Source organism: Equus asinus, chromosome 4 (genome assembly GCF_041296235.1).
Source record: "Equus asinus isolate D_3611 breed Donkey chromosome 4, EquAss-T2T_v2, whole genome shotgun sequence".
Taxonomy (NCBI): Eukaryota; Metazoa; Chordata; class Mammalia; order Perissodactyla; family Equidae; genus Equus; species Equus asinus.
Window position 1 is genome coordinate 64,078,265 of NC_091793.1, and position 144,179 is coordinate 64,222,443.

Below are 144,179 nucleotides of genomic sequence, written 5' to 3' on the forward strand. Positions count from 1 at the left end.
ACTTCATAACCAATCTACAGATTCAATTCAACCCCTATCAAAGTTCCAACAACATTTCTCACATAAATGAGATAAAGTATCTTAAAGTTGATATGCAACAACAAAAGACCCCGAATAGCCAAAGGATGCTTGAGAAAAAAGAACAAAACTGGAGGTATCACAATCCCTGATTTCCAAATATACTACAAAGCCATAGCAACCAAAACAGCTTGGTGCTGGCACAAAAACAGACACACAGATCAATGGAACAGAATCGAGAGCCCAGAAGTAAACCCACACATTTATGGACAGCTAAGATTCTACAAGGTAGCCAAGAGCATACAATGAAGAAAGGAGAGTCTCTTCAATAAACGGTGTTGGGAAAACTGGACAGCCACATGCAGAAGAATGAAAGTACACCATTCCCTTACACCATGCACAAAAATCAACTCAAAATGGATTAAAGACTTGAATGTAAGATCCGAAACCATGAAACATCTAGAAGAAAACTTAGGCAGTATGCTCTTTGACATTGGTCTTAGCAGCATATTTTCAAGTCCCATGTCTGTCAAAGCAAGGAAAACAAAAGAAAAAATGAACAAATGAGACTTCATTAAAATAAATATCTTCTGCACAGCAAAGGAAAACATCAACAAAACGAATAGACAATCTAATAATTGGGAGAGGATATTTGCAAACCATATATCAGATAAGAGATTAATATCCAAATATACAAAGAACTCATACAGCTCAACATCAAAAAAACCAACAACCCAATTAAGTAATGGGCAAAAGATCTGAACTGAGATTTCTCCAAAGAAGATATATGGATGGCCAACAGGCATATGAAAAGATACTCAACATCATTAGCTATCAGAGAAATGCAAATCAAAACTACAGTGAGGTATCACCTCACTCCAGTCAGAATGGCTATAATTAACAAGATGGGAAATAAGTGTTGTGGAGGATGTGGAGAGAAGGGAACCCTTGTACACTGGTGGTGGGAGTGCAAAACTGGTGAAGCCACTATAGAAAGCACTATGGAGTATCCTCAGAAAGTAAGAATAGGTCTACCATATGATCCAGCTATCCCACTGTTGGATATTTATCCAAAGAACTTGAAAACACAAAGGCATAAAGATACATGAACCCTATGTTCATTGCAACATTATTCACAATAGCCAAGACTTGGAAGCAACCTAGGTGCCCATCAAGGGATGAATGGATAAAGAAGATGTGGTATTTATACACAATGGAATACTACTCAGACATAAGAAATGATGAAATCTGGCAATTTGTGACAACATGGATGGACCTTGAGGTTATTATGCGAAGTGAAATAAGTCAGAGGGAGAAAGTCAAATACCATATGATCTCACTCATAAGTAGAAGATAAAATCAACAACAAGCAAACGCATAGCAACAGAGATCGGATTGGTGGTTACCATAAGGGAAGGGGGGATGTGGGAGTGCAAAAGGGGCGAATAGGCTCACATGTGAGGTGAAGGACTATAGTTTTTGGGTGGTGAACATGATGTAATGTACACAGAATTTGAAATATATTGCGATGTACATCTGAAAGCTATATAATGTTATAATCAAATGTTAATGAAATAAAATAAAAGTTAAAAAAAGAAAAAAATAAAAAGTCAATAAACAAAAAACAAAAACAAACAAACAAACAAAACTGTTGGAACTAGTAAACACCTTCAGTAACATTTGGGATACAAAATCAATATATAAAAAACAGCTGCCTTTTATACATAAACAACAAACTATATGAAAAAGATATTAGGAAAACAATCTCATTTACCATATCGCCAAAAATAATTAAACATTAAAATAAACTTAACTAAGGAGGTGAAAGACTTATATGCTGAAAACTACAAGTTACAGATGAAAGAAATTAAAGAAGATGCAAACAAGTGGAAAGACATACTGTGTTCATGGATTTCAAGACTTAATACGGGTGAAATATCCATATTACCCAAAGGGATCTACAGATTCAATACAATCCCTATCAAAATCCCAATGGTATATTTTACAACAATGGAAAACCCAGTTATACAATTCATATGGAACCAGGAAAGACCGCATACAGTCAAATCAATTTTGAGAAAGAAGAAGAAAGCTGGAAGCATCATAATTTCTGATTTCAAAGTATATTACAAAGCTCCAACATCCAAAACAGAATACTACTGGCATAAAGACAGACGTATAGACCAGTGGAACATAACAGAGAATCCAAAACTGAACCCACACTTTTACACTCAACTGACCTTCAACAAGGGTGCAAAGAATACACAATGGGGAAACAATAGTATCTTCAATAAATTGTGGTGCTAAGTCTAGATATCCACATGTGAAAGAATGAAATTGGACTCAGGCACCACACACAAATTTAACAGAAAATAGATTAAAGACTTAAATGTAAGATCTGAAACTGTTAAACTCCCAGAAGAAAACACAGGATAAAGATTCAAAACATTAGTTTTGGCAATGATTTTATGAATATGACACCAAAAGCACAAGCAAAAACAAAAAAAAATAAGTGGGATGACATCAAACTGAATGCCTTTGCACAGCAAAGGAAACAGTCAACAGAAAGAAAAGGAAATCTACAGAAGGGGAAAAATATTTGTAAACCATATATCTGAAATGCAGTTAATCTCCAAAATATATAAGAAACTCCCACAACTCAATAGCAAAAAAAAAGTTAATAGTGCAATTAAAAAATGTTCTAAGGTCTCACACAGATGTTTCTCCCAAGAAGACATTCAAACGGCCAACAGGTACTTGTAATGCTCAATGCCACTAGTCATCAGGGAAACATGAATAAAAGCTACAAGGAGATGTCACCTCACACTTATCAAGATAGCAATCATCAAAACAAGAAAAACTGCAACAAAAGATAAGTCGTGGATAAGATATGGGGAAATTGGAACCCTTGCACACTGCTATTGGGAATGAAAAATGGTGAAGCTACTATGGAAAACGGTATGGAGGTTCCTCAAAAAACTAAAAGTTGAACTACCATATGATCTAGCGATCCCACCTCTGGGTAATTATCTAAAAGAATTGAAATCAGGGGCCAGCCCAGATGGCCTCATGGTTAAAGTTTGGTGTGCTTCACTTCAGCAGCCGGAATTCAATTCCTGGGTGCAGAACCACACCACTTGTCTGTCAGTGGCTGTGCTTTGACAGTGGCTCACATAAAAAAAGAATAAGATTAGCAACAGATGTTAGCTAAGGGCAATCTTCCTCAGCAAAAGCAAAGAACAACAAGAAAAAAACCAAAAAGAATTGAATGCAGGATCTTGAAGAAATATTAGCACTCCTTTGTTCATTGCAGCACTGTTCACAATAGTCACAATGTGCAAACAACTTTAATGTCCATTGGCAGATGAACGGATAAAGAAAATGTGGTATATACATATAATGGAATATTATTTAGTTTTTAAAAAGAAGGTAATTCTGCAATATATGACAGCATGGATGAATCTTGAGAAAATTATGCTAACTGAAGTAAGCTAGTCACCGAAGGACAAATATTGTATGATTCCACTTATATAAATTTTCTAAAGTAGTCAAATTCATAGAATCAAAGAGTGGAATGGTGGTTGCCAGGGTCTGAGGGGAGGTGGAAATGGGGAGTTATTAATTAACCAGAATAAAGTTTCAGCTAAGCAAGGTGATTAAGTTTTAGAGATCCGCTGTATAACATTGTACCTCTAGTCTTACCACAATAAAACAAAATTCAAATAAAAATTCCAACATGGTACTTTGGAGCCATTGATTATCTTATCCTAAAATTTATATGCATAATATAGGCTCTATAATAACTAAACAATATTGAAAAGGAAAAATAAAATGGGAAGAATCACTTTACATGAAATTAAGGCTTATTATATTACTGCAGTGGTCAATGTGGTGTGATACTGGCAGAAGTGAGGACATGTAGATCAATAGAAAAGAATAGAACACCTAGAAATAGGGGCCAGCCTGGTGGTACACTGGTTAAGTTTCCACGTTGTGCTTTAGTGGCCCATGGTTCTCGGGTTTGGATCCCTGGTGCGGACCTAGCACTGCTAATGAAGCCATGCTGTGGCAGGCATCCCACATATAAAGTAGAGGAAGATGGGCAGGAATGTTAGCTCAGGGCCAGGCTTCCTCAGCAAAAAGAGAAGGATTGGCAATGGATGTTAGCTCAGGGCTAAGCTTTCTCAAAAGAAAAAAAGAAATACGATCTTTTCATAAAAGCTTCGTTGAATTATAATTCATATGCCATAAAATTCACACTTTAAGGTCTATAATTTGCTAATTTTCAGTATTTTCACAGCGTTTGCAATCTTCACCTCTGATTTTAGAACAAGTGATTTTTGAGAAAGATGCGAAAGCAATTCAGTGGAGGAAGTATAGACTTTTCAACAAATCAACCTTGACATAAACATCTCTCCTTGTACCAAGATTAACCTAAATTGGATCAGGTTTTAAATACAAAGTGAGAAACTACAAAACTTTTAGAAAAAGTAAAAACTGGGAGAAAATCTTCAGAATATGGGACTAGGAAAGTATTTCTTAGATTTGACAGCAAACACGTGAGTCTTTAAATTGGGCTTCTTCAAAATTAAAAACTTTTGCAATGTGAAAGATATTGTTAAGAAGATGAAAAGACAGGCCACAGTTGGGGAGATAATATTTGCAAGCTACATATATGGCAAAGGACTAATATCTAGAGTACTTAAAAAAAATCAAAACTCAACATTAAGATTTCATTAAAAAATGGCTACACAATATGAACAGACATTTCAGTGAAGAGATTATACCAATGGGAAATAAGCACTTGAAAAGATGCTAAATATTACTAATCATTAGGGAAATGCAATTTACAGTAACCATGAGATATCACTACACATGTATCACTTTGGCTAAAATAAAAAATACTGACAACACCAAATGCTGACAATTATATGTATAAACTGGATCATTCACACATTGTTGGTGGGAATGAAAAATGGTACAGCGTCTCAGGAAAAGAGTGTGGCAATTTCTTATAAAACTGATATATAATTAACATATGAAATAGCAATTACACTCGAGCATTTATCCCAGAGAAATAAACAATTAAGTTTTGTGTTCATATAAAAACCTGTACATAAATGTTCATAACAGCATTATTCAGAATGGCAATAACTTGAAACAGCCCAGATATTCTTCAATGGGTAAAGTGTTAAACAAACTGCGGGAAATCCATACCATGGAATAATGCTCAGAAATAAAAAAGAAATAGCTATCGATAACCTCAACAACTTGGATAAATCTCCAAAGAATTAAGCTGAATGAGAAAAGCCAGTCCAAAAAGTACATCCTGTATGATTTCATTTATGTAACATTCTTGAAATTATAAAATAGCAAAAATGTGTAACAAATCAGTGGTTGTCAGGAGTAAGGAGAGAGTGGTCAGGGGAGAAAAGTGGATGTGGCTGTCCCAGGGCCACAGGAAGGATCCTCTCTGTTGTAGATAAGCTGCATATTGTGACTGTGTCAACTTCAATATACTAATTTTCATATTATATTATTGTTTTACAAGATATTACCACTGGACAAAACTCTTAAAACGGGCATGTGATCTTTTCGTATTATTTCTGACAATTGCATGGGAATCTACAATTATCTCAAAATAAAAACTTAATAATAATAATAATGATATTACTGCTACCACTAATAAAAACACAGGATGCAGGGGGGTGTGCTGGCCCTGATTTTTTGTTCTTTGAGTGTGCAGTGAATGTTGAATAAAAATAAACGTAAGGTGAGATGTTTCTAGAGTAACACAGACAATTCCGTAAATTTATCAAGGTTCTTCAGCACCATGGACAGCGCACAGAAGCCCGGGTACATGATTCAGCCTTCACAGACTGCCACCTGGTTGAGTGCTCTAACCTCTTTGGAATTTAGTTTCTCTTTTGTGAAAGAATTATACACCTGCTCTTCACTTATCTGGGTAACACAAACCAAGGTATGTCTGCGTTCTAAACACCTGAGATTTCCTTGGCAATTAGATCTTTCCCATCTTCTTATCTTTTTAATGATTAAAAATATGTGTCTATTCATAATGGAGCAATAATATCTCAGGGAAGCTTGAGATATAATCTGAGACCCATGCTCCAAATTAGTTGAATATTTAGACGTTTCATATCTACATTAAACCAAGTGTTTAGGTAAAAAGTTGAAAAAAGTGTCTTCTCATAAATTCATTAATATCCATTTAATTTTAGGATTTTGGAGCTTAAAGAGATTTCAAAAATCATTTATCTTAAACTCTTCATTTTAAATGTGTGGGGACTGAAGTCAAAAGAGAATGATGACTGACCCGATACCACATGTATTTGATGGTCAGGTAAGATAGAGCAAGGCATGCTCTTGCATCAGGCAGGAAGCTCCACCATCTTGTATGTGCAACATCTGGAAAACATACCTATCTATATCACATGATAAGAGAGAGCACGGAGAACTGTACAACAATTCTTAAATGCTTTCCCTCAGAGCAGGCACAATTTGCTCCTTTTTCATTAGATAAAACACATCACAATGTCATTTTCTCTAATCCAAAGTGATAAATAACTTCAATCCCTATGTATCCTACTCTCAATGGATAGTGCAATCTCACTGGAAATGTGGATGATGCAAAAGACTGATTCTCACTATGAGTGACAAAACGTTATAAAGACAGAGTGAATCAATTCAAATTTATCTTACATTTAATTTATCTTTATATTTGGTCTGAAATAAACAATTGCATAATAGTGATTTGCTAAATTATACCAAGATTATTTCAAGAATGATTGTCTTTTATTGTCAAGCAAAATTCATCACTTCTTGACAAGTAAAGTTTTTAGTTTCTCATTGCATATAAAAGCCCCATTTCCCCATCCCAATATTCATACTCCACCAACATTTTCTGACTTCGGCTTCACATCTGCTATGCTAGTGACTCATCTGCCTGTAGCACAGTTTCTCAACTGCAGCACTGTTAACAATTTTGGCCTTGATAATTCGTTGTTTTGGGGGGCTGCTTCCTGCATTGTACGATATTTACCAGCATTCCTGGACTTGACCCAGAAGGTGCCAGTTAGCACTGCCCACCAGTTGTGGCAGCCAAAAATATCTCCAACATTGCAAAAAGTCTCTGGAGGGCAAAATGTCTCCCCAAAAACTCACACACACTGAGAACCTCTGGTCTACAGGTTATAAAGCCACCAGCTCCTTTCCTTTCTGTCTTTTGCTGTTTGAAAGCTCTTCTTTACTCAAAGTCTATCTGAAATTCCACCTTCTCTCAGTGGATATTAAGATCTCTCCTATTTCCTTACTTTTCTTATGAGAAAATTTCAGTTTACAATATTTTTTTGTTGACAAGGTGCTTTAACTTGTTCTACTTATTATAATACAATATTTCTATGAAACTTGAAAGAGAGGAATATAAACCTCCTTTTACTAATAAAAAAAATAATTCCCAGAGAAGTTAAGGTAGTACAACAGCATTGTGAACTGTAAGTGACAAACCATGTTTTCTAGCCTGGCACCGAGATACCATCCACAATATTAAGATGCCTTGCTAAGTCCATGGAATTTCTTCTGGTCTATTCCTTACCTTAGTCTTGTTTTCATTTATTTTTTATGGATCTTTATCTTGCTTCCATTAGAGAAGTACCTGAATTCCCTTAGTATCTTTTGATTTTTATACCAACATTTTCATGTAATATTCAAAAGTTTATGTTTATTGACTATCTATTTGAGGCCAGGAAGACGTGTAGGAGGCAATTTAGTTTTCACAGCAAAACCGTTTGACTAAACAACTTGTATTGGCCTTATTTTAGAGATGAGGAAACTGAGTCTCAGAAGTTAAGTGAATTACTTAAAGATGTGTGGCAGATATTTGAGAGGGTTTGAACTGTAGCCAGGCTGACTGAATCCACAGAATCTGTTCTGAACCACATCCACTAAACAACAAACATGAATTGTATATTGCATTAATTTAATTTCTATTGCATTAATTCAGGCATAATTGCATCAGGCCAAAGTACACCCAGTGGCCCACACAGAAATCAGTGCAGCCCTTCAGGGTGTGACCGACTCACCTTCTCATGTCTAACAGTCACGTCCCAATGGGAGCCTCTGGGACCCCAAGGTCATCAATCTGTGACTCTTTTATAATAAAGCACTTTTTAGGGGCCTTTACTCCAGTGATGTAATGCTACCCAATCTCTAGAAAAATGAGACAAGCAAAAGCAAACAAAAAGTGTATTCTCAGGAACATATATTTGGATATGATTCGAATCCTTTTTAATTGACTGGGTATATGTCACTGCATTTCCAGTTCTTGTCATGAGCCATCCTGCCAGTGGTGAGCTGGTTGTGATTCAAAACTCTTTCCTGGGTTCCTTGAAACCCTACCAGTGTGAGACCCCTTGTTCTGCCCTTGGGTTGGGATGCTTATTCCCCACCTAAATCCTTGGGTTCTGTGTACATAAAGATTCTCTATTCTATCTAAAAAATAGACTTACTAATTTAACAAAATCAATATCTTCCTCTGACCTCAAGATGAAAACATATTGTCTGACGGGGATCATGATAAGACAGAATATTTGAAATTAGAACTTTCCTGAAAGAGTAATTTCAACAGTCGCTATAATTATAGATGTTTGTTTTACAAGGTTGAATTAAGCCAATATATTCTAAACAGTCATAAATCCACTTTAGAAAATAAACTTTCTTAAAGGACTTTCACTTCATGTTGTAGTTATCAGGCCCAAACTATTTAATATTTCTGTATTAATTATCCTCTCTGTGACTTAATTTCCTTTTCTGTTAAACAGGAATTCTTGCCCATTCTGCATATGCCACAGGAATATATTTAGTATCCATGAGGCGGAGAAGAGCCTCCACTTCCATTTCTAAAAATACCCTTTCTGTTTGATGGAACTAACAGAATTATCTCAAAGTCTCTTCACAGTGTGAATTAATTCAATACCCAGAGCCTCTTTTTTCTTTAGGGGAGCTCTGGGGTGACCTGTGATCTTTCTCCTTCCCTTACTCTCTATCAAAGCTTTTCTGAATTTGTTCACACAGGAGAGTTCTGCAGGGCGGAGAATAATGAGCCTTGTTCTCTAATGCTCTTTAACCCAGTCACTGCCTCTCCCATATTCCTTGAGTGCTGCACAGACCTTGTGTCTTGGGGCCTCAGATCATCTTACTCTTTCCAATGCAGTGTGTGGGCTGCTGCCAGCACCCAGGTGGCAGTAGAGGCCTCAGCTGAAGCCAGCTGCCTTTGCTGATCCATTTTGACAAGCCTGAGGATGCAGCTGTCAGAGCCCCAGGATGGGCACTGAAGTTGGGGTGCATCTGAGAGCCCTGCTGACTAAGACAGGCTGCATGCTTGGGCCATCCTGGCCTGGGGTAGTTTCAAAGCCAACAAATTGCCTGGGCAATGTGGTCAGAGCAACACTATAGGTTGATCCAGTTCTGCTGCTATTTCTTCAGCAAGCATTTGCTTTCTTCCTATATATTACTATTTGCTTCAATTTCTATATAAATAATTTATAACTCTCCTACATTTACTAATCTCTATAAGGAATATCACAGTCTTTTTAGGGAAACTGCCTGATTAAGAAGAAAGAAAGGAAGAAGGAAAGGAAGGTGGAAGGAAGAGAGGGAAGTAGCTAGAGAGGAAGGGAGGAAGGGACTAGACACTCTTTCATGTCTTTATTCAAACCATTTATTAAGTAAATAAAATAGCTTAACAGAAGAATTTGTTTAAATATTAATTTGATAATAAAGTTCAATAAATTCTTTTGGTCATCTATTGTCTACAAAACAGAAGTCAAATGTCTGGTCAAAAACAGGATGCACATCAAATTCAGGACAGTGTATAGCTCTGGCTCCAGCCTTTCCCACAAACACTCCACCATCCAGCCTGCAAGTCTAAACATCTCTCCGTGTGCCCCATCCCAGAGCTCTGCTTTGTGCCTGTGAACAGTAACCTCTGTTCTTATAATGTGCTCCTCTGCCTATAGTGCCTGGCAAATAGCTCACCCTAAAAACTCAGTTCTAAAGTCATCTCTTCTGTGAAATAATGTCTCTTTCTAGAAACAGTTATTTTGTTTTTCACTCTTCCTTATACCCCTTCTCATACAGTTATTCATACAGCCATGGTAGATTGAATTCCATGTCTGATTCATTACTCTAGTGTAATAATAGTGTACGTTCACAGCCTTGCCACAGAGGATGTTATTCCTCAGCCCCACTACTTTGTGAGGCCATGAGACTTGCTTTGTCCAACAGGATGTTAAACATCATGTCAAAGGTACTTGTGTGGTTGAGTTTGCCCTTTCATGCTCTGTCTTCACCATGAGGAGACATACCCTAGATCATTTGCTACTGGCTGGCCCTTTAGCCCATGTCTCATACAGATGCAGAGCAGACCAAAACCTGACCTGCAGTCTGGAGCCAATCTCTGCTAAACCCAGCCTGGATCAGCTAAGCCCCAACTAACCCTCACATTGAGAAGTGAGAAAAATAAATAGATGCCGTGAAAATGCTTCAATATTTTGAGTATGTTAACGCAGCATTATTGTGGCAACACCTAAGTGATAAAATGTCTTTTATCAATTGAGAACTCAAGGTTGATACCTTATTTACCTATATCTTCATAAATTCCTGTTGATTGAATTAAAAAAGTAATTATGCTCATCTTCTGATGGATACAAAGGTGACAGCACATGTGCTATGCCGTCAAAAATCTGAATAGTCAGGTAGGACAGGTAAGATAAATGTATACCTGGCTAAAATATGCAGAAGAGTGTGACATGTCCTGAGACTGCTCCCAGTAAAATTTTATGGTTGACTAAGGAAGTTTTCATGACTATATGAAAAGCTTCTGAGCAGAGCTTTGTAGGAAGACAGAACTTCAGGAATCAGAAATAAAGTGGATACATTAAAGAAATGCAAATAGATGTTCTGGAAAAATGGAAGAGTTTCTATAGACAGATACCTGAAAAGATGCAAGGGTAGGCTCTCAATGAGATTTCTTCTTGTGCTAGTGGGTAGAACAAATAAAAGGTAGTATCATGAAATAAAGATTGAAATACCGATTGACAATCCCAGAATAACTAATTTCAAACCAAGAAATTTTGTTTTCCTTTATTAGACGATGGAGAGCAGTTTCAGGTTTCTGAGAAGGAGAGTGAACTCGTTTGTTATGTATTAAGATAAAAGATTTTTACACAGGCCGCATTACATTAGGCTAAAATTATGTGTGGAAAGTGGAACGGACATACAATTTCAAAGATAAAGATATTTAAAATTTCTAACTGATAAGGAAGAAGAGCATATTCACATTTATTTTAAATGGATGGTTATGGATAGCAAATCATTATGATATTTTGAATATACTGAACATATTTTTTTAAATAAGAACATTTTTTAATGTCATTTTTTACAGTGTGGATGTTACATCTATGCAACTTATTAAACTGTAGTTGAAACATTTTCGGTTTAAACCTTATTTGTGTAAGAGAAGACAGTACTAATCAAAAAATTAGGGGGTGGTAAAGCATAAAGTTTGAAAACCACCACTTGTCCTTTTTGCAAAGAGATCAAACGACATGAAATGATTTTCCTTGTCTTATCAATTCTGGAATTGCTATGTGAACAATGTAACCCCTTTTGCAATCTGCATTACCATGTTTAAGGTTATAGAAATTACTATATTCATTTGTTCACAGAACTTCTTCCTAGTTCTTTCTTTCAAACAATGCTTATGAATATCCAGGACAGGTAGTTTTCTGTGGTATGTAATCCAAGGAAAGATTTTAGAAGTGTATGAGTTCAACAGTTACTTAATCTAGCTATTTTTCTACAGGTGAAAATTACTTCAGGATTTTGGGGAGAAGAGAAATCTCTCTAACTCTTACCATGCTTAAAAGTTCATTGCAGTCCTAGAAATGTTGGTTGTTAATATTCTGCAATTTTGAATTTCTAGTTAAGGATGGGCTTTATAAAGTACAAGCAGAAAAGGCACATTTCAGAACCCAACATTAAGATTAATTTGATTAGTAAAGGGAATGAAGAGGAGAAATGACTGAGTGAGTGAGATAAGAGGAAGTTCCTGCAATAAACACGTTGAGAAATAGTGATTTGGGATAAAAATGGTTTAGGGAGTAGCAAAGAAAAAAATTAGGAATGCTATTTGATTCAATAACATTTTTAAAGGCATTATTATTTTTTTCCAACTGGTGTGTAGCATTCTTAAGAACTAAGATAATTCCATTTCCCCATAGATCAAGTCTTCAGTTATTGGGTAACTAAAATATGCTCTAGTTAATATCTCTGAAATGTAATTTCAGAGTAATTTTTCTAATGAAGAAGATATAAACCATATGTATGTGATTAAATACTATGTTCCAAACTATTTAAAAATATATTTATTTTTGAAATAGGACTATAGAAACATGTAGATAAGGAAAATCATCAGTAAAGCGACACAACAGATAAACACATCAAGAAAAAAGAAAGAAAATCCAGGGAACATAAGAACATTTAAAAATATCTAATTAGTATCTTCAGAATGATTCAAGATGATACTATGAATAGTAAAATAAAATTTAAAAAAAGGACAAAATGATCTGCTATGAAAAATCAACTGTCAGAATGAGAAAGTCTTGGTAATTAAAATCATGATTACTTGTATTAAAAAATTGCTAAGATTCATTCATCAAAAAAATCTCAAATTCTTTGAGACTTTGTTCTACTGATCACCAGACCCCTCTCCATCCCTCACTCCTACCCTCTTCAACCTCCACACTCCCACCTTCACTTTTGTCTCTAAGATGCTATTCACTCCTCTTGATTTTTTTACACTCCTACCTTTTGTAAAGTAGTATTCTCTTAGATTTCCTTCTATTTCTCCAATTTCACATTCTCTTTCCTGTTTGTAGTTAAACCTTATTTATCCTACTCACTATAAATGTTAACATTTTCCAACTTTATGTTCCAATTTTCTCTCTTTTAGTTATATCTTTTGTCTTTGTGTATCTTCAACATCAGGGTATATTAACTCACCAGGCCTATGTAGTAATTCAGTTTATGGGCATCTTGATTCCCTTTCTGGCCCACAAGACATCATGCTGACCCATCACATTGATGAAATTATCTGATTGAACTTGGCAAGCAGAAAGTAGCAACTCTTCCAGTCATATTGGTGAGATGTTTGCTTGTCAGAGAGTGGGAAATAAATTCCACAACAATTTAGGGGCCATCCACCTCAGTGAAATTTCTGGGGATCCAGAGGTGTAGGGCGTGTAAACATATCCCCTCTAAGGTGAAGGATAAATTGTTGCATCCGGCCCCTCCTAAAAGACAAAAAGAGGCACAACATCTAGTAGACCTCTTTGAATTTTGGAGACAATGTGTTTCTCATTTGGGTCTGCTGCTCTGACTCATTTACCAAGTAACTCAAACTTGATATATAATAGAGATGACTTCCATTTGGGCCATATGATCCACCAAGTTCAATGGTGCTTGAAGTGTCCGTGCAGATAGGGATGTTGTTTGGAGCTTTTCACAAGTCCCTGTAGGTGAATCACAGGAAAATCCCTTAGTATTTTGGAGCAAAGCCCTGAAAATCCTCTGTGGATAACTACTCTCTTTTGAGAAACCGCTTACGGACTGCTACTGGGCCTTAGTAGAGAGTGAACACTTAACCACTGGCCACCAAGTTACCATGAAATCTGAGCTCCCACTATGAATAGGGTGTTGTCTGATCCATAAAACCATAAATTTGTGTATGTACATCAGCACTCCATCAGCACTTGACCAGGCCTTGCACCAGTTAAATTATTTGAGGAAGTGGCACAAAGTCCCATGGCCCCAACTTATGATACATTGCCTTCTCTCTCTCAGCCAGCCCCTGTGGCCTCATGAGGAATTTTCCACAATCATTTAACAGAGGAAGAGAAAACTTGGGCTTGCTTTACAGATGGTTCTGCACAATATGCAGGCATCACCTGCAAGTGGTGCCCCTCTCTGGGACATCCCTGAAGGACAGTAGTGAAGGGAAATCCTCTCAGTACATAGAATTTTAAGTAGTGCACTTATTTTTTGTTTTTTTTTGGTTTTGCCTCAAGGGAGGGATGGGCAGAGATATGAGTTTGGTAGTGGCGGAAGAAGGTGAAAAAGGCCAAGCAGCTTCAGGAGGCCAAGGTCAGTTCATCAAGGAAGAGTCACTGACACTGGTTATTGGAAGCAGAAGTATACAGGCACTCAGGAAGAGTACACAGAAATCCCTTTATCAAAGGGAATTTGGACAGAGTAACGACAGTGTCTACACCAAGTACAAATCTTATTTTATTGTTTTTTCTGATAGTAACACAATCTATAAGATTTACTCTATTAAAAAATAAAAACACACTGATTTAATACAATATCTCTATCATATACCAAGCTGCCATATGTGTGGATTGATTTTACCTACTCGTTTTCTCTGTATCAAATGCCATACTGTTTTAATTACTGTAGGTTTAAAATGTCTGATAGCATCTATCATCAGGATATAGCCCTCACCTTGAAAATCATCTCATCAATTCTTGAGCCTCTAATTTTTCATATGAATGCAAAGATCAATTTCTCATTTTCAATAGACAAATGCTATTAGGATTTTAATAGGAATGACATTGGATTTGTAGATTAATTGACATCTTTATAGTACTGAGCCTTTCTTTTCATACACATTGCATACCGTTTCACTTATTCAGGTCTTCTTTTATTTTCTTCAACAGATTGCATCATCTTCTCTAAGAAATTCTTGTTTATAGCTTATGAGATTCGTTTTAAGTGCTTTACAATTTGGTTGCTATTTGAATTGTGCATTTTTTATAATTAGATTTTTATTTCCTTTGTGATTTTGTATAGAGATGTTATCAATTTTTATATGTTGATTTTTTGTAGCAATCCTGATGAACTTCTTGATTACTTCTAATAAATTATAAATTCTCATTTTTAATGTAAATAATTATATTATCTGTACATAAAGTAACGTAGCTTCTTCCTTCCCATTTTTATATCTATTTTTTTCACTACTATTTTCTTGACTGACATTCCAAAGTTTGAAATTAAATAGGTTTAGATTATTCCCTTCAATTTCCCCTTTGCTAAGGATAATTTTTACTGTGAATGGGTGTTGACTTTTGTCAAATTATTTTTATATACCTATTGAGATATTTGTGTAACTATTCTCCCTAAGGATGTTAACATGATTTTACATCAGGATGTTTTCAAATTTTAAACCACGATTTCCTGTTTCTTCAATGAATCTTACTTGGTTCTTTTTAAATTAATTAATTTGACATGATGATTGATTTACTAATTTGCTATTATGGTTTAAATTAGAAAACAAGCATTTGCTCTTGTTTTAAGTGAACTGATTTTGAAGGATAACAAACCTACAAAAAATTATACAAATTATTAGTAAACACATCTCACTGAATTTTCATCAAGAGAACACACCCATGCACTCATCACCCGGTTTCAAGAAACAGAACATTACCAGAAGCCCACGAGCTCCTTTTGATCTGCACTCCATTAACAGACCCTTCAAGCAGATCGCTATGCTTATTTTTAACATCATGTGTTAGTTTTACCTTCTTCTTTAACTTAGTAGAATCATAGTGCATGTTTTATTTCATTCCTGGTTTCTGATATTCACTCTTTCATTTCTAAGATTCATCCATTCCTGTACTTTGGAGACATAATTTGTTCACTCTCATTTTTGTCTGAATATACATTGAATGTGTATGTTTCAATTTAGTTATTTATTTTATTATGATGACCATTTGAATGGTACCTAGTTTTTGATCATTACTAATAATATAAACATTGCTGCTATATTCCTGTCTATTTTTCAATTAAATGTAAAATTTATATAGTTAAATGCACAGAACTTAAGCATTTTGTTCAGAGTTTTGACAAATATGTGTCCTATATAGCCAACATGCCAATTATGATATAGAACATTTTTGTTATTTCTGAAATTGTCTTGTGACTCTTTCAATCAATTCCCCCTCCCTATAGGTAGCCACTCTTCTGTTATGTACAAATATAGATAATTTTTGTCTTTATTTGAATCTCATATAAATGAAATCAGATTAGGTACTCTTGTGCCTGACTTTGTTCATTCTTCGTGTTTTGGAAATTCATCCATGTTATTACTTATGCAGTTGCTCATTTTTTTCCCATTGTTGAGTAGCATTCCATTGTGTTAATATGCCTCAGTTTAGTTACCCATTTTGTGCTTGAATGACATTTGGGTTGTTTCATTTTTTACTGTTATAAATAAGCCACTATCAAAATTATGGTTGTGTGATTTTGTGGGAATATACTTTCATTACCCTTGAGTACATTTAGGAAAGGGGGATATCTGGGTTGATATTGACTGAATGTTCTGTTTAATTTTGTAAAGTAGTTGTGCCTAATTTCTTCCTACCAGTAATGTCTGTGATTTCAAAATTCTCCATTTCTGTACCAATATTTGCTAATGTCAATGTTCTGAATTTTAATCTTTCTAACAGGTGTGAAAGGGTAAAGGACTGTGATTTTTAATTTAAATTTTCCTGAACACTAATGACGTTGAAGATATTTTTGTGTTTTTGTGATGCTTATGTCTTACATTGTGAAATGCCTGTTCCAGTATTTTGAACGTTTTTAACTGAGATTTTGTTTTTATATTGCTGATTTGTAAGAGTTCTCTCTCTCTCTCTCTTTCTTTCTCTCGCTTTCTCTCTCTCTCTATATATGCTATTTTTGGTGAGGAAGATCAGTCCTGAGCTGACAACTGTACCAATCTTCCTCTGTTTTGTTTGTGGGATGACACTACAGCATGGCTTTATTAAAGGTATGTAGGTCCATGCCTGAGATCCGAACCAGTGAACCTCGGGCAGCAGAAATGGAGCACGTGAACTTAACCACTAAGCCACTGTGCTGGCCCCTCTTTATGCATTTTTAATATAAGTCCTGTGTCAGAAATATATATGGCAATTATTTTACAGTGTCTTAATGAACAGACATTTTTATTCTGATAAAGTTTAATACATTATATCTTTGCTTTTATCATTAGGATCTTTTGTATTGATTCTAATAAATATTTTCCTACCTCAAGGTCACAAAGATATTCTATTATATTTTATACTAGAAAGTTTATAATCCTAGCTTTTACATTTAAGTTTGTAATCCATCACAAATTAATCTTTGTGAATGGTGTAAAGTAGAGGTTAAGCTTCATTATTTTTCCTACATTTATTTAGTTGTTCAATATCATATACTGAACATATTTCCCTCATTGATTTATCTTGGCACTTTTGTTGAAAATAAATTGATCTTACATGTGGGTCTGTTTGGGGACTCTCCGTTATGCTTCATTGATCTTAATTTCTATTTTTATATCACACCACAAAGTAGTCATTTGTAGTAAGTCATGTAATCAGATAGTCCACGTCCCCTTAAATTTCTTATTCTTTTTCTTCAATGTTTTGGCTCTCTTATATCTGCTGTATTTTCCTATGAATTTTTAGAATTATGTAGTTAATTGCTATCAAAAGCAAAGAAAAAAATCAAACAAACAACCATGCTGAATGTTGATAATTTTGCATTGAATCTAGGAAAAATTGCATCTTAATAAGTATATCTCTCCATTTATTTAGATCTTCGTAGTTACTTAAAATATTTTATTGTTTTCCAGGCAGAAATCTTACAAAACTTTTGCTAAATATATTTTAATACCCTTTTTCGGATATTATTATAAAGTGTGATTTTATTTTATTTTTCAATATTTTGCTAATAGTATAAAGACATAAAATTGGTTATTTTTAAACTTTCAGAGTTTATGCAGGAAGTCCCATTGAGTTTTTAAAAAATTGTAACAGCTTAATTGGGGAATGATGGGCATAAAATAAATTGCATATATATATATTTTTTTATTCTTCTCCCTAAAGCCCCCCAGTACATGGTTGTATATTCTAGTTGTAGGTCCTTTTGGTGCTGCTATGTGGGTTGCTGCCTCAGCATGGCTTGATGAGCAGTGCCATGTCAGCTCCCAGAATCTGAACCAGCGAAACCCTGGGCCACCCAAACAGAGAGCTAACTTCACTACTCTGCCATGGGGCTGGCCCCTGCACATAATTAACATGTACAATTTGTTAAGTTTTGATAGATGTATGCACTTATAAAACAATCACCAAATTACCCTTCCCCTAAGAGTTTCCTCACTCAAATTTCCATTCCCCGCTCCTTTCCCTCCCTGCCCCACTACTCCTTATCTACGGGTAACCACAGATCTACTTTTTGTCACTAGACATTAGTTTGTACTTCCTAAAATTTTTATGTGAATGGAATCAAACAATGTGCATTCTTTTTTAATTGTGCATCTTTCACTCACCGAATTATTTTGAGATTCATCTATATTATTGCATGTATCAGTAATCTTTCCTTTAGATTGCTAAGTAGTTTTTTGTTGTAAATATATATCACAATTTGTTTAGCCATTTAGCTATTGATGAACATTTGGTATGTTTCCAGTTTTTATCTAGAGCACATACAGCTGCTATGATTATTCATACAGAAGTCTTTGCATGAACATAAACTCAATTTCTCTTTGGTAAATAGTTAGGAGTGGAATAGCTGGATCCAACTGAACATATATATTTAACGTTTTAGGAGACAGCTAAGTTGTTTTTGACAGTGCTTGTAACATTTCTAACAGCAGTTCATAAGAGTTCCCGTTCTTCCACATCCTCATCAACATGAAGTTTAGCCATTCTAATAGGTCTGTAATGGTATCTCATTTGTTGTTTTAATTCACATCTTCTTAATACTAATGATGTTGAGCACTTTTCTTGTGTTAATTTGCCATCTATACCTCATTTTATTGTGCTTCCCTTTTTGCACTTTACAGATACTACATTTTCTACAAATTGAAAGCTGTGGAAACCCTACATCCAGCAAGTCTATTGGCGCAATTTTTCCAACAGCATTTGCTCACTTGGTGTCTCTGTGTCACATTTTGGTAATTCCCACAGTATTTCAAACTTTTTCATTCTTATTATACTTGTTATGGTGATCTGTGATTGGTGATCTTTGATGTTACTATTGTAACTGTTTTGCGGTGCCACAAACCACTCCCAAATAAGACGATGAACTTAATTGATAAATGTTGTTTGTTTTCTGACTGCTCCACCAACCGACAGGTCCCCTGTCTCTCTCCCTCTCTTTGGGTCTCCCTATTCCCTGAGACACAACAATATTGAAAATAGGCCAATTAATAACCCGCTACAATGGCCTCTAAGTGTTCAAGTGAAAGGAAGAATCACACATCTCTCACTTCAAATCAAAAGCTAGAAATGATTAAGCTTAGTAAGAAAGGCATGTGGGAAACTGAGATAGGCCAATGGTAAGGTCTTGTGCCAAAAAATTAGCAAAGTTGTGAATGCAAAGGAAAAGTTTCTGAATGACATTAAAAGTGCTACTCCAGTGAACACACAAATAAAAAAGCAAAACAGCTTTATTGCAGATATGGATAAAATTTTAGTGGTCTTGCTAGAAGACCAAAAGATCCACAACGTTCCCTTAAGACAAAACCTACTCCAGAGGGAGGCCCTAGCTCCCTTCAATTCTATGAAGGCTGAGAGAGTTTAGGAAGCTGCAGAACAAAAGTTTGAAGTTAGCAGTGGTTGGCTGATGAAGTTTAAGGAAAGAAGGCATCTCCTTCACACAAAAGTACAAGGTAAAGCAGCAAGTGCTGATATGGAAGCTGCAGCAGGTTACCCAGAAAATTTAGCTAAGGATAATTAAGTTGGCTCCATTAATCAACCAATTTTCAATGCAGACAGAACAGTTTTTATATTGGAAGAAGATGTCATAAAGGACTTTCATAGCTAGAGAGGAGAAGTCAATGCCTGGATTCAAAGCTTTCAAGAAAATGCTGACTCTCTTGTTGGGGGCTAATACAGCTGGTGACTAAAGCTGAAGCCAATGCTCATTTCTCATTCTGAAAATCCGGAGTCACTTAAGAATTATGCGAAATTTACTTTGCCTGTGCTCTATAAATGGAACAACAAAGGCTGGATGACAGCACATCTGTTTACAACATGGGGTACTGAATAGTTTAAGCTCAATGTTGAGACTTACTGCATAGGAAAAAAAAGATTCTTTTAAAATTATTAATGCTCATTGACAATGTGCTTGTTACCCAAGAACTCTGATGAAGATGTATAATGAGATTAATGTTGTTTTAATGCCTGCTAAAACAATATTCATTCTGCAGCCCGTGGATCAAGGAGTAATTTCAACTTTCAAGTATTATTATTTAAGAAATACATTTTGCAAGACTATAGCTGCCATAGACAGTGATTCCTCTGATGGGTCTTGGCAAAGTTAATTGAAAACCTTCTGGAAAGGATTCACCATTCTAGACGCTGTTAAGAATCTGATTCATAGGAAGAGGTCAAAATATCAACATTAGCAAGTGTTTGGAAGAAGTTGATTCCAACCCTCCTGGATGACTTTGAGGGATTCAAAACTTCAGTGGAGAAAGTAACCTCAGATGTGGTAGAAATGTAGCAAGAGAACTAGAATCAGAAGTGGAGCCTGAAGATGTGACCAAATTGCTGCAATCTCATAAAATTTCAATGGATGAGTTGCTTCTTATGGATGAGCAAGGAAAGTGGTTTCTTGAGATGAAACCTACTCCTGGTGAAGATGCTGTGAAGACTGTTGAAAGGACAACAAAGGATTTAAAATATGACATAAACTTAGTTGATAAAGCAGCAGCAGGATTTGAGAGGATTGACTCTAGTTTTGAGAAAAGTTCTATTGTGGGTAAAATGCTGTCAAATGGCATTGCGTGCTTCAGACAAATTGTTCATGAAAGGAGGAGCCAATTGATGCAGCCAACTTCATTCTTGCCTTATTTTAAGAAATTGACACAGCCACCCCAACCTTCAGCAACCACCATCCTAATCAGTCAGCAGCCATCAACATAGAAGCAAGACCCTCCACCAGCAAAAAGGTTACAATTCATTGAAGGCCCAGATGATGGTTTGCACTTTTTAGCAATAAAATATTTTGTAATTAAGGTTTGTACATTATTCTTTTAGACATAATGCTATCCTATACTGAATAGTCTATGGTTTAGTTTAAACATAACTTTTATATGTACTGGGAAAGCAAAAAAATTGTATGACTCCTTTTATTGCAATATGTGTTTTATTGTGGTGGTCTGGAACCAAACCTGCAATATCTCCAAGGTATACCTGTATATCTTCTTTGGTGAGATGTCTATTCAAACATTTTAGCTGTTTTTTTTTTCTTCTATTAATTGGATTCTTTGTTCCTTTTATTGTAGAACTGTTTTTAGAAGACCAAATCTAAGTATTTGGTGTATCCACTGCTATTGATCTGTTGCTTATGAGGCATCTCAGTGGACGGTTAGGGGATATAGGTATGTCTACCTACACATTTATGCGTTGTGAACACATTTACATCTTATAATATCTATCTGTCTATGTTGAAAACCAAGAATTCATAATGGTATCTATAATTCCAATTCAACTGCACTGGATTCATTCTAAGTTTGTTATTTTTTCCTCTTTTTTATTTTCTATGTCTTTAACTTTATAATCAATATTGAGAAGCTTGGATTCCATTATCCTTAATATATTAACTTATTTTCAATCTCCTTATATGTAGACAATCTCCTCATCACAGCCACTGCTCCTGTCCTCCATGTGAATGCTCTTTTCATTCCACATTTGCTCTGACCCATACAGGGATTCCATCCCCCTAATAATCTCCTTAACCCAGTCAGAATTAAACACACACACCACGGGGGCACTGATTATCTAGATCAGGCTGTACAACCTCACCTCTATGCTCGCTCCTTACTGTGTCAGGCTCTGATACCCAGCTATGGGCCATCATACTCTACTCCCAACCTCTTTCTGCAAGTGAGGATATATACCTTCATTGGCCCTATCTGAAGGCATTCAGAAAAAAAAATCAGGATTCAAAAGAAAATAAAATAAATGGAAGGGATTGCAAGAGGAAGTGGAAGTAGAAAAGGAAGAAATTTACCTCATTTCTTAAAATAGAAAGTTATATCATGGTATTTGAAAGCTATAAATTGTCTTGAGCTCTGTTATTTCTTCTGTCTACAAATTTTGTTATGCTGTAGTTTTATTATCATTCAGTTCAAAATATATTCTAGTTTCCCTTGTCGTTTCTTCTTTGAAAATTCAAATGTTTGTAAAGGTTTAATTTATAAATACATTTGTAATCAATTCCTGACTATTTCAAATATTTCTGGATATATTATTATTCATTACCAATTTTATTCCACTAGGGTCAAGAACACTCTCTGTATTATTTCTCAAGTGTGAACTTTACTAAAACTTATGACATAGCCCAGAACATGGACTATATTAGTGAGAGTTCCATGTATTCTTGAAAACAATGTTATTCAGCACTTGCTGGGTGTAATGTTCTGTAAATGTCAAGTAGGTAAATTTGGAGGATAGTGTTGTTTATATCTTTTCTCTTTACTTATTCATTTTAGTGCTCTGCATCTCAAGTGCTGGGAGAGGTGGAGAGCTAAAGTTTCCACTTACATTGTAGATATGTTTAATTATTCCATTGTTATATTAATTGTTTGTTTCTCTTATTTTTTTAAATGTTTTAATTTGTTTTGATTTTTTGCTTCATGTATTTAGAAGCTCTGTTGTTAGGTTCAGACATATTTAAGATTATGTTTTATTTTTGAATTGACTGTTTTCAATAAAACAGTGTCCCTATTTATCTTTGGCAATACCCCTTGTCTTGTAATATATTCTGTCTGAATTAACTGCTTTAAGCTTGATGTTTGCACTTTACATCATTTTCCACCATGTCGTTTGCAAGCTATTTAAAGACGGAGATATATCTGTGTCTTTGTTGTAATCTTACAACACTTATCTTTTAATCAGAGTGCTTATTTTTAAGATTTAATGCAGTCACTAAAATGCTTTGTTTAAATCTACCATCATTCTATTTGTTTTATTGTTTTTCCATCTGTTTTGCTGTTGTTCTTTTGGCTGTTATTTATGTGTTTCTTTATTCCTTCAATCATTTGCATACTTGACACTTTTTAGTATTTAATTTTATTTTCTATACCTCTTTGCATTACTCTTATTTTTGAGTGTTCATTCTATGAATTACAAGAAACATTCTTAATTATAATCAGCATCCTTAATTAATTATAGTCTACACAAAATTAACACTGTATACCTGTCTTAGTTATTTAGTTTGGCATAAAAAGTTGCTCCAAATCTGAGCATTTTAATACATCTGAGGCCAGCCTGGTGGCATGGACCTACACACCTCTCATCAAGCCATGCTGTGGTGGCATCCCACATAGAAGAACTAGAAGGACTTACAACTAGGACATACAACTGTGTGCTGGGGCTTTGGGGAGAAAAACAAGAGGAAGATTGGCAACATATGTTAGCTCAGGGCCAATCTTGCACATCAAAAAGCATACCCTTAAGAAAATAAAAATAAAATAACACATCTTTATTATCTCAAAATTTGTGTAGATTTAGCAGCTAGGCATAACTTGCCTAGTTCCTTTGCTTCACAGTCTCTTGGGGAGCTCAAGGATGTCATCCTGGGATGTAGTAATCTCAAGGCCAGGTGGGGGAAGGATCTGCTTCCAAGCTCAGTCACATGGTTGTAGGCTGGATTCAGTTCTTTGCAGGTTGTTGGACTCAGAGCATTCTTCCTCACTTCTTGCCCAAATATTTCATTCAAATTCCCTCAACTCTTGGCATGTTTATCCCTCAAACATGACAGTTTGTTACATGAAAGGGGACAAGCCAAGAAGACACAGTAAAAAAAAAATGAGTAAAGGAGAGAGAGAGAGGTGGAAGTCACCATCATTTGTAACCTAATCTTGGAAGTGACATTCAGCATTTACCATATCATACTCATTACAAACAAGTCACTAGGTCCAGTGCACACTTAAGAGGTGGAGATTACACAAGTGCATGAGCACCATGAGATGGGACCATGGGGAGCCATTTTACAACACTACCTACAATTGCCTCTGTCTTTAATGTAAGATATCATAACAGCATGATTTCCTTTATTATTTCTTCAAAATTTATGCTATTGTAGTCACATTTTAATTATAGGTAAATTATAAATTTCTCAATGGATACAAAAGTATTTTGCACATCCACACATATTAGCATTTCTGGTGCACTTTGTTCATTCCTGCGGATTCACATGTTTTTCTAGTAATATCTCACTTCAACTAGAACTTTTATAGACGTTTCTTGTTTAGATCTGCTGTTACCAAATTTCCCCAGCTTTTGCTTCTCTCAATATAATTTTATTTTGAAGAATATTTTCACTGGATGTGGAATTCTGCATTAAAGTTTTTTTTCTTTTAGCAGTTTAAGATGCTGTTCTATTATTTGTGTTTTTTTCAGATGAGAAATGTGCCATTACTATACTTTTTTTTCTGCTGTCTATTTCTGTTTTTCTATTTTTATTTTTCTTTTTGACTTTATAGTTTTTTTGATTATGATGTGCTTAATTTTGATTTTCTCTGTATTTCTCTTTCTTGAGGCTTCTTTTATATATGGATTCATACATTTTATCAAATTTGAACCAGTTAATCATTCTTATTTTACATCATATTCCCAATTCATCTTTTTTCCTATTTCCAAATGCACGTATGTTAGGCCACTTGATATTGTCTTAAAGATCACTGTGTTTGTTTTTTCTGTTCACTTTTATTTGTTTTTATTTTCTAATTGGGTGATTTCCATTGACCTGCCTTCAAATTCACTAACCTTTTCTCCTTCAGTCTCTAGTATGCTATTACCCATCCACTGAATTACTTGTTTAAGATATTGTACTTTGAAGTGATGTAATCTCTGTTGTATCTTTCTCATAGTTTCCATTTCTTGTATGATATTCCTTATGTGCTCAATTTTTAAGTCTCTTTGTCACTATAAATCATTAACAATATTTATATTAGCTTTTTAAAAGTCCTTCTTTGTTAAATCCAGCATCTATATTACTTCAGGATCTTTTCATAATGATTTTTTTCTTGGTTATGTGTCATATATACTTACTTCTTTTGATGCCTTGCAATTTATAATTTATGTTGGACCTTATGGATGATAGGGAATCTGGACTTTGTTGTTTTGATTTATAGAGCATTGTATTTCATTCAAATGGGGAATAAATAATTGGCAGATTTTCTTGATCCTGTAGACTTTGTTATAGTCTTTGTTAGGGTTGGCCAATTTCTGTTTTTCCCATATTCCTAGAACATAGTACTTCCTCTAGGCTGTACTTCTTTAAGATTTGACCTTTTTAGATGTTCAAGTGATGCTGGAAATGCATTGTAATGTGTTTCCTCCTTGGTTTGGCTTAGTTTCCAACATTTCTGGGCAATGCAGATCTTTGGAATTTTCATTTATTTCTCAACCACACTGAAGTTAAGCTTTGCCTGGTTTAATGGAATCTTGTTTAGTACATTTTCAGCTGAGCCTTTCAGCAAGGAACTGTGAGGAAACCACAAACAAACTTTGGGAGCTCTTCACATGTGCATCTCCCACCTATTCAGTACTCTGCCCCTCAAATTTCATCTTCTTCAATAGCTCCAAAGTCTGATCTCTGTCCACTATGCTCAATGAGACTTCCATGCTCTTCTTAGTCTCAATTTCTTTTAACCATTGTCCAGAAATTGCCCCCAGGTAGACAGTTTGAGTTAATATGGTGCCAACTTGTATATTTCCTTCTCTCAAGGATTAGTCACGCTCTGTTTGTTATTTGATGCTTGAAAATGAGTGTCTCAATTCTTTTTATTTTTAATTATCTTTGGCAGTAGAGTAAATCTGGTAGTATTTATTTCATCATGGCCAGAAGCTCAAGTGAATTTTGTCTAGTTTTGATTTAAAGGTTATGCTAATTTCATATAAAAATTAGATAGCTTTCTCTCATCTTATTTTATGCATGCTCTTTTTAATATAAGAATTATAAATTCTATTAATTTTTCTAAAATGAATCTATAGCTATTTTAATCTGATAATTTTTACTGCAAAATTTTTTATTGTAGAAGTTTGTCTAATGGTCATTATTCTCTTCAGATTTTAAACATATTATAAAGCCATTTATGCTAATAGTAAGTTACATTTTTATAAAAATCTTATTTTGTCTAAGTTTTGAAAATTATAAGCACAACGTTGTTTAAAGGATTTTATTCTATGGGGTTTGGATTTAAAAAGAAAATAATTAGTTAAGCAATGGATGAAGCATGTTAGCAAGTTTAATTTTTGTTAAGAACAAATCCATGTAAAAACATTTAGGTTTGGCATTCCTTATTCTTATAGATAGTTCTTTTCCAAACATGACCACAGGCAATGGAAGTCCTCTTTGCAATGTCACCTTTAGAATCTACTGTTCCCACGTATTATCCTATTACGTTGTATTAAGGCTACATCTCCTCACTACACAAACATCATAAATTCTCTTTCAGTTCTTCACAATCACCCCTTCTCAGTTTGAATGCTGGTTTTAGTAAAAGCATGTAATATCACACAGACATTTAAAATTTTTTAGACATAGGTTAAAAGTATAATGTGAGTGGGTCAATGGATTTTTAAAATGTGTAATTATTATCGTCTTCTCCGCGGTCAATCACTCTCAAAGTAATTGGTTTAGCTTCACTTGATACCTCATTGATCCACTCTGTATGGCAAACTGATAGTGAGCAATGTAAGATTCAATTTTTTTCCTAATGAAAGTTTGCCTTAGTTTTGTACTTTGAATGTCTCTGTTGTTCTCTGATTTTTAGTTCTTATTTCAAGCATTCCTCAAAATATTACTTATTTTCCAGTGCAAATGAACTGCAGGCACTCAAGTTCATGAGTTCTACCAATTCGATTTTTGATGAACTAACAGATCTATTTTACCCTGTTTTAGAAATTTATATCCAGCAATAATAATGTCTAGTCACTTTGGGAAAAAATCCATTCCCCCATGCTCAGCCAGAACACTACCTTGTTTTTCCAACTTTGGGCCAACTGCCATAGCCTCCACTCACTTTTACGCAATCTGCTATCAACTCTAAATCCAAGATATTGTTTTAGCATCATCTAAATCAGGCATGGAAGAGACTCCAGGTACAATTCATTGTGCGGCAAAATTCCTCTTCATCTGTGAAGCTGTAAAACTAGACAGTAAGTTATCCTCTTTCAAAACACAACTCTGGGAAAGGCATTGGATAAACATTCCTATTCTAAAAGGGAGAAATTGGAGGAAAGGGGTCATGGGTCCCAAGCAAGTTTGAAACCTAACAGGGCAAATTTCATTGTATTTTTAGGCTTGCGAATAATCCTCTTTGGCTCAAGATCTGTCCTCAAAGCCCACTAACAAATCTATTGGAGCTAAAGAAATAATTCAGCAAAGTTGCACAATACAATATCAACACAGAAAATCAGTAGTATTTCTATATATGAATAATGACAATCTCAAAATGTAATTAAGAAAACAATTTTATTTATTGTAACATCAAATGTAATAAAATACTTAGAAGGGCCAGCCTGATGGCGTAGTGGTTAAATTTACACTCTATGCTTTGGTGGCCAGGGGTGTGAAGGTTCGGATCCCAGGAGGGGATATAGCACTGCTCGTCAGGCCAAACTGTAGTGCCATCAGGCATAAAATAGAGGAAGATTGGCACAGATGTTAGCTGAGCAACAATCTTCCTCAAGCAAAAAGAGGAAGATTTGCAACAGATGTTAGCTCAAAGCCAATCTTCCTCACACACATACATACACTCAAAATACTTAGAAATTAAACTGAGGAGGCATAAGATTTGCACACTAAAAATTACACAAAACTCTGCTAAAGAAATTAAAGAAAACCAAAATAAATGAAAGTATGTTGCATGATCATGGATTGGAAGACTTAATCTTGTTGAATGACAATACTCGCCAAAGTGATCTCCAGATTCCACATATCTGTTAAAAATCCCAAGGTCTTTTTTCTTTAGCTGAAATAAAAAAGCTACTCTTAAAATTCATATGTATTTAAAAGGACCAGAATAGCCTAAATAATCATGAAAAAGATTTACAACGTTTGAAAACTCACTCTGTCTGATTTCCAAACTTACTACAAAGCTACAATAATCAAGACAGTGTTATCGCTGTCATGAGGTTAGAATTATAGATCACTGGAAGAGAACTGAGTGCCTAGAAATGAACCTACTTATCTATGGCCAGTTGATTTTTGAATTGCATGCAAAGACCATTAAATGGGGAGAGAATAGTCACTTCAACAATTGGTGCTAAGAAACCTAATTTTTACAAGTAAAGTAATGACTGGACCATTGCATTACACCATAAACAAAAACTAACTCAAAATATATCAACAGTCTAAATATAAGACACAAAATATAGAAAATCCTTAAGAAGAAAACATGAAAGTAAATCTTCATAACTTTCAATTTAGCAATGGGTTATTACATATGACACCAAGAGAATGAGCAATGAAAGAAAAAATACATAAATTGGACTTCATCAAAATTAAAAAACTTTTGACCATCAAAGGACATTATCAAGAGAATAAAATGATATTCTACAGAATGGTAGGAAATACTTGCAATCATAAGCATCTGGTATCCAGAATATATGAGTACTTCTCACAAGTCAACAACAAAAAGCCAAAACATTCAATTCAAAAATGGACAAAAGGACTTGAAAATACCTTTCTTCAAAAAAGTTATACAAATGCCAGCCAACAATCACATGAATAGAATCACACGAATATCAGTGTCATTAGTCATTAGAGAAATACAAATAAAAACCACAATGATGTACCATTTCAGACACACCAGGATGCCCACATTAAATTAAAAAAATAAAAATATCACATGCTAGTAAGGGTGTGGAGAAATTTGAACTCTTGTGCATTGCTAACGGGATTATAAAATGTTGTAGTCCTGTGGAAACAGTTTGTCAGTTCCTCCATAAGTTTAACATAGAATTATTAAATGATCCATGAAATTCACTGAAAATAATTGAAAACAGATACTCAAACAAAAACTTGTACATGAATTTTCATAAAACACACTCACAATAGCCAGAATTCATAAAAGCCAAAAAAAACCCCACAAATATCCAACTGATAAATTTATTTAAAATACGTGGTATATTGCTACCATCTGATAATATTGAGCCATGTAAATCAATGAAGTAGTGATATATGCTAAAGCATGGATTATCTTTAAAAACATTATGCCAAGTAAAACATGCAAGACACAAAAGCCCCAAAATTGTGGACTTATATAAATGGATACCATTTATATAAAACATACAGAATGGGAAAACTTATCGAGATAGGAAGATTAGCGTTTTCCACTGACTGGGGATGTTGGGGATATGGAACGACTGCTTAATAGGTACTGCATTTCCTTTTGGCATGAGGAAAAAGTTCTGGAACTTTGTAGTGGTAATAGTTGCACAATATTTTGAAAAAACTTAATACCATTGAGATATACTTCATTAAATTATTAAAATGGTAAATTTTATGTTATGTGTATTTTACCACAGTAAAAAATATATGTAAAGAAATTAGAAAATCCTCAACATAGTTGAAATTATCAGCATAAAACTAAATGATCAAAGAAGAAGAAATAAGAAGCAAAGTTAGAAAATATTGTCAACTGAATAATAATCAAATTACAACTTAAGATTTTTAAGATGGGTTTAAAGCAATATTTAAAGGAAAATGTGTATCTCTGAATATATATTATAAAAATGAGAAAAGTTAAAAAGCAACAACATAAATTTCTATATCAAAATACAAAAAAAGAACAACAAATTAAAACCAAAGAAATGATCAGAAAGAAAATAATAAAAGTGAGACAAGAAATCAAGAAAATATATAATACACAAAAATAGAGAAAATGAAGAAAGCCAAAATTGGTTCTTTGAAAAAAATTATTAAAACTGATAAATCCTTAGCAATCCTCATCCAGGGAAAAAATAGAGAAACTTTGTATTATCTACAGTAGAATGAAAGAAAGGACATTACTACAGATCTTCCAAAATTACACCATTATGTTTGATGATTTTTCTGAAATGGAAAAATTCCCTGATGATACATTGAAAGAAAACACAAGCAAAAATAAATAAAAAATCTGTATAATTCTAAATTTTAGAAGAAATCAATTCCATAATTAAAATTTATCTATTCAGAAAGAGATGTTTTCATTGGTAAATTCTTCCAAAATTTGAGAAAATAATCTCATTCTATCAAAAACTCTTCTAGAGAATAGAAATACACAATTTTCAATTTATTTTACGAGACCAGCGTAAACTTGATACCAAAAACTTATGGAGATATTACAAAGAAGAAAAAGTATAAACCCATATCTCCCACGAAAATAAATGAAAAAAAAATTGTATCAAATATGAGCAATACTGATGCAATGATATATTAAAAGAAAGATCATATATTACTAACTAGTGGAAATCTTTTCAAGAGTACTGATGGTTTAGCATTTGAATATTAATCAATTAAATGCAAAAACATAGAGAAGAAAAGAGACAAATCCTATGAACATTTCAATAGATGCATAAAACATTTTGATAAAATCCATAACCACTTGTTTATCATAAAAATGTTTTGTATACCTATCGATAGGTGAAGAGTCCTGTAATTGGATAAAATATCTAGAAATAATATAAAGCAAAAATTACAGGTATAGTGAAATATTGAATATTGTTTCCATAGAGGCAAAACAAGGATATTCATATGAAAACTTGCATTCAATGTTTTATGAGCCACCATGGCCAGTACAATATGAAGATAAAAAGCAAAAGAAAAATTATAAAGTATTAAGTGATAAAATAAGAAATTGTCATTACTGGAAGATGCTATAATTATGTAGAAATAGTTGCACCCTGAAAAACTCACAAATAAATTGTTAGATATAATAAATGAATTTAGCAATTAGTTAATATACAAATGTGTTCAATATACAAAAGTCAATTTCATCTGTATATATCAGAAATTCAATTAAAAATGAAATTAAAATATATCTCATATATTTGCTAGCAAGAAATATAAATTGTTTAACAAAAGTGGTGCAAGAAATCTACATAGAACACATTGCTAATATCATTTTCAAGTATCTTAATAGATAGAAAATAATGCGTGTTTCTAGATTGGGAATTTAACAATTGCTAAGATTTCAATTTTCAAAACACAATCCTTATAGAAATGCCAGATTTTTTTTTTGCAAAAATCGACAAATGATTCTACAATTCATATGGAAATGTAAATACTGAAGATTAGCTAATGCAGGTCTTTTTGTTTTTGTTTTTGTTTTTGTTTTGAGGAAGATTAGCCCTGAGCTAACTACTGTCAATCCTCCTCTTTTTGCTGAGGAAGAGTGGCCCTGAGCTAACATCCATGCCCATCTTCCTCTACTTTATATGTGGGATGCCTACCACAGCATGGCTTTTGCCAGGCGGTGCCATGTCCGCATCCATGATACAAACTGGTGAACCCAGGGCCACCAAGAATCGGAACATGTGAACTTAAGTGCTGTGCCACTGGGATGGCCCCACTAATGCAATTTTGAAGAAGGATAAAACTAGAAGTCTTAGTCTATCAGATATCAAGACATTACAAATTTACATTAATAAAACCATATATTGATAAAAATGAAAAGAACAAATAATAAAAATGGGAATTAGCAATCAAGAATTTGATTCCAAGTGTTGGCTATTGTTTATAATGATGCAACCTAGGTGCCCATCAAGGGACAAATGGATAAAGAAGATGCGTATTTATACACAATGGAATACTACTCAGTCATAAGAAGTGATGAAATGCAGCCATTTGTGACAACATGGATGGTCCTTGAGGGTGTTATGCTGAGTGAAATTAGTCAGAGGGAGAAAGTCAAATATGGTATGATCTCACTCATAAGTAGAAGATAAAAACAACAACAACAAACACATAGCATTGGCTATTGGATTGGTGGTTACCACAGGGGAAGAGGTGGCTGAGGGCAAAAGAGGTGATTAGGCTCACATGTGAGTGGATGGACTATAATTAGTTTTTGTGTGGTGAACATGATGTAATCCACACAGAATTTGAAATATATTATGATGTACATCTGAAAGCTATATAATGTTATAATCCAATGTTACTGCAATTAAAAAAATTTTTAAAAAAAGAAATTGATCCCATATATGCTCAGTCATTTGCCGTACCATTTCAATGTCAAGAGAAGTCTTTGTAAAAAATTGTGGCAAGTCAATTGGATATCTGTATGAAAAAAAACGTATCTTAATTCCAGTCTCATACTCTGCACAAAATCATTCCCAGATTGACTGTACACATAAACATGAAAGATTAAAATATAAAACTTATAGAAATTTAAAAAACACACAGGAAAGCATCTATATGACCATGAGGTTGGTCCAATAATTTCTTAAACTGAACTTAAATAACACTAACCATAAAATAATAGATTTATAAGTGGTGCTATATTAAAATTAAAACTTCTGTTCATCCAAAGATACCATGAAGGGACTGAAAAGGCAAGCCATAAACTATATGGATATTTGTAATATATATATCTAAAAGGAGAATGTTTTTATATTTTATGAAAAAATTATATCAAATCTATAAGAAAAATACAAACTGCCCATATTTTTAAGACTTCAACAAGCAATTCACAGAGATAAATATTCAAATAAATAGTAACCTGACAAAAACATTTTGCTACTATTCAAATTGCTAAACCTAAAATATAGACAAACAAATAACAAATAAATAAATTGTGACTACACAATTTAAAAAAGAAAATGGACAATATCCCAGTTTGGTAAGAATGTGAAGCAACTGGAAACCTCATATAACATAGTTATGCCTCTGTAGAATATATTTGTATAGAATAAATTTCAGAAATATATTATAAAATTAGTATTACCTCATGACCCAGAAATTCCTCTCCTAGGAACATACCAAAACAAATAAGCACATGGATCCACCAAATAAGCTGAACAAGAATGTTTATAGCCCCTTAACTTACAATACCAACAAACTATAAACAACATCAAAGTCTGTCAGCAGTTCCAGTACATAAATTGTGGTGTATGTTTAAGATAAATTACTATACGGATTTGAAAAATAAGAACTAATCCATACGCAATGATATAGACAATCTCACGGACATAAAGCTAAATGTAATAATCTAGAAACAAAAGAGTACTTACATGATTTCTCCATGCGATGTTCAAAACAAGAAAACATTCTCAATTGTGATACAAAGAATGGCAGTCACCTTTGTGTGATGAGTAGAGGGAATTATGGACTTTGAGAGGGCCTCTTAGAGCTGGAAATAGTCTAGATCTTAATCTGGTTTGACTTTACATAATTTTGCTAATACGTAAAATTTATTGAGCTGCACATTTAAGATGTGTACTTTACTGCATGCGTTTTACATCAATAAGCACACGAAAATGTTCATATAAAAATTATACATTTCTGTAAGAAAACATATTCAATGGACACTCATTAAGCATATTAGAATTGTTGCCTATATGGTGAGTGAAGTGGAATGAAATAGGAGTGGAGTATGTGGATACAAAAGAACAAATAAGAAAGAGGAAACATATAAAGCAATGAACTAAACATTGGTTTATAAAGGTTGCAGAATTGCATAATTTCTTTTCTAGTAAAAAAATATTATCATCACGTTGCATATTGTTTAGCATTTTTCTACAGCAATATTTTATATGACTGTAAACTATTTTATTTCATGATTGCCTGAATGATTTCATTAACCACTATTGGCTAATCCCAGATGTGAGGAACATTTGATATATTTTCTTAGATATTTTTTAATAAGGAGGGGCTCTCAGAGTTTCAGAAGAGTTTCTAAAGACAGCTTGGTGTAATTATGCATTGTTGTTGCCGTTGTTTGTTTTTTATAAAGTATAAAAGGCACTACTGATATGTATCAGCTCGTAGCTATGGTGTTCTCTACTTAATATAAATTATTCACAGACCACATGCATCAGTCTAGGTTGGTAGTTCTCAACCAGGGGCTACTTGGTCCTTAGGGGACATTTGGCCATGTCTGGAGACATTTTTGACTGTCATGACTGGCAGCAGACTGGCCTCTAATAGGTTCAACCCAGGGATGCTACTAAACATCTCTAATGCACAGGACTACCCCACGACAGATAATTAACTGGCCCAAAATGTCAATAATGCCAAGTTTAGAAGCCCTGGATTACATGAATCTGTGACCTTAATGGAGCAAGACAAAAGAGACCACATTGTAATGTGTCTGAGCACAGATAGAAACAAAAACTCAGCGTGAGAGCACGCACGCACACACACACACACACACATACAAACTTTCCACTCTCCCAGTAACATGAACGACTGCTACATTAACAATTACAGATCTAGTTCCACCCCATTCCTCTTGTCCACTGGTTAACAATTACTGATGCACCCAATCATGGACTTGCCCCTCCCCTACCTGACAGCACTCAGTCTAGAGAAAATCTCTGCTTTTGTGAACTCTCTCACAAATCACGTCATGTAAGCTCAAATCCTAAAACATTCCCCTCCTATTTCTTTCACTGAAATTCACCATGATTCCCTACAGCGTGTGCTGTTTTTTGTGGCCACGAGCAATAAATCCAACTGTGTGTTCCTCCTGGTGGTCTTCATCTGGTGGGCATCTTCAGTTTGTGTGATTTTCCTTGTTGACTTTTAGAAAGTTATATTTGTAAGCAGAATATGCTGACAAACAATATGTTTGGCATAAGGATTGTTTTGAGCTGATTATTATGAGAAACAACAGACACAGGAGAAGCTCTGAAAAGAGAGTAGAAGTTGCCCTTTTGTAAGAAAGGTTTCCAATTATAAAGGAATCTCTACTTGTAAGGGTATCTCCCATTCTCTACCAGGAACAGAAAGATGGCTAAATCATAAGAAACTCTTATCAATGGAGGAGGTAAAGGCTTAAATCTGCATAGTAACCCTTACTCTTGTTTACCATGCCTTTCCTAGTATCCTCCCCACAACTGGTCTCCCACATTTTTCTTTCTATTTTCTGTAACTGAAGATGGTATCTAAGCTAGAATTATAAGCCACCTCTGAGAGTTACCCATTCTTCCCTGGGTATATCCCATGTACACAAGAATTATAAATGTTAACACACTTTTGTTTATTTTTCTCTTATTAATCTGTCTATTAGAGAAGTCTCAGCCAAGAACTCTGAAGGGTAGAGGGAAAATTATGTTTTCCCTTCCCACAACCTCAAAGATGTCACTGAAAATGAGTTATATAAATAACTGTTTGCCTAGAAAGAAAAAGTATTTAATTACTGATCAAACCATCTGGATTGAAGCTAGATGAATCAGTGTTAATCAAGGTAAAGGTATTAACACTCTCCTTCCTGTTAGATTTGACCCTTTAAGGTTTACACTTCTATAGAGCACTTTTTGAGTAATACTTTGGCTGTATCTTGTTTGTCTCTCAGACTGAAATGTTAGAATTTTAAGGGCAATGACTATGCCACATTTAATTTTTTTCTTTTTTATGCCTAGCCAAGCGCTTAATACAATTTAGGAAATCAATAATGTCTACTGTTATATTTTAGTTATAATTCTGGTTAAATATGCATTGGCTAACTCTAACTGTATTGATAATTCTGTTTAAATATGCATTGGCTAACTCTAACTGTATTGCAAGAGATTTACAGGTTAGAAAAACATGTTAGTTTTTGAGCTCCAAACACAGGGGGTTTTTCTTTTAGGAGACCAATAAATTGTCCTAATTGATTTATATTTCTATACAATTGCATGGTGTAATTTACTATCATGGCTAATGAAACTGATGTGATGACATTTGATTGCAGCTACAGGGAATTGGAAACTTAAAAGTCCTCATTCTTAATTCATGATTTCCTTAAGAAAATTGTTGTTGAGCATCTGTATGTACCACACACTCCATTAAGATTTATGTTAGGAAAGTAACCATAAATACTATTATCTCTATCTTCAAAGAGCCGTGTATCATTTTATTTGGCAGTGAGGGATAAAAAAGTAAGCAAAATAATCACAAAACAATAATATATGGTAAAATAGAGGTAGGGATAAATTTCTATGGGTGAACAAGTATGGATCATTTAACCCAGGAAGGTGGGTGGGTATCAACCAAGACATGCCTTCTAGAGATGTTGACATGTCAGCTGAATTGTGGAGCATTGTTCAGAGATAGTGAATTAAAAAGGATTTTGAGCATTCCAAACAGTGGAAAGTTACCTTCAAATTTAGAAGTTGGGTGAGAAAGAATGCATGGTACTTTTAGCAAAATGTTAGCAAAATGTTAGTAATATAGTTAAGTTTGATATATAAGGCGAAAGAGGGAGATGGGCTGGAGCGTTAGACAGAAATGAGATCATGATGGGCTATATGTCATCTAAAAAGTCGAATTATATCCTGAAGAAGAATTTTTACCTGTTTAATTGTATAATTTTACTAAGTCTCATGAGATCCATCCTTCAAGTTCCATAGACCAGACCCCCAATCCTTGCCAGTCTTTCCTAGAAGTTTTATTTAGCTTCTGAGTTTTTCCCAGTTCTTTGCAGATTGCCAGAGGGAATGAGACAGTGTGGTTCTTTCACGATAAAATGCCAGGCATGCAGTTAAAGTTCAGAGTAAATGTTCCATTTGGAGTTTTAGCAGAGATAAAGCATAACTATAGGAGACTTTGCCTAAGAAGATGCTAATCTGATACACTTAAATAGCAGGAGGAGAGAAAAGGAGAGCCTCATTTCAGATTCAGCAGTGAATGACTCTGCGAGAACAGTATTGGTAGACCTTCCTGAACCCCCAGCAAAGCCAGTAAGCTCACAATATTCAAGTCCTTTAGCTGTAAACCCAAATGCTCTAAGTCTCAACTTAAGCAATATCACCCATCTGCTTCTGGTTTGTATGCTGGCTTTATTACAGTTTCTACGGGAGTGGTAAATTGTTGGGAGTTTCCTTCATGCCTGACTTCCAACATTAACCTTTAGGCTATCATATTGCCTAAATTAAGTACCATAAAATACCTTTATGTTATGAGATTTCCTAAATTATATACCATAAAATATAAATAAACAATCAGACTTTAAAGATGATTGCACCGTTTATGAAGCATGCAGAGAGAACTCTCTGCTAACAAGCTTTATATTGTGAAGTTGCTGAAACATATCTCATATGATTTCTCACTTGGACTTGATTTTAAGCAAAAGGAGAGCTAAAGGCTCCTTTCCTGTTATTGCTGTCTCCGACCCCAGAATGAGGATGAAAAATGCTTTCTGTTATCAATATTTAAGATGGGCTGGCTCATGACTATAGCAGCAGCCTGAACTGCACTGATTTGTCCTTTTATTGTGAAAGACTCTCTTATAAACTAAACTGGATCCCTCTAAAGTTCGTATGTTGAAGCTCTTACCCTCAATGTGATTGTATTTGCAGATAGGGCCTTTAGGGTGGTAATTAAGGTTAAATAAAGTCACAAGGGTGGGATCCTAATACTATAGTATTAGTGTCACTATAAAAAGGGGAAGAGACACAAGATCTCTCTCTCTTTCCACACCAACATGGAGGAAAAGGCCATGAGAGGAAACAGGGAGAATACAACTGTCTACAAGCCAAAAAGAGGAGACTCACCAAAAACCAACCCTGTTGTCACCTTAATTTTGAACTTAAAACTTCAAGTATTGTGAGAAAATTCATGTCTATTGTTTAAGCTACCCAGGGTATGGCATTTTTCTATGGCAGCCCTAGCAGACTATTAATATAGATCTTTTTGATGGAGGCTGAGTCAATTTAGGGAAAATGTATTGGGTTACCTCTACAAAGACACAGAAGCTACCATGAATGACATAATTAAACATGTTTCTTTACTCACTGCTTTAGGCAACCTCGAAAAGGTCCCCCTACAATCCCCACATCCCAGTGTAAGCACTCCTGTATAGTTCCCAACCCGTTAAGTGTGAGTTGGACCTGCTAATTTGCTTCTAATGGATAGAATATGGCAATGGTGATAAGACGTCACTAGCTTAGGTTTGCCAGATTTAGCAAGCAAAAATTCAGGATGCCCAGTTAAATTCAAATTTCAGATAAACAACATTTTTTTTTAGCATAAGCATGACCCACATAATATTTAGAATATATTTATACTAAGAAAATATTGTTTACCTGAAATTCAAATTTAAGTGTGTATCCTGTATTTTATCTGACAACCCTAATCTAGCTCAACTAGAATGTGAGAGAAATGATGGAATGTCACTCCATTATGTTACAAAAAGATTGTGGCTTCTATCTTAGTTGCCCTCTCTCAATCACTTGCTCTGAGGGAAGCCAGTTGCCCTGTTGTGAGCTCCCCGATAAAGAGTCTCTTTTGGCAAGTAACTGACTAATGTCCTTGGTCAACAGACACCAAGAAATTGAGGCCTGGCAATAGCTATGCAAGTGAGCTTGGAAGGTGATACTTCCCCATGCAAACCTTAAGATGACTGCACACCTGGCCTACATCCTTCATGACAGCCTCCTGAGTTAGAGAAGCCACGAAGCAGTCCCCTTATTCCTGACCCACAGAAACAATGAGATAAATGCGTGCTGTTTTAGGCAGCTAAATTTTGAGTGATTTGCTATGCAGTAACAGATAATTACTATAATAATTGAGCCCTTCCAAACTCAATTATCTGCTTTCTTCTTTCCTGAAAAGCAATGGAAAGGCTCTGCAGAAGTACCACGACACCTTGAACATGTTACACCTCTGCCTGAGATACCCTGTTTCCCTCCAATCCTTAGTCCTCTTCACTTGGTTCTACGACTGGTTATCCTTTAGTATACAGCTTAGTTACCACCCCTTCTAGGAAGGTCCGCCTGCTTTGGAGTCCCCACTTTATACACACCATAACACACTTTAGTCTTATTGCATTTACTGCTACCCTGTATGGCAATTTTACATTATTTTCCCTTTTGCTCTCTCGTTGGTAGTAAGTTTTTGGCCTAACACTGTTTCTGGCATATAGTAGGTACCAAAAAAGATAAATGAGAAGGATCAGAGCAACATTTAAAATAAAAAAATCAGGTTTTGGCCTGATGCTCCAGGGCTTTTGGAGGGCATATGAATCCTAATTGTGTTCCATCTGATTAAAAGATGGGAACTATTCATGAAAGAGCAGTCTGGGTGTGGGGGATCCAAACTCCTTCCCAGTAAAGGGGCATTGGATGGATAAAAGGATCAGGAGAGAGAACAATTCATCTGTTTTCCGGAAGGCTGAACTCAGAGCATCAGGAAATGGTATATTTGGCTAAGAATGTGGGCCAGATGGCCCAGTGTTGAAATCTGAGTCCTTCCTTGTATGACAATGTGGTCTTGAGAAAATAAAGTGTCTGTATCTTGGTTTTCTCATCCACAAAATAGAGGTATAGTGAAAAAAGCTAATGTATGTATGTTAGAACTGTACGTAGAGCAGAATAACGTCCCTATTATAAAGAATATTCCTATGATAATGTATATTTATATTATAAGAAATGGTATAATGATGAACTGTTAGAAGTAAATCAGTGGAGTGGACTCTGTCATAATACCGATACTAATGGTTGCTGAGTACTCGCTCTACATGGGGCGTGTGCTAAGAACCTCACATATACTAACTCAATCCTCATACACACCTCACTAGGGAGGTATACTTTCCTTCTCGGTATTGCAGATGATCTGGCAAAGCAGAGTACAATTAAGTAATTTGTCCAAAGACACAGAACTAGGAAATGTCAGAGCTAGGACTTGACCCCAAATTATCAAGATTCAGAGCCTGGGCTATTAGCCACTTCACTCCCCTGTCTCTCCTGCAGGGTCAGTTTCCATTCCCCAATGCTATTCTAACATCTGCTGCCTGAGACTTTGCTTGGATGGACAGTTGGGATAGGTGTTTTTTTGGATGGCCACCATGGATTTTTAGGTTTCTATGATTGTTGAAGTCCTTTTACCCTACTCAATAGTTCTCTATTTTATTCATATAATTATTTTTAGAAAATGTGTACTGGAATATTCTGTAGGTGATAAAGCTAACTTTTTATTCAGTTTGAATTTGTTTCCTTTATGCTCTAGCAGAGAAAGGTGATAAATTTTGTGGATATGATCCATCTTTTTGGTTGAGAGCTGAAAACAAAGTATAGGCCCATCTTAGTTATCAAGCTTTATTGCCCAAGCAAGAGTTTAGGGGTGGTATGGATATGACATGTAGTTGTTCCCTGTTCTGAAAAGAAAGACAGGGGTACCCAGAGAAGAATGAGTCAGAAGAAGTTTAGGTGACTGAATCTACAGAGTCAGTAGGTCTTGGATCATATTTAAGCCTGGGATGCTAGAACTAATGCCCTGGAACTCCTAAACTCTTTAGGGCTCCCCAAATATCTATTGAGGATTTAGTATGGGCATCCTGGACCCTTTCTCTGTGAGTGAAGGTTTTAAAGTGTCTATATTCTCAAGACAGATCAGAACATATTGGTGTACTTGAGCTGTGAACAAAGGAATTGAATACCCTTGTTATATACATATTGAACATCTATTATCTGTGAGGCAGAGTGCTATATAGTAAAGATACAGAAATAAACATACTTCAGACACCTGATGAGTTAGAAATGGAAGCATGTCATTATCCCATTATAAGTGTGATAGTAGAGATATATGCAAGTTTCCAGGGAGCAGACATGATGTAGTGTCCTGTGACATATTATAAGGTGGATGATTTTTTATTAATACAGTTTTGAGGAGAGAGCACAGTTTTATGAGATTGGGGAGGACATTCCATGCAGCGGGCACAGTTTTGTGAAGATATCAGCATATGAAAGAAAATGACACATTTGGGAAGCTGAAAGTGCTTCTATATGGCTGGGGTGGGAAATAAAAGGGAGTCATTCTGTGGGAAGAGAATGAACAAGTAGATAAGTGTTGGTTCAAGAAGGGCATTCTGTCTTGTGCTCAGGAATCTAGATGTTATACTACAGATAATTAGAAGTCAACCAAAAGTTCTTCACAGGCACAGATGTGGGAAAATGCATTTTAGAAATTTCAATTGGAAAGTAATATTTAGAATCAATATGAGTGTTAGGAAGGGAAGTTTTTGATGCAGTCAAGTGGGAGATCATGAAAACTCCAGTTAAGGTAGCAGTATAAGAATGGATCATGGACAATTTAGGCAATGGAGAAAGGAGAGTAACATGGTAATCAGTTAGGTGACATGGATGAGGAATAGGAAAGAAACAATTTTGATTCTAGATTTCTGGCAGGGGTGGCATAATCAACGACAGTGAAAAATCTTTAGTGTGTTTAAAAGTCTACTGTAAGAAATCACATTCGTCTTCTATGAACAAGGACCTGAGGGCACAGGCAAATAAGGATTGTTTTCTCCTCACAAAAAAGATTTAAAAACTTTGAGAGTCCATGGCTAGTATGATAGATCCAAGAACCCATCAGAGATCTATGCCTTTTCTCTTTCCACTAGCCATCCTGTATGTTGTTCCCAGTTATAAAGTTGCCTTATAGTTCAAAGTTGCTGCAGGAATTCAAATATTCATATATATGTTCTAGAGTATACACCACTCTACCCTTTTTTAAAGAGGTTTTCTGAAAATTTCATACAACTCTTCTGGTTATATATCTCATTCATCAGATCCTAGTCATAGGGCCTCACTCGGGTATACTACCTGCTCAGACTCTTTAGCTTGATTAACAATGTGCACAGGTATGATTTAGGGTCCTATTTCTAAGGCGGAAGAGGAGAATATAGGGGCAACTATTGAGCTCAGTATTCAATAAGAGAAATCGAGTTTGAAAGAAAAATGATCCTATCCAGCTTTGAAAAGACTGCAAACCCTACCAAATGCAATACACAAAATACAGCCTCAGTAAAACTTCATTAAATTGTTTTGAGCCATTTTCGCCATAGGACTTTTTCCTTTAACATCCTTGGGTCTTCTTTGTTTTGTAAATTCTGCCACATATTTCAGCCAAGCTTATATCATTTGAAAAAACTAAGAAAGTTTACTTTGTTTCTTGCTTGTTCCAAGGGTAGACTTTAATTTGAATTTGTGTGTGTGTTTTCAGGGGAATAGCAGGAACTACGCAGATAGGAGTTGGGGTAGGAATGAGCCTAATTTATACCCTGATTTTTGAAATATATCCCTTTTCACTACCACACACACAAATCAAATGCCACTTGTTTATTGCTTTAATGAACTAAATTCTCTCTTCTTTCTTAATTACAAATGTCATTCTTCAGCTTATTGCTATCTTTATTTGTTTGTTTGTTTTCTTTTACCTCCACTTCCAAGAAAAACTGATCTCTTTCTTGGAGGGGAAAATATGATAATGTTTTCTGCATAAAACTATTACTTTTTGTGTGTTTATGGTTTAAATCCTTGTCTACATTGTTGAAAATGTACAGACATGTATTCTTTTAACAGATGTCAAGTCCTCAGCAATACTAATCAACAGAGTCCGGTATTTAAGCTGTCAGTTAAGTCTCCCTGTAGGACAGGCCCCAAAGGTATAATAAGAATTGAAGGGTCATAGGCCTGTAGCCACTATTATAAAATTAACACAGCAACATCAATGCTAAGCTCAGTGCCTAGCAATATACATGGCATGAGGAGCTTGTGGTAACTATGTGGAACATTCTTTTAATTTCTCTGGTTCTCTGCCTCCCTGGTCGATTGCACGTCTGGGATCCCCACGTGAGGGTAAAGTTATTTTACCAGTTTGGGTCCAGGAGCTTTGAGTACAAGTGACAAACATAATTTAATTGCTGGTGCAAGAGTTTGAGAGAACTCTCTTCTCACTTCTGCAGAAGCTGAACTTCAAGATGACTGTAGAGTGGACCTCCTAAACCATGATGGTAATATGACACGAATAAAGATCTTTACTTTTTTTAATTCTCCCTCTTTTTTTCAATTGTTCTTGTTGTTATTGTTGTTACCCTCTTACAATCTCGCTATCCTGAATAAAACAGATCTCAATCATCTTTGTTTATAATGAATGAAGAAACAACAATGAAGCAATAGATAGTATTTTGCTTTTAATTTAGGAAGAAAGCCTGTTTGCAGAAAGTAATTTAATTCATGGAATGTGAGAGATTAGATTTTGGGATTTCATGATGGAATTGCTTGACTGGAATTCTTATAAATCAAAAGAGATTCCTATTGCCTCAATATCATGGCTAGACTCCCTATCCTAATTTTCAAGATCCTCAATCACTGGCTACAACCAAGTTACCCTAATTATCCCACAAGTTCCCACTCCTTGTATCCAACCAATTGCTTCATTAATTAGCACATTTTATGCTAATTCTTGCCTTTATGCTTGCACCTAGGCAGATGCCCTCACCTTTATTGTTTTTCCTTTTCTCTTCTTCATAATTAAATCCTAGGGGAATTTAAGTGAAAATGACAAAGTAAAGAACTCCAGAAAATCTATCCTTCATAAAAACAATGAGAAAATGTGCAAAAATAGTCAAAAACCAGCATTGCAGTATTCTGAAATTCTAAAATTTTTCTGAGTATTTTTGCCTGTCTCAGGATATTCATAGGTGTAGCTTTGGGCTTGCTAAGTCCACTTGGGGTTAGAAACTCAAATATTAATTACCCACTTGGCCCTGGCTTCTGTTGCCTCAGAAAAGGATGTTCTCATTCTTGGAGACTCCTGGGTGAGGGCTATGGTCTAAATCCTGAGACTACGGGAAGCCCAGTCACCACTGCTATGGATCCTGGGACTAACTCTTCAGAACTTGGACTGTCTTGTTGCATACGGATGGACCAATCAATGGATGGTGGAAGGATGGATATCCATAGATGCTCAATGCCTTGCACACAATCCACTGAGCAGAAGCAGTTCATTGGGCATGACAGCTTGTGGCATGTCAATTAAAGAAGTCAACAAAAGGCATGCAGCATTTGTTCAAGAAAAATAGCTTAAGTTTTCTAAGACAAGTAACCTTCATGGTATTTTCACTTGCTGTTTTCCCATTCCTCTCTTTTCAGCTCTAGGGTAACCTTGCAAACAAAGAAATGCAGTCATGGTAAAAACCAGCAACAGCCAAAAAGAGCAGGCAAAATGAGGTTGGAGTTCTTTTATAGCTTCATTATCAGAGAATTGTCATTATTTAGCCTGCATGATGGTCCACTGGAATAGCACACTTTAAAGTTGTCTTTATTTGAGCTGACTTGGAACTTTCTCAGTGAGAAAAGCATTTCTCCCAGGGGTGTTTGCTAGCCATTTTTTAAAAATTGTACTTCAAAGATGCCTGAGGCAGTGGATAACAGCTGGGAAAAAGAATAAGCTAACCAAAATGCTTAATGGCTGAGAAATGAGCTGTCCATAGGAGGTCGTAAAATTTCTGACACAGTCCTTGTAATCTAGAAGCCACACACGTGTATGGCTATGTGCATGCTCAAGAAGCAGCTGAGAGAGATCTAATTTCTCATCTCTATCTGATGCTATGTCTTTATGCAAACAGGAAATGAAGATTAAGGCAGTGTGGCAAACTACCTGGATCATTGTAGGTGAGCACTAAGCTAACTAAACAGAAATGTCAATGACCACACATGATTAAAGTTACACACAATACAGATTCAGTTCAGAAAATCCACTAAACAAACAAACTATGACATCAACAACAAACTGTATCAGCAACAATTCTTGGGGAAAGGGAAGAATTTGATTTCCATATTTACTTCACAATATTTCATAAAATGTTCAGTTTTCACCAAAAATGATGAAATATGTAAAAAAAAAAACCCTCAAACCCAGAATGTATAGATCACACACGGAAAAAAATATCTATCAATAGAAACTGTCAGTGACAAAGACCAGAGTTTGGATTTAATAGAGAACAACTTTAAATCACATATATTAAATATGTCCAAATAAATAAAGGAAATCATGTCTAAATAACTAAAGAAAAATACAAGAATGATGTCTCAGCAAATAGAGAATGCAAATAAAAATATAGAGATTATTTAAGAAAAGAACCAAATAGAAATTCTGGAGTTAAAAAGTACAATACTAAAAATAAAAATTTACTGGAGGGACTCCTGAGCAGATTTGAACAGGGAAAAGGAAAGATCAGTGAATTTGAAGTATGTTGACTGAGGTTAAACAGTCTGAAGAACGTAAATAAAAAGGAATGAAGAAAAATGAACAGAATAGAGCTTTAAAATTATGCAAGATACCATCAAGCATATCAACATATGTATACTTGGAGCCCAAGAAGGAGAAGAGAGAGAGAGGAAAGGGCGGAAAGAATATTTAAAGAAAGAAAGTCCAAACATTTCCCGAAATTGAGGAAAAACATTATACATCCAAGATACTCAAGACTCCGAGCAGCATAAACTCAAAGATATCCACATGTAAACAGATAAGCAAACTGTCCAAAGTTAAAAATTAAGACAGAAAATTTGAAAGCAGCAAGGAAGAAGAATCACAGGCAAGCTATTCTCAATAAGATTAACAGCTAACTTCTCACCAGAAACCATGGAATCCAGGAAGCTGTGGGATGTTATATTCAAACTGCTGAAAGCAAAAATTGTCAACCAAGGATTTCATATCTCCCAAAATATCCCTCGAAAGTGAAGGACAATTTAAGACTTTCCAAGATAAACAAGAACAGAGAATTTGTCACTAGTGAACCTACCTTAGAAGAAATACTAAAGGGAGTCCTGAAATGAAAAGAAACTAGACAGTAACTTGAATCCCCATGAAATAATAAAAAGCCCTACTAAAGGTAACTGAGTAAATACAGTATTAATACACAAAAGACAGTATAAATGTATTTTTGTTTGTAATCCTTTTTGTTCTCTTATCAGATTTCAAAGAAAACTGCATAAAGTAATAATTATAAATTTGTGTTTATGGACACACAAAGTTAAGGATATATACAACAACAGTGATAAATGCACAAAGGAGGGAGAAGGGAATACAGCTATATAGGGCAAAGTTTTTGTATGCCATTGACATTAAGTTGGCATTACTTCAAATTAGATTATTATAAATTAAGGTATTCAGTCATTAGGAAAGTAACTATAAATATAGTAAAAGGAATTATAATGATCTGCTAGAAAAATATCTGTTTAACATAATTAAACTCTGACCATGGTTTGAGATCCATTTCTCGATTATTCCCTTTCTTTCCTCAACTACTTCAATCTACAATGCAGCTGGCCTTCTCTGAATAGTTGTTGCGTCTTTCAACTCTTAGAACCACACAGCTTAAATAAGAGTCTGATATATTGGAAACAAACCAGGCTTTGGAATTAGAGACTTCTAATATTCACTTCTTGCACCATCAGAGGTTGGTTAGGTTACTGTAAGACTAGGTACATCATCTCATGGAGTCTGAGAAATGAACGTATGGTTGAGGAGGATTATTGATACTCAAGCAAATGACATGTGGTAAGAAGCTAATACTATTGCTATTGTGGTCTGCTCATTATATTTCAGAACTCATTCTTGCCTTATTCCTATTTTTAACCTTTTATTCTTTTTAGATTACACATAGGAGAATGCCCATTAGCTTCCAATGACCCACAGTAACTCTCAGTGTTTAATTTCCCCAGGAGGTCTTGCTAGCTTGGGGTTCTTTCAGCACGCAATGGTGGTAGAGAGTCACGGTAAAATTTAGAAGGTTGAGTAAAAGAGGGAGTAGTGGAATCCAGGATGAGCTGTTACTAAGGATTAAAAGGGGCAGCTAAGAAACTCAAATAGAGAGTTCCTAGTTTATTCCCAAAATTGCGTTCTTCTCTTGGATTTTTATGTACAATGCAGAGTTTGACTGTTTTGAGGACACAGTAAACGAGAGTTTTGCACATGATTAAAGGTAAGATAGCCCATTCATTTAACTCATATTTAACAAGGCAATCCCAGCATCCAAAGGGAAGAAGCTACTTAACAATCGTAGATGACAACTGGAAATACAATCAAGATATTCTCATTCCCACTTCTGAACTTAGTCAAGTCTTCCCCTTTTTTGATAACTCAGCTGAAGCCCTAAATCATATGTTCATAAAATATTGAGATTAAAAAAACCTATCACTTGTATGATATAGGAAAAAATCAGAACTTTTAAATGATTGCAGCTAATGCTGAGGGCCATTAAAAACGTGGTTGGATTATATTCATGTTTTCCCAAAGGATATTTAAAAGTAGATGATTTTATTACCCCCCAAATGAATTAGATAATTAATTATGTATCCTAATGTGATTTATTAATAGGTACTCAGTATTAAATAACATCAGCCCTTATCCTCAGGGAATTAATTTGTACTCTGAGTGACCAGAAGTGAGGAAGATGTGAAACGGATGATGTTTCAGTAGCAAATGAAATGAGCTATAATAACTTTACATAAATAAAACTATTTTTAAGCCTTTCCTTGAGTTGTATTTGTGTCTCCTGGAGGCAGGGTTGCTGTACTCTGCTCCTGTGGGAGGCCGGGGGCAAGAGAATTTTGATAGCATTTTCAATAACCTCGAGTACCTCATATGCATCTTATTGATATGTTATACTTTGCTAAGAGATGAAAAACAACCTGGTAAAGGCCATCATTTAGCACTGCTTCTGTACTACAAGAGAGGCACCAGTTTCCAGACATTTTCAGTACCATGTCTATAAGAGACCTTAATTCTTATCAGGCAGAAATATGTGTGAGAGATGCAAGGTATTTTGGCAAATGGGGTTAAAATTCTTAGTGCAAGGTTTTGTGCATATTCAGGTGGTAAATGAAGTGACAGCTAGGTGTTCAGATGTGTTAATACGAAGCAGGCTGTTAGGATGTTTCCTAATGGGGATGCAAATCCCAGCATTCTCAGGCCAGCCACTGACAGAATTATAAAGATAAAGAGGAAAATAGTCTTTATTTAGCAACTTTTCGTATCCCTTTGATCTCTCTCCTTTTCCTCATGCTTAAATCCTCAGAATTCCATATAGTTTTTCTTACTTGTTACCTAAGCATCTATTCTATTTAGTATTTGTTTGTTTGTTTCCAGTTAGTTGTCAACTCTTACCTGGAAAGGAATTTGCTGATAATTAAGGTGTTAGGTGTCAACTCAGCGTTGGTCAACAGATTACATACCATGAAAGTTTACTTGCCCCACCATAAAATTTCAGATATGACCCTTGCTTGTAGTTTCTGCATTTTAAATAAGAAACAATGTAACCTACCAATTAGGAGCACAGGTTTACAATCAGAAAGGCTGGGTGTGAATAGTAATTTTTTCCTGAAAAGGCGACTTCATTCATCTATTTATAAAAATTGCTAAATTTATTGAGGATTTATTATGTGACAAACACTGTGAGAAACAATTCATAGGTAGTCTCATAATCCCTATAAAAACCTATTGAGTAGGTACTATTTTAATGTCTGTTTCACAGATAAGGGAAGTAAGGCTTAGAATTGTTAAATAAATTGTGCATAGTCATGCAACTAATAGCAATGGAGCTAGAATTCAACACACCCTCTGTGTAAGTAAGCATCTCACACTCCTCTCATCCCAGCACTATGTATTCTTTATCAGAAAAATGTGGGTAATTATGCATCTTTAACAATTCCATTTGTTTAGCTGAAGTTATTGTTCTGGAGATCCTAGAACAGCTATGCAACATAGTAGTAGGTGATTGTATATAATACCTAGCATCTTCTAATCTTCCAAATTCTTCAGACCCAGAATGAATTACAATGACCTAGTATGATGCGGGAATTGGAAGTTATACTTTAAAAGGCTGGAAGCAATGAAAATATGTTAGATTAGCTTATATAGGATTAACTTTCTCAAGATTTTCTTCTTTGAAGTGAAATTTCATTACCCTTAATATATAGACAAGAAAGATATATTTTACACCTTCAATGTGTGTTAGGATTTGTGATTAGTCTTAAAAAATAAAGTCTCAGTTTTGTAGCCAAGGAACTTGGAGTCTAGTAGAATAAACAGAAAAGTTTATTTTAGATGCTATTTATAGGTACTGGAGTTGAGATATGTATGCTTAAGGATTATAATAAGACAATGGAGAGACACTTAATACAACCTTAGATAGTCAAAGGAAGCTTTACAGGAGAAGGTGGAGAATCCTGAATTCTAGAAACAGAGATACAAAAAAGATATTCTCTACAGAAGAAAAGTCATGTGTAAACAGATTCAAATATAAAAGTTTGTTACATTGTGGTAATTTATATGACTAGAGAGATGGTTTTGTGAGGTGCTGAAGAAGGAGACTGGATCACGTTCTGTTATTTTAACAAGCTAAAATTTTGATAAAATAATGGGAAAGCTTTAGCAATGGCATTATCCTATAGGAAGGATTGGTGAATATTGGTTGATTTTATTTTCAACCATCAAGCTATCTATTTTTCTAGTAACAGATTTCTAAATTTTCAAAGAACTCCACTGTTAAACTGCGTGACTTCTATCTCATCTCCAGGGGTCATCATGTGACTATGGTTAGCCAATCAAAGTATCCCATCCCATTGGCCAGAGCTCATAGGTCAGAAATGAGACATTAGCATAGCCAGAAGCAACAAAATCCAATTGGAGGTCTCATGAGAATGTTTGACTGAGAGAATATCTCTCCTCCATTGGGGCTAGCAGGCAAGTCTGAAATTGTTAGTGCCGATTGGAAATTAAGAGGAAGTGTTTCTGCCTCAAAGTGGAGCCACTTGGAAAAAAAATAACACTGAGAGAGAGGGTGAATGACAGTCTGTCCTGAGAACACTGTTTGAGCTACTGAAATCCTCTATATTTACCCATGGATGTCAACTATTGCAATCAATAAATTTAGTACTTGGGAGTAAGTCTAGTTTTGTATTAACTGCACCCAAAAGCATTCTGACTATCAGAGAAGGCTAGGAGTGTGCATTTTAGTTGCCTCTTTTAAAAGAGAAGGCCTTAATTCATGGAAACAAGAACTACTGATGGGTTTATATTTCAAACAGCTGGGTTAAAAAGTTGTTTGATAAAATATTCCTTTCAAATGTGCATTCACATCTGAATTACAAAATAGATATTCATATCATATGTATTCTCTTTAACCCTCTGAAGAGATAACTGTTTCCCTTTTTCCCTTTTTTGTTTCATAACTCATGTATCTCAGTAAGTAGAGGTGTCTTGACTTGTGGTTATCCTTAGATGCTTTCCTGCCCCATGAAGCCACATCAGGAGAATACTCCTTTTCTTCTCACCATCTAACATGTGACTGTCCACTAAACTGTAAGAAATTGGTCTCTGTTTTGTCCCATTTAATTCAACACAGAGTTGTTGAGCTGAGTCACAGGTTCTGTCATAGATGCTGTGGTACTAATACAGATGACAACTTCCGTGCCCTGCCACTGATCAAGTTAACTGGTAGAAACAAACATTTAAACATAGTTATTAGGTGATATGTCTATAAATACAAGTAAGCACATAGTGCAGTGGTTGTACCAGGGAGGTCATGACTACGTGTCCTGATTGAGAGAAGGATTAGTTACATCAGTGAGGACTCCAAAGGGAAGATTCCACACTGTTCAGGGTAATTCACAGTGGATAATATAGTTTTCACTCTGAGTATATCAATCTCAAGTTATCAGCAATATATCACTTTTGAAAAGTGAGATATCTTGTATTAAACTTCCTTAGTACAACTTCTTAATTTGCATTAAGGTTTTATGTTGTATTAAACCCCTTTTCTCAAAATTATTATGCTATAACAAATACGGGTTCATCCTCTTTCCATTTTCTCACTTGTCAAGAAAAACACAGCAGGTATGGAAAGAGGGGCAAAGACTAAAACATTTATAAGTATTTTTCTGAACTTTCTAGAATTCTTAGTCATTCTGATCCAATGTGATGCTCTCAAAGAAATTTGTGACAAGACAAAGGTTGGAGCAAATTTTTACCTTAGTTTAGACTATGGAGTCATCTGTTTTTCAGAACATAAATAAAATTCTAAGGGAAGAAAAAAGATTTAGTTGACTAGAGTATGGTGCTTATTTTTTATATTCAAATTTTTCTTCAAAAGGAGAAACAAATACAGATATATTTAAGTTGTTTTACGTGGCACACAAAGGCATCTCTGAACTCATGGATTTAAAACTAGCTGGCAGCAGGACCTCCTGTTGGAAAGGTAATGACATACATCTCTCCTGACAATCAGTTGACTACATTCAACGTTCCTTTCTTTGTTATTTAAGTTTCTCTCGTGGTTTACAATGTTATCCAATGGTTCTGTCTCTCAGATGACAGTAGTGGATTTGAAATAGTTGCACATGGTTTCATATAAATGACATTTGGCTCACTATTCATCACACTTTTGTTATTTGTGAAATGTCCTAATGTGTCTATTGACTGTTTTTATCATTGTTAATCACAATCCCTATTTACTATATTTAGAAATAACTTTTCAATGATATTTATAAATATTTAGTTAATTAAAGAAATAAAACTGTCACTCTTCACATAATATATAATGGTGCATACATAAAAGGCAAAATTATACATCTTGAAATTACTAGCCCTTTCTTCTGTTTTTTCCTAAAGTTTTCCTCTCTCTGATTTATCATTACTTATCTGATGTTACATGCTTTTGCTGTAATGCATTTTACATGCTTACATGCTTTTTATTAGATGCTTTAAAATTAACATTAATCATAGTATTTTAAATTTACTGTCTGATAATTCTAAACGTGTGTCTATCTGAATCTTCTCCTAATGCTTCCTTTGTCTCTCCAACTGTGCTTTTTCTTGTCTTTTAGCATGCCTTGTTTTTTCTTGTTGAATGTCAGACATGTTTTATCGGATAGAAGTTACTGAATTAAATGTCTTGAATGTGAAGAGTTTTTTTTTAACAACATCGAGTTGGGCTATATGTAACTTTCGTTGTATCTTTAGTTATCGACTGTTGAATTTCTTCTATTTTTCTTGTGTGTTTCCCTCTCCCTTTGGCATTGGGGCTTCTCCACAGAGATATCCAATGTTTTGCAACTTTTCAACTTTAATCTACTATTATTGCATGGGAAGCTTGTTCATGTGGATGCAGGCATAAGGGAGGGGAAATGTTCCATAATCTTTTGTTTCAGCTTCAGTCTTTCAAAGGATTTGTGTCCTGAGACTGCAGCCTTTACAAGTATTTCTTTCCTTTTCCACTAATATAGTTTGTTCCCTCTGTCTCTTATTTCATTGCCAGACTGAAGCATTCTTAGTATTTCCAAACTATTTCCTTGAAGTTCTGTTCCTGTTGACTTTCCCTTTTTTTCCCCCTAGACAAGAATGGAAGGCAGAAGCTGAGACTGTATTTCCTTTCCCTAGAAATGATAAAGTTTCAGATTTCTTCTCTTATGAATTCTTTCCTCTTAGAGTCAAGCCTTTTAGAGAGGATTCTAGGTTTGTATTAAGATGAATTCTCTTCCTTTTTCTTGCCAAGACTGTGAAGGGATGTTTTTCACATTCTCATCATGAGAGCCTGGTAGAGTTCCCGGTTGGAAAGCTTATGAAAGTATGAGGATCCCATAAGACTGCAGCCCACAGAAGTTTTGCACTCTCAAGTTAGTACAATTTCAGTCTCCACCAATTATCAAATAACCGTTTGATTGTTCCAACCAGCTAATGCTTTCAGCAGCTTATACTCCTGGTAAACAAATCTTAGATGCTGCTTCTCTCTAGATGCACTTCTCTATTCAACTTATCATATGGCGATTTTCCCTGTGACATCAGTTGTTGATGGGTCCAGGACAAGTCATTAATTTTTCAACTTCTCTAGCCTTTCCTGGTTGAAAGGACTAGAGTGATATTCTCGAAAATCTTTGCATGTCAAAGGTGAAATTGTTTACCTTGTTAATTTTTTTAGTATAATGAAATCTATTGATTTCTATTTGAATGTTAAAACAACATTACATTCTTAGGACATATTTTACTTGACTATGATTTAGTATCACATTCAAAAATGGCTGAATATGATTATTATTTAAATAAGAATATTTTGTCTATAGACACAAAATGCAGTGATCTGTATTTTTTTTTAAATATATTTCACAAGTTTTAGTATCACTGTTAGACTTATAAGGTGACCAAGTATCATGTTTTGTTTGAGACTGTCCGAGTTTTAATACTGAAAGTCCCATGTTCCTGAAAACCCCTCCCTGAGACACAAAAAGATATTTGTGATGGATATATAAGTTTATAGAAAAAGTACAAAACACATACAATAGCTAAAAGAAAAAAATAAGGGGTAACATATACTACTTTTAGTGTCAAAATGATGAGATATATAGTTCTTGCCTATTGTAGGCCCTGTCAATGTTTTTCCAAATATAGATACCATCTGAGCAAAGCAACTTGAGTGTATTGCATTGTCAGCATGAATGGTCTTCCATTTTGTGGCATAACTATTGTACTTTGTATTGGCATAGTGCTAGGATAATTTTTAACCTTTTGAATATTATGACCATGTTTTCTAAGAGTTCAAATAACTAAAACGAGAACAATTGTAATATCATTCCAGGCATCACAGTAAAAGAAAGCTAAAAGACAGTGTTATTCAGTGATGGTTGGAAGAACACATACAACTGGATTAGTGTGGCAAATAAACAAAATAGGACATGCTGCACAGTATGTAGAAATGAATGCAGGCTTGGTCACTTTTTGATTACCTTAAGAGGCACTTAATGAGATTTTTGACTTTATAGAAAAAAGAAGATAGCTTCTTTAACATGTGCCTACAAAATGGCTATCAGAAAAGATGTTAAAATGTTGGCTTAGCATAAAACTGTGATTTCTGCATTTGGAAGAAGAAGAATGTACTTCTCTAATATGGAAAAATATTGAAGATATGAATGGAGAAAAAGGATTACAGTAAAAGCAGAAATTTATATGTTGTCTTTCCAAAACTGTGTGATGATCTTTGAAAAGGCCATGAGGACCCTAAAAATGGATGAATCGACTGCACCTGAGTTCTTCAATGTTATGTGTAGGTTGCCACAAAAATAGGAAAAAAAAACCCTCTCATTTTTGTGAAACAAGCTTGCTTCAGATCTCAAAAATATGTTTGTAGAAAAGGGCAGCCAAGTTAAACAGGACTTTGAAAATTTCCTTGCTAAAGCTGTAACTTGTTTAGATTCCAACTTGAGTTTCACAGTTTCCAATTAACAAGACTTTACTTGAGGGCCCAGCCCTGTGGCTGAGTGGTTAAACTTCAGTGCACTCTGCTTTGGCAGCCAGGGTTTATGGGTTCAGATCCTGGGCACAAACCTACTCCACTCACTAGCCATGTTGTGGCCATGTCCCACACAAAATGGAGGAAGATTGGCAGAGATGGTTAGCTCAGGGATACTCTTCTTCAAGAAAAAAGCAAAAAAAGAAGATTGGTAATTGATGTTAGTTCAAGGTGAATCTTCTTTAGCAAAAAAAATTAAAAAAAGTTAAAACAGTTTACCTGAGAAAAAAACTTTCAAACTATAACATCTGAATGTTTTTCAGAGTGCTTAAAAATGATGACTATTTTAGATATGAATAAAATGTATGATGAATTTATAGATACAAAGAACCTGATTGAGAAACAGGTAATATATCAAAACCAGTCTGTACTTATAGAGTGTATGACCATATCTGAAAATCTGGAAACTATCTCCTATAAGCCTAGAAACCCTCTGTCACTGTAATGTCTGAAATGGTCCACTCTCAGATTCTTACTGAGAGCTTATTTAACTTGATGCCAGCACATGACCGGACAACAGAAATCAGCGTAAGGTGGACTTGTTAAGAGAAGAGCTGCAATTCAGACATGTATATGTTTGACTGTCTTTAGTTTTACCATTACATGTAAGGAAAGAAGAATATCATAAATGAGGCTGACAATTCAAAGAGATTGAAACAGTAAAATTATTCTACTGTATCATGAGACAGAAATAAAACAGTTCAATTTTTTAATTTAGCACTATTGCAATTGGATCCTCCCTTTAAAAAGTCAAACATTTTTGTAGCTTCAGAATATATAATAACATGGCCTACAAAATTTAAATATTCAGTGAAGAATTAAAACATGAATAAATTATTAAAATAAGTATCAGAGAGAAAGAAAATGATATAAAATATTATGTTTTTCTTATGCATATTATTTGTTTAATTAGTACTATTATTAATTACTAAAGCCACTGGTAACTAGTGATAGGGTTGTTTTGATTCAATAATAGTATTTGTGTAACAAAAAAACACCAGAATAATATACAATTTCAAATAAATGTCAATCTAATCTTTTAGGCTAAATTAATAAATATGCATGTATGATTATTTATTACATACATTTTTTCTGGTATGGCTGTGCCTAAAGTGGGCTGTTTAAAATTTCGTTGCCCTATGACTTGCCTCATAAAAAAACAGGTAAGCATCCACTTCTCTCTTATACTCTTAACATTTTTCATAGGATGGTAGTCTCTCATCCTCAAGCTTGGTAGAATTCACCAGTGAAGCTATTTGGACCAGAAGTTATCTTTAGGAAAATTTTTATCACAAAACTAATTCCTATAGTAGATATGGGCACTTTGGTTTCTTTTTTGTTTTTGTTGTGTCAGTTTTGTTAGTTTATGTTTTTTGTTAGCTTTAATAATTTGCCCTTTTTACTATAAATTATCCTATTTATTGGCATGAATTTGTTCATAGTATGTCTTTACCATCATTTTAATAAATACTATTGGGCTGACCCCATGGAACAGTGGTTAAGTTCGCATGTTCCGCTTCAGCACCCCAGATTTTGCAGGTTTGGATTCTGGGTGCGGACATGGCGCTGCTTGGCAAGCCAGCTGTGGCAGGCATCCCACATATTAAAGTAGAGGAAGATGGGCACGGATGTTAACTCAGGGCCAGTCTTCCTCAGCAAAAAGAGGTGGATTGGCAGCAGATCTTAGCTCAGGGCTAATCTTCCTCAAAAATAAAAAATATTATTTGTTATAATGCTCCCCCTTTCGTCCTAATTTTGGTAATTTGCATATAATACCTTTTGCTGTATATAAATATTATTTGGATATATCAATTTTATTAGTCTTTTCAAGAAATTAAATTTTCATTGGTTGATTTCTGTCTACTGTTTGTTATTTATTGCATTGATTTCCACTTTTGTTTTTATTATTTCCTTCCTTCCACTTATTTTATAGGGAGAAGTAATATTAAGAGTAATATAAACGTAATTATTCTACCATTTTAAGTTGGAAGCTTTAGTCATTAATTTTACACCATTCTCCTTTCTGATATAATATTTAACGCTATAGATATATTCCTAGGCACTGCTTTTACTGCATCCCCCAGATTCTGAGAGTTTATATTTTCATTGTCTTTCAGTTCAAAATATTTTGTCTATTTTTCCTTAAAATTCCTTCTTTCATATAGGACTTATTTAGCAGTTAAATTTCCAAGTACTTGTGAATTTTAAGGTATCTTATTGTTATAGGTTATACTATAATATTTCTATGATCAGAGAGTATATTTTGCAGAATTTCAATTTCTTGGTATATATTGATTCTTGTCTTATGACCCAGAACATGGTCAGTCTTGGTGAGCACTGCATGCGTGATGGAAAATATTGTGCATTGTAGTCACAATTATCAGCTAGGGCAAGTCTGTTCATACTATTATTCAAATCTTCTACATTTCTACCGGTTTTGTCCCCTTGATTTCAGTTACTGAGAAATGTGTGTTAAAATCTCCATCTATGATTGTGGATTTGTTGCTTTTTATCTTAAGATCTATCCATTTTTATTTAATAATTTGCAAGCATATTTAGTATTAATATATATTTTTGAATAAGTGATAATTTTATTATGCAATATTCTTTATGTCTTGAAATATTTGTTATTAAAAGAGTCATTCATCTCTTTTTTTTTTTTTTTTTTTTTTGAGGAAGAGCGACCCTGAGCTAACATCTGCTGCCAATCCTCCTCTTTTTTGCTCAGGACGACTGGCCCTGAGCTAACATCCATGCCCATCTTCCTCTACTTTATATGTCGGACGCCTGCCACAGCATGGCTTGACAAGCAGTGCCATGTCCTCAGCTGGGATCCTAACTGGCCAACTCTGAGCTGCCGAAGCTGAACTGGTCCCTCATTCATCTTTTGTTATACTTACGTTTTACATGATAGAACTTTTGTCATCTTTAGTCTTTCACTCTCTCTGGGTCTTCATGTTTAAAGTTTTTTCCTGCAAACAGTATATAGTTTGGTTTTATGCTTTTTTGTTTTGATTTGTTTTCTCCTTTATTTTTGCTCTTTTCACTCCAGTGTATTCTCTGTCTTTCAAGTTTTTAATACAATCACATTTAGTGTAATAATTGGTGTGATTGTATTTATATATTTCTCATATTTGTTTTTGTTTTGTATTTGTCTATTTCTTCTGTTTCTTTGTTCCTCCTTTCCTACCTTGTTTTATGTAAAGATGCATTTTACGATTTTCTATTGAACTTTTTGCTTTATCTTCTTACATTATTATTTATAAGTTGGTATGGAAATTATAACACTTACCTTCAAGTTATGAAAGTATGTCTTTAATAATGTACTATCTTATGGACAATGTAAAAACTTGGATGAATATAACTCAGTTGATCACTTTCATCCTTTCACTTTTATTTCCCTAACTTTTATTTCTATAAATATACTATAATCGCTAGTTTTAACTTATTTTTACCTTCTTACTCAATAGTCTTTTCCAAATATAGAGAGACAAATATAAAAGTGCATTTCATATTTAACAAAATATTCATCGTCTTTGCTGTTCTTCATTTCTTCTTGAGTACTTAGATTTCTTCCTGACCTCATTAACTTTCGGTCTAGAAAAATTTTGTTAACATTCTGTGTTGTGCAAGTCTGCTTGAAAAGATATTCTCTTGGATTTTGACTATATGAGAGTGATTTTATTTTACCTTTGATTTTGAAGAATATTTTAACCAGTTACAGAATTCTACTTTGACATTTTTTCCCTCTCTTATTTATTACTCTAAATATTTCATTCTATTATCTTCTTTTGTTAACAAAAGAAACCACTTTTGTTTCTTGTGAGAAGTCAGCTACCTTATCATCACTTCCTAGTAAGCAATGAGTATTCTTTTCTGGAGTCTTTTAATATCTGCTCTTTACCTTTGATTTACAGCCTTTGTATAATGGCGTGGGTATATGTGGTTTTCTTTTGCATTTTTTCTGTTCAGGCTCACAAAGCTTCTTGAATTTGATGGATTTTGTTTCATTAATATTGCAACATTCTTCATCCTTTCTTTAAATTTTATTTCTGTCCATTATCTCCCTTCTCTCTTTTTTGAGATTCCAATTATATTCACATTTATACTGTGTGTCATTAAACCACAGAACTCTGGTTTTCTGTTACACTTTTTCCATAGTTTTTTCTCCTTTGTTTCAGTTTGAATATTATCATTTTATCTGTTTTTTTAGTCACTGATTCTTCTGTCTACTTTCTTCAGTCTTTTATCAAACACAAATCATTTATTTATGATAAAGTATTTTCATTTATAGCATTTATATTTGGATCCTTCTAACATTATTATGTCTCTACTGAAATGACACATTTCATCATGCATGTTACCCATATTTTCTATTATATTCTTTATCATTTTTTCTCGTAATTATTTTGGAAGGCTTTCTAAGAATTCCAACTTATGGGAAATTTTTGAGCCTTAATTCATTCATTATTTTCTCTTTTAACCATAAGCAAACTTTTTTGCCCTTTCCATAACATTTTTTTTTTTTTTGCTAGGTAAGATTTGTCCTGAGCTGACATCTGTGCCAACTTCCTCTATTTTGTATATGTTGCCACCACAGCATGGCCACTGACAAGTGGTGTTTGTCCATGCCCAGGGAACTGAACTTTGGCCGTGGAAGCCAAGTGTGCTAAACTTAATCAGTAGGCCACCAGGGCTGGCCCTCAATAACTTGTATTTTGATTATCTTATACTCTCTCTCTGTGTGTCTCTGTATCTCTCTATATATGTATATGTCTGTTTTTTATATGTATGCATATATACATATATATATAGATGTTTATAAAATAGCAGAATAAATATTTTTTCTTTATTTACTTATAAAAGAACTATAGAACATGAAGTAATATTTACCAGAGCAAGGCGAGGCAAGACTTTTTTCCTACAGGGCTCTAGAGCAGGACTGAGCCAATCTGATGTATGATTGACCTGGGTTTGTGCTTTGTGGGAATTTTAGTTCAATGAGGGTCAACAGTGCACTCAGTGTGTTAAGGGTTAAACAAGGACTTTGTTTTCAACAGGGCCAGGCTTTTAGATTATTGAAATATACTCTTTGTTTTCCAGCCTCATTCACTATTTTCTATAATCCTGGTGATATGTTATAGCCTTATTTCTTCTCCTAAAGTCTTTGAAAGGCATATGGCAGATGTCATAGGCTCCTTAAAGGTCTTGAGGCCCTCATTGGAGTTTGTATTTTCCTTTTCCGCCCTAAGTTCATTCTTCAGTAACTGAAATCCTGGAATGCCACAGGAGGTTACCTCAGCTCTCCTGTCCAACTCTCAGCTTTCTTCAGCTGAAAGCAGACATGCCTCTGACAGATTTCTTCCAGTTCTCCTGCTGTCCTCCATCCTTATTTGGGACTTCATACTTGGGAGAGACTCACATGCTTCAGGAGAGGTGTCTCTCAACTCTTCTTCATAACCCGTCCATTTTGACCACCCTTTGCCAATGCGTTCATTGAAATTGGCTGGCAAGTGCAAACATTTTCTGATGGTGGGACTCCTTGGGATTCTAATCTGTCTCTCAAGCAATTGTTATGATTGTTAAAATTTGTAAACACTTTAGCTCTTTAGTGTCTTTATACTTCTGTTCATTCATTCATCCATTCATGCAAGAAATAGTTCTTGAGAGTCTCCCATTTGCCTCAGCATGACTGGTGATACAGCAATGTGCAGGAGAGAAATAACCCTGATCTCTCAAGGCTTAAAGAAAATTGAGGAATAATAGCTTTCGATTTAGCACTTTCTTCAAGACACCTTTCAAGGAATAGTGAAACAAGATAGAAATGAGTATCTGAAATTCTTTGTACATGGAAGTGTTTACAACAACTTGTTTCCAGAAATAGGAAACAAATAAATATTCATAGATTTGTTTGGGCTATATATTAAAATTGTGAATAATTCAAATGTCATATTTTCATTTGTGGGTAAATATTCACTTCAAATTATTTTTACCTATTCTCTAGGATTTGTGTATTATTTCATGATATTATAATATGTTTGTGCTTTGCCTTTGAAAATTGGCAGGATTTAATTTCATGGAGAGGTTTGTTAGTGTGAATCATCCACACTCATTCACCTGTGATCAATGGCCTACGGTAATCAAGGTGACTGGCCATGGCTCACACTGTCATCTCTCCTCACTAGCATATTTCTTCAAATTCTCTGAAACATTGCCTTAATGGACTGTGTATACATACCAGTGTATAATATGAAATAATGCCTTCCAATAATTTTAATTTTCTTAATAAAGTATAATACAAAGGCAAAGCTGTAACAATGACAATAATGAAGAATGGAACCCTGGTGCATAAAACAGTGCTTGTGTACTTCATAAATAGTAACTATGGTTTCTGGAGTGATGTCAGCAAATGGTAGAGTAGGCAGCTCCAAGCTCTTGTCCTCCTACGGAAACATGTAAAAGCGAGGAGTAACTGTCAGAACCAACTTTGTCAGAACTCTGGAAAATAGCCAACAGTTTGCAGCATTTGAGTGAATGCTGAGTCAAGAAAAAGGCATCTTGAAAATGAGCAGAAAGCTTTGTGGCATTTTACTTGTCCTTGTCCTACGCCCTCTCCAGTTCACGGCGGTCTTGCTTGAATCATTGGGAGCCTGTGTTCCCATTGTGGGACCCTCCTCACTGGTTGCAGAGGGGGCAGAGCAGACGTCCTTGGCAAGTTATTCTGTATATCTGGTCTAATCCGTCTGGAGGCTACTTGAAGGACTGAAACAAGGCATTCTTCTCTTCCACCTAACTAGGAACTCAGATTTTAACGTATAGATAAAATTACAATGCAAAAATCAAAAAAATAAATGAATAGGGTGTCTGCTTAAGGATGAGCATCAACTCTGCTCTTTGCAGCTTTGTGTGATTGTATTTTGGCAAAGGACTTTTCAGTGGAGCCAGCACTTTGATAGCTGTGCTATCTGTAAATTGTATTCATTCATTCATTCATTCGTTTAATCATTAAAGATACATTCATCAATTACCTATATTTTGCTATGCGTGTCTCTAGATGCTGGTTATAAAATGTTGAATATGATAAAGCTCTTTTCCTCAAAGTACTTATAGTTACCACAGGAAGATCAACAAATAAGCCAAGTGTTATCATGAAGTATCCTAAGTGCTATGATAGAGACAGGGGCGGGTGAATGATTAACATTATGGTGCAGGTACTGACCATACAGAATGACCCCCGGTTGTGGCACTGGAGCAAGGCCATGTAGGCCTCATTTCGTTGTTGGATGTGAGGGCTGTGTGGCATATCCTGCGAGAGGGGATATCCTCCTTCAGTTGTCCAGGAAGGCCCACGTTGTCTTGGTGGGTCACTTATAAATCTTGAGACAGTGGCTGTTTACCAACTGGTATAGAATTCTCTCAATAGTTTTTCAATCAATATGTCTTTTCCAGGTGCACTGACTGAACTTCAGTCCTAGAGAGAACTAAGCAAATGTCCCCTGGGATAAAAAGATAGGACACTCAATCCTGAGTTTGGGGGTCAGCAGGTTTTATCATGAGTACTACAGGTGAGGTAAGGCATGGGCAAAAATTATTCACATGGGAAAAGAAGGGAATAGTGTCCTAATTCAGTAGATTAGTGGTATGCAAAAGCAAGGGAGCTTGAGAGAGCACGTAGTGGTTAAATACAGAAAGCGTAGAGTATACTATGTTTTGGGGCAAAACTGGAAGCAAGGGACCAATTATAAAAATCTAAGTGACACTCATCATATTACAATATATAAATGTATTGAAGTAAAAAACTACCCACCTTAAACTAACACGACATTAAATGTTAAATGCCAAATGTGTTCAATAAAAAAAAGCAATACTTGGGGCCTGCCCAGTGGCTCAGCGGTTAAGTTTGCACATTCCCCTGTGATGGCCAGGAGTTTGCTGGTTCAGATCCTGGGTGAGGACCTACACACCACTTGTCAAGCTATGCTGTGGCAGGCATTCCACATGTAAAGTAGAGGAATATGGGCACAGATGTCAGCTCAGAGTCAGTCTTCCTCAGCAAAAAGAGGAGTATTGGTAGCAGATGTTAGCTCAAGGCTAATGTTCCTCAAATAAAAAAGGAAACATTTCATTAAAAAAATCTAAGTGAGAAAGGCTGAAAGCCACAATTAAGATTAGAAATAGAAAAAGGGAACAGAGTTTAATAATAGTATTTCTTAAAGACTATTTATGTAAGTCAATTATTTTTGTCAAAACACTTACATGATCTGTAACTGATGAGACAAAATACATCACTTAATCCTATGTCATTCTTATACTAACAGAACTCTCTGATGAATTCTATGATGTCCTCTAAGCAATAGCATAGACTTAAGAATTGCTTTATGAGGAATGTTGTTTGAGCCTTGACAAGACAGCATACTGTAGGAAATCATAACACGGGTAAGTGGACAGAATGACAGGACAGTGAGAGCTTGTGTTACTAGGCTATCGAGTCCAGTTTGGGATTACGAGCCTGAGAGTTACAGACCTACTGCATCTCTTCAGGTGGACTACAGAGCTATATATCTAGTGAACAGGAGAAACCATATAAGAAGGCAGGTCATTGAAAGCTTAGCCTGTGTGTTAGGACTTTTGGGGGAAGTTTCCTCAAAAAGGGGTATTCAGCAAAGAAAAAATAATCAATGTAGTCAAGAACATATATGAACACTTTTTCATGGGGATAGGCACTTCCTGAGCAGATTTTGAAATGTTTTACAGAAAACTTAGCAATTGGAGGCAGACTGGCTGGCTTTACCTCTCTACCTCTTCTACTTCTAGCTGTGTAAGCTAGTATGGGTTACTTAATCTCTGTGACTCTTAGTTTCTTATTTGCAAAACGGGTAAATGAAATCTACCATATCTCATTATTGTAATGGTGAAATAAGATATTATATACATAGATTCAGCATCTACAGTGGTGGCACATAGAATGCATCAGTATTTGTGCCCTCTTCCGCTCAGCCCACCTCAAGGCCTCTCCACCCAATGTCTGGCTAATGGCTTCCCCCTCCCATTGTGATACTGGTTTATTTAAGTTTCTTATAGTGGTCTAGTAGAGTCTTAACTCAGTAAGTTAGGCTAATATTCATCATCATCTTGTAGATGAGGAGACTAAAACTTAGGGACACTACTTGGGATAATAGAGTTTGAACGTATGATAAGAATGACTTTTGGTTCTAATCTTTGGGACACTCTTTTTGCCACATTAGCCCCCTGCATTCTAAGAACTAAAGGGACTTCTATTGGTTCCTCATTATTGGGGATTCTCTATATTCTGACTCTGGTGGCACCTAGGTGTCTCTCCATTTTCAAAATATGTACATGAGTTTCACAAGAGAAACAAAGCACTCTAGACTCAACCATGGCTATGTTTGCCCCTGATCAATTTAAGGGTTTGTGGGAGAAATGCACCCATGAAAAACTCTGCTAGAAAGTCTCATCTGACATATTTTTTCATCCTTAAAATTAACAAATTAACCAATTATTTTAATTTTATTAATCAGTAAAGCAAGTTACTAACCTAAAATCATGCAGAAAAAAGACTTGAACCAAATCTCTCTGAATACAAAATCCATAGTAACCGACTACATCTATTACTAAATTCGGTCTGTTCTGGAAAGACAAACTTTCTTAGTTCCTAAGAAATGATAATCAGTACATCCCCCAAAAGAAAGTCTGCCTTGATTGTCAGGGCTCCTACGTACAGTTAGATAACAAAAACAAAAATAACTATCGCATCTTTTTGGTCGGTGCTCAAAGATGTGATTCATGAATTGTAGAAATAGAGCTGGAATTATATAGACATCTATACTCTAGCTTAAATAGGTATTTATACATCTAATTTAAATAGACGTCTATACTCAAAAGCTTATACAGATATTTATACCACCTATTTAAATGGATATTTATATCCTTAATTTATATCGCTATTACAACTGTAACTTATATAGCTATCCAAAATCCTAAACTTATATAGATGTCTGCAACTCTAAATTTATTTAGATAGCTATGCTCCTAACTTAAATAGATATCAATACTCTTAAACAGATAGATATCAGCATACCTAATTTAATTTATCTATACCTCTTAAATTACATAGATATTTATACCTCTAAACTTAAACAAATATCTACATATCTAATTTATATAGATATCTGCACCCCTAAACTTATATTAATATTTTTATAATGGAATACTCTAATTTTTACAATTCTAAAATTGGGAAAAAATTTAGTTGTAGAAACTGGGTTTCCCTACTGTGATGTTCTTAAATTAGAAGACAGATACTGTCGTTGATGAGTGTCTAGGCTATCATTAAAAAAAAGAGAGAATTTTTTCCCTAAAGCTCATAATTTCCAACTGCATAACTTTAATCCCATTTATCCATCTGGTTGCTCCAGATGGAATATGTTGCCCTTATACCACCATCTGTGTTAGAAATTGACTGATAGTACCTAGATTAATAATTAGATGAAGATATGTAAGAGGTTTTGATAAATTATCTTGTGGATATCACGGCTTTGTTTGGGATAAGTTTTGATTTGAGACAATTAAATACAGCACAGTCTCTCTATGGAATTTGAATAATTATTTGTCACAGAAGGAAGATAGAAATGGTCCTGTTTCTCCTAGAAAAGTTGGAGGAAACTCAGGATGGTATCCTGGCCACAAAGTTGTTCTCCGCCTCTCTTTCCATAAAAACTGTCAGAAGACTGACTTCTCTCTTTAATCTTAAGGGCCACAGGCTCCTGATCTGAGCATAACTATCCAGGGCACTGATAGACTGAGGGAGTCAGGTAAAAACTGAGGTGGTGGGGGGGGCGCATTCATACAGGTACATTTGTGAAAAAGAGACAGTGACCTAGCTGTCACTTAAAGCCCGGTCTGTGTACTTAACAAAGTTCTAACATTGACCCTCCCTGGAATGGCTCAGTAACTGAGCAACATCATTGGGAACCTAAGCTCCCCCATCTTTCCATTCAGCCATCAGAGTACACCCGCTTTTTGTTTCTGGCTGGTAGTCTCGTGTCCACAGGTGGCTGCTGCCAGTCTCTGCCTCATGTGTTCTCATAACAGCTTTGCCTGAGGGCAGGTTGTTCCCAGTTACTGCTCTCACCATTTATCATGGAGTAAAATCCTTTCCCTGAAGCTTGTCAACTTACTGTGTTGACACAGTTTGTGACTTCAAAGAGGTCACCCAAGTTTTACCTCTCTAAAAATATTATGGAAGATATTGTCATACAGCACAATGAAAAAGAGCTTAGTGAGAAGAAAAATTAGAATTTGGATATGTGCCTTCCCATATATGAGTTGTCTAACCTTAGATGCTAATTTTTCCGAACCCCTTTTGCTCATTTTGCAAAGTTATTGTAAGGATGTGTTGTTTCAGGTTTAGTGTGAGGATGTCCAGCTTTGAGGTGAATCCTAATAGGCTCAGGTCAAACATATCAGTCCTAGTAACAGGCTTAACAGTAAGCACACAACCCGTTATGGACAGTGAAATTAAGGTGAGCCTGCTGAAAAACTTCTTGTAAAGGATTTTATTCCATGGAAAAGGGTGGATAAAAGCCTGAGAGAGAGTCCTTTGCAAGAATATCTTGGATTTCTTGCCTGTTTGAGAGAGAACAGAGCATTTTGGGGAATAACCACAATGCTAGAGATTGAATGTTTGTGTCCCCCCAAAAAGTATGAATTTATTGAAACCTAGCCCCCAGTGTGGTAGTATTAGAAGGTAGGGCCGTTGGAAGGTAATTAGGTCTTGAGGGTGAAGTCCTCATGATAAGATTAGTGCCTTATGAGAAAACACAGGCCATACGCACACATGGTGAAAAGGCGGTCATCTGCAAACCATGAAGCTGGTTCTCACCAGCAACTGAATTGGCTGGCACCTTGATCTTGGTCTTCACAGCCTTCAGAATGTGAGAAATACACGTTTATTGTTTAAGTCACCCTTTCTGTGGTAGTTTATGTTACAGCAGTTCAAACTGAATAAGATGCACGACTAGAATAATCAGATGAATTCTAGATTGTCACTCCATGTCCTCGGAAGCCCATGTATCATTTTCCCCTGGACTCCAACCTGGACTTTCAGTTGTTAAAGGTCCCATTGTATCTCTGAGGATCACAGCTGGCTGTCCCTTACTTCCAGATTAGCCTTCAAAAGCCTTAAGGTCCAGTTTCAACAATTAAATTTACATGGGATAAAGCCACACAAATTCTGCACCTTAGGTGTCAATAAAGTTTAAAGTGTTTTCTTGCATTTCTCGATTTTTGTCTTCTTTCCAAGTGCCAATATATACAGTAAAGAAAAACCTGTAGATTGGAAGAAGAAAGTAGAAAAGCCTCCACAAGTTTCTATGGCAACATAAAGATATCAAATTTTGTCTTCTTAAATTAAATTACTATACGCTATTGGAAGATATGAAAAAGCTGTTACTATCACTTGATTTTCAGTTGACTTTGTATGAGATAAATCAGTTTGGTACTTTGAAAAGTTATGTAAAATAAGAGCTAAATAAGTTCTATCTCGAATCATTTGGATTTTTAATATAGAGGCATGATAAGGAAGACTTTTTTTGTTCATTGGCTGTGGCTCTGGAAGACCCCCCTCATAGGTCATTATTTCATACCAATAATACATTATTTGGACAGCTTCTCACTTTCTATATCTGCCTGTTTAGATGTCCTTTCATTTATCTGATTGCATCAAGGAGAAAGTTTCAACTGGGCACTGATGATTTTAATAGCCTTGTTCAACACCTGGTAATCTTCTTTTAAAGAGAGAAGGTGCACCAAGAAAAAGGTAGAGTGAAACAGAGGAGGAGGGAGATGAAAAGTGATGTTGGAGTTACTCCAGGAAATGATTTTGTTAAGTATTTGAAACTAAATTTTTGCACCTGATCTTTATGGAAGACTATATGAATGAATATATGATTTATAAAAATTATAAATGTTGGGAGCTTGAAGAGATCTGAGAACTCATGTCTTTGATTTCCCTGCATTTTATAGATTAATAAATCGAGGCACATACTGCTTGGGTAACTTATAAAAGATAATGAAACATTGTCTGACAGAACCGTGTCTAGAAACTTGAGGACTTAATTCAGAATTCTTTCCACAATACTACACTGTATCTCAATCAGAAAAATTGATGAACCACTAAATAGATTTTATATCTTCTCTTGTTAGGATATTCTGCAACACTTGCAGAAATGATTGACTTTTTCGTGTAGCCTTTGCTTAGTCCTTTCTGATGCAACAAGTCACTCATGTGAAACAGCATTAGCAATTTGGAGATAGTTATAGTTTCTTACTCACTCTTCTCTTCTCTGAGCTAAGTCACCCCAATAAATCATTGCCATAGGCAGTAGCTGTCTTTATTCCTATTTTTCATTTCATGCAAACCTGGATGTCCTATTATTTTACAGGATCCCAAAACAGTCTTCTCACTTGTGCAATAAAATTGGTAACCCACGGGGCAGATTCTATTTGCCTACAATGGGTTCATAGTAGTATATTTTCTGTTTATACCCATTTTTATCTGTGTTTCATACCCCAAGTTAAGAGAATCACTCCTGTTTTGTATCCATAGTGATAATAAAAACTAAAAATACTCACCTGCATATGATGATTCTCTCCTTGTAGGCTAAGAAAATACTACATTTCCTCTACTCCTTGTTTGGTGTAGCTATGTGACTAATTCTATCTTATGGGGTTCAGTGAGCATGTGCTGTCTAATTTATGGATGCAAGCATTCCATAACTATCTGGTACCCTTATACACTATTTTCCCCTGTCATGTCAACTGAGGAGACCACAGGTTCCAGATAGTGAAGCCACAGGGGGATGGAGCTACTATCTGTCTGGATCTGAGAAGATAGGTGGTCTAGAGAGCTGCTACAACTCATGGTAGACTTTGCATGAGTGCGACATACAGCTTTGAGATTTGGAGGCTCCATGTTTCTACAGTATTATTTAGCTTATCCTTTAGTCACCAAAGTTTCTTTTTTTTCAGAATTTTTTTCATATTTAAATCTGAGAGAGTAAAGTTTGGTCATTCATTTTTCTGGTCATTTATTTATGATATCTATTTGATTTCAGTCATTTTGTTAAACACCAGGAACCTCAAGATGAACAGAATCTGACTTTGACCTGTAATACTTCACTATCTGGGGCAGAAAACAAAAGTATAATGAAGAGATACATGCTAAAAATAAAGCACATACTCAGCACTCTGAATGCACCAAAAAAGAAAGGATTTAACTCTTCCTGGAAAGTCACCATGGCTTTATAGAAGAATTAACATGCAAGCTGAAAAGTGGGATGAACAGCAGCTCACCTGTTGGGCAAAATGTGCCAGGAGGACAAACCACCAAGAGTAAATAGCATGTTTAGTTGCATAGAGTGAGGAAACAATATATTTTTCAAAGTTTTCTGGTATGGCTAAAATGAAGGACAGTTCTTAGAGATGCAGTTAGAACAGTAGGCAGGCCAGATCATGGAGACCTTGTATGCCATACGACGGGTTTTGTTTTGGTTTTGCAGATTTGTGCTGAAGTAGTCTTTACCCTGATGTCATCTATGACAGACTTGCAGTGATACCTGAAGCACTGTGCTAAGCTGAATTTTAACTGCATTTACATTTAATTTGTGAATTCCAACATGGGAGAGTAGAGCAGTAGCATACATGATCAAATCTTTGCAATGAATTAGCATCAATCCAGTATACATAGGAGTAATTTACTTACTAAAGACCACAACATGTACTCAGGGTTTTTTATTTCTTTGTTTCATGCAAAAACAAACAAATCAACAATAAGCAAACACACACACACAGTTCTATAACTGTTAGATTGAAGAAAGGATGATACAGAAATGTGATCTGAAATCAGCAGATAGAATGCATCTTTTTTAATAATAAATCAAAAGTATATCATCCTTGAGGGATCTACAAGAGTTTCCTCTCTTCTTCTTTTTGGCTCCGCAAAGAGGAAATATATTTATTCCAAAGAAATTAACAAATTAAAACAGGAAAGTTCAAATAAGAGCATGGAAAAAATGCATGGTCTCCAAATTTCACCACTGAGACATAACTGTCATTAACAATTGGGGAGTCTTCATTTCAGACAACACTCCATACATAAACACAGATAAAAGATTGAGAGGTCAACAGTCTGGTGATCAACACGTTGAGGATGCAAAGCTTGTGAGTATGAAATTCTATTCTCGGCTATTGCATATTTATTTAATGGAAGTGATACTATTTTGTGAAGTATTCCCAAATGGAAGAACTTAATGGCTACAATGCAGGCAAGAAAAATAATTGCCAGAGACTTAAGTTGTGGTCCATGCGACATATCCATTCTACAGACTCAAAAGCTGAGTGTTGGTAGAATTAGCTTTTTGTTCAAAGTTGCACAGCTGAAAGGTGCAATAATATAATCCATGCCTGGCAATGTATTATTTTACTTGCCCATGCTGACCAGGTGGTACAGATCTTTATCAAACCCATTGGTTTGGCATTTATCTCCATATATAGAGAATTTATTTCTGAAAAGCAGAAGAAACATTTGTCCAGGGAAATGATGTCTTTCTCCTCCGATTGTTAAACCCTCAGAAGCTGAGATACTGTATCCTTATCATGTGTTTCCCTTTAAAAACATAATTTAAAAATATTGAATCTAAAACAGAACATCTGGATTGCCTGAGCAGACTATTATTTATTTGATTAGCTCACATAATAGGTAGACATCTGTGACTTTTATAATTTGAAAATTATTCAGAATGTGATTATTCCCATTGATTTCCAACAAATGTTGTTACTGGGTTGCCAGCTAAACCCTGTCTTCCTGGAAACCAGTAGTTTACAACTCTCCTCATAGATCTGGTGATCTAAGAGTGTTGTGTACAGAAACTGAAAAAAATTAAAAATCTGTGATGAAAAAAGGGAAAGATTTCCACAGGATAGATCCTAGCAACCAGGAAGTTCAGAAACTGTTGATTTTTACACATAAAATTATTACAACAATGGTTCCTACCAAAGCATTACAGCACTGGAAGGAAAAAGAAATTAAATAGAGATTTCAAAGATAATTTTATTTAATTGACAAAAATTTTCAAACAATCGATAGTTTGCTGTCAGAATTTACTGTTAAATTTTATATGACTCTGACGACCAGAGTCAATTAAATCATACTGTAATGTAAAAATGTAATGAAAGCAATTATTATTTGATTATTTTAATCAGAACTATAAAGTATGATAGATTAAAAATATTTGATAGTCCATATTTAAAGACTGTCAAAGGAAGCACGAGAGCAAAGGTGCCAGAAGGCATTATCAGGGGGAACACCACCAGCTCACCATGGCTGGCTTTTCTGTGTTCCCCACAGGCATCTTCATTTAGATGGGCAGGGAAAAGAGGTGGCAATCAAAGGCTACATTGCTTTTGCATATGACATCTTCCCTTAAGAGAATAATTCTGGATTATTTTTAAGGGCTATTCACTAACTAATAAGAAGGAGACATTCTATCATATATTTTACCATTTAACACAAAAAACTGCAGGCCTCTTGACATGGATTTACTGCTATAGCATCTCTTATGGTCCACAATATGACACAAATTTACTTTTCTAATGCAACTTGAGTAAATATATGTCTGGTGGGAAATATTTTATCTGATGGGCATCTCAATGAAAAATTTTATTTCTAAGGTAGGAGGAACTCAAAGTGGTCAAAGACATATGGCTGTAATAAAATATATATTCTAGGGAAACAGTGAAAATACAGCAGCTGTGGGGAGAAAATCCAGAATAGAATAAATTATGTAAATAAATAAAAAACATGATGAGAGTCTTAATAGATTTGTTTATTTGGAAACTGTAAATGCCAAGAGGGTTTTTTGGCATTTCTATATTTTTGTCTGGGGATAGAAATATTAACAGTGATGGGGTGAATCACAGAGGCAAGAAAAACCTTCAGTAATGAACCTGTGACCTGTATAAAGGCATATAAACTTCACAGTAAAAATTCAAGGAGTGTGCACTCTGAGATGAAAAATGATAAATTTAACCTCAGGGTTTGATTAGCTTCAAATTGGTAGGATGCTAGAAAAGAGAAACATAGTAACAGAGACTAGATTCAAAGTCCCAGCCAGCCTCCTGCCTAATCCATACTTCAGGTACCTGGGAAACTGACTCCCCAGATTCACAGCGCTGGCTGGAATGCAATTAATGTGCGGCCCACTTGTCAGGGCAGGTTCAAGTCTAGGTTCTCCCAAGCCGGGTTTCCCATTCAAAGTAGTCTTTAAGGTCACAAAGGCTATGCTCCATGCCTGAAAAGGGAATTGGGCAAGCGCTTGGGGGATAAAGCAATGCAAAGGAGGAAAATAACACATCTCCTTCTGAATGATTTAGCTCCAATCATCTTCTGTTTGTGCCGTTCTACAACACTGCTTTCACATGCTCCAAGATGTTTCACAGAAACACTAGGCATCCTGCTCAAGATAGCTATTTAAATAGAATATGATACTGACAATGCTGGCAGTGATGATGATAAAAATTAGTTTGAGGAGGAAGATCCAAGATGGCGCCGTGAGTAGTCCTCTTTGTCTCTCCCCCTTCGAGTCTACAATTATTTGGACACTTATCGCTTGACAAAGGATATCCAGACAGCATCTCAGGACGTCTGAGATACCCATGCGACTAAACATCAGAAGGCGGACGGACTTTCCTCCGGGAGGATGTGGAAATAGGTGAAAACTCTCTGACCCCGACTGAGCAGCCTAGTACCCGCAAGCGGCTTTCTTCCAACGGACGCCCCCAGAGGATCTACACACATCTAGGGCAGGAGTGAGCACACAACAGAGGAGCGACGGTGGAAACAGGTAACCAGAACCCTACCTAACCCCCCCGCAATTACTCCTAAACGCAGAGGGAAACTTTGGAGTTGCACACCTGAGCCCACGGGGAGAGTCTCTCCCCGCCATTGGCGGGGAGACCCCGCCTGGTGTTCGCGGCACCCAGAGGGTCCCAGAGAGAGTCGCTGAGGGTACGGAGGTCTCCCAGCTGCCGTTGCCCGCCCTGTGGGAGTAGGGATTGCCGGAGATCTCGGAGAGGACAGGGGCTGGGGGAACTTTCAAAGGCTGGCTCTGCGACCCGGAGGGGAAGCCTTGGCATTCCGCCCGGGCAGGAGACAAAACTCTCTGTCTGCCATTAGCAGAGGGGCCACGCCCAGCATTCACGGTTCCGGGAGAGGCCCGGAGAGAATCCCAGAGGGTGGGGCGACCCCCAGCTGCCGTTGCCCGCCCCGTGGGACTAGGGATAGCCGGAGATCTCGGAGAGGACTGGGGCTGGGGTGAGTTCCAGAGTCCCAGCTTTGTAGCCTAGGGGGAAACCCTACAGGCTCACAGCAGCCTTAGGGAAAGCCTCTGCACAGCACCAGTAGAAGGCACCCAGCCGCCAGCCACAAGGCTGGAAGACCCCAGGGCAAAAGCAGCATAGCTAGGTGAACTAACCACAGACTGTAGAAGATGCCAATAGCTCTCCTGCGACCCATAGAGGACAAGTGAGATTTTGTGGGTGCCGACAGCAACGGAGCGAAAAATATAAGTGATCCCACCGCTGGCCGCTGGAAAAGCCCATAACACCGTTGCAGACCCTAAGGAGAGAGCACATCTAGGTGGGCTGCAACAGTAGGCACCAGCAGCCTGAAGCCCCCCTGTGACGGCCCCCACGGCAGAGGAGGGAATCCAAAGGGCCACTGTGGCTACGAGGAGGGGCCCAGGCCCAGTTAGCAACTGCGGACAGGGTTCCTGGTTGGTGCAGTATAAACAGCTGCTCCCCCACCGCAGCAGCTGAAACAAGTGAAAGGAGCAACTAACCTCTATCTCCATGCGGAGGCACAAATCAACAACATCAAGCAATATGAAAAAATACATTAAATCTCCAGAACAGAAAGAAAGTAACAAATACACAGAAAACAATCCCAAAGAAAATGAGATATATAACCTAAATGATGATGACTTCAAAACAGCCATCATTAAAATTCTCAATGAGTTAAGAGAGAATTCTGACCGACAACTCAACGAGTTCAGGAGCTATGTCACAAAAGAGTTTGATACGATAAAGAAGAACCAAACAGAAATATTGGAAATGAAGAACACAATAGAGGAGATTAAGAAAAATCTAGATGCTCTGAACAGTAGGGCTGATAATATGGAGGAAAGAATTAGCAATTTGGAAGATGGCAATATAGAATTGCTGCAGGCAGAGGAGGAGAGAGAAGCAAGACTGAAAAGAAATGAAGAAACTCTCCGAGAATTATCAGACACAATTAGGAGATGCAACGTAAGGATTATAGGTATACCAGAGGGAGAAGAGAAGGAGAAAGGGGCAGAAAGCCTATTCAAAGAAATAATGGCTGAGAAGTTCCCAAATCTGGTGAGAGAGATGGATCTTCAGGTGACAGAAGCCAATAGATCTCCAAACTTTATCAATGCAAGAAGACCAACTCCACGGCATATAGTAGTGAAGCTAGCAAAAGTCAATGACAAGGAGAAAATACTAAGGACAGCCAGGCAAAAGAAACTAACCTACAAAGGAACCCCCATCAGGCTATCAGCAGATTTCTCAGCAGAAACTTTACAGGCTAGAAGAGAGTGGAATGATATATTCAAAAATCTGAAGGACAAAAACCTACAGCCGAGAATTCTCTACCCAGCAAAAATATCCTTCAAATACGATGGAGAAATAAAAACTTTCCCAGATAAACAAAAATTAAGGGAGTTCATTGCCACAAAACCTCCTCTTCAGGAAATCCTCAGGAAAACCCTCATTCCTGAAAAATCCAAAAAAGGAAAGGGGCTACAAAACCAAGAGCAGAGGAGATAAGTAGAAGGACAACAACAGAGAGTAGCAGCTCTACATCAGAACAGATTAAACCATGGGACGAGAAACAAAGGAAACTGAAGAAAACCGGAAAACAAGACACAAAATGGTAGTGGTAGGCCCCCACATCTCAATAATCACTCTAAATGTAAATGGATTGAACTCCCCAATCAAAAGACACAGAGTGGCAGGATGGATCAAAGAACAAGATCCAACAATATGCTGCCTCCAGGAAACACACCTCAGCCCCAAAGACAAACACAGACTCAGAGTGAAGGGATGGAGAACAAGACTCCAAGCTAATAATGAAGGAAAGAAAGCAGGTGTTGCTATACTAATATCAGACAAGGTAGATTTCAAAGCAAAACAGATAAAGAAAGATAAAGAGGGACTGTATATAATGAGAAAAGGGACTCTCCACCAAGAAGACATAACACTTATAAATATATATGCACCCAACACAGGAGCACCAAAATTTGTAAAGCAACTCTTAATAGAACTAAAAGAAGACATCAACAACAATACAATAATAGTAGGGGACCTCAACACACCATTAACACCAATGGACAGAACATCCAGACAGAAAATCAACAAGGAAATAATAGAATTAAATGAAAAATTAGACCAGATGGACTTAATAGATATATATAGAACACTTCATCCAAAAACAGCAGGTTACACATTCTTCTCAAGTGCACATGGAACATTCTCAAGGATTGACCATATTTTGGGAACCAAAGCAAACATCAATAAATACAAGAGAGTTGAAATAATATCAAGCATCTTTTCTGATCACAATGCTATTAAACTAGAAATCAACTACAAGAAAAAAGCAGAGAAAGGTGCAAAAATGTGGAGACTAAACAACACGCTTCTCAACAAACAATGGATCATTGAAGAAATTAAAGAAGAAATCAAATATTATCTGGAGACAAATGAAAATGAGAACACGACATACCAAACCATTTGGGATGCAGCAAAAGCAGTCCTAAGAGGGAAATTCATCGCAATACAGGCTCACCTCACTAAACAAGAGAAAGCTCACATAAGCAACCTCAAACGGCACCTAACAGAACTAGAAAAAGAAGAACAAACAAAGCCCAGAGTCAGTAGAAGGAGGGAAATAATAAAAATAAGAGCAGAAATAAACGATATTGAAATAAAAAAGACAATAGAAAGGATCAATGAAACAAAGAGTTGGTTCTTCGAAAGAATTAACAAAATTGACAAACCCCTAGCCAGACTCACCAAGAAAAGAAGAGAGAAATCGCAAATTAATAAAATTAGGAATGACAGAGGAGAAATCACAACAGATACCAATGAAATACAAGAGATCATAAGAGAATACTATGAAAAACTATATGCCAACAAATTGAACAACCTGGAAGAAATGGACAAATTCCTAGACTCCTACAATCTCCCCAAACTGAATCAGGAAGAAATGGAGAATCTGAATAGGCCAATCACAAGTAAGGAAATAGAAACGGTAATCAAAAACCTCCCCAAAAATAAGAGTCCAGGACCAGACGGCTTCTCTGGAGAATTCTACCAAACATTCAAAGAAGACTTAATACCTATTCTCCTCAAACTGTTCCAGAAAATTGAGAAAGATGGAGAACTCCCTAACACATTCTATGAAGCCAACATCACTCTGATCCCCAAACCTGACAAGGACAACACAAAGAAGGAGAACTACAGGCCGATATCACTGATGAACATAGATGCAAAAATCCTCAACAAAATTTTGGCAAACCGAATACAGCAATACATCAAAAAGATTATACACCATGATCAAGTGGGATTTATACCAGGGACACAGGGATGGTTCAACATCCGCAAGTCAATCAACGTGATACACTACATCAACAAAATGAAAAACAAAAACCACATGATCATCTCAATAGATGCAGAGAAAGCATTCAACAAGATCCAACACCCATTTATGATAAAAACCCTCAGTAAAATGGGTATAGAAGGAAAGTACCTCAACATAATAAAGGCCATATATGATAGACCCACAGCCAACATCATACTCAATGGACAAAAACTGAAAGCCATCCCTCTGAGGACAGGAACAAGACAAGGGTGCCCACTTTCACCACTCCTATTCAACATAGTACTGGAGGTGCTGGCCAGAGCAATTCGGCAGGAAAAAGAAATAAAAGGAATCCAAATAGGTAACGAAGAAGTAAAACTCTCGTTGTTTGCAGACGACATGATCTTATATATAGAAAACCCCAAAGAATCCACAGCAAAACTATTAGAAATAATCAACAACTACAGCAAAGTAGCAGGGTATAAAATTAACATGCATAAATCAGTAGCATTTCTATACACTAACAATGAACTAACAGAAAAAGAACTCAAGAACTCAATCCCATTCACAATTGCAACGAAAAGAATAAAATACCTTGGGATAAACTTAACCAAGGAAGTGAAGGATCTATACAATGAAAACTACAAGACTTTCTTGAAAGAAATTGATGATGACATAAAGAGATGGAAAGACATTCCTTGCACATGGATTGGAAGGATAAACATAGTTAAAATGTCCATACTACCTAAAGCAATCTACAGATTCAATGCTATCCCAATCAGAATCCCAAGAACATTCTTCACAGAAATTGAACAAACAATCCTAAAATTCATATGGGGCAACAAAAGACCGTGAATTGCTAAAGCAATCCTGAGCAAGAAAAACAAAGCCGGCGGAATCACAATCCCCGATTTCAAAACATACTACAAAGCTACAGTGATCAAAACAGCATGGTACTGGTACAAAAACAGGTCCACAGATCAATGGAACAGAATTGAAAGCCAAGAGATAAAACCACACATCTATGGACAGCTAATCTTCGACAAAGGAGCAGAGGGCCTACAATGGAGAAAAGAAAGTCTCTTCAACAAATGGTGCTGGGAAAACTGGACAGCTACATGCAAAAGATTGAAAATCAACCATTCTTTTTCACCATTTACTAAAATAAACTAAAAATGGATCAAAGACCTAAAGATTAGGCCTGAGACAATAAGTCTTTTGGAAGAGAATATAGGCAGTACACTCTTTGACATCAGTTTCAAAAGAATCTTTTCAGACACTGTAACTCCTCAGTTGAGGGAAACAATAGAAAGAATAAACAAATGGGACTTCATCAGACTAAAGAGCTTCTTCAAGCCAAGGGAAAACAGGATTGAAACAAAAAAACAGCTCACTAATTGGGAAAACATATTTACAAGCCACTTATCCGACAAAGGGTTAATCTCCATAATATACAAAGAACTCACACTGCTTAACAACAAAAAAACAAACAACCCGATCAAAAAATGGGCAGAGGACATGAACAGACATTTCTCAAAATAAGATATGAATATGGCCAATAGACACATGAAAAGATGTTCATCATCGCTAATCATCAGGGAAATGCAAATCAAAACTACACTAAGATATCACCTTACACCCGTTAGATTGGCAAAAACATCCAAAACCAAGAGCGACAAATGTTGGAGAGGTTGTGGAGAAAAAGGAACCCTCATACACTGTTGGTGGGAATGCAAACTGGTACAGCCACTATGGAAAACAGTATGGAGATTTCTCAAAAAGTTAAAAATAGAAATACCCTATGACCCAGCCATCCCATTACTGGGTATCTATCCTAAGAACCTGATATCAGAAATCTCAAGAGTCCGTTGCACCCCTATGTTCATCGCAGCATTATTTACAATAGCCAAGACGTGGAACCAGCCTACATGCCCAGAAACTGATGATTGGATAAAGAAGATGTGGTATATATACACAATGGAATACTACTCAGCCATAAAAAAAGACAAAATCGGCCCATTCACAACAATGTGGATGGACCTCGAGAGTATTATGTTAAGCGAAATAAGCCAGTCAGAGAAAGACGAACTCTATATGACTCCACTCATAGGTGGAAATTAGTATATTGATAAGGAGATCTGATAGGTGGTTACCAGGGAAAAGGGGGGGTGGGGGGAGGGCACAGAGGGGGAAGTGGTGTACCCACAACATGACTAACAAAAATGTACAACTGAAATCTCACAAGGTTGTAATCTATCATAACATTAATTAAAAAACAAAGAAATAAATAAAATAATAAATAAATAAATAATGATAAAAAAATTAGTTTGATACCACTAGAAATTTTACATTTTAATAGAACTTCTGGCATTCAAAATAGATTTGTTTTTTTTTTAGGAAGATTAGCCCTGAGCTAACTACTGCCAATCCTCCTTTTTTGCTGAGGAAGACTGGCCCTGAGCTAACATCTGTGTCCATCTTCCTCTACTTTATACGTGGGACGCCTACCACAGCATGGCATGCCAAGCGGTGCCATGTCCCACCCGGGATCCCAAACTGCGATTCCCAGGATGCCAAGAAGCAGAACATGTGAACTTTACCACCACGCTACTGGACCAGCCCCTCAAAACAGATTTTAAATTTATGCTTTTATTTCATTTTATAACAGTTCTATTTGTGAGGTAATCTCTTAATAAAGTATCCTAGAAAAATTAATTTACCAGAGGCCAGAAATTAAGTCTTTGAAATCTGAGACTAGTGCAGTGTCCAGTGAATTATGCTACCACTTACGTCTTGTTGAAATGGTTCCTATTAGTAGGGTGAAGATGACTGAAATTTATCAATTTAAACAAATAATTTATAAAGAATGTAGTGTATACAAGAATCATGAGTATGTATGAACAAATAAGAAATAGTTCCCTCATCATGTCCAACAGGAAAATAGTAATGTAACTTGACCGATATGGAGATGATAATGTAAAAAATGGATTAGAATGCAATATTAATTTTTCTGATAACTGAGGTGTAAGTTATAGAGGTAATGCAGGAGGGAGTGATGGTCAGTCTATCAGAGTGGAGGAAGAGTCAACATTGTCTGGAGATAAATTTGCTTTAAAATAGCATTTAATGTTTTGAAATCTTTATAAAGAGTGGATCTTGACAAATTTTCTGGTCGACGACTCATTGAAATTCATTATAAGTTATAACTCAATTCAGTAAGTGCATAGTGAATCCCCCCTTATGCCAGACACTATAAATACAAAGCCCCATGAAAGCTCTCACGAAGGTTCTGGGATGGAGCATGGATAGAGCTGTAGGAGCCAGGTGTCAGTGCAACATGCCAACGCTCTAATAAAGAGAAGGATAGTGTGTTCAGGGGCCCAGCATCTTTAATGTGTAAACTTGACATCAGAGATCATGCAGACTGGGGGTCAGAGGAACTTCTAAGAGGATATCTGAGCTGGGTTCTGATACTTAGACTGAGCCAGGAAAAGCAAATAAGCATTTGGTGGAAAGGGAAAGAAAGGGGAGGATATGCTGGTTATAAAGGAAACATTCTAGACAGAAGAAACAGCATAGAATAGAAACATGGCCTGCCACGGGGAGTATAGGGAAACAGAATCTCTATGTACGGATGAGGCTGGAGGAATTAAAGGCTTGATAGTTTATTGGTAGTTGAAGGACACAGTCACCTTGGCATTTCAAATAAATCATACTTGCTGTTACATAGAATATGCTATGAAAGGAATAATATTTGAGACAGAGGAACAGATAGAAGACAATTTTAGGGATCCAGGTGAGAACTGGTGAGGGCCTGGGTAGAGCAAAAGTAGAAGGGATTGAGAGAAAGAACAGGTTCAAGAAAAACTCTGCTGATAAATTGATAGAATATTGTTATCGTTGTGGGAGGGTGAGAGTTATGAAGCCTAGCTGACTTGGCAGTTTCACAGGAAAGTAATTTTAGGAAACAATAGCATCATTCCCTTAATTTTTAAAAATATATTTCTACCCATAGAGCATGATTTTAAAGGTGCTGTGTTTCTCTCATCCTCTGTAGGCAAAAATGGGCATATATATATATATATATATATATATATATGTATACATATATAACTTTATATATTTATATGCATAACTTTTTATGTAAAACTTTAAGTAAATATAACTTTATATATGTATATATAACTTTATATACATAAAAAGTGCACACATATTCATATATATAACTATATATAACTTTATATATATATACATAACTTTAAATTCTATCTATATATCTATCATCTTTCATCTATCTTTGATTAAAAGCCCTACTTTATGGCCTCTCAAATGAAAATATAATTCTAATAGGCACTGCTATCAGTTTCAAGCATTGAGGCATAAGCCTTTAGGTAAACTTGTTTTCTGTGTTTTTTTTCTGAGGAAGATTTGTCCTGAGCTAACACCTGTTGTCAATAGTCCTCTTTTTTGCTTGAGGAAGATTCATCCTGAGCTAACATGTGTGCTAATCTTCCTCTATTTTGTCTATGTGTAGCTAGCACAGCATGGACGCTGAGGAGTGGTGTAGGTTCTCACCCTGTAACTGAACCTGGGCCGCTGAAGTGGAGTGCACAGCACTTAACCAGTAGGCCATGGGGCTGGTCTAACCATTTCTTGATAATATGATGTAGTTAGTCATAGTTTCAGAAACTTTGATAGTTTTAGTCTTAGTTATTTAAATATTTCTCCTTTCTCCTTTTTCATAACATATTTTTCCAGAAGTTCTTAAAAAAGGTGAAGGCCATTTATAAGGGTAGGGAAGATTCTTGCTCATTGCTGATCTCTTTAACAATGGCTTCCTAAATTTTGTGGATATTTATTTTAAAGGTTATGCTAGTTCATATCCCCTGGGAAGCAGATGCTAAGACAGCGTTAAGAGTGCAAGAGATTTATTGGTAAAAGATACAGTGGGAGAAAGTATAGTTGTAGAGAAAGTTTTCAAAATGCTAAATAGATCTGATATCCGCGAAAGAAAAGGAGGACAGGGAAAGCAGAAATCAGTGGGGAGCACCTCACCGTAGATTAGAAGAGCCCTACTCAGGGCAGAAATGGCCATATCCTCGTATCTCCACACTCTTACTGGTCAAGTGAGTTGCCCAAGAAGAGTGTGGCTTCAGATTTAATGCTGTAGAGTCTTGCAGCTTAACGGCAGGCCCTTCATTACTGGAGACATGAATAAAGGACCCATTTGACTTCCACTATCCACCCTCTTACTGTGTGGATCCTCATATCCAAATATGTTTGGGAAGCAGAATCCCCAGCATCCTGGTAGGCCTTTTATTCTGAGGAGGACTTTGAAAAGAAACATGGTGGGATGAAGGACATGCCCAACACAGCATTCGTCACAGACGAATGGTACACATTCACTCCCTTCCCCACACTACACTCTAAATTCCCCTTGCTCTCACATGTTATCTCTTTTCCTCTTAGAAGTTTGCCTTGTAGTGTGACCCACATCCTCATTGTGGGTTAGTCTGAGTCCCCAGCAAACATTTCCTTCTCAAGCCAGGATTGCAGCACTAGTTTACTTAATAGCTGGGCAATGGGATTCCAAGGGACACCCAAGTGGGTGGCCTGAGTTCCACACACACTCCTTCCTGCCCCCTTGTATAACAGCAGCCCTACTTCCTCCAGCTAATCACAGTAAATTACCCTGTCATGGTGGTGACTCGCCTGCTGATTCCTGGACAGAACAAGTTTAAAGTGCCCTGTCAGTGTTCTTTTGTAGTTCTCTGAGATCCTACTTGTGTCCCTTGGCATGTGTACACTCCCTCTGAGAACCAGGGCCTCTAACTCTGCAGAGCCCTGTGTTGTGCAAATGGAAAGCAAAAGTCTCCTGGTGGGTACTTGGGAATGATGGTAAGTGGTGCTTCCAGGTACTTGATTCCTAGACACGTGCATTCTTCCCCTTGGGACACGGTGCCATATAGAAGACTCTGATTCAATGAGTATATTGCATTCTGGAAGATGGCTCCTTATTCTCAAAGATTGCCATTGATCTGTCCCCTCAGCTGTGGCTCCCACAGACCATTCCAATACCCAAGCAGTTGACTTTTGAATGCTGCATTATGCAATACAATCAGTGGAACCTATGGTTATGTGCCCAATTCTGCAGCTCCTTCACTGTAAAATAAGTTCCCTAGTCAGAAAGTTATGTTGCGTGTGGTTTAATGCCTATGGACCACAAACTTTGTCAACCCTGATAGTGATGGGGACTGAGGTAAGTAAGGAAGGCAAACCCCTACCAAGATAAGTGTCTATTCCAGGAAAAAATAAATGCTGACTGAAAAGGCTTACTGAAGTAAACTTACCACCAAGTGGTCATTTGGGGTCCCTAAGGAATGGTAACATACTGGGGGCTCAGTACTAGTCTCTGTATTGGCAGGTTAGCCATTCAGAGGTTGCAGCAGCTAGAAGGACCTTGGTGAGCGGCAGTTCATATTGCAGAGACTGTATTTTTTCCACTGTGGCACTCAGTTGATATGCCCAATGTGACATTTGTGCCTAGCAGATGACAAAATCTGATAATGTCAACTGGCAAAGTCATTTTGTCTTTTCTCTTTTTTCTTGGATAGACTTGTTAGAGATTTATCAATTTTATTGATCTTTTCAAAGAACTGAATACTGTTTCATTGATATTTTCTATCATTCTCTTGTTTTCAATTCCATTGATCTATGCTCTGTTTTTTTTATTCCCTTTTTCTGCTTGCTATAGGTTTAATTTGCTCTTCTGTATTTTGTTTTCTAAAGTGAAAGCTTAGGATTTGGATTTTAGATTTTTATTTTCTATTTTGTGCATTTAATGCCATAAATCTCCCTCTAAGCACTGCTTTAGAAGCATACCGTAAATTTTGATAAGTTGTATTATATTTTAATCTAATTCAAAATATTGTTTATATTTCTCCTGAGGCTCTTCCTTGACCAATGGGTTATTTATAAGTGTGTCCAATTTGCAAAGAGTTGGGAATTTTCCAGCTATCTTTCTGTTATTCATTTCTAGTTTAATTCCACTGTAGTTTGAGAACATACTTTGTATTATTTCCATTATTTTCCATTTGCTGTATGTTTTATATCCAAGAATATGGTCTATCTTGATGAATGTTCCATGTGAACTTGAGGAGGAGGAAGGGGAGGAGAAGAAGAAAAAGAATAAAGTGAAGAATGAAAAGAAATGAATATGGAGAAGGAGAAAAATGTGTATCCTGCTGGTTGTGTATATAGTATCTTATAGATGTCAATTTAATCCAGTTGATTGATAATGTTTTTCAGGTCATCTATATCCTTTTACTGATTTTCAATTACTGAAAGTGATGTATTGAGGTCTCCACCCATAATGGATTTATTTATTTCTCCTTTCAGTTCTGCTTTTGCTTCATGTATTTTGATACTCAATCGTGTCATGCATATGTGTTTAGGGTTTTTACGTCTTCTTGGGGAACTATTTATTGTTATGTAATTGCTTTCTTAATTTGTTATAACCTTCCCTGTTCTAAAGCATGTTTCATATGACATTAGTATAACTACACAAGCTTTCTTTTGATAAAAAAAAGTCTTTGTCTTTCTGTTTACTTTTACCTTTTCTGAGGTTCTATATTTAAAGTGGTCAATTTCTTATAGACAACATGTAGTCGATCTTGTTTTTTTTTATCCACTCTTATTATTTCAGTGTTTTTTGTTTGTTTGTTTATTTGTTTTGAGGAAGACTGGCCCTGAGCTAACATCAGTGCCCATCTTCCTCTATTTTATGTAGGACACCTGCCACAGCATGGCTTGACAAGCGCTGTGTAGGTCTGCATCCAGGATCTGAACCAGGGTACCCTGGGCCACCGAAGCAGAACATGGGAATTTAAGTGTTGTGCCACAAGGCCAGCCCCACTATCTCAGTGTCTCAATTGGTATGTTTAGATAATTGGCATTTAAAGTGATTATTCATATAGCTGGACTAATATATACTATCCTTTAAATTGTTTTCTATTTATTGTATTTGCCTCTTCTGAAATTGTTGATAATTGCGTTTGAGGGTTAACGTTTAGCATGTCAATTTCTCTTGATGCAAATGGGACACCGCTTATTTGTATTTTTCTGTATTTTATGGTGACATAACTGATGCTTTGCAAGTCCGTCTCTTCTGCTTGCTTTAGAGCTTCATGATGGTTGGGTCCCTGAATTATTCAATATCTGTGTTGCCTAACTGAGTGCTTGTCAATTAGCAAGTTCTTAATAAATATTTTTGAATGAATGATGAATATATGAAGAATAAATGCTGGGAGATAGTGTGTAGAAAGTAACAAAAACATAAAAGGGAGATGAGAATAAACATTAATAATCTTAAAAATACTGTTTTAAAATAAAACATTATATCCTACACAGTATGATAGTGGCCCACATGCATTGCCATTTAATCATAATAAAAAGCTTCACAATTATATATATTTGAGGAATGTACATTTTGCAAATGTTAAGCAAACTGTTCAATAACGCACAGGTTGTAACTTTCAGGGCCAGGACCTACTCTAGGTTTTTTGGCCCGCAAAGATAAAACTGTATTTCCACTAAAGATGTTTTCCCAGATGCCAAAATGTTGCTTGTGGGGCTGTGATTAACCAAACGTCTATCATTAGGCCCATTATTAACTCATCTGTTTAAGTGCACAGATTTTGTAAAAAAGCCACAGTTCCCAAATAATATGCTCCATTTACTAATTCATGTATTTGTTGTCAAGACATCTCTTACCTCCAAGTTTTTAGTTCTTTTCTCGAGATTATCCTTTCCTTCATTTGTCGCTAGAAAGCTGCTTCACCCTGGAGGAGTGACATAATGCCCCCAATATATATTCCTGTACATGAAATTCATACTTCTGATGCCATTTGAAAAAAATATGTATAAATATCTTGCTAGGCAGAAAATATTTGTTCAGATAGCCAAGTGAGTAAGATATTTATTTTTAGAGGGGAAAAACAGCAAGCCGGAAGAAGACATACAGCAGCAATAAAAGCTTCTCCCATGAAAGGTTTCATTCACATCAGCATCGATGTGGTCAGAAACAGAATAAATTTTGTATATAAATAAGTAGAAGAAATATGCTAATATATTTACCTGAGAGCAGTATACTGCAGCAATGGGCTGACATTTCCCTGTCCATCAGCACCTTTTGACTTTCAGTGGGAAAACATCTGAATGTGTAGCAGTGAGGAACAGAAGAGAGGAGTAGTGGTGCTTGGTTGTTCTAATCTTGGAATCGTGTGCATGATAAGAGGGGGAAAATATTGTAGTCAATGCAAAATATTTAGAGCTAAAAATTCATCCACTTATTATTTGATGTTGCCTTTGGGCTTATTATTTTACTTCTTAGAGCTTCACTATTCTCATTTGTAATACAGAGAAAATAATATTTCAATGTGGCAGTGAGTGTTAAATGAGGTAACACATGGGAAACTATCTAGCACAGAGACTAGCACATAATAGATGTTCAACTGTGCCAGCGTTTTTCTTCTCAATATTGGGGAAAAATCATCAAAGCAAAGACTCTATGATATTTATGTTCATAAAACACATATTCTAAGCCTTCTGTTCAACTGCATTATCTGTCTGAGTGATGTTGTGGAGGCAGTCTCTAAGATGGCGCCTAGTGATTCTCAACTCCTCGTCTCATGCCCTTGCTTAATCCTTCCCCATCAGTATGGGCTGTTTCTAGTAACTGTCATCTAATGAATGGAAGACAGCAAAAATGATGGGAAGTCACTAAAACTAAAAGTTTTAGGTTATTAAAGATTGCAATTTCCACACTGCTTGTCCTCTCTCACTCTTTAGCTGGTTTGCTGCACTGGAAGCTAGCTGCCATGTTGTGAGCTGCCCTGTCATGAGGCCTTCATGGAAATAGATTGAAGGAGGTCTCCAGTCAACAATCAAGGAGGGATGGAGAACCTCACCCAGTAGTCTGAGAGGACTTGAATCCTTCCAAGAACCAAGTAAGCAAGCTAGGGAAAGGATCCTCCTTGGAATCCAGCTTTGAGATAACTGCAACTCCAGCCAACATCTTGATTGTAGCCTTCTGAGAGACACTGATCCAGATTGGCTCAGCTAAGCTGTGCCCAGATCCTGACCCACAGGATCTGTGAGATAATACATACATATTGTTTTAAGCCACTATATTTGAGGGTACTTTGTTACACAGCAATAGAAAACTAACTCAACTCTTCTTAGTGTCACGGACATGTAAGGGAAATTGAAGATACTAATAAATCAACAGATTTATTTGAACATCTATCATGACCCTAATATGTTGCTAGAGCACATTTCTAGGCATGTATGTTCCTAATACTCAGGTTGCTAAAGTATAACAGGCTTAGAAATTGATGGAGCATCGGCACTGCTGCTAGAAGTAAGGTTGGGTGAAATGATAGTACACAAACACAGAGAACTTGCTATTTTGAGGTTTGATAACTGAGTTTAGATTATTCTTACATATTCAGTGTCTTCTTGTTTGAAGCCTTATAAATTACTTTGATTTAATGGTTTTATTGCTGTTGTTTTATTTTATTTAGTGTTTTTTTTAATCCCTTTATTGAAAATGATTGACGTGTAAAAAGCTGTATGTATTTAATGTACACAACTCATTGAGTTTGGGAATAAGTATACACCTATAAAACCATTACTGCTATCAAGGTTATAAATATCCATCACCTCCCAATGTTTTCTCCCGCCCTCTTCTTGATGTGTGTGTGTGTATGTGTCAAGAACATTTAATATAAGATCTACTCTCTCAGCAAATTTGAGTATACAGTATAGTGTTGTTACTTATAGGCACTAAACTATATAGTAGATCTCCAGAACTTATTTTTTCTTTGTTTTTTGGGTTTCTTTGAAACTTGTTGATAGGAAAATCGTGAAAATTGATTCCACACATAATATCAGGTCAAAGAATCAAAACAACTTTTGAAAAACAGTAGATTCTCATTAATCCCACACAAGCAAATCACTTTGATTGTGTGTGTGTGAATGCATATGTGTCTGTGTGAGTGTGTATGTGTGTTTACTTATGGTGGCAATCATTATAGCTCTTAATAACAAGTTTATGTTTCTATTTCTTGATTCTTTTTTATTTTTAAAGATTAGCACCTGAGCTAACATCTGTTGCCATCTTATTTTTTTTCTTCTTCTTCTTCTCCCTGAAGCTCCCCAGTACATAGCTCTATATTCTAGCTGTAGTTCCTTCTGGCTGTGCTATGTGGGATGCCATCTCAGCATGGCTTGATGAGTGGTGCTATGCACGCATCCAGAATCCGAACTGGCAAGATCCTGGGCCACCAAAGCAGAGCATGTGAACTTTACTTGGCCATGGGGCCAGCTCCCTATTTCTTGATTGTTAACATTTGAAAATAGTATTGACTCTTGGATTTAAAAGATAAATATCATGATATAAGATTATTATAATATATTATTTTATAATATGATTGTATAATTTACTAATCACTGTATTATTATTTTAATTGTTTTGTTGATCACCCTTGTCACTTTTAAAAATTTATGTTAACTCACTATTAACGTGGAAGAGGACTACAGATTTATCTTATAAAACATAAGAGCAGGATGGGAAAATTCACAGAGAACTAAAGAATTCCCCAAACAAACAGACAAAAAAGGTACCCTAGCAGATATCTTTTATTTTCTAACATAAAATACCCATTCGAAAGAAATAGTTTCGTATCATTCATATGGTTATTTTCTTGCTTTTCCATATTGTTTTTCCACTTATTCGTCCATTAAACAGTGTAATCTAGCTTTACATGTTTGTTAACTTTATATAAATACTGTATGTGATTTTTGTGCCTTGCTTTATTATATTGTTAAGATCCATCCATGTTGTTGCAAGTAGATTTGGTTATTCGGTTTTTTTTGCTTTATAATTTTCTTTGTATATATGCAATATACTTTATTCATTCTGTACTTAAAGGACATGTAGATGAGTTGTTTTAAGCTCTGGACACTATGCCTTTCTGAACATTTTTGTGAATAGGCCTTGGTGACCAGACTGAAGTTTCTTTAGGATATTATCTAGCAATTGGATTGTTAGATTATAGAGCATAGGTATATTCAATTATATTATACAATATCAAATTATAGTGCATAATGGTTGAATCAATCTACCCTACCCACAAAAGTGCATGAGAATTTCTATTGCCATACATCTTCCTCAATCAATGGTATCATCAGAATTTACTTTATTTTCAAAAATGTTTTTTGCAAATTTTTATGTAGTGATATACATACAGTGTAATTTTAATTTTCATTTCTCTAATTTAATGTGGCTGAGCACTTTTTTATATGGTTATTGTCTACATTATGGACATCATAAAGGGAGTTTTCTCTTTACCAAATATCTATTGATGCCCTTTTAGATATTTTGTCCATGTAGATATCTCTCACTATATATATTTTCTTGCATATATTATATTCACAATCTTTTTGATTTTTTATAAGTCAAATTATTACCTTTAATGTAGTCTAATCAGTCTTTTCCTTTAGTTAGAGGTAAATCTTGCTTAAGATATCCTTCTAGTAGTCTAAGATCATACAGATATGCTCCTTCATTGTTTTCTAAAATATAAATGCTCATTTCATAGTTGCCTATAATCCGCCCTAGGTTGGTTTTTAAGCACTGTAAGGAGAAGGGGTTAAACTTCATTTTATCAAAAAATAGAGATACTTTATTTCTCCAGTACCAATTATTTTAAAGGAAAAAAACCTGTTTCAGCTACTGCTCTACACTGCCGCTTCGGCATCTTTGAAGCATTTATGTGCATTTGTCTATTTAAGACTCTTCGGCCTGTTCCATTCATTAATTTATTTATTTCCATGACAATATTACTCTCTCTCAGTTGCTATGGCTTTATTGTGGATGTTAATATTTGGCAGATTAATTCTTCCATTTTGTTCTTTTTCAAGAATGTTATGTTTATTTTAGTTCTTTGTATTTGCATGCAAATTATAGAATCTGCTTTACAAAGATGCACATCCATGTAAATAAAAAACTCTTTATTTCTTTTTATCAAAACTTCATTGAGTCAATAAATCATTCAGCGATAATTGACTTCTATTGAATAATGGTTTATGCAATATACCAAAAATGTACATCTCTCACTTATTTAGGTTATGTTTAAAATCTGATATTCAATATCACTCATGTTCCTCTCAGTATATATTGCTGTTTTTAATGAAAGATAGTACTGGTTACTTGACATTTTTAAGCTATTATGTAAACGTATAAAACATTTTATTACCTAACTTACAAGGGTTGGTGTATAGCACTAAAAGTAATAATAATAAAAATAATAAAATTAAGTTTTAACTTTGATTTTATTCATCAAACCTGCTAAACTCTAATTAATTTTAAGATTATAACTGTTATTACTTTGGACTTACTGCATACTCTAAATCACTTTACCTGCAAATAAAGAGAGTTTTTTTTTCCCCCAACATTTACTTTCCGTTCTTTTTGTCACTTTTATATGTTTTTTTCCTTTGGAATACATATATTCTTTGGAAGTTCCATTTATGCCTATATTGGATCTTTTATACACACACACACAGAATATATGTATTCTTTAATTATTTTAAACTTGCTATTTTTAAACTATTTTTCATTTTCTTCATTTCTATTCTGTAAATCCCATACAATATTTATAAGTCTATGTTCTCTTTATAAAACTTTACTTTTGTCTTCTTTTTTCCTGATAATTTTTTCTTCTGCTATCTTATGCTCTTTTTCCTCACTGTGCAATTCCTCCTTTTGTTGTCATTCTTTCTCTTTGTTCCTTCACTCATTCTTTATGTTCTTTCTAGAGACCATGGCTTCAGTGAGTATGTTATGATTACAGAAATTTTTCTTAGTGAGCATTCATTTTTGGTTAATTTTGCTATGCGTTTGTATCTTTTCATATAATGCCTTTATACTGATACTTTCCAAAATTTTTTCAAATGACTTTTCTTTTATTCTGTAATTAGCTATCTAAAGCCAGTTTCAGAGTTGGTGGAGGTCTGAGAGCCCATATACCTTTCACAACCCTAAAGATCTCTCTCTGCTGTGTATGAAACAGACTGCTTCTTGCTGACATAGCTCCTCTGAGATTGCTCAGTAACCTCATATCATCTCATACTATGTCCTGGAGATTTTCTGTCACCAGTCCTGTACTCATGAGTCCATTCACTGGCCACTGCCAATAAGAGGTAGAGCCAATACACTTGAAGGAAATCTCCCACCCTCAGGGAGTGTATTTTAGCTGAAACTTTCTGGTAATGGCTTCTCGTTGGTACGTCCTCTAGACACTCTCGACATGGCCCTTCTATCTCTCCTCTTCCCGTAATCTGCATTTTGTGGCTTCTGCTTAATTTCTATATGGTTAATTCCTGCTGTAGATCCTGTTACTTCAGGCATGAGCTATAGATGTTGTGTTTCAGTGTGAGCTCTATCATTAGGACTATAATGATGAGCTCTAAAATCTCTAACCACTGGTTCTCCTTAGCTTTTCCTTTTACTCCTCCCTTGTGGCTTCTGCCAATCCAAGCTTTTACAGGATTCTGCAACTTTCTGCTGAAAATAAGATGCATGATATTTTCAATTTTATCCGTATTTCTGTCTCTCTTCTCTCACTCTCATCTACCTACCTATCTATTTATTATACTTGTTTTTCTTCTTTTGGTCAAGTTTTCAGGAAGAGAAAGAAAAAAAGACTATGTTTCTACCATGTTTATACCACTGGTTGTGATTTTAATAACAAAAACAAAAACCACCACAATTTTTATTTATTCTTTTCCTGATGTGTTCACATTCCTATGTCATTTTTGTAGCACAATGCTTTTCAAGTAATTTAAAAAATTACATTGTGGATTCTCACGAATGGCTTTCTATTGCTTTGCAAAATCTTTCCAATATTAGCAGTATTCAGAGTAATTTCACAAACTATTTCATTTACCTCCTCATCTTTTGTTTTTTCTCTTTATTCCTTTTTACTTTTGTTAAGATTCTACCCGAATTTCTTACTTTCTTTATCATGCCTGTCACCTGCTCCTTATTACCTGCTTCCTGCAACTTGGATATATTTTTCTAGAGGATGAATAGGTGATGGGAAGCCTGAATCACTGCAATAATTATATCAGAAAATTTGTATTTTGCCAGCTTGTTGCTCTTATCAGTTGATGCTTTATGAGTCAGGCAATGTCAGTCATTAAGGACCATGCAGTTACTTATTCATTCTGCCCTCATTTATTTAATTAATGACAATATCCAGAAGAATGTATTGACATATCCAAATGTATTCAACAAGCAGATTAAACGTGAAGATTCAGATTGTGATTTATTTATTTTTTTAACATCCTTGATATGCTAAACTGGTAGCTGACTAAGGTGATTTCACTCACTCACAGACAATTTTGGAAAGGGTATCTGCACCGTTGACGGATTTTCTTTCTTTAAAAGACACTGAACTAAATAACTTTTACTAACACAAATTTAATCTCGAGTCTGGAGTTCTAACAAACCATAGGCCTGTTTTTTCTTTTTCTTTTCCGGAGTCTGTTTAATCCAATCCTTCAGAGGCATCATCTGTGCTTTTCCAGTCTCCTGCGCTCCTTCACACTCTCCATATTCATCTCATTGGCTTTTAAAGCCCTTAATATTTTGCCTCCTCCATATGTATCCCACTTTTTCCAACAGTGCTTCCTCAAGTAGCTGGCTGGGTCAACTCCCATAAGACTGCACGAGAATGGAATGCTCTTTTCTCTCTTAATTACGTTGTAATTTTTGTTCCTCTTTCAATTTTCGCCTGTATATCAAGGCACAATTCAAATCCACAGAACTTTCTTAGTTTAAAAAGCTCCATCTATTCTCACTTCCAAGAATATTGGTCACCTCCCTCTTTCTAAACTATGCAACACTGCATGATTGCTTCCTAGTCTGAACATCTAATGTACTTATATTCCATATCATGCTGTCAATGCTTGCTTATATTCTCAGGACAGTTCAGGAAATATTTTTTTTAGTATTTTGTAGATGTTGATCACAGAGTTAAGATATGAAGATGATCAAATCACAGCTTCCCAAAGGAATTCTCATTTTAGGTGTGGAGAAAACCACCTTGAATTATTATGGATTCATTTGGTTATAAGAAATCCACTAAAACTGGCTTAGATGGAAATGGGAATTTAATGAGTCACTTAATTGAAACTTCTAGGGACCTGTCCAGGGTCTCAAATGATAACATCAACATCAGAAATTTTGTTTTATCGAAACTGTCAGGTTGCTTAAGTATAATAACCAGTATTTATTGTTAGCTTCCCAGGTGATTCTGGCAGACGTGGTCCAAAGTTCATACAAGTCTTCAGACCAACCTTTGGCAATTGCTGAACTAGAAAATGATCCCTAAGACCTCTCTCCATTCTTACACTTATGAGTCTATCTAGGTAGATCATTTTATCATTGCAATTAGATTTAAACTTCTTAGTAATTGTGTTTTATACTTCTATATCCTAAACAGTTCACAACATTGAGCACAAAAATAACAGTTTAGTAAATATTTGCTGTATTTGCTAATGTTCTTATAAGCTGTTATTAGGAAAAGTAAGAGAGTAAACTGATATGTAGAAATGTTGATATAGACTATTATGAGTCCTGGCCAGGTGGCGCAGCGGTTAAGTTCACACATTCCACTTTAGCGGCCTGGGTTCACTGGTTCGGATCCTGGGTACAGACATGGAACCACGTAGAAGCCATGCTGTGGTAGGCATCCCACGTATGCAGTGGACAGGATGGGCACGGATGTTAGCTCAGGGCCAGTCTTCCTCAGAAAATAGAAGAAGATTGGCAGATATTAGCTCAGGGCTAATCTTCTACGGGGAAAAAAAAGAAATGTCAATATAGGAAGCAATTCCTATTTGTTCATTTGTGTGGGCCATTTTTTAGGTTGGTGGGAGAACACTCACTTCTTGAGGAACATTTAGTGGTAATGTTAAACTCAGTAACGGGTGTATTATTATCTAAGAGAAAAGATCTGGTCTATAAACGGTCAGAACACTCCTCATTTTTTACGTCTGTCAGTTAGTTTCATAGGTCTTCACATTTAAGTTAATTTCTTTCAGTCATCTGAAGTTCTGAATAGATGTGATTTTCACACTGATAACTACATATAGCCTCCATCGGCACTTAAAAATGTATCAGCCTCACGTTAGTAGACATTTGCAGTTTTTTCCAGTTTTCCAAAATACTTTCTAAGTGCGAGGCTGAACACGTTGGGCTTATGAGAAGGAAGATGGTGACCTGGAAGATTCCTTTCTCTTGTAACTCCATAGAATTGGGTAGCATTCCAAGAATCTAATTATCATTTGGGTATTTTGAAATGGTTTACTACTATTTTTTTGAGTGTACAACTACAACATAATAGGAAGTAAACAAGAATATACTGAGGTCATCTCATGTGTCAAGCCCTCATCATAAATAATTGCATTTAATCTAAAAATCTGAGTTCTAGTATCCTTAGATACATTTTATCGAAAGTCCAACTCTTCATGGTCCAAATCAAAGTCATTTCACAAGTGATTATTTTTTACAAATTGTAATTTTTCTCTTTGTTTGCTATAATAGTAAAAATAAAGATTGACGTAGAAATTAATAATGAAAGAAATCACTATCCGCCATTATCTTATGTTCCTAGGTAACTATTATTACATTTTGTTGTATATACTCCGTGCATAGGATGTTTACACAATTAACACTATATTGTATGTGTGATTTTCTATCCTTCTTCTTATAGTTAGCATTATATCAACATCATTATTCTAAGAAAAATGATCTCATTATTATGTATGACATTAAGCTACTAATCTGCCCTAACTCTTTGTGAAGAACTGGAATCAAGTCCAAATTCAAAATATATTACATGTTGCATATCTTCATAACATGCAGTTGAGGAGAAAGATCCAAAAATTTCCTCTTCAGGTTAATTCTACTTTATGTAGATGAATCTACTGTCAAACCAATCTATCCATTTAAATGAGAGTACAAATCCTAGTACGAAGCCATAGATTAGATACCAGCGAAGAGAATGAATATTTACAGCAATAGATGGGAAACAGATCCTAACACTTTTTTCTAACCAAATTTTGTGACGCTTTGTAATTTAAGAAAATATTGAATTTAAAAATCGGATGTCTGGTTTATTTGACACCTCATATTTTCTTTTAAATGATGATGATTATGATTTTACAAGTATGTAATGATATGCATTTATTATAAGAAAAGGAAAATGAGAGCTTTGAAATAACTTTGGTATTGGAAGTGATTAAATTGATCTATATTCCGTGCAATTGTCTGAAAACACTGTAGCATATTTTTCATTTGTTTCTATTAACATATGCACATTCTTTGATGCTCACTGGATTATTTTATTCATTCTGGATTTGGAAAACTTAAAAATAATTTACTATATGAAAAATAAATGTTAACAAATACTTAGCTAAGAATTCCAATCCATTACCTACCACACTGGGCTGAGCAGGAGATTTCCCATTTTACCCTTGGGATCTAACATAAATCCACATTGAAGTGCCCATAATTTGCACCCCTGCCTTCCCTGAAAAGAAGTCCTCAGCAGCCATTTGGCCTTCAGGGGCAAGTTCCATCAGGACCAGTCTGGGTCACTGGGTCTCATTGGGTCTCAACTTGTCAATTGTCATGTCTCCAGAGTGCAGATTCTTGGCTTTCCATCCTGGTCTATGAGCTCTGCTCTGGCTCATCTGCATTTGTTGTCATTCTGACCCTCCCTGGAGGTTTGCACAGTGTACCTAGAGTTCCCTATTTCTGAACGTCTTGTCTTTCCTTGTGTCAGTAGAGGCTTTTCTGTCAATATTCATTCCTCTGGGATTTCATGCTGGCACCAGCTACCACACCCACTTCATGAAAGATTTGGAGAGAATATTACAACCCCCCCCATGTGAATCAATAGATAGAATCAATGAAAGCAATATTTCTTTTTTCCATTCATTTTGGCTAGCAGTTCGTGAGGCTCATTACTTTTCTTCTGCAAATACATGTAAGGTGACCTGAAATTACACAGCAGCAACTCAACGTGTTGCACAGATTATAGTGTCATGACTTGCCAAGTATAATCCTCCCAAGGTACAATACGCCAGATAAAATGTATCTACTAATCCCTTTACTGATTTATTATAACTTTCAGTTCGGTCCCTGATGTCCCTGAGGAACTTTGATTCTGTTCCATGGAACTCTCCTCGTATGGCTCATAATGAATACCCCTTATGCTTCCTCAAGGTGGCCTCTTAAAGACTCACCATTACAACCTCCATGACAAGGTGACAGGGTGCAGAAGGGAGGTCACTCTGGATTCACCTGAATGCACAGCAGAGTCTGACAGACTGACTCTTCCTCGACATCTTCCTCTGCCCAGTCTAGCCCAGGGAAGGCACAAAGGAGACATCACATGTCATCTTTCCTGGTCACATTTGTAAAAATGAAAATAGCCAATAACATTCTCTGGACACTTGAGAGTAAGTTTCCAGAAGGTGCCTCATCTCTGAGATTAGAGTTCTTATTTTCTTGCAGATACTATGGTCCTTGAAAACATAGCATCTCTGTCCTTGAAACATTTCAACCACCTGCCGGCTTTGCTTCAGGCCCCACCATACAGGGTTGGGATGACTCTTTCTGTGTAGTGCTTCTCACTTTGGGGGCTTGGAGCTTGAAAGTGGACGTTGATATTCTGAAAGAAAGTAATCATTAAAAACATCCCAGGGCATTTTTAGTTTTTCAGGCATGATGTCAACCTTGATATCTTGGCCCTTTTCCAAACTGAGTAATTGTATTCTGCCAAGCCCAAGCTCCCCATACATTTTTACTGAGAATTTATTCTTCCTTTTCCTCTTAAAACCTGCTCAAGAGTTTATTCATGTCAGCAAGGCAGACAGGACATGGTGCCCCAAGGCATCTCTACCAGTGATTGGTGTGGCAGTTAACATTCTGAGAAGATAGTGCTTTTGTGGGCAATTGTAGCGGGTCTTTGAAGGAAGAGCTATTCTACAAAGTTTATTTAGGTATATTTGGGTATTGATATCCGATGTTCATAACACTGAGAATAAAAGAATTGAGGACAAAATAAGAGCATCTTTAACAGGAAGAAAAGAATGATTACTTATATGTAATACAGACTAACACCAGAATGGCCAGCCCTAATATGGCAGCACAGCAGAAATGCAAATCATATCTTCCTGCCAAATGCTTTTCACAGGTTACTTTTCACAGGTTAAATGAATTGATTTACTTATGTGTTTCTGTCATAGTCTCAATCAGGTCTCACATAGATAAAGCTTTAGTAGGTTGTGTAATAAAATACTCTTTATTTATACTAACATTTGTTTCAGGAGGGTGAATGGCCTATAGATTGGCGGGATTAGCTTTCTCTTCCTTCTTCTTTTACTTCCGCTATCAATTCCTTCTTCATAATGATCAAGTTCATAATAATAATGATAGTAACACTAATAATACCTTCAATTTAGCAGTTATTATATTCTAGCACTGGGCTAGAAGTATTGAATACATTCTCTCATTTTTCCATGCAGAAACCTTCTTCAATAATCACTGTAATTCCGATTATATAGATAGAGAAACTGAGGCTTCAAAGGGTAAGAAACTTGCTCAAATTTACACTCTGGGTAATAGATCAAGATTTCAGAAGACATCTGTTTGAGTCAAAAAGCTCTGATTGTAGCTACTATGCTTTTTGCTTCTCGTCCATAGCTAGAGGTATGGTTAGATCTGAGCATAATTAAACAAGCAGACAGACAAACAAAAAGAGTCAAAACTATGCACTGTCTGTTCATGCTGGCCTGGAGAGTTTGCTTAGAATGCTTGGTTGGAACTACTAGAGTGTTTTTTTGAAAAGTTTTTTCAAGCGTAAAATCTGTTGTCTTTATGTTGTTATTTATAAAATGCGAAGGCTCTATTGTCTGACTATTTTTATAAATTCTCAATACTCTTACACTATAAATTAGTTTCCTAATAATGATTTGGGACCATGAATTGTGGTAAAGACTCATAGTTGCAATCTGTACCTAGCTTGAAAGAAATAGGGTGGAAGTTCATGCAGATGGTTGCCTTATGAAGGTTATTTAACCCAGTTCCCCATTCTTGGGGCGGAGAGTAATAGGGCAGCCACCACTCAATGCATTTTCCATTCTTCTGGCCTTTGCAATAAATTAATAAAATGGGCCTTTGATTATCCAGTGAGAATTCCTTAATTCATAATCTTTATGTAATGGTAGAAGCTGGCATAAAATATAATTTAAAAGGTAGCACGAATGAGACAAACTCAGCTTCTTAAGTTTCCAAGGGGGACAACTGCCCAGTTTTGAAATGTTTAGTAAGCTACACCACATAAATGTATGGCTAATGGAATGACTATCGCCTTTGCAGACAGAAGGTCACAACAAATACCAATAAAGAACAGAGTCAAAATGACCACGGAGGAAATCTGGCTTCCTGACAGGACCCTTTCCATTACACCATACCTACTTTCTCAGAAAGATTTGATGCTTTTCAAAGTGAGTTTCTCAATGTCACCAGTGATGTCTGTGATATCACTGTTACCAAGCAAAGGGCAGGTCATCCTTACATGTCTTCTGTGTATCAGGCTCTGAGTTCATGACACACCCAATTTTATTTTCCTGATAACCATAAAAATTTGTAACTATTGTTGTCATTAACAGATGAGAAACCTGAGGTTCTAAGAGATTAAAAAATTGTCCCAAGAAACAGTTGGCACCCTTTCTGTAAAATTGTCTTATCTCTATTTAACCACAAAGTAGCATCAACAAATCGATGATATTTTACTTTACAATGTGAGGAAGCAATGTTGGTGAAGTATTTCACATGCACGTCACCTCACTCAATCTTTGTAGCATGTTGGTGAGGTAAATATCATTATCACAACTTTATGGATGCAGAACATAAGGTGCCGAAAGATTAAATTGCTTTAAAAAATCACCTAGTTTGTAGGTGTCAGCAGCAGATTTGAACCAAGATTTTCTGCCTGTCTGCAAAGCTTGTGTTCACTCTACTAACTTCTCAAGGAAAGTCACTTTATAAATGATTTTCATTGTCTTCACTAATATCCTTTATTGTTTCCAATGAATAACGTTCCACTAAACGTATTGATAATCCATAATGGCAGAATTTCTCTGACAGTGAGATCCAGTTAATTTCCTACTAAATTATTGCTTTAGAAGATACTCTAAAGAAGAGCGCTCAGAGCAATTGGGCTCACTGACTTCCACAATTTCAATTAAGAATGAAATTTAATTGTTCATCAAGTCAGGAAGTATTCCAGGTGGAATAATTTCCTAATATCTCAATTCAATGTATATTTTGTTTCAAAAATTTCTCAACTCTTCAAGGCTTTTCAGTTACTGCTCTGGACAAAGGGAATAAGATGATTTCCCTCCTATTTTCCAAACCTTATTTAAGTAGTGTTTATTGTGTAAGATTCTACATATCTCCTAAGGCTGAGGCAGAAAATACAGCACAGTTGAAATTCTGCAAATAAAAGAGCTGTGCTGACATATATTCTTTCAGATCTGGAAAATCACAGGGAAGGAAGATGTCACCACATCACTTTTACATTTTCCCTCCTTATTTGGAAGTCTGCCTTTGCCTGTGGCAGATTCCCCAAATATTTACTAAGCAGCTTCTCTGTGTCAGACACTGTGATGTACGATGGGAAACAAATGAATAAGATGCTGTCCTGTCCTAAAGCCTTCCACACCCTTAGCCCAGGTAAGAAGTAATGCATATGCATGTACATGGGGGTCTTCCAAGGCTCTGCCTGAGGATGGGATGGGAGACAGGTGGAGTGAAGTTCCTCTTCAAGAAAACTTAGCTGACTGGAGAGTTTCAGCAAAGGTGAGCTCTGCTCATGAGGAGCTTGAAAATGGGCATCTCATCTGAATCTAAGAAGGAAGAAACAGATATATAAACAATTTCAATGCTGAAAAAGCCTTGAGAGGTCACCTGTCCAGTAAACTCCAAACATAGCTGATAATCTGAACCATGGTTGGAGTCTTCTTTTCAGAATGCATCTTCCTGAGTTCCACCCTAAACCTTCCTGAATTGGGGTCAAGAATATTTATGGATCAGTTATAGTTCTCAGTTCCAAGTCATGGAAAGTGACTTAGGCTGAGTTTAGCAAAAATGAATGTATTGAAAGGAAAATGGGAAGCTCTTAGATTCCCCAAGAATGCTGAAGAACCAAGCTTGGGAAGCATGCAGTGACATAGAGCAGAAAGGTCACAAGGACCACAGGGAATTTCCTCACAGCCAGCCTGGTAAGCACTGCTCCTGTGCCTCCAATGGTGCTGCAGCTACTGCTGCCCTCAAACAGGGCAGACACAGCTGCTGCAGGCACTGAAGACCTCATGAATTCTCCCTTCCCTGCTTCTTTGTGCCTCTAACTCCAGATTCAAGATCCAGGTGGTTGCATCTGGTTGGTGGCTGAGATGAGGTCACGTGCCCATGCCCTACCGACTGGGAAGCCTTGGAAAAATGATTATGTGTCCTTCTCTGACTCTGTAAAGGGAGGTAGGCTCCTGCAACAGAATTATATAGTAAACTTAGGTTGAGAAACAAGCATAGCAAGCTATCTCAGGTGATAAGTCTGAATGTAGGATTCACGTTTGATGCAGCAATTGTCTTTATTTTATTATTCTGCCACCCTCAACTTTTTAACTTGTCACCTCTTTGTCGTAATAAGGCTACTGTGCTCTAGGCAATATCTTCCATCACCAATACCGATTTTGAGGCAAGAAGAAAAAATGGCAATAGACGTTCTCCTCACAAGACTCCACTTTTTCTGAGATGAACATATTTCCTAGAACTTTCTCCTGTCCCCCAATCCAAAGACCTCATACCTCATTGTCCAGAGCTGATTTACGTGTCATTTCCCAAGTCAATTACTGGCCACAGGTAATGGAATTATCAATGATAGCAAGAGGTCTGTAATGTTTCTTTCCAGGATTTGTGTAGGGACCCACTTTCCCTAAAACACAGGGTGCCACTATCTGAGGAAAACCCCATATGAATTAGTTGATACAAAGGCAAGAGGATGCCACACTGGTAAGCAATGAATGGCTTCTGCCAGAGTCAGGCCTTGCTTGAACATAGGAAAGACACTCACAAGCTGAACAGCCAAATAAACACCCAATGAGTGGCATTCTACAGTTTTTAAAGTCCCCCAGGGTGATTCTTTTACAGCCAGAATTTCCCTAATGTTTGGCATACTGCCTTAGTAAGCACAAACATATGTAAACCATTCTCCTTTTCCAAGAGGGAAAATATGTTCAAGGATCAGACATATTCCAAGGACATACTTGCAGCAAGACCTGGACAAATACTCAATTCTTTGCTTTGGGGACATGCATAGTTTTCAAGTCATGATAATAACACCTTCTTAGTGTCATGATAAATAATTTACATGCATTATTTCCAATTTTCATAACCACTCTACTTGGACATACCTACATTAAAAAACTGTGGAAAAGGCATTCAATTGGCTTGTCCAAGACTACATATTTAAGTAGTGGTTGCACTAGGTCTTGAACATATTTCTTTAGGACTGCAAAGTCTATTTCTACTGCATAACATCAGTAATTTTAAAAAGCATCTGTTTCCTGAACAGAGTAACATTCTTCATGTCTCATAGGATATAGAATTAATGAGCTGATTTCAAAGAGCACTTTGTGTGTGTGTGTGTGTGTGTGTGTGTGTGTGTGTATGTTTTTAGCATTGCTGACATAACCTCTCAAATTATGCTCAACTCCAGAGTGGAAGTTTTTTGTGGATTCTTGAGTCCTTGTCCCCATGGGTGTAAGCAGGTTGTTTTCTTGTAGATCTGTTACTGACAACCTGTCCAGTAAACTATGCTTGAGGCCTTCAGACTCAGTCATATTTAACATATATATACATATATATATATATATGTATATATATTTTAAATAGTACTGATCACTACAATTTACAAAGATAATGAACAGTCTTATCTTTAAGAAGAATAGTATAAAGGAGAGGTGGAGATGGATAGGAAATGGGCTGTGATATGCATGTAAAAAACTATTGAATTGCCTTTGAAGGAAAAGCAATAGACCACCCCTTTACAAAATTATAAAGGAGGCAGTTTCCTCCTTTATAATTACATGTTTTACAAGCTCCACTTTTCTGGCATCGTTCTCTTGCCCCCATCAATTGATTTTGGGTTATTTTCCTTTTACCTCCTCCGTCAAAGGCAAAGAATGAGGTTCTAACACATTGGTAGCACTTCCCTTTCTGTGTTTGCAGGAGTGTCACGCTTTGACACTATCATCATCACCACAACTCTGTGAGCAGGTCTGAAATCAAGGGGGAGTGTGTCTTGTGATCCAGAAAATTCAGTGACTGGCTTTCATAGAATATCTACCATCTAGGCTTGATGCCTGTCGAAGAAAGACAAGGTGCAAAGCTATCAAAGAAGTCAGTCAAAAGAATTACCCGAGCCGCTCGTTTAAGTCCCAATGAAGAGTCACTGATGCTGTGTTAATAATGGAGGAGGCATCTGACTTTCTACCCGGTCTACAGGTGATTCTAAATCCAGCTCCGTTTACATACCTCTGACAGAGAGCAGTCCTCACAGAGCAAATCACGAGTGATTTTTATTTTGCATTTTGAGGGCTATATGACAAAAGAGAAATATTATGCCATAGGAACTAAGGAAAGAGGGTTATAATATTTTCACTAAGGGATTTTAAAAATTATGTAGCATACTGTCATATTTATTCTTCAAGAAAAGTGCATAGGAGCCAAATAACATCCCAGTGGAACACTTGTTGCCCTTAAAAATAATGATGGAATAAGTATTCCTTGTGCATATCTCCTTTATATACACAAAAGAATTTCTCATAGGAGTGGAATTCATAGGTCTAGGATCTGTTTATGTTCAACTATGTTAGATATTGTGAAAATGATTGTCCAAAGTGTCAAAAGCAGTTAAAATCTCAACAGTGGGGTATGTGAGTTTTCATTGTTCTGCAACTTTACCAACACGTGATATAGTCAGATCTAATTTTGTCATTATGAAAAGTGTCAAATGGTATCTCACTATGGTTTTGCTTTACATTTCCCTGATTGTTGCTGATATACATCATTTTTCATTGGTTATGGTCATTTAGAATTCCTCTTTGTGAACAAATTATTTATATTCTTTTGTCTCTATATTTTTCTTATTGATTTATAGGATTTTAATATATTTAATACTACTTTGTTTTATTACATACATTATTTTTAATATATTCATTACTTAACATTATAAAACATCATTTATTTTTATTATATACATCTTTTTCCGGTCTGTGGCTTGTCTTTGGATGTTTTATGCTGTTATTTGTAGCAAAGAAGTTTTAAAGTCGAATGTCATCACGTTCTTGAATCCTTTCCTTTCAGAAGTGTGCTTTTCCTGTCTTGCTTAATTCATACTTTATTATGTCCACAATATATATATTTAATGTTTTACATTTTCTTCAAAGTTTAATACTTATTATTTCATATGTAGATAATAAATCTACCTGGAATTGATGTTTATTGTAATGTGGGGTAGAAGTCTTAATTCACGTTTTTATATATCTATAACCAATTTTGAAAACATCACTTAATGAATAGTTATTTCTTTCTATAACTATTTGTTCTACACCGGCATCTCAGTAATATATCAAATTCCCGTATGTTGGTGAGTATGATTCTGAGCTCTCTATCCTGGTACTGTACTGTAACTTCTTCCCAGCCCCTGCTGAAAATAGCTTATTGTCTTAATAACTACAGCTTCTAAAGAAGTCCTAGTATCTCATTGAATAAGACTTTGCTCCCTTTCTTTCCTTCCCAAAATGTATTGGTAATTCTTGACCCTTGATCATTTATGTGAGTTTTAGGATCACAATCAAGCTCTGTGATTAAATTCTGTTGAGATTTGGACTGAAATTGCCATGAACATTACTTGGAAGAAGAGTATTCTTTATAATCTTGTTTCTTCTAATGCATTGTTATGGCACATTACACATTTATTTAGACCTTTTTTAATGACTGAATAAAGTAGGATAATATTCTTCATAATGACTAATGTTTTGTTAATTTTAATCCTAGGTGTTCTGCAGAAAGAATGACAGGAAAATTTAGATTAATTTTTTTAAAATGTAAAAACATAAACTTTTGGGACTTCTAGAGTACCAAACCAGATGGAGTGATGCAGCATTGGGCATAAAGTGCATGGGTCTCAGGTGAATCGAGGTGCATGGAGACCCAGCCTGCAGGTGGTTTTGCATGATCAGCGAGGTGTTTTGGTTTACCGAACTTTCAAAACTGTTATTGAAGGTGTATAGAAATGCTATTAGTTTATAGATTAATTTCATATAAAACAAGTATTATTATTTTTAATAGTTTTTAGTTTTATGTGTAGAAAATCATAAACTATTGACAAAAATTTTATTTAATTCTAATTATTGCATGCTTGTGTGCACATGTCTTGGTGACTCGGCTTGCATCTCCAGTACAACTCTGACTAGAGGCAGGAAATGTGAACATCTTTTCCTTGGTACTGACATTCCAGGGAATGCTTTTAAAATCCACAGTAAAATGTGATCTTTGCTGAGACTTCTTGTAAGCATTTTTTATTAGATTAAGAAAGATGCTTACCAGTCACAGTTTCCTAAGATGTTATCAAAAATCATAAGTGTATGAAAGATATTTTGTCATCTATGGCTATAAATCTTTCTGAGTCTCCATTTTTTTTTGAGTCAATATTAAAAAATTATAAATTGCCAGAATGTTTTAAAATTTTGCCTAATTTTAAATTGCTGTATGAATATAATTAGAATATTGTATTATTCTTCTCTAATTTTCTAATTATTATCTAATTTTCTGTGGGTTTTTTTTAATCCTAATAGTGAATATTTTTACTTTTTTCTTCAGGAATATTGGTAAAAGTTTTTCTATTTTAGTAGTGTTTAAAATTTTAAGCTTTTTTTTAAATCATTGTTTCTTAGGTTTCTATTGAATTAATTTCTCTTAGTTATTTAATTGAGTAAATGTATTTATGTTTATTTTACACTTTTTATAACATCCTGAGATAAAACTTTAACTCAGTAATTTTTAATGTTTTTTATTTTTATTGTATACTTTAAAAGATAAATTTTCCCAAAGTACCTCTTCATAAGTACTTTATAATTTTGAAATAAAATATCGTCACTGTTGTTCAGTTCCAATATATTATATATTTGTGTTATGCTCTTTAAATATTTATTTTAATCAAATTGATACAATTATGAAGTTGTTAAAATCAAATGTTTCTACTAGCCTTTTAATAAGAAATCAGAACATTCTACCCTAATTTTTTTCCTGAGACATACAGGCAATAATTTAATTCATTTGGTAGTTACCTCCATATTTCTAAGTAAAAAGCTTTTATAACCATTTATTGCCCCTTACATTTTTAAAATTATCTATTGACTTCTATTTATATCATGAGGATCTAGCTCCTCAGACTTATATCCCCTCCATCACATACACCAACTTCTTGTCCCCGGAATATCTCTGTTTACTTTTATCACAGTTTTTGGTTAAATAATCTCACTTACAACTGAGGAAGAAAACATAATATCAATGCATTCCTTGTGTAATCTTAATGGCCTGAAATCAATAACTTTACTTTCATGTACTTAATTTAATTTTATGAGCTCATCACTGATTTACTCCTAAAGCCCAAAGCTTTCTCAGATTACTCTTGACCACGTTAGGAAATCTTATTGGTATCCCTGTTACTCGTGTATATAGAACTATTCTAATCTCAACTATTTGCTCTTTAGTCCTGTGACACAGCTGTGTTCTTAGTATGTCCTTTTTACACATCATGTGAAAACTTTCTTCACTTTTTTCCTGAGTTGGGAAGCCCATATCTATATTCTGTATCTTTTTGTTTTTTGCATACCCTATTTTTATGAAACCCACCTCAGGTTGCATTCTGAAAAGTATGCATGGAACATAAATGTTTGAAATCTTTTAGGCTCAAAATGTCTCCACACTTTACTGACAGTTTTGTTTGGTGTTGAAGAATACGTCTGTTCTCCTCAAATATCTGAATGATTGCTCTGCTTTCTACTAGCTTCCACTGCTGTTGAGAGAGCCATTTCCACTCTGATACCCTTGTTTTTTAATAGTTTAAGGTTTCTTTCTATAAGTTTTTAGCATTTTATTGCTAACTGTCTGAAATTTGTCTATGACGAATTTTGACGTGGGATTTTTACATCTATTGTGATGGAAAGTCAGTGAACTTTTGCAGTCTCAAAACTCATGTCCCTCCGTTCTGGATGATTTGTTAATTTCTTCCTACCACATGATTTATTCTCTCCCTTTCTTTCTCAATCTTTTTAGAATTGATGTTTTTAGGATGTTGGACTTCGTAAACGAATCGTCTAAATGTCTTCCTTTTTCTTTCTATTTTATATTTCTATACTTCTTTTTCTATTTCCGGGAAGGTGTCATTGAGTTTTCAAAACCCATTTTTACAAAGATTTTTACACCATATTTTAATTTCCACGAGTGAATTTATGATTTCTGAGTATTTCTTACTTTAGCATTCACATCTTACTTTTGGACACCATACCATTCCACTACTTTTTGAGCATGTTAATAATATATATATTGGTGATAACTTCTTATTGTGTTATTCTTTACTTCCAATGAGTCTTTTATTCTAGTTGTTGTTTTGGTCACTAACTTTTATATTAGAAGTATATTTAAATGGAAACTAATCTTTAGTTGCCTATTTATACTCAAAATATATTTACTAGAAGAATTAGCTGAAGCACTAAGTGTATGGGATAGACTTATCAAGTGGTGGATTTCTGGATTGGGGAATTTAACATGAATCTTGCTTTCTCATTGGAGGAAATCACCTCCATTTACTTATAATACTGTTCAATTTCCCCAGAAAAGAATGATCTGAGGTGGGTGCTGCAGGTTGTAGGTAAACCTCTGTGGCAGTTTTCCAGAACCAATAGAAGAAAGAGGACAGGGGTGGTCTCATTATTTAATTTTTATATGTTGTTTAATTTCCCTCTTCTCTGAGTATAGATTTCATTTGGTTCAACCTCTTTAGGAAGTAAGCTCCCATCTTATGCTCAAGAAGTAGTGACCTAAAGGCAAACTGGGCAGGAAAAGGTGATACTGAGGATCCATTTTCTTCTTTTATAGATTTCAATCAACTTTTCCTGTTTTTAGCCCTACCATTGCTACCCCTTCCTCTACAAGGGTACACAATTGCTCTGATTTCTGAGCTTTTACTGTATCTTCAGCATGAATCACTCTGCTTTTTGCTTAATTTCTTTCACTTGAGACTTAGTCTTACAAATTCAGTTTCTTACTCATAAATCTGTCACGGTATCGTAATTTTATTAATATCCGTGTATAAATTTGTCTTCTTCTTCATTGCTTTTGCATTGATGAGCTTATGTCTTTTTTTAAAAATAGACTTTCTTAAAACCATTTTAGGTTTACTAGAAATTTTTCATATACACTCTGTCCCTACACATGCATAGTCTCCCCCATTATCAACATCCCCCACCAGAGTGGCACATTTGTTACAATCTTTGAACCTCATCGACACATCATTATCACCCAAAATCCATTGTTTACATCAGAGTTTACTTTTTTATGCTGTTCATTCTATGGGCTTAGACAAATTTATGACATGTACCAACCCTTATAGTATTATACAGAGTAGTTTCACTGCCCTAAAAGCATCTGTGCTCTGCCTATTCACCTCTTCCTCTTTCTTACTCCTTGCAACCACTAATCTTTTTACTTCCCCAAGATTTACCTTTCCCAGAATATCATATAGTTGGTATCATACAGCATGTAGCCTCTCGGATTGGCTACTTTCTCTTATTAATATGTTTTTAAGTTTCTCCATGTCTTTTCATGGCCTGATAGCTCATTTCCTTTTAGCCCTGAATAATATTCCACTGTCTGGTTGTATCACAGATTGTTTACCCATTCACCTACTAAGGGATATCTTGGTTGCTTCCAACTAGTGAAAATTATGAATAAAGCTGCTATAAACATCTGTGTGTAGCTTTTTGTGCAGAAATTTTTTCAGCTCCTTTGGGTAAATACCAAGGAGCACTATTGCTGAATAATGTGGTAAGGGTATGTTTAGTTTTGTATGAAATCACCAAATTGTCTGCAAAGGGACTGTGTCATTTTTTGTTTCCACCAGCAATAAGTGAGAGTTTCAGTTGTTCCACATCCATGCCAGCATTTGGTATTGTCAGCGTTCTAGATTTGGGCCATTCTAATAGGTGTGTAGTGGTATCTCAACATTGTTTAAATTTGTGTTTACGTGATGACATATGATGTTGAGCTTCTTTTCAGGTACTTACTTGCTATTTTTATCTTTTTTGATGTGTTGCCTGTTGAAGTCTTTGGCCCACTTTTAATCAGGTCGCTTGTTTTCTTATTGCTGAGATTTACTTGCTTTTGTGTATTTTGGAAAACAGTCCTGTATAGGATATGTCTTTTGCAAATATTTTCTCCAAGTATGTGGATTGTATTTTCATTTTCTTGACAGTGTCTTTTGGTAAGTAGAAGTTTTAATTTTAACGAAGCCCAGATTATCAATTATTTCCTTCATGGATTGTGCCTTTGATGTTGTATCTAAAAAGCCATTGCTAAAACCAAGGTCACTTAGATTTTCATCTGTATTATCTTCTGGGGGTTTTATATTTTTGCGTTTTTCACATAGATTGTGATCCGTATTGAGTTAATTTTTGTGAAGAGTGTAAGGTATGTTTCTATATTCCATTTTTTGTATGCAGATATCTAGTTGTTCCAGCACCATTTGTTGAAAAGACCATCTTTGCTTCATTTTATTGTCTTTGCTCTTTTGTTAAAGATAATTGGCTAAATTTATGTAGGTCTATTTTGGGCTCTGTATTCCACCCCTTTGAGCTATTTGTCTATCGTTTTGTTGTTGTTGTTGTTAATACCATGCTTTAGCTATATGGTAAGTGTTGAAGTTGGGTAGAGTTAGTCTTCCAACTTGATTGTTCTCTTTCAATATTGTGTTGGCTACTTTTGGCTTTTGCCTCTCCATATAACCTTTAGGATTAGTTTTTCAGTATCTACAAGATAACTTTCTGGGTTTTTATTGATAATGTATGGAATCTATAGATCAATTTGGGAAGAACTGATATCTTGACAATATAGAATCTTCCTACTTATTAACAGGTACCGTTACTTCATTTATTTAGTTCTTTGATATCTTTCATTATAGTTTTACATTTTTCATCATATAAGGTATTCTACATAGTTTGTTGTATTTGTACCTAAATATTTCATATTTAGGGTGCTAATTTAAATAGTATCATGTTTTTAATTTCAATTTCCACTTGTTCATGAAGATTAATTACTTTCTGCAGGTAGTTTTTGCATAAAAAAGACAATGGGCTCTCGCATAAAAATGAGCTAAGAAAAGACATCACCACCTGGCACAGTCAGGAGGAAGACATTTGAATGCATGGTCAACATCGTTGACAATAGCTATCTGTGTCTTGGGACCAGTCCTTAATTCCTTAAGGCCATTAATCAAAGAGCTGTGGTAGTCTATTGTATCAGAATCCCTTCTTCTGTTCTGGTCTCCTATGGCTGTATGATTCTGCAAATATCTGTGAAGGATTGAGCATGTCTTTGAAATGTTGACAGAGGAAAAATCACTACAATTTAAACAGTAGATACTTATTTGGGCAACTCAAATTCCAATTTGAGAGACCCAGATTCAGGTAGAAACCGAGAATGTGTTCTAATTACAGGAGAAGGGCTTAAGGGTTTTATGGGAAAAAGGGAGGATGAAGTGAGTTGTATTAAAGAAGAGTTCATTGGTGGTAGATGAGTTAAGGCTAGGTTCGTACTTCACACATTGGCTTGAGAATATCAGTCATCAGGCAAAAGCCTAGACTTGTACTCTATTTATTAGATTGTGATCCAGTCAACAGCAAAGTCCAGTTTCCTCAGTCCTTACAAATAGGATATTCTTGTCTTTACTGACTTCTTGGAAGTTTGGCGATTTGGTCCAGTTTGGAAGATAAAGAAAATGAGATATGCAAGGCAATTCCTCTAAAATGTTTTCTCTGGCTCTATTTTAATATGGCTCCACTCATGGTCATCTTTCACAAAAGAATTATGTTATTTTAAGCAAAAACATTTGCTAATATAAGAAACCACTGCACCATCATCATATCCACCAAACCTATGTATACCTGAACTAGCCACTGAGGTTTTCTTCTGTGCTGGGAATCTGCCAGAGCAGATGAAGTGATCATTAAATAGTCCCCTGCTGATGATGGCCTCATAGTTAACTTTCAAGTGAATATTGATATTCGCGCAATTTTCTGATCAGCCTCTATCTCTTCCCAGCCGGAACTAATTGACTTTGAGTTATACATTGTAGAACTTAGATCCAGGTGAATATCAAAAGGTAAATAACCTTTCTTGTTTAATTTCATAGACAGAAATACATTCTTTTGTTCAATTATTTAACTTTAACAGTGACTTTGTTTTACAAACACAAAGCCATGTTGATCATATAGAAGCAAAAAATGCATGAGATTTCTTAATAAATATGCAGTTAATTATGCTTGTCCTTGTAATGCTCTTAAAAATGCATAATTTTATTTTCTCTTTTTGTTCTCTTTTATCAAGTGCTTATTTAATTCATTATGTAAAACAGGCAGAAAATTCATAGTTTTTTTTTGTGATCAAACACATTTTCTAATTAATCCTGGCATCTCAATGTAATGGTGATGAATATTATTAATTTCACTTTTTTATGCCCTATTAGGGTCATCTTTATAAAGAAATATGTCATTTGTGGAAGTATTTGTTTAGATACAACTCATCTTCTAAGGTCTTTGAATTAAGGATTGCTATGAAATCATTTATCTTATTATATTTGTCGTTGTTCTTTCTTTATTTTTTCCTTGCTACTTCAGATTATAAGTACAGTATAGTTTTGTTTAAAGGAGCACTTCTATAGCAATAACACAAATGGTCTTTTATTTGTTTATTTCCTTTAAGTGAAGAGTTGCAATTAAGCAATGCCCCCTGTCAGACACAGTCACCTTCAATTATTCTACTTCATGGTCAGAGGAGGTTTAGAAAATGTAAGATGCATGTATACTTGGCTGTAATTTTGGGGCTTCTGTAGAGGCTTTCGTGGACTCTTGTTTATACCATCTCCTTTGAGAGGCTTTTGGTTAAAATTTCTTCACTAGTCTCATTAAGTACTCAGGTATGAAAAAGAAGGTATAATATAAATTGCTTTCTAAAATGAAGTGGGAAGGACCTAAGCAGAGCTATTCTGTCCCAAAAGCCCATAAGTAGACAGATAAGATTATTTCTGGACTTCCACTGCCTCCAGTACTAGCCTCAGAAGTTAGGTGTTCATAGAGGACTGCTTCAAGGGCTACGGAATGTCCCTTTCCTTACACTTCTCCTATAAAATTGAACTTATCAAAGGCAGAATTTGTTGTTTCTCATATATTTTGTATCTTTAATGCCCAGCTCAATGCCTGGCACAAAGTAGATCTGAGGTAAATTTTGATTAGATTTAATTAAATTGATTTCTTTGATTAGGTCCACAGAGTATCTATTAATGCGGGATAATTTACCTCCATTGACTAGATGATTACTTCCTTGGGCCTCACAATCCTTCAATAAAACACTGAAATGTCTACTGAAATAGGGCTTGCCAAGTGTTTCTAGTACTTGTTCCTCAGTAATCTGTAATGGTTTTGGAAATGAACCATCCTGAATGATCCAGAGCCCCTTCTTCTGTTCTCAATTCTCCAGTGAGAAAAGTTTAAGGTTGCTAAAGATCAAAAGAAGAGGAACCCAAGGATGCCACAGATCCAGCTTTAGATAACTATAATGTGTCTGTATTCCTTTAAGGTACTTAATCAAATAACATTTCTTGGGAACTCATCCAATCAAGCTTGGAAAACGAGGCATACTTTCAGACGAAAAGGAGCTAGTCTTTGGAGTCAGATAGCTGTGAGCTTGAAGTCCAATTCTGTCTTTTATTGGTGTTGTGACACTGGATAAATCACTTAAGTCTAATGCCCTCATCCTCTTCATCTTTCAAACAGAGGTAATGATAATCAATACAGAAGGTTTTATGAGATCATACAAATAAAATAATGGATATGAAAGAATATTGGTAGACTTCTAAATATTCCTCCCCCTCGAATATCCCCTGTCCCCTGGTATTCACAGCCATGCATAACCCTTTCGTGCTGAGTAATTTGGTTCTAGCTAAAAGAATGTGGAAAGGGTAATAGAATGATCACTTTTGTGATTAGGTTACAAAAGACTACAATATCTACCTTACCAGCTGACTCACTTTCTAGCTTCCTTTGATAAAGCAGGCTGTCATGTTGGAGAGACTCTCATGAGAAGGAAGGAGGTAAGGGTGGCTTCCAGCCTACAGACATGAGCAACTGAGGTCCACAGTCCAATATCCTGCAAGAAAATTAATCTTGCCTAAAATCATATGAATGAGCTTGGAAGTCAATTCTTCCCCAATTTTAAGGCTGGTACTGAAGCCACGGCCCTGTCTTACACTATTGGATGTAGCCTGTCAGAGACCTTGAAGTAGAAGACGCTGGTAGGCCATGCCCAGATAAGTGATCGTAGAAACAACTGTGAGAAAAAAAAAATGTGTGCCTTTTTAAGCAACTTATTTTTGGGATATGTTAAGCAGCATTAGAAAACTAATAAAAAATCAAAAGTAAATATATAAACAGACACACATGTGTGCATAGCTATATATATATATGCATATGCATATGTTTATACTCACACATACATATATATACATATATATATGCATATGATCATCCAAGTATGTACCCAGGGAATATTTTATCTCTGAAATGACTTTTGCCTGTCTCTGTGCTTCTTATCTGTGTGCTAATTTTAATTAGTTATGTTGCTTTGTTTTCAGTGTGTGTGTTTCCATGAGTATCTGGATGATGTCATGTGCTCTCCTCTACATGGGTCATGTCATAAAATCTGTAACAACAGCATAGAATCTCTGACAGAGTGATAGCAGAAAAACATGCTTTGAAGCTAATTATTTCCCAAAATTTATTACTTTATGGATTTGGATAAGAATAGCTGAGAAATGTCTGTCACAGTGAGTGGCAAAGATCTGGTTTTCAGTACCAACCATAGCTTCATCTCTGTTTTTCTCTCTTGAACAAGTTACATAATTTATCTAAGCCTCAGTTTACTTGCCTACATAAGTGACATAATAGTCCCTATGTCATAGTTTTAATTTGAGGACTCAATACATTAAAAAACAAAACAAACAAAAAATTAAATAACGTCTATTAAAACTCCCAAGCACTTAGCTAAAGACTTTACAGATATATTAATTTTGACAGTTAAATCTAGGCTATAAGATAGATATAACTATTGCTCTAATTTTATTGATAAGAAAACTAAGGCTCAGCTAAGTCAAACAATTTGCCCTACCCTCATAGACTTCATAAGTTCTGGGGCATATATTTGAGCCTGGGTTGTCTTCTCTGAAGAAGTATGTTTATTCATACTTTGCTAAGTCAATTCCTGTTGGGCACATTTGGAATCTTTCTGATTCTGCTATTTCCCCTATACAACCTATTCCTTCCATAACAGAGAATCTATTTTAAAACATAAATAAAATAAATAGTTAATATTTTAATTATTAAAATAGTTTAATAAAATATTAAATAAACCATATTTAAATTATTAAGTCCTTAAAATAAATCTATAAATTAATAAGTAAATTAAAATATATTTGTGGAGTGAACCTAGAGTAGTTCCCAGCACATAATTTTATGCAATATATGTTACTTAATAATTATTTATTTCTTACTAAGATTGTTAAGATCTATTGTTGGACATAAATCATTTAATTCAAATTAACTCCACCCTTTATTCTCAGTCACACATCTTATAGTTTTCTGCCTCTGACTTCTTTTGTTTCCAAAAAATTCAAGGCTTTAGTCAGGTGTATATGAGAACATTTCACCTTCTTTGCCTTATTCCCCAATGTTTCTTCTTCACTTCCTCTGTCCTTTCTTTCCTTGTTTCTTTTCTTTCTTACTAATTCACCCAAAAAATGCTTACCATACACGTACTACGTGACTAGTCACTGAGGACACAGGCCAGGTTAGAGGTTGGATTAAGGCACAGACTGCCATGACAAATCATTGTTTTGAAGCCATGGAGATTTATTTCAAATCTATGTTATAGGTCCATCTCAAGTCCACAGGATGAACTATGCTCTATGCCATCCTTATTCAGGGCCTGGGATAGCAGAGATTCATCTCTGTGCCTCCATAACTGCTGAGGCAAGAAAAAGGGAACATGGCAGGTAAGCATCATTGAAACTTTGCCTGAAAGAGACATGTCTCACTTTCATGCACCTCTCTGGGAAAAAGGAGTCTCATGACCACACCTAACTCTAAACAGGCAGGAACAGGCAATCCTTTCTTTTCTTGGGCAGCATAGCTACATGTTAAAAAGCATAGAAACTTGAGAGACCGCTTCACCTATCTGTCTCTGATCTCAATTCCAGAAAGTTCAAGGAGACACTTCAGTGACTCATTTCTAATTAACTGCTTCATTCTCTTTCCTTTTCTCATTTTTTCATTCAGCCATTCAATCTTTTATTGAATGTATAGTATATGTTAGGTACAGGAGATATAGCAAATAACTTTTTTAAAAAAGAAAATAAAACTGCTGCCCTCATGCTATTTATATTGTAAGGAAGGAAAAATAAGTAAGTATTTAATATGTCAGAGAGTGATGATGGCTTTACACTGAGAAAAGTAAAGCAGGGAAGGGGGGAGGAGAGAATGAAGATGTCTGAGAAGAGACTTCATTTTAAATTGGGTAATTAGGACCAATCTTGCTGAGACAGTGAAGTGTAGCAAAGAACTGAAACAGGTAAGAGAGTGAGCCTGAGCGCTATTACTGAAGGGAAGATCATTCTATGCAGGAGCAGCAAACTTAAATGCCCTGAGGCAAAGCACTTCCAGCAGAAGTCTGCTTTTCTAGTGAGGCTTACAAAGAAGCATGAGACTGGATAAAACGGGAAGGAGAGCGTGGCAGGAAATGAAAGCACAGAGATTCCAGGGGCCAGATTAGAGACCCAGGGGCCATCAGAAGGTCTTTGGCTTTTATGAGAGTTTTGGAGAACTCTTGGTAGATTTCACACAAAAGAGTAGCATAGTCTTACATGTGTTTTAAAATAGGTTCTCTATTATAGAGGGACTAGATCACTGGAAGACCAGTTGCAGTGTCCTGAGCACCTGTAGCAATGCTTGTTTCCAATTATTTGGTAGACAAAGACTGGGCAAAGTAACTTTGGAGGAGAAATCAGGAATTCCATTTTGGACATGCTAGTTTTGAGATGTCTATTAGACATCCTAGTGGGAATGCTGAGTAGACCACTTAATATGAATGCCCCAAATTTGGGAGAGAACTCTGGGCTGGAGATATCTACATACAGAGAGCATCTAATACTATGAAGCTGGGTTTGAGTATATACAAAGAATGGAAGGGGTGTAAGACCTGAGTCCCCAGACACTCTACCACTGAGAGATAAGAAATAAGAGAAAGAAACAGCAAAGGATGTTTGGAAGGAGTCACAATGGGGTAGAAGGAAAATATGTCCAGGAAGTCAAGTAAATAAAATGTTTTAAAGAGGAGGGAATGATCAGATTGTTGGATACAGCTGGTAGGTCCCTAAGATGAAACATGAGAAGTGACCATTACTATTATCTATCTGAAGATCTTTGAAGGCTTTTATGTGAGGAGTACTGGTGAAATGTTGTGCCAAAGCCTGATGAGAAAATGAAGAGAACAATTAGATACAGCAAGATAAATCTGGCCATGTATCCACTTAGGGTGGCGCTGTGTCTGCTTGAAAGACCGCCAGGACCTGGAATGGACATATACAATGACAGAGTAGGTTGTTATCTTCCTGGTCTAACTGCAGGAATTCTGGCCTCGATTGCTGGCCACTTTATTCCTCCCAACAAACCAAAGTGCCTAAAATCCCAGTATTATTTATTCCCTTAAGTTTGGTTTCTATTTTTTTCATACCAAGCATCTCTTTTTCTAACACTTTTACTTTAAGGAGGAGCATAATAATCTGCTACCACTTATGGAAAGACAAAATAGACTGGGAGTTGGAGGACCTGTGTGGTCTTATATAAATCTTTCTCTTCCCTTAGATTGATGTTCCTCCTGCAGATTTGGAAGAACAACAAAATGGTCTCTAAGAGCCCCTCAAGCTGAGAGAAGAGTGATATGGGAATCAAAATTTTGATAGAGAAGAAGGAATGAGTTTGGAGCTGGAATCACTGCTTTGGAAAGTTAAAGACAGACTCCTTCATTCCATCATTCAATGGACTTTACCAGCCCCTGCTTTGCTCTTTATTCTGCGCTCACTCTAGTATGTGGGGGGTGGTGGGTCACTTTCTGGAGATAACAAAATGAGATATCTTGTCAAGGGGCACTAGGAAAAAAAAGAGTGATGAGATGGAGGGGACTTCACTGAAGACAGAAATGGTTCAGTAGTATGCTCACTCTGAGGCCTAATTCTGGAAGTGTTCTGCATGCTGTGAATTAAATGCCACTCAAGTCACCGATTGTCATGCCCTAGGTAAGGTAATTTTCAGGACAGTGTTTGGGCTATTACTATGCCATCAGAAGCATATTTTACACTCTGTAATCAAATAATCTTTGTATTGCTAATGGAATTTCAGTAATTAGTTTGTTTAATCACTTTCACCATTGAAAATTCTTATTTTACTTTTCACATATATTGTGATAATAACATGTTGAAGAGCTCATCAGGTTGGGAAGGAAGGTACCCATTTTCCCTCAAATGTCATCATCAATTTGAGGAACAGGCCCTGCCCCACACAGTTATCTACCTTATCTGAGGTCCTGCACCATGGAAGGACATTTCCGTGGGTTGTGTGTTTGGGGACCACACTGCTGTTCTTTTCTCTCTGTGGTATAGGACTCAGGACATCTTACTGTGTAGATATGGCCATTGCATTAGTGTGGTCCTTTCTCTCCATTCACTAAAGTATACATTCTTCCCTAGGGTTGCTAATTTGGCATAATGTTTTATTTTCTGTCTATGTATTACGAATATTTTTTCTTCTTTTTTTATTGCTGTAACATTGGTTTATAACATTATATAAATTTCAGTTGTACATTGTAATAGATTGTGAATTCTTCCTAGATTACATCATGTTCACACCCAAAGACTGATTACAATCTAGCATCACACACATGTGCCTATTCACCCCTTTCACCCTCTTTCTTCCCCTCTTCCCTTCTGGTAATCACCAATCCAATCTCTGTCTCTATGTGTTTGTTTGTCATTGTTTTTATCTTCTACTTATGAGTGAGATCATATGGTATTTGACTTTCTATGTCTGACTTATTTCATTTAGCATAATACCATAAAGTTCCATCCATGTTGTCACAAATGGCTGGATTTCATCATTTCTTATGGCTGAGTAGTATTCCATCGTGTGTAAATACCACATCTTCTTTATCCATTCATCTCTTGATGGGTACCTAGGCTTCCAAGTCTTGGCTATTGTGAATAATGCTGCAATGAACATAGGGGTGCGTGTGTCTTTATGCATTTGTGTTTTCACGTTCTTTGGATAAACACCCAGCAGTTGAATATCTGGATCATATGGTAGTTCTAGTCTTAATTTTTTGAGGAATCTCCAGATTGTTTTCCATAGTGGCTGCAGCAGTTTGCACTCCAAACAGCAGTGTATGAGGGTTTCCTTCTCTCCACATCCTCTCCAACACTTATTGTGTCCTGTGTTGTTAATTACAGCCATTCCGATGTGAGCAAGGTGATATCTCATTGTAGTTTTGATTTGCATTTCCCTGATAGTTAGTGGTGTTACACAACTTTTCCTGCACCTGTTGGCCGTCTGTATATCTTTTTAAGAGAAATCTCTGTTCAGATCTTTTGCCCAATTTCTAATTGTATTGTTGGTTTTCTTGGTTTTGACCTGTATTAGTTCTATGTATATTTTGGATATTAACCCCTTATCTGATATATGGTTTGCAAATATCTTCTCCAAATTGTTAGGAGGTCTTTTGGTTTGGTTGATGGTTTCCTCTCCTGTGCAGAAGGCTTTTAGTTTGATATAGTCTCATTTGTTTATTTTTTCTATTGTTTCCCTTGCCTGGACAGACATGGTATTTGAAAAAAATGCTTCTAAGACCGATGTCGAAGAGCACACTGTCTATGTTTTCTTCTAGATGTTTTATGGTATCAGGTCTTACATTCAAGTCTTTCACCCATTTTGAGTTGACTTATATGTATGGTGTAAGATAATGGTCTACTTTCATTCTTTTGCATGTGGTTGTCCAGTTTTCCCAACATCATTTACTGAAGAGACTTTCCTTTCTCCATTGTATATTCTTGGCTCCCTTGTCGAAAATTAGTCAGGTTTCTTATTGAAAAATTTGGGCATTGGTGCAGATTGGAATTTCTCTAATCAGCAAAACAATGTTTATATTCCTGCAATGGGCAGAGGACAGCATATGACTTTGTATATTCCATCAAGGAGGCATCTGCGTAAAAAAACAAGGCAGGAGGCTAGGGGCCTAAATCATGGGCCCCTGACATGTGCAAGGAAGTGTGCAGAGTGTTTTACATAAAGTCTCAAAATTGGTCTCATCAAAACTCCCCAAAATAGGTATTGCTGTGTATATTTCATAGAGGAGAAATTGCTAGAAAATATGCTTGGGTCATAATTTTAAATACTATGTTACAAAGCAGAAGAAAACTACTGGAATAATAGAGTTAGATGGAATTTTTAGATGATAGAAGAAGAATGAGTAATTAACTCCTTTTCAGAGGATTTTTTTTTTTTCATTTTAGTATATCTGGGAACGTCTAGGCTGCAAACACCAGAACTTTTCAAAAAGTTCCTTCCTTGAAGTTGAAATGAAATATTTCCGAATGTATCATGGTAATAGGGATAAAGAAATTGGTTCTCATTCTAAATATCTCTGCTCATGCAACTCCAAACTTGGAATGCTTCCTTGGAACTAAAAATATCACTGTATGTAGTCAAGGCTCACTCTACCTAGTAAAACTTTGAATTAATCTTACTGAGATTCAATTAAGAATTGAATGTTAGTCCTAAAACATTCCAAAATATCTGTTTTGACCCCAGTGTCTTTTTTCTAAACTAATGAGGTCTTCACTTTCACTTTGACCTCATCATGCTCATATCCCACTAGACTTTTTGCCAGGTAGGAAATATCAGTTTCCTGGTACCAATCATCTTACTGCTTTGGAAGGAATCTCCATTCATTTCTGGGTTCATGTTTATTAAACTCTATGCCAATTTCTCCCATATGGAGTTTTAACTGCTATTCTTAAAAGGAAAAGTAAGTGATAATGTCAGCAAAAAAAATATTAAAGACATTACCTGAAGCTAAAAAATATGTCACTGTCCAATAATTTTCATCAAGTACAATATTATAAAATATAGTCAATTCTATAGTCTAATGGTGAAATTAAAATGTCCTTTACTGTGAAATAAAATTTAAACAGTGGTTAGAAATTTAAAACCATTTGAGGAAAAAAACAGCCCCTTTTGGTTCCATGAGCTAGAGAGAGTGCTTTGAAAGGCATTTATCTTGATAAATAAAGTAACAGCTATTAACGGCAGAGGTTTCCAGAATGTCAATCTTTGAAATGGTTTTCAGGCACAAAAGTGAAATAGGGACCCAGTAACGTTTAGAAGAAGACCACCTATCAGAATTAAACACCAAATTATTGTTTGGTTCTAGAATTTGGGATTTGAGGGCATGTTGGAAGACACAGAGTGGAGACATAAGCAATGACTGTGGTAGGAAGAGCCTTAAGGGCCAGGCAAAGGGACTGGAAAGCACTGGAAGGTCATGAAGTCATTTGTATGTCAGTGAAGCACTGGAGAGTCAATTTATTCATTCATTCCTTCATTCACTCATTCAGCTGTCTGTCATCTGGCTGTTCCTCCTATCTGGTAACTTCTTCCTCATTATGCATAGTATTGGTGGAAACCACCATCCACATCATGCAATAGAGCATACGTGCAGAGACAGCCTCCATGGCTTGACCAAACAGACCCACCAGACCAAACAGACCCACTGACTGTCAGTATAAGGACGTAAAGATAATGGTGTGTTTGGGATTAACAGCCACGGTGTCACTCTTTAATATTGGTGGCAGCTAGGTAATAAAATAGCAATGGTGACATCCTGGCTGGACGTAATGTCAGACTGGCTACTAGAAATGCAGCCAGCAAAACCCCCAGAAAAAGATCCTGGACAAATCCCCCCAAAATGTGTGGATGGCTACTTGTCAGACGGTGCTATGCCAGCCCAAGACCTCAGCAACCGTGATCCAGAAACAGAGACAGAGTTTGCTGACACAGCCCTCGGTCTGCTCATCTTGCTGCTAATGGAACAGTGGAAATAGCGATGTATGGAAAACATACAGCAAGTTCTTTATCTCTTCTTTGGTACCCTAATTCAGGGGCGTTTAGAGGTGCCCCTCTAATCTCACATTCCCGCAGTGCTGGGAACAGTACTTCTGGCTTCTTCAGGAGTGCACCTAATGTGGTGGAGTTTTGCCGAAGTATCCATGCCCTGTAAGGACCCAGGAGCAGAAGGTTGCTGCTGAGAAACAGGCATTGCAGAGCATGATGGGAGTCTTGCTAGATGGAAATCCTTGGGGTGAACAAATGCTGGCTGAGCTGGAGTCTAGTCTGGGAGTCACTATAGCAATCCATTATCAACAGGCATTTGATTTACTGCCTTTCAGTGATCATCCTGGAATTCTTGGATCTCAGTGCCTCTGTTGAGGAGTCTACCATAACCACCTCTGCCTCAGCAACCCCTGGCAACCCCAAGAGGACGGGTATCTGCCCCTAGCCATAGGTTAATCTCCCATTCTTTAAAGGTTGGGAGAGTTACTCTCATGCCCAGAGACCAGTCAGGAAGCCTGTTTCCTCTGGAACTGTGCTGTAGCTCAGAAAGCCTGTGGTCTCAGTGCTACGGTTCTCCCCCTAGTTCTAGTCCATTTGTGGCAGTTGATAGGAGGACATAGGAGCCAATTGCATGTATATCTATTTCTAGACCTTAAGAAAAAAAGCATGTGTGACATTGCCTGCTTCTTATTCTGCAGAGTAGATTTGGGTTGCACTCATTTTTCTATCCATCTTTCTTCAGTCTCCCCCTTTTGTTTTGTAATGTATATATTACTTAAATTATTTGTTGCTTAAGCTAGCCAGATTTATGATACTAACAATACTGAGTGATTAAAGATTTTGAGCAAGATACTGACAAAATTTGCATTTAACTTTTGCACTTAGGGCTGAACTGAGATAAACTGAGACTGAGTCTGTGACATCAGCACATAGACAGTGGCATTTGGAAAGTGTGGAAGAATTAATTTTTGCGTGATTGTATAATGACTCCGTCCCAAATATACCCTACTGAATTTTAAAAAGGGAAATCTTCCTTATTGTTTATCATAAACTATATCTGGCTAAAGGAGAGGGACATAGGAAAATATATTGCACATATAAGCAATCACAAAGATTTTTGACATGCTTATTGATTCACTAGATTACTGAAGAACTCACTCATTATTGGTATACAATTTATGAAGCCATGGCCTGAAATGTAAGAATGTCTTTATAATTTTATGGACGTAGGTTCATGTTTCCATTTAAAACAGAGCTCTGTGTGTGTGTGTGTGTGTGTAGATATTCACTAATATCATGTTGTGAATATAAACTAGTATGAAAGGGAAATGGCTTTCAAGTATCTAAGGATAGTGACAAGTAAATGATTCTGTTCTTAAGAAGCAAGATAAGACCATGAAGCCTAGAAATTTTCCTACCAAGAATATCCTTACATAATTGTCTTTGTGGCTGTGGTAGAAAATCTTTGTAAACTAAAGTAAATGCATTTTTCATGCTTTCAGTATAAATGCTGACTGTATGGGGTATTGCTATAAACCAGAGCTGTGGATGTCCTTTTTTTTTCTTTTGTAACACACAGGAATGATGCAGAAAAGGGAAACCCTCTGCTGTGGGCATATTCAGGTTTATGCACTACATCTCATAACTGGCAATAACTTTTCCTCAAGGAAATCATATCCAAGTAGACATTCCTGAGAGTGACAGTGTTACAGGGAAATCTTGTTTATTTATTTATTTAGCTTTTCATAAAAATATTCATTTGACATTCAAATGAAACAGAATTTTTAATAACAAGTCATAGTCCCATGCCCACACCTCCATGCTCCCAATCTCTCTGTCCAAAATCAACTAACAACATTCAAATATCTGTTAGTGACTTATTCCTTTTTACTTTCTCTGCTACAATTTCAATAGTGATTTGGCAAGGTTATATGTCAAAGTCCTACATTTGATCATAATTCTCTCACCTTTAAGTGAATCATCAAAAATATCAGTAGATTAATTATTCCTGGCAATTAAAGGTTTGTAATTTTTCTGAAACCTGTTACTGAACCAGCATGTTCTGAGTCCAAATTTAAGAAATGGTAACTTACAAAATCAACTCTGTGCTGCTTAGATCCCCTACATGTTGGTGCAGCCCACATTATTAGAATAAGTCCCCTGTATTATATAAGTATATGCATATACATACCAGGCATCCCCAGTGAACCTCTATGCTCTCTATGCCCCACTCCTCAGGCACTGTTTTACCTTGATGCCTTTGCTAGCAACTTTCTCCCCAATGGGGTAGACTCACCTGGGTTTCCTGAAGTAACTTCACGGAAGTTCCTTCCACGGAACTTCATTTGGCTATACAGATATAAATTTTCCTTCCTCTACACTTTTTAAATAACAGTATTAGTGAATCACATATTTATTACCACAGTTACTCTTAGGTACACAATATTTAACAGATACCATATACACAGTGTCTGTCCTATCCTTTACTCTTCACAACAGTCTATGAGTTCAACATTAGTGATCCAATGCATCGATGAGGAAACTGAGGCATGGAGAGATTTAAAACTTTCTCAGGGTCACATAGCTCCGTGATTCTGGGGATGAGATTAAAGTACAGCTTAATCTGAACTCAAAGTCTACAGCTGATACATTCCATAACCTTTTGCAGATGCTAATTTCCCTCAAGCCCATTCCACTACATTAAATTTACTGAAAAATTCATACTCTGACTTCTGATAAATTATGTTTCTCAACTTCTTGTGTGTGTCTTTGAATCACTGCCTTGAGGGCTCTGTTTCCAACCAAATGATTAATACATAGTAGGGAGCTCAAGACATATCTATTGAATAAATATTTATGCACACTATGGAGGTCATTCCCTGAATGGGTGATATGAAAGATTAAGGCTGTGTTGATTCCAGACTAAAATGACAGAGGAAAATTTAAAATTTTAATAAACATCATAATAGAAAAATAAAGTTAAATAGGGATTTTTCTTTTTTTTGGTTGTTGTGTAGTTCCTGAATTTACCTAAAGATAAAAGATTGAAGATAGCTAATAATGTCAATTATGGTATAAATTTCGCACTTAGATTCTTCTAGAGTCTGTTCTAAGGATTTTTGTTTGGAACCTTTTCTTTCTTTGTGACTTTCAGTTTCTGAAGACTGCTTTATTTAGCATAGCTTGTAAGATTTGGGAGATTATACTTTTAAAAAGGAAAAGAAATGTTCCAAAGGATCTAGAAATATTATTCATTTGGACTTTAAGAAGATTTTGCCTCAGTTTGGAGTCTAAAAATGGAAGAAAGAAAGCTCTTTTTCAACGTAAACACACAGAAGCCAAAGTCTCTTTCAGCAGAGAAAGCTTTGTGACTAGTGGAGTGTATACAATTATAAACTCAATTGTTAAATCAAAACACATCCCAATCACCCTAGCATGTCACTTTTAATGGGCAATACATTCCCCAAGAAGGCACGCTCTCTGCTAACAATATTGAACCAAATCATCAAAATTCAAAGACAAGTCTATAAAATGTGAAATTCCATCAGCAAATTGCACAGTGGACTGCAGTGTGTAGATTAATGGGCAGCCTGTCAAGTACTTTAATGTATGCCTCAATCGTTGAAACACATGTGATGATTAGTAAAGTATTTGGCCTGCGCAGTAAAAGATATAAAATAAATTAAAATCATGACACCTTCTGAATTAATAAAGCATTTGGTTATGCTGTATTGATAAATCAGAAGCACAGATTAAAAAGCCCTATAACTGAATACATTTTCCCCAAGGCATGCTGAGAACTCATGCTGTCCTTTTCCTGTGGCATCTTCCTAAATGAGGATCTCTGTGAACACGCAAATGCTGAGTCTCTGAAGAATCTCAGAAGATGAGCACTCACTGGTTTAAGCCTTAAATGTAAACCAACATCTATAACTGGCATCACTCATTTTTCTTTCGAGTTCCAAAAATAAGATTTATTTTTCCTAAGCCTGTTTCAGAACTACTTTAACCTCAAAAGCAATTTTCAATATTTTCTTTGAGGCATATGGCTGGAAACACTGAAGCTGAAAAATACACACTAGACCAGATTCAGACTAAATAAATCCCCATTCACATTGGTTATTGGTATACATTATGGCAGCTGGAGGAGGAGATGAAATGTTGAAGGCTCTTGGGGCAGACTCATTGGAGTGTCAGGACAACGAAATCCAAAGGGTCAGAGAGATTCACCTCATCCTTTAGCGTCAGGCTTGGGAAGTGAAGCTGCTATGATAATTTTGTTAGAGTCTTTAATGTTCAATGCCAACATTGCCCAGTATGGACACTCATAACTCGGAGGGATGAGCGTAAATCTTAATCTCTAAATTGTATCTTTTGGAGGTAGGCACTTACAGGAAGAAAGGCACATTCCTTTTATTGAGGGATTAAATTTTATTCAAGTTTTGCTTTTCAAAGTTTGCGATCCATTTCAAAGGTCCATTCAATCTGGCACCAGAAGCTGAAACACATATGAGGTGTTTTTTCAATGAGAATATAAAAGCAAACTCAGGAGCATTGCCCTTGGTGACCTCATAGTTTGAAATCTGAAAGTTGCTTAAAGGAATAATATAACATAGAAAAACGCTATGAAAAGAGTATGAACTTGAAGCTGTGCAAGTAATTATGTGGCATTTAACTGAATCAGGGTGGTGCATGAGCATCAGGGAAGTTTTCCTCACAGAGTTAGTACAAGAAACTCATCCTGGACAACGAAGATGAAGTTATTTCTGGATGACAATATGTAATAAATAAATTATTCTTACATGGAACGGAGGGTCTGTAGTTTGGACAGGAGAACATACTCTGGGTAACAAGTGGCAAATGGTTTATAGCACATTTCTTTTCAATTATTTTAAGTTGGATTAACCTTTCCCAGTGATAAAAAGATGGGAAATATATCAGGAGATAAATTTAGCTCTTCCTTCCTGTAACAGCTTTCAAAAAATAAACTATTTCTAAGGGCAATGAGCTTCCCATCAATTCAAGTGTTCAGGTCTTGGGTAACAGCTTGGGAAAGTTGTTGAACAGTTCCCAACTTTGCAGTCCATATTCCTATGAAATATCAGTAGGATGTTTCAAAAGGAAGAACAAACCACTGAAAGCCATCTTTAGGGCAGTTAGAATCCAGTGTGACTCATTACGACTCACAGTTCCCTTTTAACATAAAATTTCCAGCATCTTTTTGCAAGAGATTTGCAAATGTCTTGTCATGTATATAAACTTCTTGTCAGATATGTAAATACCTTGTCTTTGGCTCAGAATATGCAATGTATGTTTACAATTCTGTTCCTACCTGCCCTTTCCATCAATACATTTGTCTAGATTATGGAAGTTGGTGAATTATTTTAGTTGGCCAATGGGTTGGGCAAAACAAACTTTTAGAAGATAAATAAGACAGTTAGCTGTCATAGCTGTATCAAATAAAAATGTGCTTTCCTTAAAAGTAAGTTTGAAATAGAGATTTATGACCATAGCAGAAAACGTTAGGAAATACTAAAAGTATAATGCATACAAAAATTATCCTTTTAAGTCCCAGTTATCAGCTACTTTTCCCCATGGTATAGCATTTTAATTTGGAATTACCTAATTTCTATGTTGTTTGCATATTGCTTTTTAATTTTATATTATATAATGAGCATCTTCTCTATAATTAAACATCACTGAAACTTGTATGTTTAATAGCCATGCAATAGTTTATCCTACATTTGTACAGTAATTCATTTAATCAAGCCTCATTGTTAAAGATTTGACCTATTAACCACAATGTAATCAAACTTGTATTTCAAACAGTATTTTTTAAGCGCAACCAATTACAAATTTTTTTTGTATTTCATTTTACTTAAAAATGTAGAAGTAAATAAAGTAAGAAATTTATTCTACTTACGTTCATTGCAGCATTATTCATAATAGCAAAGACTTGGAAACAATCTAAGTGCCCATCAACAGATGAATGGATAAAGAAGATGCAGTATATATAAGGTGCTATATTACTCAACTACAAAAAAAAGATGAAATCTTGTTGTTTGCGACAATATGGATGGACCCTGAGGGTATTATGCTAAGGGAAATAAGTTAGACAGAGAAATCCAAATACCATGTGATTTTGCTCATATGTGAAAGATAAACAACAACCACCAAACACATAGACACAGAGAATAGATTGGTGGTTACCAGAGGGGAAGGGGGAAGAAGGAGAGCAAGAGGGGTAAAAGGGCACATGTGTATGGTGACAGATGGCAACTAGACTTTGGGTGGTGAACTCAGTGTAGTCTACACAGAAACTGAAATATAATAATGTATACCTGAAATTTATATAATGTTATAAACCAATGTTATCTCAACAAAAGTTTAATTAAAGAAAAAAATTAGCTGTAATAAATGAGTACATTCTTCTTATTTTTTTTTAAATACTGGGATGTTTAGAAAGTAAATTCCAATATCTTTTCGAGAAGCAACAATTCTTAGGAGTTGAGCAACCAAACGTGCTGATTTATACCTGCTTAGCTGCTGTAGATTTTAATGTAATGGTGACATTTTCAATTCTTAGAATGTGCTAGTTTGAATGAAAATCATGTAATCACCTTAGTTCACAGTTTGTAGTGTGAATGTGTATTTCTTCTACATATTTGCATTTATATATCTTCTACATGTGCAAATTTTAAGATAGACGTTATTATACATGTTTTAGCAACTTATTTAATAATAATATTTCTCAAAGAACTTTCCATAGGAGAATATATGGCTCAGACTCATTTCTTTTAATTCATGTGGTATTCCTGAATATAAGTGAACAAAATTTTACTAATATAGATGAATAATAATTTCCTAATTATGATGCTAAAGGATAAATTTTAAAAGTTAATATAATGACGCTTATACAAACATAAAGTGAAAACTTGTCAGACTTTCCTTAGTTCGTCAATTAATGAGACCACTAAGGCGTTAGAACTGGTTCAAAGAACTCAACACATAAATACACATAAGCACACACACGCACACACACATCCACCATCAAATGTTTCAGAAGAAATTTACAGATACTTACAAAATTGGTCAATATTCATAGCTCCAATGGGTATAATTCATTTGCATTTATATGTAAATGAACTATTTACATTACTATGAGTTTTCTATAACTTACAGGGTTGTTCAAAGCCAATGACAGGCAGAGATAACTTGAAGGGTGTGCCAGATTGGCCCCCAGTTATCTTTTTTAACAATTTCAGTGTCTGTCAGTTTTTTCTACCAATGAAATTTTAGATTGCATTCAGTATATTTTCCATTGTAAAAAACACTATAAGGAACATTTTTCAATATGTAACATTTACTCATGTGGACATTTGGATATTTGTAAGATAGTCATAGAACTGCTGGATTAAAGTCTCACATTAATTTCTTTCATTATTTATTTGTTTATTTTTAGACCAACTGCCAAACTGCCCCCAAAAGTGCTATTCCAATGTATGCTACCATGAACTATCTCCTATACTTAATAATACTGGATTCATTATTCTATCTTTTTCGTTTTTCTTTTCTTTTTTTTTGTGAGGAAGATTCACCCTGAGCTAACATCCATGCCAGTCTTCCTCCACTTTGTATGTAGGATGCCTCCACAGCACGGCTGATGAGTGGAGTTTTCCACACCCAGGATGCGAACCTGCAAGCCCAGGCTGCAGCAGTGTAGAATGTGGAGCTTTTAACCACTCTGCCATGGGATCAGTTCCTATTTTTTTTCTTTAGTCAGGTCGTTGTTTTGATTCTTATTGCCTCAATTAATAATGAAAGTTGGCATCTTTTCATATATTTATTGGTCATTGATAATTTCTTGTAATTTAAATTTGTCATTCATATACTTTTAACATTTTTATATTTTATTAATTTCTTATTTGTATAGAACTCCTTCTGTATTTTTGATAATAGTTATTACCTTGTACACAAGTTAAAAATACTTTCTTGTATTTTGTCAGTTATCTTTTTAAAACTTTTTCTTTAAGATATATTTTTTGCTTGTGGTAAATATATATATTTACATTTATATGTATTATTTAAATAATTGGTAGCTGTACCGTTCAATGTTGTTAAATATATTCACAGTGTTGTGTAAGCATCATCACTATCTATACCCAAACATTTTTCATCATCTCCAATGTAAACTTCGTACCCGTTAATTGTTAACTCCCCATCTCTCTCTTCCCCCAAACTCTATTCTGCTTTGTGTCTCTATGAATTTGTTGACTTTAGGTACCTCATGTAGGTGGAATCATAGTCCATATTGTATGTGTCTGGCTTATTTCACTTAGCATGTTTTCAAAGTTTATCTATGTTGTAACAAATACCACAATTTCATTCCTTTTTATGGCTGAGTAATAATATTCCATTGTACAGTCATGAGTCCCTTAACAACAAGGATAGGTTCTGAGAAATGCATCCTTAGGCTATTTTGTCATTGTGTGAACATCATAGAGTGTAAGTGGTGTGTAGGTCTGTGCCTGGGATCTGAACCAGTGAATCCTAGGCTGCTGAAGTGGAGTGCGCAAACAACCACTACACCACTGGGGAGGCCACAAATTATTATTTATTTTCAATAGCCTTTCTTTTTTGTTTTTTTTAAAGATTGGGTTCTGAGCTAACATCTACTGCCAATCTTTTTTTTTTTTCTCTTCTTCTTCTTCTCCCCAAAGCCCCCCAGTACATAGTTGTATATTCTAGTTGTAGGTCCTTCTGGTTGTGCTATGTGGGATGCTGCCTTAGTATGGCCTGATCAGCAGTGACATGTTCATGCCCAGGATCTGAACCCATGAACCCTGGGCTGCTAAAGTGGAACGCAGAAACTTAACCACTATGCCACCAGGCCGCCCCCTTGATAGTGTCTTTTGATACACGAAAGTTCTTATTTTTAATGAAGTTCAATTTACTTACTTGTCCTTTTGTTGCCTGAGACTTTGGTGTCACATCCACGAAATTGCCAAATCCTACATATTAAAGTTTCCCCCTACTGTTTTCTTCTAAGAGTTTTACAGTGTTAGCTTTTAAGTTGAGGTTTTGATCCATTTTGAGTGAATTTTTATATATGGTGTCAAGTAAGGGTCCGACTTCATTCTCTTTCAAATGGATATCCAGTTTTCCCAGCACCATTTTTTGAAAAGAATGTCTTTTCCTAGTTCAATCTTCTTGGCACTCATCAGAAATCAATTGACCATGCATGTGAGGGTTTAATCATTGTAGCTTTGTAGTAACTTTTGAAGTCAGGAATATGAGTCCTCTAACTTTGCTTTTTTATCAAAAATATGTTGACTATTTGGGGCCCTTTGCAATTCCATATCAGTTTGAGGCTAAGCTTTGCCATTTTTGTGAAAATTGTTGCTGAAATTTTAATTGAGATTGCACTGAATCTGTAGATCACTTTGGGGAGTATTGGCATCTTAACAATATTAAGTTTTTCTATCCATGAACATGAAATATCTTTTTAGTTATTTTCCATTTATTTATTTTTCAACAGTAAAAATGTTTCTAAAATTTGGGAAGTCACATGTATTTTTTTTTCTTTATGATTTTTAGATTTTGTACTTTCTTCATGATGTTCTTAACTCATTCTTTATAATAATAATATATGTATTTTATAATTTCTTATAATTAAAAGTGTTTTGCTCTTTACTCATCTCAATTTTTAAAGTACAATTAATATATGACTCAGACTTATTTTTTCCCCAAATCCATACTAATTTATTTACACAATATTTTTTGACTGATCTATTTCATATCTACCATTTTGAAATGCCATATTTAACACATGCTATATTGTACTATATTCATAGTTTGATTTCTGGACCCGCAATAAAGTTTTGATCTACATTCGAATTCTAGGTGAACACTATACTGTTTTAATCACCCTGATTTCATAGTAGGTTTTCATTTCTGGTACAATAAGTACAATTGTTCTTCATTATTCTTTCCTATACCCATTTTTTTCTCTTTTCTCTTTCAGACTACCTTTGGAAAAAATTAGGTTCCTTTAGGAATTCTGTGATTGTTATAACCGAGATTTTGTTGAATTTACTATTTTTTGGAGCAACATCATCTTTCCATTATAAACTTTTTCCATTTAGGAAGAATGCAACTTTCTTCATTAATTGATATATTCTTTTTTCTTTTTTTTTTTGTATATTATGCTTTGCACAATTTAGTGGTTTGGGAAAATTATACTACTTTTTTTCTTAATTTAACAATTGTTTCTTCTGTACTTTCTTTCCTCCTTCCTTTTATTTTTTATTCTAAATAAAGACTTTTTCATTAATATTTTCTATTAGGATATCGATCACTTTATCAGATAAGCTTAGAATGACAAAAAATGGTTTAAGAAAAAGAGAATATTTATTGTTTCATGTAACATTGCAGTGGTTGTGTGTTTTCAGGGAGTGCTGGAATCAGGGCTTTGAATGTATTTATCAGAATCTGGTTTCTTATATTTCCATTTCTTCATTTTTCTTAGACTTTGTTGTCCCATTTGCAGGTAACCTCTTCACTCCTAATGACAACAAAATGGATTCCAGAATGTCCTGGGCTTCCACCCTTCCATGTCAAAATTGTATGAATTAAGGTGAATACATAGGAAATGTCTTGATGCTCACTCTGACTGATTGGTCTTATGTCGCTGACTCACCCTGAAGCTATCATTGTTACTAAGTTAACATGATGAGGACATTGGCATAGATTTCATTTCAAAGGCTATAAGGAGTTAATCTTGTGTCTGTCCACATGGAAAATTCATTTGTCAACGTTTATTGATTAACTGATATCACAGTAAACCATAGCACAGAGGTCTAAGCAACCATGCCACACTCCATTCATTCCCACTAGCAGTTTCACAAGGCACATGTTTTAGCTGCTTCCATTTTGGATCCTTTGTTGGTATCCTCCATAATTTTTAATAATACATTCTTTATTTCCTGCTTTTTCAACTCTTGGAATTATTTCTAGGCTTCCCACCTACAAGTATTAAAAAAATACCTTTTCATCCTCTCTTGTAATTTCTGAAAGCTAAAAGAGTTTTACTTCTGTTTGTTTCTTTGTGATGGTAAATAAACTTTAAGTAATGTAATTAAATGTTTTTCTCTTGTTCCTTTAACTTTTTACTGCCTTTTTGAGATATAATTCAGATACTATGTATCTTACACATTTAATGTGTACAATTCAAAGATTTTTAGTACATTCAAAGAACTGTGCAACTATCAGCACAATCTAATTTTATAGAACATATCATCACTGTCCTACCCAAAGAAATAGTCTCCATTAGCAATCACTCTTGACTCCTCTTGTTCTCCCTGAACTAGGCAATCACCAATCTTTGTATCTCTCTATAATTTTCTTATTCTGGCCATTTCATATAAAGTTATGCAACGTACGGTCTTTTGTGACTGGCTTCTTTCATTCACATAATATTTTCAGGGTTCTTCCCGGTTGTAGGATGTACTTCATTTCTTTTTGTTGCCAATAATGCATTGTACATATGTACTGCATTTTATTTGATCCATTCAACACTTGACTGAGATCTGGGCTGTTTATGCTTTTTGTCTATTAATAATACTCTATAAACATTCATGTATAATTTTTATGTTGATATATCTTTTCAGGTTTCTTGGTTACTATACCTAGGAGAAAAATTGCCAGGCCAAATTGTAACTCTATGTGTAATATTTTGAGGAATTGTCAAACTACTTTCATAAGAGCTTGCACCATTTTACACTTCTACCGGCATTATACAGGAGTTTTAATTTCTTTTCCTCACCAATACTTGTTTTTTTCTCTCCTTTTGATTAAAGTCGTTTTAGTGAATGTGAACTGGTAGCTCATTGTGGCTTTGATTTGCATTTCCTTAATGACTGAAGATGATGAGCATCTTCTCTTGTCCTTTTTGTCCATTTGTATATATTTCTGGTGAAATGTCTATTAAAATTTTTGCCCAGCTTTTAATTTTTTAATTAAGCTGTTTTTCTTTTCTATTATTGAGTTGGAAGAATTCTTTGTATGCTCTGGAAAAGAGTCCATCGTCGAATATGTGATTTGCAATATTTTTCATATTCTATGAATTGTCTTTTCACTTTCTTGATAGTATCATTTGTAGCACGAAAAGTTTTATTCTTACATAATCCAATTGTTTTTTTCTTTTTCATTTGTTGCTTGTAATTTTGATGTTACATCTTAAAGACAAAAGAAAACAAGATGTTACCTACCCAAGGTCATGATTATTTACCCCTAAGCTTTTTTCTATGAGTTTTATACTTTCGTCTCTTACACTGAGGCTTGTAATCTACTTTGAGCTAATTTTTGTGTATAATATTAGATAGGGACCCACCTTTATTATGTTACATGTAAATATTCAGCTGTTCTAGCATCATTTGTTAAAAACTCCCATTGAATTGTCCTCACACTTTTGTTGAAAACAAATTAACCATAAATGCAAGGTTCGTTTTTGGACTGTCAATTTTCTTCTATTCATGTACATGGCAATTCTTATCCCAGTACCATCCTGTGTTGACTACTATAGCTTTGTAGTAAGTTGTGAAATTTGGAAATGTAACACTTACAACTGTGTTCTCTTTTCTTCAAGATTGTTTTGGCTATGCTGGATCTTTTCATTTCCATCTGAATTTTAGGATTAGCTTACCAATTTTCGCAAAAAAAAGAGAAAAAGATAACTAGGGTTTTGAAAGAGATTGCATTAAATCTGTAGATAAGTTTGGGAAGTACTGCCATCTTAATTATTTGAGAATATTTTGGCATTTATTTATTTATTTTTTTGGTGAGGAAGACTAGCCATGAGCTAACATCTGTGCCAATCTTCCTCTATTTTGTATGTGGGATGCCACCACAGCATGGCTTGATGAGCAGTGTGAAGGTTTGCACTCTTTATCCAAACCTGCAAACCCTGGGCCACCCAAGCTGAATGAGAGAACTTAATCACTATGCCACTGGGCCAGCCCCATTTATTTTTGTGAATATTCCTTCTCCTCCTGTCTCTCTCCTCTCCCTCTGGGATATCCATTATGCATATGTAGGTACATTTGATGGTGTTGCAGAGGTCTCTACGGCTCTCTTCATTTTTTTTTTTACTCTCTATTCCTCATACCAGAGAATATCAATGGAGCTATGTTCCAGTTTGTCAATTCTTTCTTCTACCAAATTAAATGTTTTGCTGAGTCTCATTAGTGAATTTTTTATTTCAGTTTTCTACTTTTCAATTTTTTCTTTTAATAATTTGTTTCTACCATATTCTATATTTGGTGAAATATTGTTTTCATATTTCCACTTAATGCTTTAGATATGGTTTCCTTTAGTTCTTTGCACATATTTGTAAAAGCTGGTTTAAATTTGTCTAGGAAGTCCAACATCTGTGCTGCCTTATGGGGAAGCTTTTATTGACTGAATTTTTCCTCTGGTTTTTCTTTGTGTGTCTCATAAAGTTGTTTGTTCTACTATATTCTGAAAGTAATTATTGTTGAAGACTTAATGAGGCTGCTGTGATGATTACTTATTTGTAACTGATCAGATTCTTATTTGGGATTGCTTGCAGTGTTTCTCTTTAGGCTTGAGTTTGACAACAGAAATGCCAAAATGATCAGACATCTATGATAAACAAAAAAGCAGAAAAGCAAACTGTTCTTACCATGTTCAAGCAGATAAAGTCAAATGTAATATCTGTATTTGTTTTCTGTTGCTGCCCCCAAATGACCACAAACTAAGTGGCTTCAAACATTTATTTATGATCTCACACTTGTAGATCAGAAGTCAAGGCCCCACCAGGCTGGGTTCTTTGCTTAGAGTCTCATAAGGACAAACTCAAAGTATTGACAGGCTTTATTCTCACCTGGAGCTAAGATATTCTTCCAAACCAATTTACATGGTTGGTAGATTTTCTTTCATTTTTGTTGCACTAAGTTCTTTGTACTTTGCTGGCTGTTAGCCAGATGTCGCCTACAGCTCGCACAGGCCTCTCTCCCAGGGTCTTTTCATGTGGACTCCTCCAAATTTAATGCCAGCAGGAGAATTTCCCTAAAGTTGAATCCCTTTCATATTTCTCATCTTTCATGACTTCCTTACCTCTAGACCCAGATGTAAAGGATTTCTGGAATTAAGTCAGACCCATTTGGATAATATCTCTTAAATCAACAGTGCTATATAGCATAACCTAATCACACAGTAAAATCCATCATAGTCACAGTCCTGGGGATTATAAGGTATGTGTATACCAGAAGGTGGGGATCTTGAAGGCATTCTTAGAAATCTAACAACGTTGTAGTATTATCAGGAAACTGGTATCACTATTATTATATTTTGAACTTTAAATCAATATTTTAGAAATAAAAATATAAAATAACTGAAATTAAAAACTTAATGGACAAATTTGTCATTTTCTTAGTCACAATCAAGAGAGAATTAGCAAACTAATAAAAAAGAGAAGAATGTATCTATAATAAATCAATGAAGGAACAAAACCTGTGAAATATAGGAGAAAAAAGCTTTATGTTTTAATTCTTAGAATAATCAATAAAAACAGTAGAAAACTGAGGTCATACTTTCTAAATTTATAGAAAGAAAATATCTTAACAAAAATAATCTGTTAAAAATAATAAAAGAAAAATGAAATAGAAGAGGCTGCCATGTAGAAAGTTTAAGATACAATTATATATTTTAATCCAAATATCTGTTGTTTTAGTGTCATACAGTCAGTTCTGACTCTAGACACCCTGTGTGCAGCAGAGAAGAGCCCTGCCTGGTCTTTTTGCATCATCCTCTTATCTTCTAGTGCTATGTCAGACAATGCTCTGCTGTTATTCATAGGGTTTTCATGGCCAATCTTTTTGGAAATGATTAGCCAGGTCCTTCTTCCTAGTCTGTCTTAGTATGGAAGCTCTACAGAAACCTGTCCACCATGGATGACCCTGCTAGTATTTGAATACTAATGGCATAGCTGTCAGCATCACAGCAACACGTAGCCACCACAGTATGACAACCAACAAATGGGTGATGTGGTTCCTTGACTAGGAAGTGAACTGGTGCCAGTGTGGTGAGACTGCCAAATCTTAACCACTAGACTACCAAAATCCAAATATATAAGTATTGTATTTAATATAATTTGACTAAATACTTTAATTGAAAGACAAATATTTTGAGATTAGATTGTAAAAACAACTATGTGTTGCTAACAAACGGCATCTGATGTAAATACGCAAGAAGATTAAAAATATAAAAAATAATTACAGGATACTATAAAAACAAATACAACTGGTGAAGCTATACACATCCTAGAGCAAATAGATGCGGAGGCAAAAAATTTTACTATAGATATAGCACTTGACCCCATAAACATGAAATGTTTCAATTTATCCTGAGGTCTAACAGGACACCTCACTTAATGTGCACACTTTTAGTAGCATTGCCTCATAGGAGATAAAATATAAAAGATCCTGCTTTAAGTTGGGCTTCTTTGAAGAAAGTCATGAGAAATACATTTGAGAACAAGTAGTTTATTTAGGAGATGAGTTGTAGAGACGCTAAGAATTGGAGAATTGAGATCCTGCTGACCTCCCGTAGACAATTTAGTTGACAAAAATTCTGTCTGAGGGGTAAAGAAGCTCCATATTTATCTTTTATCGGAGAAAGTCTTCTTCTAGGGACTTTATCTTAGGTCTTATAGCTTGCCACTCCTGAAGGCCAAGGTAAAACTCAAGCCAGAGACTTGCGGGTGTTTACTGTGAACAATGTTATCATAAGCTGGGCTGTGCAGTGGTGACGGACTCTGAGTGCAGGAACAGTAGCATTCACCACCACAGTCATAGATTTGAACAAATCCCTCAGTCATTAATAAAACAAACAGACAAAAAATAATCAGTAAGGAATCAGGAGTAAATGGAAGATAATGACATTTCTTATCTGCATTCAAAAGATCATGAGAGGCTATTATGAACAACATTATGCAAATAAATTTGAGTATTTAGATGGAATAAATGGATGCAGAATTTAAAAAGAAAAAACATGAGTAGTGTTAGTTTTACTCAAACAATGCATTTAAACGTTGTCTCCCATTTCCAGTCCCAGAAAACATTACCAGTGCATTTTTTACCAAATATTTAATGAACAAATAGCACTCTCACCTAGTTTTATAAGTCCCACAAAACTATGATATCAAAACCTGAACAAGGACATTTTAACAAAATCAAATTACAGGCGACATCTACTCAGATTAAAATAAATTGATAAAATATTAACAACCTTAATTCAGCAATAAATAACAACAATATAATGTAATCAAGATAAGTTGAAAACAAAAATGGTTTATCATTCAAATTCAATTAATATAGGTCACTATATTAACACTGTAGAGGGAAAATCAGATAATCTTCTTAATGTATACAGAAAGTATTGATAAAATTTAATATAAATTCATTAAAAATTTAAAAAGCAATTTGGGACAGATGGAGGCTTTCCTAATCTGAAAAGTTGTCTAACTTTAATGTTTTCCTTAACAACAAACATTATCATTATTGGTGAGACACTGAAACTTGCCCTGTTTTATTTGGAAGAAAACAAGGAGACTAATTCTCACCACTTCTATTTATTAGTGAGCAAGACTTAGTTAATGCATTAATGCAGGAAAAAGCAGTAACAGAGAGAAGGATTGGAAAGATGAAGCAAAAATGTTACTATTCTTGAATGATATAATTATGTACAAAGAAAGGAAATGTAAGAGATATTCTAGTCAAATTATTAGCATTAAAAAGAAATTTTCAAAAGTTGCTGACTTAAAATTTGATGCAAAAATAAAGCTTTTATATACAAGCATCAGATTATAAATTTTTTAAAAATATATTTAAAGTAGCCCTACAGTATGAATTACTTAAAGATTAATGTAATAAAAAAGGAACAAATAAAACCAATATCCTATTCAAGATCTCAAAGTAGAAAACTGCAAAACACTGACAGAAATTAAAGAAGTGTGAATAAATGCAGTTGAAGATTCAATCTTGTAAATATATAACTACCCACAGATTGATCTAAAGATTGAAATAATTTCCAATCAAAATCCTAAATGTAAGAAAACAAACTCATTTATAGTTTCATCAAAAAGAATAAAATACCTAGGAGTAAATTTAACCAAGGAGGCAAAAGAGCTGAACACTGAAAACTATAAGACACTGATTAAAGAAACTGAAGAAGAGACAAATAAATGGAAAGATACTCTGTGCTCATGGATAAGAATTAATACTGTTAAAATGGCCATACTACCCAACACAATCTACAGATTCCATACAATCTCTCTCAAAATTCCAGTAGCATTTTTCATGGAGAATTCTAAAATTTGTATGAAACCACAAAACATCCTGAATAGTCAAAGCAATTGATACAGAAGAACAAAATTGGAGGAATCACACTTCCTAATTACAAACTATATTACAAAGCTATAGTAAAAAACAGTATAGATTGGCATAAATCAGACACATAGATCAATGGAACAGAAGGGAAAGCCTAGAAATATACGTTCAATTAATTTACAATACAAAAGCCAAAAATATACAATGGAGAAAAGATAGTCTCTTCATTAAACGTTGCAGGGAAAATTGGACAGCCACATGAAAAATATTCAATGGACCACTATCTTTTACCATACACAAAAATCAACTCCAAATGGATTAAAAAATTGAGTGTAAGGCCTGAAACCATAAAACTCCTAGAAGAAAACATAGAGGATAAGCTCCTTGATATTAATCTTGGCAATGATCTTTTGGATTTGACAACAAAAGCGAAGGCAAGAAAAGCAAAAATTATCAAATGGGATTACATCAAACTAAAACTCTTCTGCACAGCAAAGTAAATTATCAACAAAATAGAAAGGCAACTTAAAGAATGGGAGAAAATATTTTCAAATAATGTCTGATGAGGGGTTAATATCTAAAATATATAAAGAACTTATACAATTCAATGGTAAAAATCAAACAAAATAATTTGATGAAAAAAATGGGCAGAGGATCTAAATAGACATTTTTCCAAAGAAGACATACAAATGGCCAACAAGTACATGAAGAGGTGCTCAACATCACTAATCATCAGAGAAATGCAAATCAAAACCGCAATAAGATCACCTCACACCTGTTAGAAAAGCTATTATCAAAAAGACAAAAAGTAACAAGTGTTGGCAAGGATATGGAGAAAAGAGACCCCGTATGCACTGTTGGTGGGAATGTAAATTATTGTAGCCACCAATGGAAAACAGTGTCATGGTTCCCAAAGATATTAAAAATAGAACTACTATATGATCCAACAATGATGCTTCTGGATATTTAACCAAAGGAAACAAAATCACTATCTGAAAAAGATATCTCTACCCCTATGTTCATTGCATCACTGTTTACAATAGCCAAGACATGGAAATGATCTAAGTGTCCATTGATGGTTGAATGGATAAAGAACATGTGATACACATATACATATTGGAAGATTATTTAGCCACAAGAAAGAAGGAAATTCTGCCATTTGCAACATGAATGGACCTTAAGTCCATTATGCTAAGTTAAATGTCAAGCAGAGAAAGACAAGTACTACATGATCTCACTTATATGTGGAATCTAAAAAATGAACAAACAAACAAATAGAAACTGAACTCAGGGACTGGCCTAGTGGTGTAGTGGTTAAGTTTTCATGCTCTGCTTCAGCAGCCCAGGGTTCCTAAGTTCAGATCCTGTACATGGACCTACACATTGCTCATCAAGCCATGCTGTTGTGGTGTCCCACATACAAAATAGAGGAAGATTAGGACAGATGTTAGCTCAGCAACATCTTCCTCAAGCGAAAAGAGGAAGATTGGCAACAGATGTTAGCTCAGAGTCAATCTTCCTCACCAAAAATCAAAACAAAAGACCCTCTAAGTCAAACTCATTGACACAGAGAACAGATTGATGGTTGCCAGAGATGGGGGATGAGGGTGGGTAAAATGGGTAAAGGGTGTCAAACTTCCAGTTACAAGATGAATAATTCTTGAGGATGTTATCTACATCATGGTGACAATAGTTAACAATACTGTATTGCATATCTGAAAGTGGCTAATAGAGTAAATCTTAAAAGTTTTCATCATAAGAAAAAATTTGTAACTACATATGGTGATGGATGAAAACTAAACTTATTGTGGTATTTATCTTGCAATGTACACATATACAAATCATTATGTTGTACACCCAGAACCAATAAAATGTTTTATGTCAATAACATCTCAATTAAAAAATTAACTAGAGGGGCCAGCCTGGTGGCAGAGGGGTTAAGTTTGTGCGCTCTGCTTCAGCAGCCCAGGGTTCCCAGGTTCGGATCCCATGTGTGGACCTAGCACTGCTCATCAAGCCATGCTGTGGTTGCATCCAACATAAAATAGAGGAAGATTAGCATAGGTGTTAGCTCAGGGCCAATCTTTCTCACACACACACAAAATTAACTGGAGGTATATAGCTATATCTGATATAAATAGATAGATATTAGATAAATAGATACATACATACATATGCATTTATATTCAACATGTGTTAAGCAATATGATGGAGGTGGTAAACAAACTTATTTGGCAAAGAGATTGTCTATACACCAGCACCACAATTTTATCCACAAAAACATAGAGGTATGGTGATTCCAGATGAAGGTGACTATTCTTTGAGATTTTCATCCTCCAATTGGCTTAACAATAACAATCCAAACATGTTTATTTTATTTCACTTATATATTTTTGATAGTATTAACAAAATGATTTTGATATTCATATGTACATAACCAAGAAAACTTAAAAAAGATAGAGGAAACATTGGAGAACTTTCTCTAGCCATCACAAGGCCAAGTGAACTGTTATTGTAATTAAGAGATGGCATTATCAGTGGCCTGTGGAGTAGAATAGCATCAGGAGTAAATTTTCCACAGGCTGTGGAGGTGCTATGGGACTGCTCCTTGAATTATTCCCAGAAAGGCCTGGAAGCATAGAGTTTATCTTTCTGTCCTGCAGTAGATGGTTAGAGGGCTGTGAGGAAGAGTAGAGTCTCAGTTATGCAGCTTGTTCACTTCAGAACAGCCAGAACCAAAATCTTTAGTATTTCCCACTAAAGGCTTATTGAGCACTATCTGGTAGCTTGACTTAATGAGAACATAATCGAGATTAATGAAAATTAGTAAATTGAGGAAAGAAGGCAAAATTGACCAAAAAATGTGGTCAAGAAAAGAGAACTTTAACAAAAACAACAGCAAAATTGAGCAAAATTCTTGGAAACAACGTTCATTTAGAGTGCATTTGCACACAAATACAGAAAAAGCTGTGCAGCTATAAAAGCTATCTTTCAAAGGTTAGCAATATAAAACAAGGGAAAACAAAAAGAGTAACCATTGTTGAGAGCTGAATGAATATTCTAAAAGATGAACTAAAAAAAAATCTCACAATACAGGCAAAATACACAGATATGGAAAAACGGAGAGAACAGATGGGAAACTTGAATGACTGATACTGAGACATAATGTGACATAACAGGAGTTCTAAAAGAAGAAATACCACAAATGGACTACACTATTAAGGAATCTTTTGTGATGTCTCTCTTCATATTGAAAGAGAGCACCTAGTCTCAGGAAGGATTACTTATGTAATACACACATATATATTGGAAAGTTTCTGATAAAAATTTTTAATCACCAGTATAGATATTAAACTTTACAAACTTTCAGATAAAGTTATAGCTTATTTGAACAGTAAAACAGAAAGAAGGAATATCACTCTAGAATCATTTTTCCACAAAACAGAAAATACATAAACTTTTTTCCCTAAACAGCAAAAATACTTGCTCAACTATTTTAATTAACTGAAAACTGAAACTAGAAGAGTGATCTCAAGGTAAAAAATAAATAATAGGAGTACAGGAAACAGAAGTAAAGAATTAACCTAATAATACATAGATTTTCTAAAAATGGTAAAAAATAATATGCTTGAGAATTTATAATACATTAGTAATTTTTTTGGAACTAAGAATATACATTAAAATAGAAATTTCATAATGGTCTAAATATATCAGAAAAAATATAAACCATAAGGTTGTAGAGAGAAAAATAAGAAATTTAGATTTTCAGAAAGACATTACAGTTGGGTGAAGGAAAAAGAGTAAGCAATTATGTAATTTCTGCTTCCATAGGTAGCAGAAATATTATTTAAAGTAGATATAAACCGAAGGAAACATCTATTTGTACATACCAGTTAAATAGAAGATGGCAAACACCAACTGAATTAAAAAACCATAGTAGAACAGCCAAAATTCCAGACCAGGACATAGATGAGAAAGAAACACAGAAATTCGTGGACAACTCAGGGAAAGCAACATAGGGGGAGAAAAAGATAAATGAACACTCAAGTGCAGAAAATTGTAAAATTAAAGCAGCAGAGGTATAAAGCATATATATATATATGTTATTTTAAGAAGAAATGTAAACGATAAGAACAAATGTAAATGAATGGAATTATTTTATCAAAAGGCAAAGATTGAGAGGCTCAGTTGAGACTGAATTCAAGCATTTGTCCTGAAAACCATGAGACTAAATGTTTAAAATAATGAGATGGACTAAGATATATAAGGAAAATGAACTCCCCTCCTCCCTCCCTAGTAAAAAGAAAATTTTCAATATCAGTGACAGAAAAAGATGAAATTAAGGTTAAAACTTCAAATGATACAATAAAGGATATTCTCAAATAGTACATATGATGATCTGCAAAATATTTGAATTAATGAACTGGAGGAGCAGGTCAAAAAGTCATCCAGGAGGCATCAGGAAGGCTGAAAGAGGTAAAAACTTTACAAAAAAAGTTATGCCATAGAACTAGAAACATTGATATTTTTAGAATAGAAATCACCAAGGGAATGAGAACAAAAAAACTGAGAGGATTTTTTAAAAAGGAAATGATTGTAAAAAGATGAAAAGATAAAAATCTCTAGGCACACAGAGTGCTAAAAGATAAATATGAGGACAAAAATATTCCATCAGTGAAATTTAAGGATAACCATGAAAAAGAGAAAATTCAAGGAAACCACAGACATTCTACAGTGTAATGAGAATAAAATTGGCATATGACTCCCCAGTAGCAACAGTTGCACAACAATGTGCACATAGTCAATTCTACTGTACTGTACACTTAAATACTGTACACGATGATAAAACGACTTGCCAATAAAACCACTGACTAGACAGAAAAATAAAACAAATTGTCGTTTTTTATTTTTATTTTGTAAGGAATAACTCTTCAAAAAATATTTTGGTGTGCAAAAATGTTCCATAATATAAGGACTCAGAATCTTAAAGTACAATTTTATATCCTGAAAAATGGCCTGGAGGAATAGCTCCAGTAAAAAATATCCAGGAAAAAGTCCAGTAAATAATAACAAATGTCCAGTATTTATGGATATAAAAATATCCAGTAAAAAATAACCATTCAGGAGGATATGTTAAAACAAATGATAAAAGTAAAGAGCTTAGAAAACACACTGAAAAATGGTATAGCAGAAAGAAAATATGTCTATACCAATTCTAAACTAAAATTCTAGAAAATATCCACAAAGTGGGAAATAAGGGAGGTGAAAAATACTAAGATACTTGTCCTCTTAAGAGGAAGATGTACCTCTTGTTACATTGAAAATTTGACAGAGAAAAATGGACTGAAGTAGAGTGAGTTAGTAGGACAGTGTTAACCGCAAGAATGAAAATAAAATTATAATGATAAACAGCAAAATAGAATTCTCTATATCAAATGGAAAATAGGAAAAGAAAAAAGAATGAGAGTGGGTTAAAAATAATCCAGAAATAGTTGTTAACAAAAGACACACATACACAATGGAATTTGAAAAATAGAGGACAAAAAGAAGAATAAAGAAATGGCAGGGGAGACTACCAGTTTCAGGTTTCACATGTAAGGATTGTGGAAGGCTCTGCTCCATTCCAACAAGTAAAAGCTGAACAGACTGAAAAATCAACAGCTCTTCTTGGAACTGTAAAGGAAGGAAGGACCCAGGGCACTTCCTACTTCCAAGACTAGAGAGACAGACAGGTGAATACAGGGAATCATAGTTCTTGGGGCAGAGACTCATGAGCAAAAACCACCTCAGGAACTTGTGTCAGGGTAGGAAAACCTAAACTGTAATTGACAAATTGCTGGAGTTGCAGTATGGACAGCTCTATGAGTTAAAAACTCCAGAGACACCCAGTCATACAGAGCCCCCACAATTTTGTGATATTTACCACCAAGAGCTCAACAGTAAGTGTCTTAGAAAAATCACTTCAGGCTTCCAGCAGGGTGAAAATCATGCAACATCTGCTATCAGACCACAATGGAATTGAACTAGTAACCAATTACAGAAAGATAACTAGAAAATCTTGTAATACATGGAGATTAAACAATGAAATTCTAAGTGACATGTGGATCAAAGAAGACATTTCAAGATAAATTGGAAAATATTTTGAACTAAATGAAATGAAAAACCAACTTATCAAAATTTGTGAGATGCAGTGAAAGCAGTACTTAGAGGGAAATTTGCAGCATTGAATGTATATATTAGAGAAGAAGAAAGATCTAAAATCGGTCATCAAAGCTTCCACCTTTGGAAACTAGCAAAAGAAGAATAAATTACATTCAAAGTAAGTAGAAGGAAAGAAATAATAAAAATGAGAGCAGAAATAAATGAAAATAAAAACAGGGAATCTATAGAGAAAATCAACAAAACCAAAAGCTGTTTCTTTGAAAAGGTCAATAAAATTGATATGCCCTTAGTCAGACTAAGGGGAAAAAAAAGAGACCGAGGGAGAGAAAGGACACAAATTACTAATATCAGAAATAAAATTTCATGTCACTGCAGTTCCCATGCAAATTAAAGATAGTGAGGGAATACTATAAACAATTACATTCCCTTAAATTGAATAACTGGTAATGAACAAATTACTTGAAAGACACAATCTGAAAAAAAAACTCATACAAGAAAGAATAGACAATCTGAATAGGCCTATATGTATTAAATAAACTGAATCAGTAATTAATCATCGTTGAAAGCAGAAAGTACAAGGACTAGTTGGGTTCAGTGGTAAATTCTACCAAAAATTTAAGAAAAACATTATATCAATTTTCTGTACTCTCTTTCAGAGAATAGTGCAGAGGGGATACTTCCTAACTTATTCTGTAAGGACAGCATTATCCTAATACCA

The 144,179-nt window shown here is 35.4% G+C and overlaps 1 pseudogene; it reads left to right on the forward strand.

Annotated features, from left to right (window-relative positions):
* The first annotated feature begins 5,851 nt into the window (after positions 1-5,851).
* Positions 5,852-120,336, forward strand: LOC106839111 (sorting nexin-19 pseudogene; annotated as a pseudogene).
* Positions 120,337-144,179: the final 23,843 nt, after the last annotated feature.